This window comes from Oncorhynchus mykiss, chromosome 17 (assembly GCF_013265735.2).
Source record: "Oncorhynchus mykiss isolate Arlee chromosome 17, USDA_OmykA_1.1, whole genome shotgun sequence".
NCBI lineage: Eukaryota > Metazoa > Chordata > Actinopteri > Salmoniformes > Salmonidae > Oncorhynchus > Oncorhynchus mykiss.
Genome location: NC_048581.1, coordinates 74,705,166 through 74,849,344, shown reverse-complemented (window position 1 = coordinate 74,849,344; position 144,179 = coordinate 74,705,166). Strand labels below are relative to the sequence as shown.

The 144,179-nt window shown below is 42.1% G+C and overlaps 6 protein-coding genes and 1 long non-coding RNA gene across 17 annotated transcripts; 3 read left to right on the top strand and 4 right to left on the bottom strand.

Annotated features, from left to right (window-relative positions):
* Positions 1-7,269: 7,269 nt before the first annotated feature.
* opn1sw2 (opsin 1 (cone pigments), short-wave-sensitive 2) lies at positions 7,270-9,797 on the bottom strand. Its single transcript, NM_001124322.2, is given in 5 exon segments — positions 7,270-7,576; positions 7,712-7,951; positions 8,438-8,603; positions 8,785-8,953; positions 9,243-9,797. Coding segments are annotated over 5 exon segments (1,065 nt in total). The 5' UTR covers positions 9,634-9,797; the 3' UTR covers positions 7,270-7,477.
* A 31,014-nt stretch (positions 9,798-40,811) lies between these two features.
* On the top strand, positions 40,812-56,606 carry LOC110494567 (host cell factor 1). Of its 8 annotated transcripts, none has more exons than XM_036950651.1 (28): positions 40,812-41,114; positions 42,260-42,460; positions 43,104-43,252; positions 43,420-43,580; positions 45,581-45,789; positions 45,904-45,988; positions 46,120-46,226; positions 46,477-46,656; positions 46,794-47,024; positions 47,306-47,454; positions 47,559-47,738; positions 47,867-48,082; positions 48,473-48,580; positions 48,687-48,903; positions 48,990-49,120; positions 49,459-49,597; positions 49,737-49,948; positions 50,096-50,416; positions 50,555-50,996; positions 51,105-51,238; positions 51,478-51,742; positions 52,053-52,334; positions 52,497-52,591; positions 52,704-52,838; positions 53,378-53,563; positions 53,714-54,011; positions 54,158-54,224; positions 54,328-56,606. In XM_036950651.1, exons 2-28 carry the CDS (start codon positions 42,265-42,267, stop codon positions 54,365-54,367), a joined length of 4,935 nt encoding a protein of 1,644 aa, XP_036806546.1. In that variant the 5' UTR covers positions 40,812-41,114; positions 42,260-42,264; the 3' UTR covers positions 54,368-56,606. The 8 variants fall into 8 exon arrangements, with proteins under 8 accessions (XP_036806546.1, XP_036806544.1, XP_021425421.2 ...); XM_036950649.1 differs by having other exon boundaries at positions 40,818-41,114; positions 42,237-42,460; positions 51,102-51,238; XM_021569746.2 differs by having other exon boundaries at positions 40,820-41,114; positions 51,102-51,238.
* Positions 56,607-79,091: 22,485 nt separating this feature from the next.
* LOC118940106 lies at positions 79,092-80,713 on the bottom strand. The gene is made up of 3 exons (XR_005036708.1): positions 80,600-80,713; positions 79,933-79,981; positions 79,092-79,701 (listed from the first exon to the last, which is right to left on the bottom strand). It is a non-coding gene; the product is annotated as an uncharacterized LOC118940106 (long non-coding RNA).
* Positions 80,714-83,870: 3,157 nt separating this feature from the next.
* Positions 83,871-97,046, top strand: LOC110494566 (erythroid transcription factor). The gene is made up of 6 exons (XM_021569745.2): positions 83,871-84,098; positions 85,720-85,956; positions 86,106-86,606; positions 95,544-95,689; positions 95,848-95,973; positions 96,235-97,046. Exons 2-6 carry the CDS (start codon positions 85,743-85,745, stop codon positions 96,520-96,522), a joined length of 1,275 nt encoding a protein of 424 aa, XP_021425420.1. The 5' UTR covers positions 83,871-84,098; positions 85,720-85,742; the 3' UTR covers positions 96,523-97,046.
* Positions 97,047-100,225: 3,179 nt separating this feature from the next.
* LOC110494565 (bcl-2-like protein 1) lies at positions 100,226-103,158 on the bottom strand. Of its 2 annotated transcripts, none has more exons than XM_021569743.2 (3): positions 102,953-103,158; positions 101,582-102,251; positions 100,226-101,324 (listed from the first exon to the last, which is right to left on the bottom strand). In XM_021569743.2, exons 2-3 carry the CDS (start codon positions 102,095-102,097, stop codon positions 101,181-101,183), a joined length of 660 nt encoding a protein of 219 aa, XP_021425418.1. In that variant the 5' UTR covers positions 102,098-102,251; positions 102,953-103,158; the 3' UTR covers positions 100,226-101,180. The 2 variants fall into 2 exon arrangements, with proteins under 2 accessions (XP_021425418.1, XP_021425419.1); XM_021569744.2 differs by lacking the exon at positions 102,953-103,158 and adding an exon at positions 102,365-102,913.
* A 4,705-nt stretch (positions 103,159-107,863) lies between these two features.
* adnpa (activity-dependent neuroprotector homeobox a) lies at positions 107,864-113,124 on the bottom strand. 3 transcript variants are annotated; one of them, XM_021569740.2, is made up of 4 exons: positions 112,746-113,124; positions 111,485-111,601; positions 111,170-111,262; positions 107,864-110,760 (listed from the first exon to the last, which is right to left on the bottom strand). In XM_021569740.2, exons 2-4 carry the CDS (start codon positions 111,590-111,592, stop codon positions 108,562-108,564), a joined length of 2,400 nt encoding a protein of 799 aa, XP_021425415.2. In that variant the 5' UTR covers positions 111,593-111,601; positions 112,746-113,124; the 3' UTR covers positions 107,864-108,561. The 3 variants fall into 3 exon arrangements, with proteins under 3 accessions (XP_021425415.2, XP_021425416.2, XP_036806543.1); XM_021569741.2 differs by having other exon boundaries at positions 113,078-113,110; XM_036950648.1 differs by having other exon boundaries at positions 113,009-113,099.
* A 20,539-nt stretch (positions 113,125-133,663) lies between these two features.
* On the top strand, positions 133,664-135,700 carry LOC110494563 (transcription factor MafB). The gene has a single exon (XM_021569739.2). It carries the CDS (start codon positions 133,942-133,944, stop codon positions 134,926-134,928), a length of 987 nt encoding a protein of 328 aa, XP_021425414.1. The 5' UTR covers positions 133,664-133,941; the 3' UTR covers positions 134,929-135,700.
* Positions 135,701-144,179: the final 8,479 nt, after the last annotated feature.

Sequence of the window (144,179 nt, the reverse complement as noted above, 5' to 3'; positions counted from 1 at the left end):
CGAGTGATAAGACATGTATAAAAGCGGGCCTCCCGGGTGGCGCAGTGGTTAAGGGCATCAGAGTCCCTGGGTTCGCGGCCAGGCTCTGTCGTAACCGGCCGCGACCGGGACGTCCGTGAGGCGACGCACAATTGGCCTAGCGTCGTCCGGGTTAGGGAGGGATTGGTCGGTAGGGATCTCCTTGTCTCATCGCGCACCAGCGACTCCTGTGGCGGGCTGGGCGCAGTGCGCGCTAGCCAAGGTTGCCAGGTGCACGGTGTAGCCTCCGACACATTGGTGCGGCTGGCTTCCGGGTTGGATGCGCACTGTGTTAAGAAGCAGTACGGCTGGTTGGGTTGTGTATCGGAGGACGCATGACATTCAACCTTCGTCTCTCCCGAGCCCGTACGGGAGTTGTAGCAATGAGACAAGATAGTAGCTACTACAATTGGATACCACGAAATTGGGGAGAAAAAGGGGTAAAATTAAAAATCAAAAAAAGACATGTATAAAAGCAACAGATACCATTCATTTATAAGTCGGGGCTAGAAACGTCTCATATGGTGATCTACCGAGTGGCTAGGCCAGGCAGGCCCCATATTATTGTGGAGGACTTAATTCTTCCTGCTGGGACAATGCTGGGGGAAAAGGCCAAAAAAACTATACAGGCAATGTCTTCATCAAACAACACTGTTTCACGACACATCAGTGACATGGCAGGAGATGTTTTGAAACAATTACTGCTTCGCATACAAGCTAGTGAATTCTATGCGTTGCAGCTGGATGAGTCAACAGACGTGGCGGGCCTGGCACAGCTCCTGGTATGTTTATGGGGGGTCAATTAAGGAAGACATCCTCTTCTGCAAACCACTGGAAACCAGGACAACAGGAGAGGATATTTTTAAAGTACTGGACAGCTTTGTGACATCAAATGGACTTTGGTGGTCAAGATGTGTTGGTACCTGTACTGATGGCAAAAAGCCATGACAAGGAAACATAATGGAGTGGTAACGTGCGTGCAAGCAGTTGCTCCTGATGCCACTAGGTTACACTGCAGCATCCAGCGAGAGGCTCTTGCTGCCAAGGGAATGCCTGACAGCTTGAAAGACGTTTTGGACACTACAGAGAAAATGGTTAACTTTGTTAAAGCAAGGCCGCTGAACTCTCATGTATTTTCTGCACTATGCAATGATATGGGCATCGACCATGTAACGCTTTTACAAATCAAATCAAATTGTATTTGTCACATGCGCCGAATACAACAGGTGTAGACCTTACAGTGAATACTTACTTATAAGCCTTTAACCAACTATGCAGTTTCAAGAAAATACCTAAAAAAATGAAATTCAGGGAAAAGTCAGATAAGAAAAACAAATAATTAAGAGCAACAGTGAATAACAATAGCAGGGCAATATACAGGGGGTACTGCGGTGCATCTCCTCCTCATGGACTACACCAGATTGGCCAGTTCTTTCTGTGAGATGTTACCTCACTCTTCCACCAAGGCACCTGCAAGTTCCCGGACATTTCTGGGGGGAATGGCCCTAGCTCTCGTCCCAGACGTGCTCAATGGAATTGAGATCCGGGCTCTTCACTGGCCATGGCAGAACACTGACATTCCTGTCTTGCAGGAAATCACGCACAGAACGAGCAGTATGGCTGGTGGAATTGTCATGCTGGAGGGTCATGTTAGGGTGAGCCTGCAGGAAGGGTACCACATGAGGGAGGATGTCTTCCCTGTAACGCACAGCGTTGAGATTGCCTGCAATGACAACAAGCTCAGTCCGATGATGCTGTGACACACCGTCCCAGATCATGACGGACCCTCCACCTCCAAATCTATCCCACTCCAGAGTACAGGTCTCAGTGTAACGCTCATTACTTCAACGATAAATGCGAATCCAACCATCACCCCTGGTGAGACAAAACCACGACTCGTCAGTGAAAAGCAACAGGCCTACAAGCCCTCAGTCCAGCCTCTCTCAGCCTATTGCGGACAGTCTGAGCACTGATTTAGGGATTGTGCATTCCTGGTGTAACTCAGGCAAAAAAAAGGGATGTTTATTTTTTTGCTGAGTTTATTATTCCAGCCCAGGCACAATGCAGATTTTGGCCACTAGATGGCAGCAATGTATGCGCAAAGTGTTTGACTGATCCAATGAATCATTGCATTTCTGTTCACCATTTTGTATGAGGACTGCCCAAATGTGCCTAATTGATTTGTTAATACATTTTCAAGTTCATAACTCTGCACTCTCCTCAAACAACATTATGGTATTATTTCACTGTAATAGCTACTGTAAATTGGACAGTGCAGTAAGATTAACAATAATGTAAGCTTTCTGTCAATCAGATATGTCTGTGTCCTAGGACATTTTCTTGTTACTTACAACCTCATGTTAATCATATTAGCCTACGTTAGCTCAACTGTCCTGTGGGGGACTCACCGCTTTAGAGCAGTGGTTCCCAAACTTTTTATAGTCCCGTACCCCTTTCAAACATTTAACCTCCAGCTGCATACCTCCTGTAGCACCAAGGTCAGAGCACTCTCAAATGTTGTTTTTGCCATCATTGTAAGCCTGCCACACACACACTATACAATACATTTACTAAACATAAGAATGAGTGTGAGTTTTTGTCACAACCCGGCTCGTGGGAAATGACAAAGAGCTCTTATAGGACCAGGCCATAAATAATAATCAATAACTTTGCTCTTCAATTAGCCATCTTACTTATAAAACTTTATTTGTTCATCGAAAATTGTGAATAACTCACCACAGGTTAATGAGAAGGGTGTGCTTGAAAGGATGCACATAACGCTGCAATGTTGTGTTGTATTGGAGAGAGTCTCAGTCTTAAATAATTTTCCACACTCAGTCTGTGCCTGTATTTAGTTTTCATGCTAGTGAGGGCAGAGAATCCACTCTCAGATTGGTACGTGGTTGCAAAGGGCATCAGTGTCTTAACATAGCAATTTTCCAAGGCAGGATACTCCGAGCGCAGCCCAATCCAGAAATCTGTCAGTGGTTTCTGATTAAATTACATTTTCACAGAACCGCTTGTTGCAATTTTGATGAGGCTCTCTTGTTCAGATTATCGGTAAGTGGACTGGAGGCAGGGCATGAAAGGGATAACGAATCCAGTTGTTTGTGTCATCCGTTTTGGGAAATGACCTGTGTAATTGTGCACTGAACTCACTCAGGTGCTTTGCTATATACAAAAAAATCATACAATGATGGAAAGACCTGTGTGTTGCCCTTGCTAATGCAGACAGAGAAGAGCTCCAACTTCTTAATCATAGCCTCAATTTTGTCCCGTACATTGAATATAGTTGCGGAGAGTCCCTGTAAATCCTAGATTCAGATCATTCAGGCAAGAAAAAACATCACCCAAATAAGTCGCTACATACTGACCGTTAGTGGAGAGAGTAATGGTTCATTGGAGGTTAATTATTTGACTTGGCTACCTGTATTTGACATTGTGTTGTTATTTCGCTGAACACCAGATGGTTGAATTTTATTTTTGGCAGTGAAACGAGGCTACTCAGTTAAGAAAAAAAACGCACCCAAATCTATAACCCTGTTGGAAAATATAAATGGACTGTTTGAAAATGTGAATGTGTTTTTTTTTTTACAAATGTTTTTTATTTTATATTTAGTAATTTATTTAAAAATATATATATATATATTTGGCGTACCCCCGACAGCATTGCGCGTACTCCTGTTAACTTCTTGACAAGTTAATAGGCAATTTATTGTATTTTATAAGTGATACAGAATTTTGTTTGGTTGTCAATACATTCAAATTTCAACACTTGAAGGAGATTTTTCTTCTGCTTAGTTCCATTTGTGTCACTGTGTGGCTTTAATTCCAGTTTGTCCACAAATTAATCATTGATATGTTGGATTCACGTCTCCATCTCAACCAAAAACCAACTAAATCAAATTAAATCAAACTTTAAATGCACTTTAAATAAAGTTTGATTTGATTTAGTCCTATTCTTTAACCTTGATTTTTGGTTGAGCTGGACATGTGAATCCAACATATCAAACTGGAATTAAAGTCAGACTAAGTGAGTGGCACAGATGGAACTATCCAAGCAGAAGATACATCTCCTTGGTTGTGTCGACAACCAAACACAATTCAACATCACTTAATATCATTACACTTCAAATCAACCAGTGCTTGAAACCCTGGGCCTATGTATGGTCTATTTTAGTTGAATCCGAGGTTGAATTGAAACAATAGCTGTTGATGACTTTGCAAATGCTATGTAGTCCTAAATAGCATAATTGATAATACATAAATTAATAGAGTATGGTCACATTTCATTTGCTCTGCTAAACCTACCCTTTTGAATGACTTCGATAGCAACAGTAATTGTTTTTAAGTGGAGGTCGCTCAAAAATCATTCTCACAATAGCACATTGGTAATAGCTGTAGCATCTCCAGTAGTAGGCGGTGCCCAACTTGTTTTTTTCTTTTTTTCTTCTGATAGTGGATAAAACATTGAAGATGTGACTTTGTTGAAAAGGAACAAATTCAACATATTTAATACAAGGTTTGTCTATTTTTACATTTGGTTATCATGATGACAGGATCCTATGGTTTACATTTTAACCTCAAAACAACAGTTTACGTTGATTAATTTTCGATTCCAATGTATTTGCCATGTAGATTCCACGTCACAATACGTTGACAAAACAATGTTGATTCAACCAGTTTGTGCACAGTGCGTTGCTACCATGGATAGTGTCAGTTACATCTCACCAACAGACTAAATCCTTAACATGTTGGGTCCATACTTGCGAACATTAAAACTTTTTCTCCATCTCAAAATGCTCATCAGCCAATTAAAATTGTTGATGTAGTTGCATGTGATAAAACGCTACATGTTAGCTGTTCCCATTACATAACCTGGCACATTTAGCCCTATGCTAATCTGAGTAGGAGGCAGTGAATAATTCCTGTAACAAATTCTGCATCAGCCTATGAAAGATCTTAGACTTTATATCCACCAACCAATGGCATTTCTGGAAAATAGGGCAACTTGCCCATCAGAGAGATATTTTAAACCTCCAAATTCAACGTTTACTTTTGTTCCACTTGGTCTGTCTCAAGTGTAGAGTACAAATAATTGAACGACGCATCCTTGACTAGGCTACTAGCTACTAACGTTAGACAAAATAAAAAAATGCACGTTTTCACATATCTGACAAAATACCATGTTTTTGCTCATCCATTTCACACACACATCCATGTGCTTTTACGGAAAAGAGATTAACGAGGTCTAGAGCGGTTGACTCCAAAACAACAGTGCACTTTGACCGTGCCAAGTATTTTGTTGAGGAAACATTGTTCACTGCTGGTCCTCGATGCTCGATTCAAATAACGCATTTGTGACCAAGTGAATGATTATAATAATGCATATAAAATGTTGGAAATATAAGTGTCGGCCTACACGTCTACGTAATAAATGTAAGCAATAATCAACGAGGGTCTATGCGTTCTATGGAAAAAAAATACAAAATGGAGCTCCTTATTAAATGTATTCTTAATCTACATTTTCACGATTTGGTGGGATTTGAACAATCCGTGGCAATAACGAGGGGGTTATGAGGTTGGTGGTACTATAATTGCAGAGCACGGGCTAGTGGTAATGGCTGGAGTGGAATCAGTGGAATGGTATGAAAATATGAAAATATCATAACTTCCTCCCCTCAGCAGCCTCCTGTAATTTGAACAGTCAGTCAAACACACGTGATCTAGTTGCTTTGATTATCAGAACATGCCATTGGACTTCTGTTCAGGATCATTTCAAGAACAAGTGTTGAATTACATCTACAGACTTAGATCGACATTGCATCTTTGTATCTGTCCCATTATGGTTTCTGTGAGAGCATGGGCAGCGCCACTGAAGCATCCCCATTTTGAAGTAGTCTGTTTTCTTCTTTTACTTCTTCTATGAGTTGGCAAACAAACTGCAAGGGTTCACACTGCCACCTAGAGTGTGTTGTTTGAATAGGTATAAAGCCAAGGTTGGCGATTTGCTGACACCTGCAATTATGGAATGTTTCCTCACGAATATAATGAATTTGCTGATCCGTCCTTGTGACCTGGATGGAATTATATTATCCTTCCTTAACCTATTGGAAGTCCCACCCAGTTGACAACTTAAAACATGGTGAAAGTCCTCAATGGCGCCGCCAATGCTAAAACAGGTTTTTGGGCACTAGGGCCCTCTATCTCTTTGATCACGTCCAACTACATCAACAAATATAATTTTCCCATATGGAATTTGTCATGGGGATATAATCACGGCCAGCTGTGCAGGTTAGCATAGGGCTAAATGGGTCAGGCTTTTAATTTTAATTGGCTGATGCACATTTTGAGACGAAGAAAAAGTTTAAACTTGAACTTTTTCTAATGTTCACAAACATGGACTCATTATGTAATCCAATGAGATTGTAGACTTTGGTGAAACAGATAATTAGAATACAATAAATTTGTGTTAAACTGTCAACATATGTTGATGGGCTTCCCCACTTTTCTCACCATAAATCCTGTTCATCTCCATGTTCTATGTAGCATTAAGTTCTCAGCACTAGTCTAAGCAAGTTCTCTTACTAGTCTAAGCCATATGATTGTAAATAATAGTGTTCAGGAAATTGCAATTGCTATCAATACCCTTTTATTTTTCAGCACTTGTGTCTTAGTCTTAGTGCAGTATTGTGAAACCTGCTCCCTGAAAAAATGTGACATTGTAGGATTGTGGAACATATCATGTGTAATATAATATAGTCACATTACACTATGCATTATATAGTACATTCATAGAAAAAAGAGTTCCAAAATGTCTCTTTGGCATTCCCTATAGGAAAACCCTTTTTGGTTCCAGATATACACCTGTAGGGTTCCATGTAGAGCCCTCTGTCAAAAGGGTTCAACATGGAACCCAAAAGGGTTCTACCTGGAACCAAAAAGGGTTCTACAAAGAGTTATCCTAGGGGAGAGCTGAAGATCCATTTAAGGTTCTAGATAGCACCTTTAGTATTTACTGTATGTTATGATGTATATTTAGAACTTCCGTTGCTGCTACTGTTGTTCAAATTGTAATACTAATTTTCTGGCTACCAACTTATAGACCTATGTATAGTGTATTTGCCCACTTAAACATTGTTTTATTGTCTTGTTTTGAACCACGTTGAAGCAATGCATCATAATGCACTCTATGTAAAGTGAGTATAGCGACACAAACACCCAAACCAATAAATGAGTTAAAAAAATATATACTTTTTGTGTGCATTTATTCTCATCTCTCTTTAATGCATTTAAATTGTTATAGCTACTCGTATAAGATTATCATACCACATATTTTTGACAACACCTTCAAGGACAAAACGTCCTGTTTAGTGCACATTCAATATTATTTACAATATACAAATGATCATACAGTAGCAACAGTTTATCAAGTATAATAAAAATAGAGACGCCCTCTTTAACCAGCAGAAGACACTTGAGTGACCGAGGATGTTGATGATGCTTCCTCATCATCCCCGGACTTTAATCCCAGCAAATTCATCATGCATGAGCGGAACTGAAAGTGAGGAGGAAGACAATCACTGATGGGGGAAATTATCTTATGAAAACGATCATGTGACTAAATAAGGAAAAGTTATTTAACGGTATTAAGGTAACCATTCAACCTGACACTTAAAAACTATAAACATACCAGCTTATTCATGAAGACATAGATGAGAGGGTTGTAGACTGTGGAGGCCTTGGAGAAGCAGGAAGGTATGGTGGCCAATCGGAGATCAAAGGGTGCACCACGGTTTTGTACAACCCAGACAGCAAAGGAGGCATAGGGCATCCAGCACACTAGGAAGCCCACCACCATCACCACCACCATCTTGGTGACCTCCTTCTCTGCCTTCTGGGTGGAGGCAGAGTCTGCCTGTGCCGCGGCAGCCTGTGTGGGGAGATAAAGAGGGCATGATTCCAGTGCTGTTGTAACAGCCTACTGATGTCAGTATCTCATCCCAAAGGCTTCCACTAATAATCACTATGACATGGATAGATTCCAAAATAAGCAGAAGAAAGCATGTTCTCAATTTAGAATGTCGCTAGGTTGATTGTAATTCATTAAGATGGTGGTTAGTGTTTTTGAAATGTTTCTTTTCCTACCTTTCCTTTGAACCCTTTACCCTTTTTCATGTAGGCTTTTTCGTATACATTTTGCTAATTCCACTCGAAATTACTTAGATTACCATATTATATTTTATGTTAATCCTTGTATTGTAACTAAATATATGCTGCTATATGACAATAAACTTTCCAAAAAAACTTCTGTGACTACATTGTTTTCTATGTATTGTTTCCCAGTGATAAACAATGCCCATGTTATCATGTAGCAACTAATTCAAAGGATCTCTTCCTCTGTGTAACTTGCACATACCGCCTTCATCATGAAGAGCAGCTGGGCATAGCAGAAAACAATGACACTGAATGGGACTCCGAAGCAGAAGAAGAAGAGGAACATCACATAGGACTCATTGTTGTATTTGTTGTTTGTGGTGTACCAGTCTGGTCCACAGGAGCACTGGAGACCTTCTGGAATGTATCTGGGGAAGAGAACGGATCACAGTCCTCACCTTCAAATTCAGGAACAGTGTTGCACAAGTGTTGTATCACATGTACAAACCAAAATGATTTGTGTGTGTGTCTGGGAACTTGCGTATGTGAGGTGTTTGTACACAGAGAGAGAGAAAGAGACAGAGAGATAGGAGTGAAAATGACACTGACCTACTCCAGCCAAACAGAGGGGGAAGACTGGCAGCCAATCCAAACACCCAAGTGACTGCACAGCCGATTACTGCATGTGTGCTCTTGAATTGAAAGTTACCGACTGGCTTACAAATAACCAACCATCTTTCAAACGCCACTACTGAGAGAGACCATAAGCTCACCATACCTGCAATGAAAATTAAAACACATACATGAATGGTTTATAGGGAGATGTGAATATCCTTTATACTATGAGGATTGCTAAAGCACTGCTACAGATTATCAATTTACCAAAGGATTGAAGCATACAAACTGTCAAAATAGATGTGAAATGACTAAATGAAAAGAAATGTGACACCAATACATTCATTTCAAATTGTACATATTAAGCTTGTATATTAATAGACAATAAAAAATATGTTCAGATGCAATTGTGCTCATAGTTGTAGTATTTGTAGTCTATATATTTTCCTTACCGCCAAGAGTAGCTGTAAATCCCTCAATCTGGCATGCAACCGATCCCATGATAAAGTATCTGTAGGCAAAGGACAAGCTTGCGGTGGAGGATCCAAACATGGACACCAGCAGGTTAGCTATTGCCAAGTTCACCAGAATGTAGTTGAGATGGGATCGCAGCTTCTTGAACTGGATAGTACACACGATGGTAAGGACGTTGATAGCAGTGCCGGCAACAAATAGGAAGAACATGAAAAATGACATGCCATAGAAGATAGCACTGCCCGCCAGGTGGTCCTGAGGAACCAGGAAGGGGCTGAGTGAAGTGATGTTGTTGGTATCCAGCGCGATAGGGATGTAGAATCCCTCCTGGAGCTCCACGGGACGAGCATTTGACCTCATTGTGTTCATTTGATTTGATAACCAATTTGTTTTAGTATAATCCCCACTACCAAGGTTTCCCCACTACCAAGGTCTTATAACTACAAAGATCTATTCCATTAAAATGAGAATAAGTAATTCAAAATGCGTTAATTGCCTGGTGTCTACCTCAGGAGCTTGAAGGTTGATCGCATGTCCTGTTGGGGAACTAAGTGGACTTTTATAAGGCCTTAAGAGTGATATCACAGTGCCCCACCCTCAAATGAAAGATGTCAAGTAATTTCCTCAACACACAAGTCCTCTCATACAACCACACACACCTGCACATGTATATAAGACACAGTCCCTGAACGTAATCTTCTTTCCGTGCAGAAAAACCTGGATGATAAGGATGATCCCATTTACATAGATAGCAGTTCAGTGTTACTGCAGCCAGCTAATCTTCTTTCCAATGCTGTTAAGCCGGCTAATGGTACGCATTTCAGCCTTTTGTAATCTGCGCTCTGCTGGTTTAACTCTGGCTTTGTGCTGGATGTCTTGGTCTTTAGGGACTTATCCATAAATGCTTTTGACGTGCCATCAACACTTTCTTCAGAAACAGAGGACTGAATCGCACAAACAATTGAAATAGGGTAACATGAAAAAATAGCTCAGGTCTTTGGTGTTTATCTAATAAGCTTACAACAGCTGTCCTGACTGTTTGTAACCTTTAAACATTTTTGAATTACTTTGACAAATTCCTACAAATGGAAGTTTTGTTGCTAATATTTACCTCAAATGTTGACTTGAGTGTTGGCTTGACTGCATATTTAATCCTTTGCAATATAACCTTCATCTTAAGTACTTATGTAATTATTTTACAATGTTTTTGTCCATTTAGGGGACCTTTTTGGCTCAAGAGGCAAATATTCTGTATAGAATTCAGGTATAGGCCTTCACGCTTGAGCAAACAAAAGAAGTAGGAGGGCTGCTTAACAAAAATGACAAGAATCTAATGATAGGGCTTAACCAGGACAATGGTAAACAGGTGTTGGAGCACTCAAAAAACAGGCATATACTTTATACTGTATATAACTCTTCTTACACTCAGGCATTATTCCATTATGAATACAGGTTGAAATGAAATTTCATGATTCTGAGAAATGCCGCTTATGAGTAATTCTACACAACCTGGACCCTCTCTTTCTAAAATTATCCGCAGCCATTGTTGCAACCCCTATTACCAATCTGTTCAACCTCTCTTTCATATCATCCGAGATTCCTAAAGATTGGAAAGCTGCCGCGGCCATCCCCCTCTTCAAAGGGGTGACACACTAGACCCAAACTGTTACAGACCTATATCCATCCTGCCCTGCCTTTCTAAAATCTTCGAAAGCCAAGTTAATTAACAAACAGATCACTGATTATTTCGAATCCCACCGTACCTTCTCCGCTGTGCAATCCAGTTTTCGAACTGGTTACTTGTGCACCTCAGCCACACTCAAGGTACTAATGTCAGGTGCGTGAATGAGGACCCAAAAGCGAATTAACAAACAGAGTTTATTTTAATGATAAACACACGTGGGCTCAGATGGACAGGTAGATTCCGACAGGACAGGACAAGGTTGCAGCAAACACGATGATAGTCTGGTTCAGGCATGAGACACACAAACAAGAATCCGACAAGGACAGGAACAAAAACAGAGAGAGATATAGAGGACCTAATCAGAGGGAAAAAGGGAACAGGTGGGAAAAGGGGTGAATGAGGTAGTCAGAGAAGACAAGGAACAGCTGGGGGAAAGAGGGACAGAAACGGTAACCTAGTACGACCAGCAGAGGGAGACAGGGTGAAAGGAAAGGACAGAAAGACACAACATGACAATACATGACAGTACCCCCCCACTCACCGAGCGCCTCCTGGCGCACTCGAGGAGGAAACCTGGCGGCAACGGAGGAAATCCTCGATCAGCGCACGGTCCAGCACGTCCCGAGAGGGAACCCAACTCCTCTCCTCAGGACCGTACCCCTCCCAATCTACGAGGTACTGGTGACCACGGCCCCGAGGACGCATGTCCAAAATCCGAGCGGGGGCGCGAAGAACGGGCTTGATACAGGAGACATGGAAGACCGGGTGGACGCGACGAAGGTATCGCGGAAGAAGAAGTCGAACTGCGACAGGATTAATGACCCGAGAAATACGGAACGGACCAATGAACCGCGGGGTCAACTTGCGAGAAGCCGTCTTAAGGGGAAGGTTCTGAGTGGAGAGCCAAACTCTCTGACCGCGACAATATCTAGGACTCTTAGTTCTACGCTTATTAGCAGCCCTCACAGTCTGCGTCCTATAACGGCAAAGTGCAGACCTGACCCTCTTCCAGGTGCGCTCGCAACGTTGGACAAAAGCCTGAGCGGAGGGGACGCTGGACTCGGCAAACTGAGATGAGAACAGCGGAGGCTGGTACCCGAGGCTACTCTGAAAAGGAGATAGCCCGGTCGCAGACGAAGGAAGCGAGTTGTGGGCGTATTCTGCCCAGGGGAGCTGTTCTGACCAAGACGCAGGGTTGCGAAAAGAAAGACTGCGTAAGATGCGACCAATAGTCTGATTGGCCCGTTCTGCTTGACCGTTAGACTGGGGGTGAAAGCCGGAAGAGAGACTGACGGAAGCCCCAATCAAACGGCAAAACTCCCTCCAAAATTGAGACGTGAATTGCGGACCTCTGTCCGAAACGACGTCTGACGGAAGGCCATGAATTCTGAAAACATTCTCGATGATGATTTGTGCCGTCTCTTTAGCAGAAGGAAGCTTAGCAAGGGGAATGAAATGAGCCGCCTTAGAGAACCTATCGACAACCGTAAGAATAACAGTCTTCCCCGCTGACGAAGGCAGTCCGGTGACAAAATCTAAGGCGATGTGAGACCACGGTCGAGAGGGAATGGGAAGCGGCCTGAGACGGCCGGCAGGAGGAGAGTTACCGGACTTAGTCTGCGCGCAGACCGAACAAGCAGCCACGAAACGACACGTGTCATGCTCCCGGGTGGGCCACCAAAAACGCTGGCGAATGGAAGCAAGCGTACCCCGAACGCCAGGGTGGCCGGCTAACTTGGCAGAGTGAGCCCACTGAAGAACGGCCAGACGAGTAGGAACGGGAACGAAAAGAAGGTTCCTAGGACAAGCGCGCGGCGACGGAGTGTGAGTGAGCGCTTGCTTTACCTGCCTCTCAATTCCCCAGACAGTCAACCCGACAACACGCCCCTCAGGGAGAATCCCCTCGGGTCAGTGGAGGCTACTGAAGAACTGAAGAGACGAGATAAAGCATCAGGCTTGGTGTTCTTAGAGCCCGGACGATAAGAAATCACGAACTCGAAACGAGCGAAAAACAGCGCCCAACGCGCCTGACGCGCATTAAGTCGTTTGGCAGAACGGATGTACTCAAGGTTCCTATGGTCAGTCCAAACGACAAAAGGAACGGTCGCCCCCTCCAACCACTGTCGCCATTCGCCTAGGGCTAACCGGATGGCGAGCAGTTCGCGGTTTCCCACATCATAGTTACGTTCCGACGGCGACAGGCGATGAGAAAAATACGCGCATGGGTGGACCTTGTCGTCAGAGAGGGAGCGCTGAGAAAGAATGGCTCCCACGCCCACCTCTGACGCGTCAACCTCGACAACGAACTGTCTAGAGACGTCAGGTGTAACAAGGATAGGAGCGGATGTAAAACGATTCTTGAGGAGATCAAAAGCTCCCTGGGCGGAAACGGACCACTTAAAGCACGTCTTGACAGAAGTAAGGGCTGTGAGAGGAGCTGCCACCTGACCGAAATTACGGATGAAACGACGATAGAAGTTCGCGAAGCCGAGAAAGCGCTGCAGCTCGATGCGTGACTTAGGGGCGGGCCAATCAATGACAGCTTGGACCTTAGCGGGATCCATCTTAATGCCTTCAGCGGAAATAACAGAACCGAGAAATGTGACGGAGGAGGCATGAAAAGTGCACTTCTCAGCCTTCACAAAAAGACAATTCTCTAAAAGGCGCTGGAGGACACGTCGAACGTGCTGAACATGAATCTGGAGTGACGGTGAAAAAATCAGGATATCGTCAAGGTAAACGAAAACAAAGATGTTCAGCATGTCTCTCAGGACATCATTGACTAATGCCTGAAAGACAGCTGGAGCGTTAGCGAGGCCGAAAGGAAGAACCCGGTATTCAAAGTGCCCTAACGGAGTGTTAAACGCCGTCTTCCACTCGTCCCCCTCCCTGATGCGCACGAGATGGTAAGCGTTACGAAGGTCCAACTTAGTGAAAAACCTGGCTCCCTGCAGGATCTCGAAGGCTGAAGACATAAGAGGAAGCGGATAACGATTCTTCACTGTTATGTCATTCAGCCCTCGATAATCTATGCAGGGGCGCAGAGACCCGTCCTTCTTCTTGACAAAAAAACCCCCCGCTCCGGCGGGAGAGGAGGAGGGGACTATGGTACCGGCGTCAAGAGCTACAGACAAATAATCCTCGAGAGCCTTACGTTCGGGAGCCGACAGAGAGTATAGTCTACCCCGGGGGGGAGTGGTTCCCGGAAGGAGATCAATACTACAATCATACGACTGGTGTGGAGGAAGAGAGGTGGCCCTGGACCGACTGAACACCGTGCGCAGATCGTGATATTCCTCCGGCACCCCTGTCAAATCACCAGGCTCCTCCTGTGAAGAAGAGACAGAGGAAACAGGAGGGATAGCAGACATTAAACATTTCACATGACAAGAGACGTTCCAGGAGAGGATAGAATTACTAGACCAATTAATGGAAGGATTATGACAAACTAGCCAGGGATGGCCCAAAACAACAGGTGTTAAAGGTGAACGAAAAATTAAAAAATAAATGGTTTCGCTATGATTACCAGAAACAGTGAGGGTTAAAGGTAGCGTCTCACGCTGAATCCTGGGGAGAGGACTACCATCCAGGGCGAACAAGGCCGTGGACTCCCTTAACTGTCTGAGAGGAATGTCATGTTCCCGAGCCCAGGTCTCGTCCATAAAACAGCCCTCCGCCCCAGAGTCTATTAAGGCACTGCAGGAAGCTGACGAACCGGTCCAGCGTAGATGGACCGACAAGGTAGTGCAGGATCTTGAAGGAGAGACAGGAGTAGTAGCGCTCACCAGTAGCCCTCCGCTTACTGATGAGCTCTGGCTTTTACTGGACATGAAGTGACAAAATGACCAGCAGAACCGCAATAGAGACAGAGGCGGTTGGTGATTCTCCGTTCCCTCTCCTTAGTCGAGATGCGGATACCTCCCAGCTGCATAGGCTCAGCTCCCGAGCCGGCAGAGGAAGATGGTAGTGATGCGGAGAGGGGGGCAACGGAGAGCGCGAGCTCCTTTCCACGAGCTCGGTGACGAAGATCAACCCGTCGCTCAATGCGAATAGCGAGTTCAATCAAGGAATCCACGCTGGAAGGAACCTCCCGGGAGAGAATCTCATCCTTTACCTCTGCGCGGAGACCCTCCAGAAGACGAGCGAGCAAAGCCGGCTCGTTCCAGCCACTGGAGGCAGCAAGAGTGCGAAACTCAATAGAGTAGTCTGTTATGGATCGATTGCCTTGACATAGGGAAGACAGGGCCCTGGAAGCCTCCTCCCCAAAAACAGATCGATCAAAAACCCGTATCATCTCCTCCTTAAAGTCCTGATACTGGTTAGTACACTCAGCCCTTGCCTCCCAGATTGCCGTGCCCCACTCACGAGCCCGTCCAGTAAGGAGAGATATGACGTAGGCGACACGAGCAGTGCTCCTGGCGTAAGTGTTGGGCTGGAGAGAAAACACAATATCACACTGGGTGAGGAACGAGCGGCATTCAGTGGGCTCCCCAGAGTAACACGGCGGGTTATTGATTCTGGGCTCCGGAGATCCGAAAGCCCTGGAAGTGGCCGGTGGATCGAGGCGGAGATGGTGAACCTGTTCTGTGAGGTTGGAGACTTGGGTGGCCAGGGTCTCAACGGCATGTCGAGCAGCAGACAATTCCTGCTCGTGTCTGCCTAGCATCGCTCCCTGGATCTCGACGGCTGAGTGGAGAGGATCCGAAGTCGCTGGGTCCATTCTTGGTCGGATTCTTCTGTCAGGTGCGTGAATGAGGACCCAAAAGCGAATTAACAAACAGAGTTTCTTTTAATGATAAACACACGTGGGCTCAGATGGACAGGTAGATTCCGACAGGACAGGACAAGGTTGCAGCAAACACGATGATAGTCTGGTTCAGGCATGAGACACACAAACAAGAATCCGACAAGGACAGGAACAAAAACAGAGAGAGATATAGAGGACCTAATCAGAGGGAAAAAGGGAACAGGTGGGAAAAGGGGTGAATGAGGTAGTCAGAGAAGACAAGGAACAGCTGGGGGAAAGAGGGACAGAAACGGTAACCTAGTACGACCAGCAGAGGGAGACAGGGTGAAAGGAAAGGACAGAAAGACACAACATGACAATACATGACAACTAAACGATATCATAACCGCCATCGATAAAAGACAGTACTGTGCAGCCGTCTTCATCGACCTGGCCAAGGCTTTCGACTCTGTCAATCACCGTATTCTTATCGGCAGACTCAACAGCCTTGGTATCTCAAATGACTGCCTCATTTGGTTCACCAACTACTTCTCAGATAGAGTTCAGTGTGTCAAATCGGAGGGCCTGTTGTCCGGTCCTCTGACAGTCTCTATGGGGGTACCACAGGGTTCAATTCTTGGGCCGACTCTTTTGTCTGTATATATCAACGGTGTCGCTCTTGCTGCTGGTGATTCCTTGTTCCACCTCTACACAGACGACACCATTCTGTATACATCTGGCACCTCTTTGGACACTGTGTTAACCAACCTCCAAATCAGCTTCAATGCCATACAACACTCCTTCCGTGGCCTCCAACTGCTCTTAAACACTAGTAAAACTAAATGCATGCTCTTCAACCGATTACTGCCCGCACCAGCCTGCCCGACTAGCATCACTACTCTGGATGGTCCTGACTTAGAATATGTGCACAACTACAAATACCTAGGTGTCTGGCTAGACTGTAAACTCTCCTTTCAGACTCACACTAAGCATCTCCAATCCAAAATTAAATCTAGAATCGGCTTCCTATTTTGCAACAAAGGCTCCTTCAATCACGCTGCCAAACATACCCATGTAAAACCTACTATCCTACCGATCCTCGACTTCGGCGATGTCATTTACAAAATAGCCTCCAACACTCTACTCAGCAACCTGGATGCAGTCTATCACAGTGCCACCTGTTTTGTCACCAAAGCCCCATATACTACCCACCACTGCTCTCATTGGCTGGCATTCACTACATATTCGTCGCAAGACCCACTGGCTCCAGGTCATCTATAAGTCTTTGCTAGGTAAACCTCCACCTTATCTCAGCTCACTGGTCACCATAGCAACACCCACCCGTAGCACGCGCTCCAGCAGGTACAGTGCCTTGCGAAAGTATTCGGCCCCCTTGAACTTTGCGACCTTTTGCCACATTTCAGGCTTCAAACATAAAGATATAAAACTGTATTTTTTTTGTGAAGAATCAACAACAAGTGGGACACAATCATGAAGTGGAACGACATTTATTGGATATTTCAAACTTTTTTAACAAATCAAAAACTGAAAAATTGAGCGTGCAAAATTATTCAGCCCCTTTACTTTCAGTGCAGCAAACTCTCTCCAGAAGTTCAGTGAGGATCTCTGAATGATCCAATGTTGACCTAAATGACTAATGATGATAAATACAATCCACCTGTGTGTAATCAAGTCTCCGTATAAATGCACCTGCACTGTGATAGTCTCAGAGGTCCGTCAAAAGCGCAGAGAGCATCATGAAGAACAAGGAACACACCAGGCAGGTCCGAGATACTGTTGTGAAGAAGTTTAAAGCCGGATTTGGATACAAAAAGATTTCCCAAGCTTTAAACATCCCAAGGAGCACTGTGCAAGCGATAATATTGAAATGGAAGGAGTATCAGACCACTGCAAATCTACCAAGACCTGGCCGTCCCTCTAAACTTTCAGCTCATACAAGGAGAAGACTGATCAGAGATGCAGCCAAGAGGCCCATGATCACTCTGGATGAACTGCAGAGATCTACAGCTGAGGTGGGAGACTCTGTCCATAGGACAACAATCAGTCGTATATTGCACAAATCTGGCCTTTATGGAAGAGTGGCAAGAAGAAAGCCATTTCTTAAAGATATCCATAAAAAGTGTTGTTTAAAGTCTGCCACAAGCCACCTGGGAGACACACCAAACATGTGGAAGAAGGTGCTCTGGTCAGATGAAACCAAAATGGGACTTTTTGGCAACAATGCAAAACGTTATGTTTGGCGTAAAAGCAACACAGCTCATCACCCTGAACACACAATGCCCACTGTCAATAATGGTGGTGGCAGCATCATGGTTTGGGCCTGCTTTTCTTCAGCAGGGACAGGGAAGATGGTTAAAATTGATGGGAAGATGGATGGAGCCAAATACAGGACCATTCTGGAAGAAAACCTGATGGAGTCTGCAAAAGACCTGAGACTGGGATGGAGATTTGTCTTCCAACAAGACAATGATCCAAAACATAAAGCAAAATCTACAATGGAATGGTTCAAAAATAAACATATCCAGGTGTTAGAATGGACAAGTCAAAGTCCAGACCTGAATCCAATCGAGAATCTGTGGAAAGAACTGAAAACTGCTGTTCACAAATGCTCTCCATCCAACCTCACTGAGCTCGAGCTGTTTTGCAAGGAGGAATGGGAAAAAATGTCAGTCTCTCCATGTGCAAAACTGATAGAGACATACCCCAAGCGACTTACAGCTGTAATCGCAGCAAAAGGTGGCGCTACAAAGTATTAACTTAAGGGGGCTGAATAATTTTGCACGCCCAATTTTTCAGTTTTTGATTTGTTAAAAAAGTTTGAAATATCCAATAAATGTCGTTCCACTTCATGATTGTGTTGTTGATTCTCCACAAAAAAATACAGTTTTATATCTTTATGTTTGAAGCCTGAAATGTGGCAAAAGGTCGCAAAGTTCAAGGGGGCCGAATACTTTCGCAAGGCACTGTATACCTCACTGGTCATCCCCAAAGCCAGCACCTCTTGTGATACTTTTCCAACCAGTTCTCTGCTGCCAATGACTGGAACGAATTGCAAAAATCGCTGAAGTTGGAGACTGAAATCTCCCTTACTAACGTTAAGCATCAGCTATCTGATCAAATACTAATTGAGTGTATGTAAACTTCTGACCCACTGGGAATGTGATGAAAGAAATAAAAGCTCTTCTATTATTCTGATATTTCACATTCTTAAAATAAAGTGGAGATCCTAACTGACCTGAGACAGGGAATTTTTACTGGGATTAAATGTCAGGAATTGTGAAAAACTGTGTTTAAATGTATTTGGCTGAGGTGTATGTAAACCTCTGACTTCAACTGTATATCCTAACTTCACTTTGTTGGGCAAAGGCTCAACTTCAAAACTCAAAAGAGCAATGACTCTTCTGTTTCCCCACTCTCGCCACCCTGTCTGCGTCGTATCAATTGAAGAGCATCACATACACCGGGAATCTTTCCCCTCAGCTGGTCAACTTTTATATTTACTGCTACCCAGTTATTACTCCTTTCATTGATGCCCTTTTCTTGAAAATGAAACAATTCACTTTTCTTGCCACCATTTGTTTTAGTCTGAGAGCATTCTCCCTGCGACCAACAGAAACACAAACAATTATCACTAGACCACTTCTGGCTACCCTTGCCCAACTCTTTTTTCACCCATCGTGAAACCAGAAATGGATTAGCCAAAAGGCAAGGGTCCACTTTTTCCATAAACTTCACTCCTACTGTCAGACTCAGCTTTTTCCTGATCCTCGGTGCATACCTCCGTCTCCGATAACTTCAGCGCACCTACCACCTCCAATACTTCATCCTCATTCACTTCAATTTCTCCTCCTGTCTTCAGCTCCCTCTGCTTACACTTTCTACCATTCTTCTTTAACAAACCATCTCCCTTTTCCCACCATTTTTATCTGACTCAAGCTCACCCTCTTCTTCCCTCTCTCTTAGACCTCCTCTCCCTCTCTTTTTCCCTCCATTCCTTCTCCGTTTTCCAAGTACACGTCTCCTTATGATAATACTGCCCTACTCCTGACAACCGTCTTGTTCTTGCTTTCTCTAGGGACTCCATTTCCGCCAAGGCGTCCCTCGCCCATAAACAACTACAGGACAATATTTGATCCTTTATTAAAATATAACCCGCCTCGTAGCTTCGCTCCGCCAGCAAACTTTCTCTTAACATTTTTTATCAGTTGACTGCGATCTTTAAAGGGAGGGAGGAGGGAGTTGGGTTCATCGCACCTCGTTTCTCGCTACCTAGGTGTTGCCTCTCACTCAGAACAAGGTTGCTTACTCAGCCTTTAACCTTTATTTTCTCCTTTTACTGAAGGTGCTTCAACAGGCACTCCCACAATCTCATTAATTAACACATTAGCTAATTAACAGGTGCGTCACCATAATTAAAGGTCTAATTCTGGCATGCCAGAATTCTTGGAACTTACGTTGTAAAGGCTTAATTTGTGCTAATTACATGATACATTGATTTGATTAAGGTATCAAGGCTTGATTGTTTAGCACTTGGCTTGAGAAGGTTTACTGACCTCTTGAGAAGGTACATTTATCCTTTAAAGAGCAAGGGCAAAAACTGAATAACAGGATATAAACATTTTACTGAGTAATTTTGTACAGAATATATATGAAATCTTTAAAAAAACATCCCAAAAATAAATCGCATCTCAGAAAAAATATAATGCTGTTGTGTGATTTCTGACCACTAGGGGAGGCTACTCAACAAGCATTTTGCCCCCCCCCCCCCCCCTCTTGCATATGCTGTTGTTTTTTCTAGTTGTGCACAAACTGTCTTTCTATTTGAGCAAATAAATCAATTAATAAGACTGTCCTTTTGAAGTCTATTAGCGTACCGTGCTGTTATCTTAATTTGTTTATTGGCTAAGTAGTTAATTGGTTAATTACTCTCCTCCCTAGCACATCACACAGCCCCTCTCTCAAACGTAGCCAACACATGCTCAAAGACACACTAGTTTTCTTTACCTGTAGTTCTGGAACAATCATGAGCTCATAAATGTTTTAATATCAGATCTGCACATATAACTGACATTTGTTGTGCAAATATACTATTAACGTCTTTTAAAAATGTTAGTTGCACGTGCATATCTATTTGGCCAATATTGAGTAGCCTGACAGAGGAATTTGGTTTAACACCTAACTTTTTTTTGTTTCTGCTTGTGTTTTTACTTGTGTGTCTACATCTAATAGACCTAAATAATAAAGGTTTGCTGCATTATAAATTCCAAATGGCATATTGTCAAAGTAATGTACTTGAATATTTGTGTGTAACCGCTTAGTTCCTTGGTAGGTCAATATAATTAGCCATTCCCTCCCTACCGCCCCATTCACCTCATTCCCTCTCCTGCCTTCTTTGTCTTAATTCTCGGGACTTTCGACTTGTGTGACCTGTAGTAATCGCTTTAGCTGCTCAGCTCTTTCCAGAAACATGCCTAAGGCTCTTAACAGGGATAGTGGGAAGCTGCTAAGTGGGATACCTAGGGTGAGGATGCGTCACCTTGTGTAACAGTCCTGTCTGTGCTGCATTCCCATTCGGAAGGAGGCAGACAGACATATTTTAATGTTCATTTGTTTGACGAATAGCTTATAATATCAATAGTAACAAGATGATGTGAAGATGGTAAAGGTTAGAAGGGTTACATGCTTGTAGTATTCGAAAATACGGGTGAAAGTGCTGAGTGGTTCATACATCACACATAGGAGCTGTCTGTGTGCTATAGGGTTCAGGTATGTCTACAATGTTGGATACCTTATCCAACATTATGAACATTATGAAGAAAATATGTACATATTATGAGAAGTAAACCTACAATCTTTACTCGCTGTTCCCGACAAACTATCAGCTATCACTGCTAAGCTTATCCAGTCCATCTGATCTTCTTCCGTCACTAAATCCATTGCAATCCACAACCTGTCTGTGCATAACACAAGTCATCCAATTAAAACATCTATTCTCCAGCTAAGACTAGCTGGAGCTAAGACTCCATCACTGTAAAACATGCTTGATGCATGCTCCAAGTCAGATGCCTGATCATCTGGATGTCACATAATGTTCTGTAATCATGATATGTTTGACATATTAAAACTAAATCAAATGACTGGTATCAGACAGGTTCATTTCTCTTTTTATTGAGTTTGGAAGTCATGTTTAACAAATAATTGTACAATGCTAAGTAATGCTGGTAATTTCCATGTGAGCACCAACATGTGATGTTCAAAGGAGCATGTCCAATTGGGTGTCAAATGAAAGCTAAGAGTTGATATGTTTTGGGGAAAAAGATACAACAATTTTCAATGTATAAAATTAAGCATCTGGTCAAACAGATGGAAAATGGGTCTTAGAAAAACCTAGCAGAAAAAGTCTTAAAAGGTATTAGAAATACACCCAAACACAATAATACTGAAGTAAAGACCCCTGCCAAATAATATCAATACTTAGTTTTGGAGAAATGATTTGACTTGTATAAGTTAAAAAAACATTGCCGTGTGGCTTATAATTCTGTTACCAAAAACACACATATCTTAAAGATATTTTTGAATTTCTCTCCCCCATGAGGGAGGATAATGAAAGTTCACAGAAGTAACAAGTAAAGGTAGACCTGCCAATTATAGTTTTTTTCTGGCATCAATTTTGGTTTATGAATGACAAAGTTCTGTTAGCAAATCAGTTACAGAATTACCTAAAAATCAGTAACGGAATTACTGCAATTGAAATGGCAACAATGGGAAATCATAGTAGTCACAAACCACAGTTGGGTCACCTGCTACTGTCCTCTCTTCCACTTGCATACTGTTATGTTCAGTTCATAACAGTCTGGACAATCCATCCCTCCCTCTGCGTATTTCCAGTTAATGCTACCTCTCCCTGCTCTTACTGACACCTACCCATGAGCTCCCTGTCTTTCCATTTGCTGTAACCAGCATCCACACCCACTGAGCACCGACAGACACCGGATGTCCATGGACGTTGAAAAGTAGTTCAAATTTGGTCAGTCTGCCCTGGCCTTGATTTCAACATCCACAGACTTTGTTTTTTGGGTCAGTCCAGACCGGCCTTAATTTGACAATAATATAGCCTTCCATGATAGGTGACCGGACCAAATCTGAACCAATCAGAGACGTCTATGTTACACAAGTTTGGACAGCACAGTACAATACAATGAAGCACTGTATAGTAGAGTACATTAGGGCTCCCGAGTGGCGCAGCGGTCTAAGGCACTGCATCTCAGTGCTAGAAGAGTCACTACAGACCCTAGTGCGATCCCGGGCTGTATCACAACCGGCAGTGATCGCGAGTCCCATAGGGCGGTGCACAATTGGCCCAGCGTCGTTAGGGGTGGTTTGGGCAGGGGAAGGCCGTCATTGTAGAATAAGAATTTGTCCTTGAACTGACTAGTCTAGTTAAATAAAGGTTAAATATATATATATTTTTTTAAATAATTATAATATACTATATTTTACTGTACTCTACTCTACTTTACTGTACGGTAATGTACTGAACTCTACTCTATTGTGATGTACTGTACTCTATTGTGCTCGACTGTACTGTACTGTGATGTCAAAACTTGTGAAACAATCTATGATTGGTTCAGTTTTGGTCAGGACTGACCAAATTTGGTCTTGTTTGGGGGCAGAGCTCATTTGAATAATAGCCAGTGTGTAGAATACACATATACAGTGCATTCGGAAAGTATTCAGACCCCTTCATTTTTTCCACATTTTGTTTTGTTACTGCGGTATTCTAAAATGGATTAAATTGTTTTTTCCCCTTCATCAATCTACACAACAACCCATAATGACAAAGCACAAACATAAAATGTTAAAACTGAAATATCACATTTCCATAAGTATTCAGACCCTTTACTCAGTACTTGTTGAAGCAACTTTGGCAGCAAACACAGCTTCGAATCTTCTTGGGTTTGACGCTACAAGCTTGGCACACCTGTATTTGGGGAGTTTCTCAGACCATGTTGTTTCTCATGGTCTGAGAGTCCTCTAGGTGTTTTTGGCAAACTCGAAATGGGCTGCCATGTGCTTTTTACTGAGGAGTGGCTTCCGTCTGGCCACTCTACCATAAAGGCCCGATTGATGGAGTACTGCAGAGAGGGTTGTCCTTCTGGAAGGTTCTCCCATCTCCACAGAGGAATTCTGGGGTTCTGTCAGAGTGACCATTGGGTTCTTGGGGTCCCCATTTACCAAGAGTCTTGGTGGTTCCAAACTTTTTCCATTTAAGAATGATGGAGGCCACTGTGTTCTTGTGGACCTTCAATGCCGCAGACTTTTTTTGGTTCCCTTTCCCGAATCTGTGCCTCGACACAATCCTGTCTCAGAGCTCTACGGACAATTCCTTCGACCTCATAGCTTGGTTTTTGCTCTGACATGCACTGTCAACTGTGGGACCTTAAATAGACAGGTGTGTACCTTTCCAAATCATGTCCAATCAATTGAATTTACCACAGGTGGACTCCAATCAAGTTGTAGAAACATTTCAAGGATGATCAATAGAAACAGGATGCACCTGAGCTCAATTTCGAGTCTCATAGCAAAGGGTCTGAATACTTATGTAAATAAGGTATTTTTGATTTTAATTTGTAATTTCTTTGTACTACAGGGACTATTGATGTAATTACATTAGCGTAATTCTGTTACTGGGTGTAAATCCACGTCACTTACTGTAGTTCAATAACCAAAATAGATTTTTCAAACTCAAGGTGTCATGTCATAGATGACACCCCATTCTTTCTGCAGACCTCTTTAAATCTTCATCCGGAGCAGTTATTATTATATTTCTGAAAAATATGGTTGCATAAATAACTGAGGGAGATTTTACCATCATTTCATCACCAAACTTTGCATCTCCATAGTTCTTCAAGTAAATGTGTTTTTGTAGTCATTTCTGTATAGATTTTTCAAAGTAGTCCTTGTGCGTAGAGTTGTATGTTTTCTTAAACTTTGACATTTTAAAGTGAAAAATCAGTCTTAGCATAATTACGTTTTTGTGGAATTGCCCTGCTACCTTTTCCATTACTCATACCATAATATGCATTCTTAAAAATTGACATGCATATGTCAATGTCTGCGTATACTATGAGCAATGTACAAAATATATATAAGTAAGTGCAAATATACATTGAGTGTACAAAACATTAAGAACACCTGCTCTTTCCATGACATAGACTGATCAGGTGAATCCAGGTGAAAGCTATGATCAATTATGCAACTCAATATTAGGAAGTTGTTCTTCATGTTTTGTACACTCAGTGAATAATGCAAATGTATTTTGTTTCACATCTTAGATTCATGACAGAGGAAAGCTAATGGTAAAACAGTCAGATAAGTCAAATAAGAAAACAGTGTAACCAGAAATCCTGAGACAAAGAGGACCAGGTCAAGGAAGAATTTGAAACACTGAGGTGAAAACAGAGGATATGAAGCCAGCCGTAGAGCGAGGAGGAGCATCTGCTTACTATAAAAAGGAAGAGTGCAAGTTGGTTAGCTGGCAGAAATGTTGCTCCATAATGCTCACCGTTCCTTCATCTACATTATGTGAATGAATTTAACAGGAGAAAACAAATCCCTGTTCTATACATTTCGCATAAAGGACTGCACAGGCAATGTGAAAAGGTAGGCTCATTTGCACTGACCTCAAATTGCAATTGAGTGCAAAGCAAACATGGTTTAAGTAAATCATGCTGGATGCCTAACAGGGATTTGATTTCACATTTCATAAATGTGGATGAAGGAACAGCGATGAGGAAAGAAAGCACTCTCAGTAGGCTTTCATACTAGAGACATTTTGATTACACTGCCCCCTGCCAAACTTTTGCAAGCACAACAGAAAATGCAGTTCTGTTCCACGGAGGATAGCACCCCCATTGAGCAGATGGTTAGAATGTAAGCCTATGGCCCACGAAAGACCAAGAGCAAAAGGTTGGCAGGGGGAACAATCCACACTTTTAATATTTTACTTTTTTTTGCAGAGTGAAATCTGAACAAAAAAATAAACTAAATAAACAAATTGACATAAAAAAAGGTGTTGATTGTTCTCCATCATACCTTGGTTCAATAGCTATTGACAAGACACAACTGAATATCAAATATAAAAGACATTTTACCACCAAACCACATGCTCTCTAAAAAGTTAGGTAAACAATCCTTTCCTCTGGTAATTTTGTCTAACTGGTAGAATAATGTCATTTTATTAAACATTCTGGCTTGTAAGGAACATTTACACATTTTTTGCAGGCATTCGCTTCAGGTTGTAGGGTGAATTCAGAAAAATTGGGACACTTTTTGAAATCATGTCTGCTGTAGCCTCTTTTGACATCTATTCAACATATTAGCCCAACACATGACATATATCCAACATATTAGCCCAACACATGATACATTTCTGAAATCTTTAACATGTTTCCTACTCACACAAAAAGGACACATGTGGATATCATATTCCCAGGACACCCATTTGTGTATACTGAGCCAAAAACATATTTTGGGACGGCATGGTTATTTAAACTGGGACACCATTATGACAGTCCTAATTGTATGGCGGCTAGTGCTGAGCGATTAATGCTTTTTGAGGTCGGTTCGGTTTCAGTTCAATTATGAAAAAACAATCACGGTTATGGATTTCTGTTTGATAATTGTTAATGAATGATGAAATACTGACATTACAATGATTTTAGAACTGTTTAATGGAAATTCCAAAGCCCAAAATAATGAACATTCAATTTCCAAAACCTTCAAAATATTTTACTGTCTCTGTCAGGTCCACATTGGGTAGACATCAATAGAAAAATAGGAAATTACAATGAAATAATAAAACATTTCAGTTGTGTATATTACTTAGTTTAAAAAAAAAAAAATTCATTGCTTAAAGTCATCATCTCATCTCTGCTCATGCAGTAGCAGTCAGTAGCAGTCTAAGCGTAACAGGTGTAAAAGTGTATCCAGCCAGAGATCTTCTTCTTCTTTGATATTATGGCGGTCCGCAAACAAATGTAATAGGTGCATGCCGCCTCCTACTGTATTGGCTGTGTATCAGAAAAATGTCCCTACCAAATAACAATGCACCTGTTAAAACCTCACCATTATTCCACTACTTTAGCCCCATCTGATTCTACTCCAGGCCAGCAGCTTGGGAGGATGGGACACTGGGAGGACGGGAACTTCTGCAGTAAAATCTCATATACCCAAGTACTTTCGGGGTGGCAGGTTGCCTAGTGGTTAGAGCATTGGGCCAGTAACCAAAAAGTTGCTGGATCAAATCCCTGAGCAGACAAGGTAAAAATCTGTAATTCTGCCCTTAACAAGGCAGTTAACCCACTGTTCCCTGGTAGGCTGTTATTGTAAATAAGAATTTGTTCTTAACTGACTTGGCTGGTTCAATAAACAAAGTCTCTGCAGTTGCCACCACAACATCTATCCTCTGTGATTTACTTAAATTCCTGCGGTACAATTGACATTCAAGGCCATGAATGCCAAAAAAACACAAGCTATTTCTATCACTCTCTATTGGCTTCGGCCTACTCACAGGGATCCTCTTAAGATCACTCACCCTGGACCCATCTTCCTCTACTACTCTCTTTACTGCCTCAGAATATAACACCTTGCTCTGATCGTGGCAACCTCACCCTGCCTTGATTCACATTTTTAAATGTGAATCACATTATTATTGGGGGTACCCCCGACAGCATTGTGCGTACATACCCCAGTTTGGGAATACCTGCGCTGGGGTATAAACCCTTATCTTATACTGTACCAGTGGTGACTTTAGCATGTTTATCTTGGTGGGGCAAACTCAAAAAAGTAATATTTGATGCATGCCAGCAAAGCCTCTACACAACACACCACAACACTAAACAATACATTAATTTCACTATAACAGTGACAAACGGTGCCCACAAACTGTTAGGGCCTACATAAAGCTGTCCCAACAGCAGATATTTATTTTCAGCACCATGGAGTGAATCCTTACCACCGCTACACCTGGCTATCAGTGGAGCCTTGTCTGACAGTGAAACAGTTCATTCAGCCTCATTTACTGCCTTTTAAAAAAACATAGCTGATTTGGCTGACTTTCTTAAACAAATGTGGTTTCTACTGAAAATTGAGATGTACAAACTATGGCATAAGGGAACGACGAGGTGATAATAGGCAATCCATAATTTTGATTAATACATTAATGTGCAAGCTAAGATGGACATAGTCAATTTAACTATTTGTTCAGCACTTTTGAAATGTACTGTGACAGAATTCAGAACATGCGCCGTTTTTACAGTATTCTCCCTATACATCAAGTCAGAACTGTAGGATAAATAAAGAGGGTATATAAGCAGACAATGATGACATTTCTTTATAACAGGCTATAGGCTACATGTGCACCATCAAGTCAGAACAGTAGGCTAAAGGGACCAAATGATTAGGGTGGCACATGGGCTACCAACAGCTTACTACACAACATACAATTCGTATTACTTCTTTAGCTACAGTATACATATCTCCCAAGCATATTACATAATTTATGCAGCAGCATACAAGACATTATTGGACTCATTTTTGGACTCATCAAACTTTGTCATCAAAGTGTGGCATTCTCTGGATTGACGGTGCTTTCAAGACAACTGGGAACTCTGGGAAAAAAACATGGTCAAATCATGATGTCAGTGATCTTCAGGTCGGAGCTCGAGAAAGAGGCCAAGTTCCCGACTTGGAATTCCGAGTTGGATGACCATTCAAAACGTGTTTTCGGAGCGCATTCCCAGTTGTCTTAACCTCACTGAATACTTATTTTCCACCATAATTTGCAAATAAATTCATTAAAAATGCTACAATGTGATTTTCTGGATTTCTTTTCTACTTTTCTCTGTCATGGTTGAAGTGTACCTATGATGAAAATTACAGGCCTCTCATCTTTTTAAGTGGGAGAACTTGCACAATTGGTTGCTGACTAAATACTTTTTTGCCCCACTGTATATATTTTTAGCTAAACAGGTTTTATAAAAAATAAAAATCTGAAAAAACAGTATTCATACAATAAGTATACAAACAGACAATGATAATATATGCTAGGGGTACAACAAATTACAGATTATACAAATACCTTAAAAGAAATACACATATTAATGGTTTAAACAGCTTTCTTATTAGAATAATGTAGAATGGTCTTAATGTACTGCTCAAATTCCTGTTTTTTTATTTGTGAATTTACATATTTGAATGTGACATTTTGCCATTAGCACAATTAGATTTATGAGGTAAAATTGTCTTTCTTCAGGAAATCAAGTATCACATTCTCCCATAAAAAACAAAAGTCATCAAGAAAATTAACAATTATAAAACTCTGAATATCTTTCCATAATTTAACAAAAAATAGATATAGTCAGATATAGTCCTTGGTTCACTCCAGACCTGACTGCCCTCGACCAGCACAAAAACATTCTGTGGAGAACTGCACTAGCACCAAATAGTCCCCACGATATGCAACTTTTCAGGGAAGTCAGGAACCAATACACACAGTCAGTTAGGAAAGCAAAGGCTAGCTTTTTCAAACAGAAATTTGCATCCTGTAGCTCTAACTCCAAAAAGTTTTGGGATGGAGAATAAGAGCACCTCCTCCCAGCTGCCCACAGGACTGAGGCTAGGAAACACTGTCACCACCGATAAATCCACGATAATCGAGAATTTCAATAAGCATTTCTCTACAGCTGGCCATGCTTTCCTCCTGGATACCCCAACCCCGGACAACAGCTTCGCACCCCCAGCAGCTACCTGCCCAAGCTTCCCCAGCTTCTCCTTCACCCAAATCCAGATAGCAGATGTTCTGAAAGAGCTGCAAAACCTGGAACCGTACAAATCAGCTGGCCTAGACAATCTGGACCATCTCTTTCTAAAATTATCCGCCACCATTGTTGCCCCTCTTCAAATGGGTGACACTCTAGACCCAAATTGTTACAGACCTATATCCATCCTGCCCTGCCTTTCTAAAGTCTTCGAAAGCCAAGTTAACAAACAGATCACTGACCATTTTGAATCCCACCGTACCTTCTCCGCTGTGCAATCCGGTTTCCGAACTGGTCATGGGTGCACCTCAGCCACACTCAAGGTACTAAACGAAATCCTAACCGCCATCGATAAAAGACAGTACTGTGCAGCAGTCTTCATCGACCTGGCCAAGGCTTTCGACTCTGTCAGTCACCGTATTCTTATTGGCAGACTCAACAGCCTTGGTTTCTCAAATGACTGCCTCGTCTGGTTCACAAACTAATTCTCAGATAGAGTTCAGTGTGTCAAATCGGAGGGCCTGTTGTCCGGACCTCTGGCAGTCTCTATGGGGTACCGTAGGGGTTCAATTCTTGGGCCGACTATTTTCTCTGTATATATCAACGATGTCGCTCTTGCTGCGGGTGATTCCTTGATCCACCTCTAAGCAGATGACCCCATTCTGTATACATCTGGCCCTTCTTTGGACACTGTGTTAACCAACCTCCAAACGAGCTTCAATGCCATACAACACTCCTTCTGTGGCCTCCAACTGCTCTTAAACACTAGTAAAACTAAATGAATGCTCTTCAACCGATCGCTGCCCGCACCCGCCTGCCCGACTAGCATCACTACGCTGGATGGTTCTGACTTAGAATATTTGGACAACTACAAATACCTAGGTGTCTGGTTAGACTGTAAACTCTCCTTCCAGACTCATATTAAGCATCTCCAATCCTAAATTAAATCTACAATCGGCTTCCTATTTCACAACAAAGCCTCCTTCACTCATGCTGCCAAACATACCCTCGTAAAACTGACTATCCACTGATCCTCAACTTCGGCGATGTCATTTACAAAATAGCCTCCAACACTCTGCTCAGCAAATTGGATGCAGTCTATCACTGTGTCATCTGTTTTGTCACCAAAGCCCCATATACCACCCACCACTGCGACCTGTATGCTCTCGTCGGCTGGCCCTCACTACATATTCGTCACCAAACCCACCGGCTCCAGGTCATCTACAAGTCTTTTCTAGGTGAAGCTCCGCCTTATCTCAGCTCACTGGTCCCCATAGCAACACCCTCCCGTAGCACGCGCTCCAGTAGGTATATCTCACTGGTCATCCCCAAAGCCAACACCTCTTTGGCCGCCTTTCCTTCCAGTTCTCTGCTACCAATGACTGGAACGAATTGCAAAAATCGCTGATGTTGGAGACTTATCTCACCCTCACTAACTTTAAGCATTAGCTATCTGAGCAGTTTACCTATCGCTGCAGCTGTACACAGCCCATCTGTAAATAGCCCATCTAACAACCTACCTCATCCCCATATTGTTTTTGTGTACTTGTTTTACTCTTTTGCACACCAGTATTTCTACTTGCACATCATCGTCTGCACATCTATCAGTAAAGTGTTAATTTGCTAAATTGTAATTACTTCGCTACTATGGCCTATTCATTGCCTTACCTCCTTACTCCATTTGCACACACTGTATATAGATTGTTCTATTGTGTATTGCCTGTACTTTTGTTTATCCCACATGTAACTCTGTGTTGTTGTTTTTTGCCGCACTGCTTTGCTTTGTCTTGGTCAGGTCACAGTTGAAAATGAGAACTTGTTCTCAAATGGCCTACCTTGTTAAATAAAGGTTAAATATTGTTTAAAGAAAAATAAAAACAGACGTTAGGCAATTAAGGTCACAGTTATGAAAACTTAGGACACTAACCTTAACCATATCTACATGTACATACTACACCTACACGTACATCAGCCTGACTAACCGGTGTCTGTATGTAGCCTCGCTACTTTTATAGCCTCGCTACTGTATATAGCCTGTCTTTTTACTGTTGTTTTATTTCTTTACTTACCTATTGTTCATCTAACACCTTTTTTGCACTATTGGTTGGAGCCTGTAAGTGAGCATTTCACTGTAAGTTCTACACCTGTTGTACTCAGCGCACGTGACAAATAAACATTAATAAACATCCATCATCTGCGTGAATGTGTCTTAGGCATGCTGCAAGGAGGCAGGAGGACTGCAGATGTGTCCAGGGCAATAAATTGCAACGTCCGTACTGTGAGACGCCTGGGACAGCGCAACTTGGAGACAGGACGGACAGCTGATCATTCTCGCAGTGGCAGACCATGTGTAACAACACCTGCACAGAATCGGTACATCCGAACATCACACCTGCGGGACAGGTATAGGATGGCAACAGCAACTGCCCAAGTTACACCAGGAATGCACAATCCCTCCATCAGTGCTCAGACTGTCCGCAATATGCTGGGAAAGACTGGACCAGACAGGACTGGCAAAAAGTGTTCTTCACTAACCAGTCGCAGTTTTGTCTCACCAGGGGTGTTGGTCGGATTTGCGTTTATCGTCGAAGGAATGAGCGTTACATCGATGCCTGTACTCTGGAGCGGGATCGATTTGCAGGTGGAGGGTCCGTCATGGTCTGGGGCGGTGTGTCACAGCATCATCGGACTAAGCTTGTTGTCATTGCAGGCAATCTCAACGCTGTGCGTTAAAGGGAAGACATCCTCCTCCCTCATGTGGTACCCTTCCTGCAGGCTCATCCTGACATGACCCTCCAGCATGACACTGCCACCAGCCATACTGCTCGTTCTGTGCGTGATTTCCTGCAAGACAGGAATGTCCGTGTTCTGCCATGGCCAGCGAGGAACCCAGATCTCATTCTCATTGAGCACGTCTGGGACCTGTTGGATCGGGGGGTGTCCGGCCACTTGCAGATGCCTTGGTAGAAGAGTGGGGTAACATCTCACAGCAAGAACTGGCAAAGTGCCGTTCTTGCTGGTGCAGTCCATGACGAGGAGATGCACTGCAGTACTTAATGCAGCTGATGGCCAAACCAGATACTGACTGTTACTTTTGATTTTGACCCCCCCTTTGTTCAGGGACACATTATTCCATTTCTGTTAGTCACATGTCTGTAGAACTTGTTCAGTTTATGTCTCAGTTGTTGAATCTTGTTATGTTCATACAAATATTTACACATGTTAAGTTTGCTGAAAATAAACGCAGTTGACAGTGAGAGGACGTTTCTTTTTTTGCTGAGTTTACCTCTTGTCACGACTTCCACCGAAGTCGACCCCTCTCTTTGTTCAGGCGGCGTTCGGCGGTGGATGTCACCGGCTTTCTAGCCATCACCGCTCCATTTTTCATTTATCCATTTGTTTTGTCTTGTTCCCTGCACACCTGGTTTTCATTCCCCAATCAAACCTCATGTATTTATTCCTCTGTTCCGCCACGTCTTTGTGTGAGATTGTTTTGTGTTACATGTCTATGTTGACTCGCTTTACTGGTATGGGTTTATTCTGTGTTTTATTTCACAAGGTATGTTATTGTGATTATACAATATTATTGTGACTGTTTGCGCGTTTTCACTTTTGCATTGGCTGGAGGTTTTGACGCAGTGGCATCCGTCTGTTGGTTTCTCCTGCCTAAATAAAGTGTGCGCCTGTTCACAACTCTGCTCTCCTGCTCTTGACTCCGCTCCCAGGACGCACACCATTGACACCTCTAAACAACATGAGAGTTCCAGATGGAATAGCATCAAAGACTATGGCATACTCTCTAGGTCTAACATGAATATTGTAATGGGATAAAAATTCCCCATAATTGAGTAACAATCCTTCTGCATTAAAAAGTTGACTCACCAACAGGGTATGATTATTGAACCAGTTCTTAAAAAATAGAGACTTGTTTCTATACAAAATATCCTCATTGTTCCAAATGAAATACATATGCGGGGAAAAATTATGTTTATATATTAACGACCGCGCTATGAATACTTGTCTATGAAAAGCAGATCATTTTGTAGGAATCCTTTCAAAGTTATAGTTACAAAGTAACATACAATTGAAGCCACCAAAACGGGAGACGATTTAATGAGGGATGAATTTCCAAATTGAAGTTGGATTCTTTAAGAAATGTTTAGCCCAATTTATCTTAAAACTATTATTCAAAGATAAAAAAAATTGAGACCACCATATTCATGTGTTCATAACAACAGATTTCCTAATATAATGTGTACGATTTTTCCAGATGACGTTGAAAAGTATCTGGTCAACCGCTTTACCTATTTTGTTGTCAAGATAGGGACTGGGCTGCTTAAGTAAGTCTGGAGATACCTTCTGCTTTAGAAAGCAATACTCAACCTTTCAAGGATATATCCCTCTGCAACCAATGGTTCAACTTCTTTTTGTTTTTTTCAATAATAGGTATGAAATTTTATGAGCATCTTTCCTGTTGATCCTTCGATACAGTAATCCCAAGGTATGTTACTTTTTCCTTGACTGGAATATTGCATATACAGTGGGGAGAACAAGTATTTGATACACTGCCAATTTTGCAGGTTTTCCTACTTACAAAGCATGTAGAGGTCTGTAATTTTTTATCATAGGTACACTTCAACTGTGAGAGACGGAATCTAAAACAAAATCCAGAAAATCACATTGTATGATTTTTAAGTAATTAATTTGCATTTTATTTATATAAAGAGTTTTAATAGTACTACAAAATAATTCCCCAAAACCAAATTTCTCAAGGGAGAGAAATAGAAACTCATGTTCCACTGTATTGAAGGCTTTATAAAAGTCTAAAAAGACAATAAAACTATCTTCGAAGATTAGATTAGAATAGTCAATAACACCAGTCGGATATTATTAGATATATGTCTATTCGTCAAGAAGCCAGATTGGGTTTCTTCTATAATTGAGTCCAATACTGCCTTTATTATTTTTGTAAATATAGAGGCTAATATTTTGTAGTCGTTATTGAGCAGACAGATTTGGATGCCAATTATCGAGGAGAAGCAAGTCTTTCTTGGGCTTAGGTATTAATGTAATCAGACCTTGAGTCAAACTGGGAGGGAGAGCATTATTTGCAATCAAATCAAATCAAATGTATTTATATAGCCCTTCGTACATCAGCTGATATCTCAAAGTGCTGTACAGAAACCCAGCCTAAAACCCCAAACAGCAAGCAATGCAGGTGTAGAAGCACGGTGGCTAGGAAAAACTCCCTAGAAAGGCCAAAACCTAGGAAGAAACCTAGAGAGGAACCAGGCTATGTGGGGTGGCCAGTCCTCTTCTGGCTGTGCCGGGTGGAGATTATAACAGAACATGGCCAAGATGTTCAAATGTTCATAAATGACCAGCATGGTCGAATAATAATAAGGCAGAACAGTTGAAACTGGAGCAGCAGCACGGTCAGGTGGACTGGGGACAGCAAGGAGTCATCATGTCAGGTAGTCCTGGGGCATGGTCCTAGGGCTCAGGTCCTCCGAGAGAGAGAAAGAAAGAGAGAAGGAGAGAATTAGAGAACGCACACTTAGATTCACACAGGACACCGAATAGGACAGGAGAAGTACTCCAGATATAACAAACTGACCCTAGCCCCCATGACACAAACTACTGCAGCATAAATACTGGAGGCTGAGACAGGAGGGGTCAGGAGACACTGTGGCCCCATCCGAGGACACCCCCGGACAGGGCCAAACAGGAAGGATATAACCTCACCGACTTTGCCAAAGCACAGCCCCCACACCACTAGAGGGATATCTTCAACCACCAACTTACCATCCTGAGACAAGTCTGAGTATAGCCCACAAAGACCTCCGCCACGGCACAACCCAAGGGGGGGGGGGGGGGGGGGGGGGGGGGGGGGCAACCCAGACAGGATGACCACATCAGTGAATCAACCCACTCAGGTGATGCACCCCCTCCAGGGACGGCATGAGAGAGCCCCAGTAAGCCAGTGACTCAGCCCCTGTAATAGGGTTAGAGGCAGAGAATCCCAGTGGAAAGAGGGGAACCGGCCAGGCAGAGACAGCAAGGGTGGTTCGTTGCTCCAGAGCTTTTCCGTTCACCTTCCCACTCCTGGGCCAGACTACACTCAATCATATGACCTACTGAAGAGATGAGTCTTCAGTAAAGACTTAAAGGTTGAGACCGAGTTTGCGTCTCTGACATGGGTAGGCAGACCGTTCCATAAAAATGGAGCTCTATAGGAGAAAGCCCTGCCTCCAGCTGTTTGCTTAGAAATTCTAGGGACAATTAGGTGGCCTGCGTCTTGTGACCGTAGCGTACGTGTAGGTATGTACGGCAGGACCAAATCAGAGAGATAGGTAGGAGCAAGCCCATGTAATGCTTTGTAGGTTAGCAGTAAAACCTTGAAATCAGCCCTTGCTTTGACAGGAAGCCAGTGTAGAGAGGCTAGCACTGGAGTAATATGATCAAATTTTTTGGTTCTAGTCAGGATTCTAGCAGCCGTATTTAGCACTAACTGAAGTTTATTTAGTGCTTTATCCGGGTAGCCGGAAAGTAGAGCATTGCAGTAGTCTAACCTAGAAGTGAAAAAAGCATGGATTAACTTTTCTGCATCATTTTTGGACAGAAAGTTTCTGATTTTTGCAATGTTACGTAGATGGAAAAAAGCTGTCCTTGAAATGGTCTTGATATGTTCTTCAAAAGAGAGATCAGGGTCCAGAGTAACGCCGAGGTCCTTCACAGTTTTATTTGAGACGACTGTACAACCATTAAGATTAATTGTCAGATTCCAACAGAAGATCTCTTTGTTTCTTGGGACCTAGAACAAGCATCTCTGTTTTGTCCGAGTTTAAAAGTAGAAAGTTTGCAGCCATCCACTTCCTTATGTCTGAAACGCATGCTTCTAGCAAGGGCAATTTTGGGGCTTCACCATGTTTCATTGAAATGTACAGCTGTGTGTCATTCGCATAGCAGTGAAAGTTAACATTATGCTTTCGAATAACATCCCCAAGAGGTAAAATATATAGTGAAAACAATAGTGGTCCTAAAACGAAACCTTGAGGAACACCGAAATTTACAGTTGATTTGTCAGAGGACAAACCATTCACAGAGACAAACTGATATCTTTCTGACAGATAAGATCTAAACCAGGGCAGAACTTGTCCATGTAGACCAATTTGGGTTTCCAATCTCTCCAAAATAATGTGGTGATCGATGGTATCAAAAGCAGCACTAAGGTCTAGGAGCACGAGGACAGATGCAGAGCCTCGGTCCGATGCCATTAAAATGTAATTTACCACCTTCACAAGTGTCGTCTCAGTGCTATGATGGGGTCTAAAACCAGACTGAAGCATTTCGTATACATTGTTTGTCTTCAGGAAGGCAGTGAGTTGCTGCGCAACAGCCTTTTCTAAAATGTTTGAGAGGAATGGAAGATTCGATTTAGGCCGATAGTTTTTTATATTTTCTGGGTCAAGGTTTGGCTTTTTCAAGAGAGGTTTTATTACTGCCACTTTTAGTGAGTTTGGTACACATCCGGTGGATAGAGAGCTGTTTATTATGTTCAACATAGGAGGGCCAAGCACAGGAAGCAGCTCTTTCAGTAGTTTAGTTGGAATAGGATCCAGTATGCAGCTTGAAGGTTTAGAGGCCATGATTATTTTCATCATTGTGTCAAGAGATATAGTACTAAAACACTTGAGCGTCTCGCTTGATCCTAGGTCCTGGCAGAGTTGTGCAGACTCAGGACAACTGAGCTTTGAAGGAATACGCAGATTTAAAGAGGAGTCCGTAATTTGCTTTCTAATAATCATAATCTTTTCCTCAAAGAAGTTCATGAATTTATCACTGCTAAAGTGAAAGTCATCCTCTCTTGGGGAATGCTGCTTTTTAGTTAGCTTTGCGACAGTATCAAAAAGGAATTTCGGATTGTTCTTATTTTCCTCAATTAAGTTAGAAAAATAGGATGATCGAGCAGCAGTAAGGGCTCTTCGGTACTGCACAGTACTGTCTTTCCAAGCTAGTCGGAAGACTTCCAGTTTGGTGTGGCGCCATTTCCGTTCCAATTTTCTGGAAGCAATGCTTTCAGAAAATACCTACAACAGAAATGGGGCTAACTGTTGAGAAAAAGTTTTGTAAAACTCAGTAGATATACCATCAGTCCCAGGAGACTTATTATTTTTCGGGTGTTAAATAGAATAAATTATCTCTTCAACTATAATAGGGTCATCACACTGTTCCCTCTCAGCCTCCCCAATTGTTTTCACATCCCCCAGAGAGTCAAAGAAAAGAGTTGAGAAAACTTCACAATACTTAGAACTATATAAATTCCTGTAGAAGTTGCAACTAAAGTTAGAGATTAATTTGGGATCATCTGTGATGAGACCAATAGTATTTAAATGTTGAATTGTATTATTTTTGGAGTTGTATTTTTCTAACCTGAAAAAATAAGATGAATTTTGTTCACCCTCCTCTAGCCACTTCTTCCTAGATCTGACTGCTTTCAGTTTATACATATCATCCAAGTTGTAGCTCAAACAGAACAGATTTGTCATCCTCTGAGAGACTTTCAACAGGCTTTTGAACAAGAGCGGTGATCTTTGTAATTACACTTTCTTCTTCAGCTCTCCTCGTCTTGGCAAGAATACTCCCATATTTTGTTATATACTCCCATATTTAAAAAGCTCCCAGTTATTACTGTATGAATTGTCATTTATAGCTTTGTTCCAGAAGTGTGTAATTAAATTGTTTATCTCCATCTTGACCAACTCATCTTTTAATATAGAGCTATTAAGCTTCCAGTTGGATGCTCTGCCAAGGCCATTATCAGAGATAAAACGTTTAATGTCAATATAAATAGCTCTATAATCAGTAAGGGGAGTGGCAAGGATGTTAACAGAAATACCCTGTTTATCAAAACATTTAGACACCAGCCAAAAATATATGCATGATTGTCTGGAACGTGCCTTATTACTCTAAGTGAAAGACTTGTCATTAGGAAACTTTACTCTCCAAATATCTATAATACCAAGCCTTTCCATAAACTGCCTCAAACTTGTATTCATAGAAGTGGACTGTCCCAGAGGCCATCTATCAATTAAATTATTCTGATAAATATTAAAATCCCCAAAGCATTAGGGAACATTAGGGACCTTGGTTAGCCAATGGAGAATACGCTTTTCTAAAGATTCAAGTAACTGATAATTTTCAAGTTTGGAATTGTACCCATAAATGTTAGTAATAATAATAATGATGTTGTTACAGTTGATAACAAGACAAAGTAAGTGACCAAAAGTGTCACAGTCGGAGTGCAAAATACTTCCATTGAAATGATTCTTTAGAGTGATAACTGCAGCAGAGTGTTCAGAACCATGAGAGAGCCATACATAATTTCCCCACTGAGATCTCCAGAAGTTGACGTTGGTAGAAACTGAATGAGACTCTTGAAAATAGCATTGAGTGAAACTATACACAACAACAAAGTGGAATAGAGAACAGAAAGTATTACGAGCTAAACAACAATCGCAAATAAGATGGAAAAGAAACCAGTGTTGCACACCATATAGATATAAATGATTGAGTGAGAATAGTTTAGCATAACAAAGATAACTCCCAGAACAAGAAACAACAAAGAGCTTGCTCACTGCCTATACTGCAGGTAAAAATATCAGAAGTGAGAGAACAAGTGAGAGAACAAATAAAATAGTAAATATCCATTACTCCAGTAGTCCTGTGCAATTAGAACGAAAGTTAAATCACCTTAGAGCCGGGAGTGGGATCTGCTCACATCAGAGGTAGCTATCTAGGTAGCCTATGTTGACCACCAGGCACAGTCTATGACTGTCCTCAAGGAGGAAGGTTGATTTCGGATCCGTTGATGAAAGCGCGCCCTCCGATAAAGTAAGCCGTTTTCTCATCTTTTCCCACAGCTGGCCACAGTTTCTCTCTCCTTTCTCTGTCTGCTTTCGAGAGGTCTTCAGCAAACCGCAGGTTGTTGTCGTGGACGAAGGTAGATTTCTTGGCTGCTTTCCAAGTGGCATCCTTGTAGAACCGTGATGTGAACTGGAGAATGAAACCTCTGGGCATGGAGTCACCCTGCCTTCTCGTGCCGAGGCGATGTACAGTGTCGACAACATCTGTTAGCTTAGCCTTCTCCTCAGGTAGGATAGCTCGGCAGACTTTGATGATCTCTTGCCGCACATTCTCCTCATCTGCCTTGGGAACTCCCTACAGTCTCAGATTCCACCTTCTGGAGTAGCTTCCAAGTTCCGCGATTCTTCTTTGACACAAGACCATCTTTCCCTCCTCCTTTTCAACTCGCTTTTCGATGTGGGCGACCTTCTTCTTATTAACATCCTTGATTTCCATGCATGCAAAGGCAACAGTTTTTGCTAAGCTTTCGATTTTAGTTACGTTGTCGCCGAGCATTTTCTCTATGGCATCTCTGTCATAGAGTCTGCCAGGCCAGTATAGTTGTGGCAGTTGTCAATCAATATTTTGCCTCCTGTGTAACAACATTGGATGATGCCTGAGCATTGCTAGCTGAGGAGGTAGCCAAAAGATATCTCTTTCTGTCGGCACTCTGTTAAATTTAGGAAAATATAATACAAATTATCAATAACCTGGTGTTTTTAGCAAACAACGTATTAATTTGGTAGTTCAAAATAATACACATTCACTATCTTTCAAAAGTTGGTATGCAGAGCTTGGTAGGAAGTGTGTGCTCAAGCTGCTGACTCAAGCTGAGCCTTTCTTTAGCTAAACAGGTGGGGCCCCAAACAGAGCCCCACCAAACAGAGCCCCACCTGACGAGTCGCCACTGTACTGTACTAAGGAAATTGTGTTTCCATAGCTAGGGCTGACAGTGAGGACTTGTGAAGAGCTCTGCATAATCAAACAAGTTGCATTGTGAGGTGGGTATTAGTTAACCACTATTTTAGCCTGTGTATATGAACGCTGAAAAGTGCCAGTGGCCCACTTTGGGTAAACCCTGCCTGGAAATGCGCCATGGCTTTGTCACTTATTGAAAGTGTGGGGGGTACATGGCAATTAGCATCCACTGGGTTGTTGAATGGTACTGTATAGTCCCCAAAAATAAAATGTTCATAATGCACAGTTGATTTTGTGTTTTGTTATACGTAATTTAGGGAACACCAATAGCACATATCTTATATTTATTTAATCGTGTACTAAACTGAGAGAAATCTGCAATGAGTTTGTTGTGTAGGCCGCCATCTTTAGTAGGGGACAATGTAGCCTGTGCAAGTATGATAACTTCCAACGAGCTAAAGAAAATGTTTCAATGTCTAAATGTAAATGTCCATTTCAAATATCTCAAACGAAATGGTGTAGGTTGTTTTGAATTGAAAATGCACGGTTAGTTTACTCTAATATGCATTAATTGATACAGGTTCTATACCAGTCGCCATGTTTGTTGTGGGTGACGCCAAATCGCTGTATTTTCCTCCACTTTTGGTTGTCAAGAAGATGGCAGCTTCCAGGCAGGCATGAGAGGGAATACTTAATCACAAATCGAATGAACTTGGACTAGTGATTCAAGAATAGACCCTGAAATCATCTCATTGGAAATAGTGCGTCGAACGAAGTAAGTAATTCGTATTATGGACATCAGGTTTTGTGACTATAGGGGTTTTGTTGTGGCAGACTGCTCGGCCATTTTTCTTGAGGGAGCTTAAATGTAGGCCGATTTCAGACACGGCATGATAAATGACAACACGTTGTATGATATTGAATATAATTCGGCTTATTTGAATACGATATATGTTGAATTTAATTACACTGGCTATATAATACATGTATATTTATCTAACTGAATTGCATGTAATCGGTGCATGACGCTGTACTAGTACCGTTTCCTCGCAAGCTAGCATTGTTAGCCAGCTGGCTACGTTAACCTAGCTAGTTAGCCATTACTCTATTGTGGATGCGCGGTTTTGTAATTGTTGTGTTGCGAAAATTCCCAATTTCAAGTGATGGTGTGCATCTGACTTGTATTCGATTCCTATTTAAAGGTGTATATAATGTTAATGTGAAGCAGAAGCGGCGACAGATTGAATGAATGTGTCAATATGGCGACTCCCAGAGAAGCATGAAAATAGCAATCCACAGTAAACAGGGGTCTAATTACAAATGCTTTACGAGTATTTAATTGTGGTAGACTTCATCCACAGATTTACCAATATGGCTTTAGTGGGACATGGCTGGTGTACGTTCTTGGTGAAGCAGTAGCTAAATTAAGGTTTAATCTAACACCGGTATTATTTGTCTTTTTCATTTGTATTCTCTTCCGCCATTTTTCAGACTGGCGGAGGTTTGTTTGGTTGTTACAAGATGGCGGCTCCCATGGAGTGGCACTCTGATTACTTCAGAGTTTTAACTGCAAAATGCTACGGCAAAAAACATGACATTTAGAAGGAAATACAATACACCTTTGTTACAGGTTGAGTTCTGGTGTCGAATACATATTTATAAGTATATTTAGTTATTATTGTGGTAATAATAGCCGGCTTTTCCTTTTTGTGAAGCGTTAGTAAAAATGGCTGCTTCCCTGGAGTTTACAATTACAATATTATTTTTCACATGCATCGGTTTTGGTCCCAGCAATCGATTGCACGTGCAGTCTTCACTTTGCAAAATGTGTTTTGGCTTCACTTCAACAATAGACCTGATCAGAACTTGTCAATATTGTTTTGGAATGCTCTTTTAGCTCTATTTTTTTCCCATCTGAAGAGGACATGACATTTCCTGGTTCAATGGTGTCTGGGACCACAGGCTCAACTCTGCAGCCACGATGGAAGCGGGTTCTAGGATGGTCTGGGCCTGTGCCTCGGCCAAGACATGGTCACAGAGCCGTTGCTATAAAGGAATTGATGGTGGTTTTTGGAGGAGGAAATGAAGGAATTGTGGATGAATTGCATGTCTACAACACAGGTAAGATAATTTAGCGGGAAATGTAGCCTGACATATTACCTGAGAAACTGTCGCCGTCTGGTGGTACAGAACTGAAAGCGCACAAATAAAAATGGCGCGCTAAAATAAAATGGACGACAGGAGTATTGTTATGAACACTAAATTATGCTGTATCACATGTGCATGTTGTAATGGATGCACGCAATTTCTGTTCACATGACTACTGATATTTTCCTGAGTAGGAAAGTTAGTTAGGACTATTTGAACATTTTGTTCACAAGAAAGACAGTTGATTGCAGCAATTCCCATGTTTTATGATAGTGTGACTCATGTAGTCAATTTGTACAGCCAAACATTATTCTTGTTGTCTATGTTTAGTTTTTATGAGGGAGAAATTATATTACAATTGACATTTCAGTTGTTGTTTTTCATCTTTGGGTTATTTCAGATATAAGTACAATGTATAGAATATACAACATGCACTTCTCAGGTGACAGACCTGGCCTGAAGATGCAGGCTGCATTTGTCAGAGATGCTTGGATCGTGCTCAAGTAAATATTTACTCAAAAGAGCATTCGCTTCACACCTCACATCATAGGCCAACCTAGCACTTGACCACCTAACACTGTCACACACAGACTAACCTCTACTTAATTTAATCTAGCAACAAACCAATGGTTTATCCCAGCGGTTCGTGGTGATATTCCCCCTGGATGTGCTGCATACGGTTTTGTTTGTGATGGCACCCGGCTTCTGGTTTTTGGTGGAATGGTGGAATATGGAAAATACAGCAACGATCTCTATGAGCTACAGGTAATAGAATGCTTACAGCACACTCTCACTCTAAACATTGGTAGCAATAAAACCAGAGCTAAAATGGCTGTCTTTAAGTACTTATGAATAGATTATTATGTTTACTGGATTACAGCATGCTATCTATCGTCTTTTGCATTTTTTCTTGTATGCTTTTTCTTGTTCAGGCCAGCAGATGGGAATGGAAAAAGTTGAAAGCTAAGTCTCCCAAAAATGGCCCACCTCCCTGTGCTCGACTTGGTCACAGTTTCTCTCTGGTGGGCAACAAGTGCTTCCTATTTGGAGGGCTGGCTAATGACAGCGAGGACCCCAAAAACAACATCCCTAGGTACAGTTGCCGTAAGCAGGAGACGTGAAATGTGACCAGTGGAGTAACAAGAAAAACTAATGGGGCGGCAGGTAGCCTAGCTGTTAAACGTTTTGAATCTCTGAACCGACTCGGTTAAATATTTGCCGCTGTGCACTTGAGCAAGGCACTTAACCCCAATTGCTCCTGTAAGCCACATGATTAGAGACGGCTAAATTACTAAAATGTAAATGCTGTGGAATGGTTTGTAGTAAGCACTTCTTGACTTGGGCAGGAGCTCACTGGAGCTGAGAACCGGCTCCTCAAATATTATACTGCTTAAGCGCCTGTTCCTCTTATAGAATATTATCTCTAAAGTATTGTGGAGCTCCTGCACCTAAATATAAACATTACCAGCACCCAAAATGAGCACCGGCACCTACACAACCATTCAAAAGTTTTAGAATACCTACTCATTCAAGGATTTTACTTTATTGTAACTTTTCTACATTATAGGATAATAGTGAAGATTTCAAAACTATGAAATAACACATGGAATCATTGAGTAAAAAAAAGTGTTCAACAAATCAAAATATTGAGTTGTTTCAAATAGCCATCTTTTGCTTTGATGGCAGCTTTGCACACTCTTGGCATTCTCTCAACCAGCTTCACCTGGAATGCTTTCCCAAAAGTCTTGAAGGAGTTCCCACATATTCTGAGCACTTGTCGGCTGCTTTTCCTTCACTCTGCGGTCCGACTCATCCCAAACCATCTCAATTTGGTTGATGTCGATGGATTGTGGTGGCCAGGTCACCTGATGCGGCACTCCATCACACTCCTTCTTGGTCAAATAGCCCTTACACAGCCTGGAGATGTGTTGGGTCATTGTCATGTAGGGGAAAAAATGATCATCCCACTAAGCCCAAACCAGATTGGATGACGTATCGCTGCAGAATGCTGTGGTAGACATGCTGGTTAAGTGTACCTTGACTTCTAAATAAATCACAGTGTCACCAGCAAGCACCCCTACACCATATCACCACCACCTCCATGCTTTACGGTGGGAAATACACATGCAGAGATCATCCGTTCACCCACACCACGTCTAACAAAGACATGGCGCTTGGAACCAAAAATCTCTAATTTGGACTCCAGACCAAAGGACACATTTCCACCGGTCTAATGTCCATTGCTCGTGTTTCTTGGCACAAGCAAGTCTCTTTTTGTTGGTGTCCATTAGTAGTGGTTTCTTTGCAGCAATTTGACCATGAAGGTCTGATTCACGTAGTCTCTTCTGAACAGTTGATGTTGAGATGTTACTTGCAGTTTGTGAAGCATTTATTTGGGCTGGTAACTCTAATGAACTTATCCTCTGCAGCAGAGGTAACTCTGTGTCTTCCATTCCTGTGGCGGTCCTCATGAGAGCCAGTTTCATCATAGCGCTTGATGGTTTTTGCGACTGCACTTGAAGAAACTTTCAAAGTTATTTTTTCCCCAATGTTATCCTGATTGACTGACCTTCATGTCTTCAAGTAATGATGAACTATCGTTTCTCTTTACTTATTTGAGCAGTTCTTGCCATAATATGGACTTGGTCTTTTACCAAATAGGGCTTTCTTCTGTATACCACCCCTACCTTGTTGCAACACAACTGGCTCAAATGCATTGAGGAAAGACATTCCACAAATTCAGTTTTAAGAAGGCACACCTGTTAATTGTAATGCATTCCAGACGACTACCTCATGAAGCTGGTTGAGAGAATACCAAGCGTTTGCAAAGCTGTCAAGGCAAAGGGTGGCTATTTGAAGAATCTCAAATATAAAATATACTTTGATTTGTTTAAACCTTTTTTGGTTATTACATGATTCCATGTGTTATTTCATAGTTTTGATGTGTACAATGTATAAAGTTGTACAAATAAAGAAAAACCCCTGAATCAGTAGGTATTCTAAAACTTTTGCTCTGTAGTGTATTTCAGTCCAAGTCAAGCACTGGCAGTAAGCAATTGGAAAGACATTCTGACTTAAATCTCTCATCACTAGATACCTGAATGATCTGTACACCCTGGAGCTTCGTGCTGGCTCCAGTGTTGTAGGCTGGGATATACCAATTACTTATGGCGTTTTGCCGCCACCTCGCGAGAGCCACACTGCTGTAGTGTACACAGAAAAGGAGAGCAAGAAATCTCACCTTATCATCTATGGAGGGATGAGTGGCTGTCGTCTGGGAGATCTATGGACTCTTGACATTGGTAGGCTCCTGAGTTAACAGTATTACCAAATTATTAACAGTGAACCCTTTGACATGACCGATTCATTAGAGTAAGAGACAATTTATTTTCTAAATGATCTTGCTCTGTCTGCAGACACCCTGACCTGGACCAAGCCATCGGTGAATGGCACATCGCCTCTGCCCAGGAGTCTCCACTCTGCCATCACCATCACAAACAAGTGAGATCTCTCTGAATACCTGTTGAAATGATCAATTCAGTGTCTGGGATAACAATCGGTTAAATCTCTCTCAGCAGTAACCTATTTGGTGACTGCTTGCTTCTGATTTCTTTGTCTGCCTCTCATTGTAGGATGTTTGTTTTTGGGGGATGGGTTCCCCTGGTTATGGATGATGTGAAGGTGGCAACACATGAGAAAGAATGGAAGTGCACAAACACTCTGGCCTGCCTAAATCTTGGTTTGTCTTCCCCATTTTCAGTTATTGGTGCTAGTACCTGCATTTAACCTTACATACTGTTGAGTAATGTTTATCTAGATTTGTGCATTATGAACTGACCTACTTCAACAAGCTCATTCTGAGTGAAACCATTCACTGTGACATTTCTAGGTATCCCCGTTTCCATTGATAAATGGCAGTGTCACCTGGTGGTCAAATTATATTATTGTCAGAAAATAAGATTGAACCCTCATGATTCTTTTTACCCTAGACTCCATGGCCTGGGAATCAGTTTTGATGGATACCTTGGAGGACAATATCCCCAGGGCCCGGGCAGGACATTGTTCTGTGTCCATCAACTCTAGGTTGTATGTCTGGAGTGGCCGTGACGGTTACCGTAAAGCATGGAACAACCAAGTCTGCTGTAAAGACCTCTGGTACCTTGAGACAGGTGAGTCACCTTTATTTTGCTAAGTTACTCTGATAAAGCAAACCCACATTATTTGCTCAACTGTGCTATTGGTAATGCTTACTTTGCTTCTGTTGATTGCTTATAAGAAATGTGACCATTTTGTCTTTTGGTTACAGAGAGGCCACACGCTCCCTCGAGAGTGCAGCTTGTCCGTGCCAACACCAACTCCCTGGAGGTGAGCTGGGGTGCTGTGTCCACCGCAGACACCTACCTGCTGCAGCTGCAGAAGTACGACATCCCAGCTGCCGCTGCTGCCACATCCCCGGCCCTCACCGCCACCTCTTCTCTACCAGGGAACTTGCCCAAAAGCCCAGCTGCTCCCTCTGCTCAGAACCTACCACACACAGGTATCACTATGGTGCCCCAAGCTTCCTCCCCTACTATCCTTCCCAACATCCCCGGAAACCCGAAGACTGCCTCCACAGTTCGTGGGCCAGTTAAAACCATGCATGTCCTACTTGTTCTATGGAGGTTGTTCATACCAATTTGTGGACTATTGTCACAAATAATTTGCATTGTTCTCTTCTACAGCCCATTCTATTTCAATAATCGTAGCCCAAAATGGTATTTAAAAAGAAGGCCTTGAGGGCTCTATACTGAACATTTAACATTTCTGTTGATTTGACAGCCATCTTGAAGGTTGCAGCCCCTCAGTCTGGCACAGGTACCTCCCTTGTCACTGTGCGAGCCAACCAGGCTGTGAAATCCCCTGCCACTGTGACATCACTTCCTCCAGGGGTTCGGATGATGGTTCCTGCCCAGACTGCCCAAGGAACGGTATTTACAGTTGTGAATTGGTTTGGTTATTGAAGGGTAAAAAGTTGTCAAGAGTAATGCCAAGAGAGTATTGTCTCACTCAAGACTATTTGTTTTCCTTTAAGCCAATCAGCAATAGCCCTCAGATGAGTGGCATGGCAGCTTTGGCTGCAGCTGCAGCAGCAACACAAAAGATCCCGCCCTCTTCAGGCACTGGGCTCAACCTTCCAGCAGGTGCCACCCTTGTCAAAACGATGGCTGTCTCCCCTGGCTCCACCACAGTCAAAATGTCATCTCCTCTCATGGTAAGACTCGTAAAATATCGGTCTGTGAAAATGAAACTCGCTGGCAGAATGTATGGGTTTGTCAGGCAGTCTCTGTCAAGGCCCAATTTAGAATTGACACCTTAACATTTACTATTTTCTGCTTCCAGGTCAGTAACCCAGCCACTCGCATGCTGAAGACTGCTGCAGCTCAGGTGGGCACAGCGACTGTATCATCGCCCAACCGACCCATCATCACTGTGCACAAGTCAGGCACGGTCACCGTAGCCCAGCAACACCAGGTGGTTACCACCATGGTGGGAGGAGTCACCAAGACAATCACCCTGGTCAAGAGCCCCCTTACTATGGGAGGCAGCGGCACTCTGGTGAGAGAATTTAACAGGAAGGGAGTACTGGGAGAAAGAAGGCTGTGTGAGAAATGTCTCTCCTTATACACGATTTTATATGCATGCCATGAACTGAGTAATAGTTTGGCACACTTTGATTTATTTTTTGGGTCCCCCACCTGTGTTCATGTGACTCTTATATGGCCTAGGCATGAACTCATTATAGAAGATGTGGCTGTGGAAAACTCAGAGAAGGAACAGCACAGCTTGAGTTCATAGATCTGCATAACTGTCAGGGTCAGTTAGCATGGAATAATGTAGCTATCCACACTCACAGTTCAGTTGTTCACATAAGACACTGATCTCCTGACGCCAAATACAGTGATGTTTTCTGGTGACTCATAAACTTGAGTCTCTCTCCTATGTCAGCAGATCTCCAGCCTTGGCAAGATGATATCTGTGGTACAAACCAAGCCAGTGCAGACATCAGCTGTTACAGGCCAGGCTTCCACTAACCCTCTATCACAGCTCATACAGGTCAGCTATCTTCATGAGGGCAGGAAAAGGAGCTAACTAATACTTAATGGACAGGCTCAGCTGGCTTTCTGTTGATCATGTTCATAATCCACTTTTTCTCCCGTAGACTAAGGGTTCTCTCCCTGCTGGCACCATACTGAAGCTGGTGACTTCAGCAGATGGCAAGCCCACCACCATCATCACCACGTCCCAGGCAGGGGGCACAGGGAACAAACCCACCATCCTGAACATCAGCGGCATGTCGCCCACCACAACCAAACAGGGCACCACCATCATCAAGACCATCCCTATGTCTGCTATTATGAACCAGCCTGGAGCCACAGGTCAGAACCCAATGGTTTCATGTTTCAGGGACAATACAACGGGAGCATATGCTGACAGGTATTATTATTATTTTTTTTGATAACAGTGACCAGCAGCACAGGGAAGATGCCCTATACCATTCTCACCACCAAGATGATGACCACTGGCACTCCAGGCAAAATCATCACTACCATGCCTAAGCTTGGCACTGTAACTGGCCAACAGGGGCTGACACAGGTACCTCACAGAAATTACCCTTACAACCTCTTGTAGCAGATACATTTATATGAATTGTACAATATTTATAGGTGTTGAAGATGTTTCACAGTTTTTACATTGGTGCACTTTCCATTTTAAATATCACATGGCATTTATATTTAGTCGCATACGATACATCTCCTACAGCAAGGCCTTTGGAGCAGTTGAAATGCTTGAGTAGTTCTGTGGACTATATTAGGATCTGCTCTGATTGGTGCTACTAATACATTTGGCTCTATCAAATGTTTTGCCCCAGTAGAGGAGTTTTTTAGTGCCCCCTAGTGTCTCAATTATACCTCCCCCTTGGTGGTTTTAAGGTGGTTTTGAAGGGCGCTCCGGGCCAACCTGGCACCATTCTGCGCACTGTACCCATGGGTGGAGTCCGACTCGTCACCCCGGTTACGATGACTTCTGTCAAGCCCAATGTAACTACACTGGTCGTCAAGGGAACAACTGGTATGGATGACATTTCATAATTATTCCTTGATTGAAGTTGGCAAATGGTCTGTTCAATTAATAAGTATGCAGTAAAAGAAATTCAGGCCAAGTTCCAGGTGTCTGCCCTTTTGAGTTGGTGGTTTATTTGTTCCCCAAGGTGTCACCACCCTGGGGACAGTCACAGGCACAGTCTCCTCCAGCCTGGCAGGGGGCAGTTTAGCCAGTGCCAATGCCTCTCTGGCAACTCCCATCACCACCCTGGGCACCATTGCCACCCTGCCCAGCCAAGTCATCAACCCTACGGCCATCACTGTGTCAGCGGCCCAGGCCTGTCTGACCACAGTCACTACCCTGTCCACCTCCACCATGGTAAGACAGCTAGGGGCTATTCTTTATACAGAAATGTAGATGTAGCTCCAATTGATGTATTTACTGCCCAATGTGCCCATGCTGCCCAATGTGGAGCACTTTTTTAATGGGTTTTCTCAGTCAATACCTGATATTCTCTCATTGCAGTCGGTGAACCAGCCAACCCAGGTGACTCTCATCACCACCCCCAGCGGGGTTGAGGCCCAGCCAGTGCAGGACCTGCCCGTATCCTTCCTGGCCTCCCCCACCTCTGAGCAGCCCTCCACTGAGGCCGGGGATGCCCCTGGTACTGTCACTATGGTCTGCTCCAACCCACCCTGTGAGACCCACGAGACAGGAACCACCAACACAGCCACCACTGCGTCTGCTAACATGTCAGTGTGCTCCAACCCTCCCTGTGAGACCCACGAGACTGGAACCACCAACACTGCAACAACCTCTTCCACCAACATGGGAGGGGCAATGAGGGTGTGTACAAGCCCTCCGTCAGAGACCCATGAGACGGGCACCACTAACACCTCGACCACCGCCCACTCCATCATGGGAACTAACAAAATGGATACTGTCTAGAATAGCTCATTATCTCTGTACTCCTCTACCCCTCAGGCAACCACCTCTCCTTACCCCGGAACTGCCACAGGCAACCATGGACCAGAGAACCTGCGCACCGGAACCACCATCACCCCCGCCACCGCACGCTCTAACATGGGCTCAGCCCAGACCGGCACTGTGCAGAGTCCCAAGCAGCCAGCCGTGGGCCTTACAGTTTGCTCTAACCCACCCTGCGAGACACATGAAACGGGCACAACCAACACTGCCACTCAGTCCTCGTCCGGCATGGGTAACGGGAAGACTAACACTGTGCAGAAAGTGTGCTCAAACCCACCCTGCGAGACCCACGAAACGGGGACCACCAACACCCCATCCCAGGCCAGTTCCAACATGGCTGGGAACCAGACAGGAACAGTGACGGTGCAGGGGGTGTGTTCAGACCCCCCCTGTGAAACCCACGAGACTGGCACCACCAACACGGCAACTACTGCCACAGGTATAACGCTAGAGTACATACTTGTTGTTTTCAGTGTTTTTATTTTAAAAAACAGGATCATGTTTTAGGGTTATTTCATGGACTGTGTTAATGCGTGTCCTACAGCAGATGGAGCAGACGGTGGCACCAGCAGTACAGAGACTCCCTCCACTACTGCATCAGGAACAACCCCAGCCACCATCCAGAGCAGAGCGATCACTACTGTGACCCAGTCCACACCAGCCCCAGGGCCCTCAGTACCTGTAAAATAACCACTAACAATAATTTGCCAGTCTAGACTACTGATGCACTAGCAATTTCAGAATTGTCATGCTAAAGGTTTAGTTATACACTGGCATGGTTATACACTGTTATACACTGGCATGGTTAGGAAAATTATCAGCAACTAATGCCAAAAATAAAGGCATTAAATGGACAAATCAGTCATCTTGGCCATTTTAATAATTTTCACTCTTGCTCATTTCTACCCTTGTATCTCCAGTCCATTTCTTCGATCACTGAGGGTGCAGCAGTTTCCACAGAAGATCCCATGCAGACTGATGCGGCCACAGAGGGGGGAGACACCGCTATGGAGACTGGGCTGCCCCCAGAGCTGATGTCAGAGGGACAGATAGGAACAGGTCTGTCTGCAGAGGAGCTGGCTGTGACTGCAGCAGCACAGGCAGCAGCACAGGCAGCAGCCACTGAGGAGGCCCAGGCCCGGGCCATCCAGGCAGTTCTCCAGGCAGCACAGCAGGCCACCATGAGTAAGTATGGCCCTCAGATTGTTGGCAAATTATAGAGATGAATTTCAAGACTTTACATGCGTGTGAAGACAACCACTACCCATTTACATTTTGGTAATTTAGCAGACGCTCTTATCCAGAGCGACTTACCAAAGCAATTAGGGTTTAGTGCCTTGCTCAAGGGCACATCGACAGATTTTCCACATAGTCAGCTCAGGGATTCAAACCAGCAACCTTTCAGTTACTGGCCCAGTGGTCTTAGACCGTTGGCTACCTGCCGCCCCAACTGCCATAGTCTCACAATCAAAATGGACGTTCTCTGCATGCATAGACGAGGGTGATTCTGGCTCGGACAGACAGCAGACCACCACAATCCCCATCGTTCTGACCCAGCAAGAGCTGGCAGCCCTGGTCCAGCAGCAGCAGCAGCTCCAGGAAGCTCAGGCCCAGGCTCAGGCCCAGCAGCAAGGAAACGCCCAAGCCCTGCCCACTGAGGGCCTGGCCCCCGCAGACAGCCTGAATGACCCCACGTCTGAGAGCAATGGACACAATGAGATGGCTGCAGCCGCTTCCAGCGATGTGGCATCACTGCTGCCGCGCACCTCCACGGAGAGTAAGTCTTTCTCATATATATATATATATATATATATATATATATATATATATATATATATATATATATATATATATATATATATATAATTTTTTTCCTTCTTACTGCTAGTTTTTTTCCAGGTCTTAACTTGACCTCTCTCTTGTCTTATTGACTCTGCAGCCCTGGCCCCCTCAAGCACATTTGCTGTTTCCAGTCCAGCCAACCTGCAACCTGCAGCTTCTCTAGCAGAGGTGGCCAATGGCATCGAGGGTGGGGTGAGTACCAATATTGGACCTGTTTTTATCCTGCCAGTTTGATGATCAGAATTTGAGAGGAACGTTGAATGGCATAGCATGTTCTCACTCCCTTTTTGTCTCTGTCATACAGAAGCTATACCCTCAACCAGCCCCTATCAAGACACTTGTAAAAAAAGAGAACCAGTGGTTCGATGTTGGAATCGTTAAGGTGACAAACATGGTGGTCACACACTTCTTCATCCCAGGGGATGATTCTCAAGTAGAGGTAAGCCTCAACGATGGATTCATCTCTCAAGTGTCACAGCGGTCTAAGGCACTGCATCGCTGTACCTGAGGCATCACTACAGACACTGGTTTCGATCCCAGGCTGTGTAACAACCGGCCATGACCGGGAGTCCCATAGGGCGGTGTACAATTGGCCCAGCGTCGTCCAGGTTAGGGAAGGGTTTGGTCAGGGGGGCTTTACTTGGTTCATCGCTCTTGTGACGGGCCGGGCGCCTGCAGGCTGACTCCGGTTGTCAGTTGAACAGTGTTTCCTCCGACACATCGGTGCAGTTGGCTTCCGGGTTAAATGTGCGGTTGTTAAGAAGCCATGTTAGGCGGGTCATGTTTCGGAGGAAGTATGACTCGACCGTCACTTCTCCCTAGCCTGTTGGGGAATTGCAGCGATGAGACAAGATTGCAATTGGATATCACGCAAATGGGGAGAGAAAGGGGGCCAATTCTTTTTAATGGATGGATTCATGCCTTTATGGCTTAGAGATCAGTGAGTTTGGTGCAGCACCAACGATGTGTGTGTTGTAGGATGACTCGGGCGCCATTCCAGACTATAACCAGATGAAGAAAATGGAGCTGCAGCCTGGCACAGCTTACAAGTTCCGTGTTGCTGGCATCAATGCTTGTGGTCGTGGTTCCTTCTCAGAGATCTCTGCTTTCAAGACCTGTCTACCAGGCTTCCCCGGAGCACCTTGTGCCATCAAAATCAGCAAGGTAAAACTATGCAAACTAGTCATGAAACAATTACTGTATTAGAACACCCTTGACAAATCACAAGTTGTCAAATTTCTAGTTTTGATGGAATGTTGATGGTATTTTTGCTGGTTTTGCATTAAAACAACACCTCCATCTTTTTCCCCTCAGAGCCCGGATGGTGCCCACCTCACCTGGGAGCCTCCTTCGGTGACATCAGGGAAGATCATTGAGTATTCTGTGTACCTGGCCATCCAAAGCACCCAGACAGCTGAGCCCAAGACCTCCACCCCAGGCCAGCTGGCCTTCATGCGGGTGTACTGTGGGCCCAACCCCTCCTGCCTGGTGCAGTCCACCAGCCTTTCGAACGCCCACATAGACTACACCACCAAGCCTGCCATCATCTTTCGTATTGCCGCGCGCAACGAGAAGGGCTATGGCCCTGCCACACAAGTCCGATGGCTGCAAGGTGGGCAGATAGATTTTTTATTTTTTTTTAACTCTGCTGTTCAACCAAATGGAGCAGCGTCTTGTCAATCATAATTATGGTTGTACTTGATTGGGTTGTGTTTTTAAGTACGGTTTCTCTTGAATGGATTTCTCCCCCCTTTTCAGAGTCCAGCAAAGATGGTGCCTCGGCAAAACCTGCCCCAAAAAGACCAGCAGTGTCCTCACCTGATGTGTAAGTACCTTGTTCCATCTAGCCTACATTACATCACTCACTGGTCACTCGACAATGGCAAATTATCTTTAAAAATACATGTTTTGCTTTGTCTGCACTGTAGTAAGGCTGCTGGTCAAAAGAAAGCAAGAACGGACCAGTGAGATGGCCCAGATGGACCCCCCCCCCCCTACTCGCTGTCCTTTTTGACCAGGAAGACTTCATCCTCATCCTGGCTTCACCCCATCTGCGAGTTGACCCACAACCAGCCAGCAACATAAGCAAAATGGCAGCAGAAACCCTAGATGAAAATCAACAAGAGAGAGAGAGAGTTCTGTAGGCAATACTTTTTTTTCTTCTAGAGCAACACAAATTAAAAAAGCACATTGTAGCTTTTATTTCATTAGTCTTTTTTGTTTATTTTCTTTGCTTTCCCCCTAGCTACTTTTATTATACATATTTTTGGCTAGTTTCCGTAGTTGTAGAGAAACATTTACAGCATCACAAGCTGTGAGCCGGCCTGAGCTTAATGTTACTTTTGTTTTTGAATATTTGGGGGTAGTAGAGAGAGAGAGACTACATGAGATGATGTACAGTTTGAGCATGTGCTGAACAGGAGGCAGTGTTGGTTTAGATGGGAGGAACAATCAAAACGGAAAAACAAAGCACTTTTCCTCAAAAGGGACATTTCCCCCCCCCCCTCAAGCAGAAATGTTCTTCAATTAAGAAACCAATATATACAAACATCATACTGGACTCCAGTCTCCTGGTAATCTCATCACTGTGCTTTTGCCCCGAGATAAGGACTGATGGCTCTGAAGTGGAGAAAGGATTTAATGACAAAGGAAGACATTTGTAGAGGAACAGAGACTTTGCTACGACTGAGACTTGCAGCATACACACAACAAATATTGCAAAATCTTCCCCAAAAATTTGCAAGCAATGATGCAGATCTTTGCGTAGTTTATTTTTCTATTTTTTTAAGCTTTTCCCTGTCTATCACCATGCATTTTAAAACATCAACTACTTTTATTTTTGTAGTTTATTATTGTTCATCCCCATAGTTTAAGTGTTTGTGGGAAAAGGGTTGCAGTGCTGAGGTAGACACTATATTTTAAAATATTGGTTTTGATCAGTTGTATGTTCTTGTTGTGTTGGAGTGTATGGAAAAATAAAGGCTTTTGTATTTGTCCTGACTAGGACCGCAAAACAGACCCGTGGAGAGGAGTACGTTTAGTTTACTACATCTTCCAATGCTTGTGTTGCTGTGTGTATGCCAAACATGGACAATTTAATGAAAAATCTTTTCAGTCCCACATTCCTTCCTTCCCACCCCAATACACCACCTTTCCAATCAGTAATCTGTATACGCTCTGCTTTTGGGGTCATTCATTTGAGTAAGCTACATTTATTTTAGACCAAGAAAGAATATATTTGGAGACTTGTTCCTTATACTGTTGAGGAAGATGTATGTGAAACCACCAAATAAAACATGTATTACATTTTTTTTAGGCTCTATTTTACCAATTACAGAAGGGAGATGTGCAGGTTATTTCTGAGAAGTTTACCTGTATATCTTTAAATTGGGATGTCTTGGTGGGAAGGAAGATGAATAGCCAGAGTTTAAACTCACTTGTAAATTTGTTCTTCCATAGCAAGAATAAAATATATTGGCCTTTTATACAATTACCTGTACCAAAATGTTTTTACATGTTGGTCATCTCTCGATTGCCTTTTGTGTCATGACTTATATATATATATATAAATAACATGGTGTGTGTGTGTGTATATATGTCTCCCTGATCAATTGCTATGACTTGCTTTGTTAAACAGATTTGCTCAAAATTACATCAAGGTGCATTACCAGTACCAAAATATTTGTATTCAGGATCAATCAACCCATGGAGTTTTATAGAGAGGGAAGTCTTGGAGTGGTAATGATAGTTTTCAGAATGGAAACGGGTGAACTTGCTACCTCTCTTAGGATTGTAGTACTTGCACCTTGATTTCAAGTCTCCAGATTTACTTCTATAATGAAAACCCTATTTCATATACATCCATGATTTTGAGCGAAACTAGACATGCATGCAACCAAAGATAAAAAATAAAAAACTTGTTTGTTCCTTTCTATGTGGTATACAAATGTGTCTGTTCTTTTCTTCCACGGTACATTTACAGAGTCACTAATTTTGCACCCTTGTTAGGTCGGTCATCAACAGTGCTGAGTTCTCTGGACTTTTCCTCCCACACTGGGGCAGGTGCTGGTCTTAGCACTGACGCTTGACGTTGAGAGTTTCTTCCGGCTGTTTGAAAGTTATCTGGAATTGTCCTGTATTTTCCAATGTGTGTTTTTTGTACTGTAGGGAGTAATGTATCGTTTATCAAATAAACTTGTTAAACATTCCAGTCATTGTGGGATACCTTGATACCAAGGTTATTATAGTTTTGCGTTTTAATATTAGTTTTTATTTCTACATTTTTTCCCTGAATTTCATTTGAATTTTTCTGACTTGTTTTATTTAGTTTGAGTTGTATACAAATATTTCAGTTTAGTTTTTATATTATTTAGTTATAGGGACAGAACATGTGCTGTACTGTTTTTGGGGCGATGTCACTACAGGTGGGCCATTATAAGGTGATAGGTCAGGTCATATGCTAGATTAGGTTTAAACTATAAAGTCAATGGCCCTGTTCGAGAAACCGTGATGTATCATGGGTAAATTGTTATACCATGATATTGATTTATAATGCAAGGTGATTTGTAGATTAGTCTGCCTAGCCTTTAAAGTGGCTGCAAAGTCAAATGCGCCCAGTATCAATGGATTTATCCATACTTGTGAACCTAAGCAACTGTTTAAATTTATACAGGTTATCCGGCACAAAATGTGTATCAGCCAATTAATTTACTTGCACGTGACAGAACGCTAAATTGTATCGAGGTCAATGAGTCAAATTTTAGCAATAAAAAAAAAGAGGTTTATTTGATTGAATAGAAGTTTCACAATGCTTAAGTTACGAGTGTACTGATATAAGTAGTTCATGTGACCCTATACGCTATCTCGTCGTTGTCATTGATCAGGCGTACTGTTGTGTCGTCAACAAACTTAATGACAGTGTTGGAGTCTTGCTTGGCCACACAGTCATGGGTGAACAGGGAGTACAGGAGGGGACTAAGCATGCACCCCTGAGGGGGCCCCATGTTGGGGATCAGCGTGGCAGATGTGTTGTTGCCTACCGTTACCACCTGGGGGCGGCACGTCAGGAAGTCCAGGATCCAGTTGCAGAGGGTGGTGTTTAGTCCCAAGGTTTTTAGTTTACAGATGAGCTTTGTGGGCACTATGGTGTTGAATGCTGAGCTGTAGTCAATGAACAGCATTCTCCTAGTTGGGAAAGGGCAGTATGGATCGCGATTGAGATTGCGTCATGTGTGTCTGTTTGGGCGGTATGCAAATTGGAGTGGGTCTAGGGTTTCTGGGATGATGGTGTTGATGTGAGCCATGACCAGCCTTTCAAAGCACTTAATGGATAACAACGTGAGTGCTACGGGGCGGTCATTTAGGCAGGTTTTCTGTGTAATGTGGCTGGACCACGTAATTGTCGCAGATTGTGGCAAGGGTTCGAATCTCATATGAGTCTACCCCCTTTGGAAATGTAGATATACATGTATTGTGTTGAAAAGGGATGCCAACCGTTTGAAAATTAAGATTATGAATTTAATATGGAGCTATTTATTTTGTCAGACTTGCACAAAACACACTGCTATTGCCTAATAATCATATTGCATAGGCAATATGACATGGACGTGTACATTTAATGTAGGATTACAAAATTATAATAATTATCTGCTTTGTATATGTTATTTGACTCGAGGAGGAAGAGCATTACAAAGTGTACAGTAGGATTGTAGTTTTCACTCGTTATCATCAGGTTGGTTGCAACCATTGCAGTATTGCAGTTATTTTAAAATAAGTTTATCGTGAGTCCAGAGGACTCGAATCGACAGTCTTACTGTAGGAAGACACTTGGCTGTCATTAGTATATTCTTGCGAAAGTATTCACCCCCCTTGGCATTTTTCCTATTTTGTTGCCTTACAATCTGGAATTAAAATAGATTTTGGGGGGGGGGTTTGTATCGTTTGAATTACATAACATGCCCACCACTTTGAAGATGCAAAGTATGTTTTATTGTGAAACAAACAAGTAATAAGACAAAAAAACATTCAACTTGAGCGTGCATAAATATTCAATCCCCCCAAAGTCAATACTTTGTAGAGCCACCTTTTGCAGCAATTACAGCTGCAAGTCTCTTGGGGTATGTCTCTATAAACTTGGCACAACTAGCCACTGGGATTTTTGCCCATTCTTCAAGGCAAAACTGCTCCAGCTCCTTCAAGGTGGATGGGTTCCGCTGGTGTATAGCAATCTTTAAGTCATACCATAGTTTCTCAATTGGATTGAGGTCTGGGCTTTGACTAGGCCATTCCAAGACATTTAAATGTTTCCCCTTAAACCACTCAAGTGTTGCTTTAGCAGTATGCTTAGGGTCATTGTCCTGCTGGAAGGTGAACCTCCTTCCCAGTCTCAAATCTCTGGAAGACTCAAACAGATTTCCCTCAAGAATTAGGAAAACTAAATTCCCTATATTTAGCACCATCCATCATTCCTTCAATTCTTACCAGTTTCCCAGTCCCTGTCGATGAAAAATATCCCCACAGGATCATGCCACCACCATGCTTCACTGTGGGGATGGTGTTCTCGGGGTGATGAGAGGTGTTGGGTTTGCGCCAGACATAGCATTTTCCTCGATGGCCAAAAAGCTCATCTGACCAGAGTATCTTCTTCCATATGTTTGGAGAGTCTCCCACATGCCTTTTGGCGACCACCAAACATGTTTGCTTATTTTTTTCTTTAAGCATTGTTTTTTTTCTGGCCACTCTTCCGTAAAGCCCAGCTCTGTGGAGTGTACGGCTTAAAGTGTTTCTATGGACAGATACTCCAATCTCTGCTGTGGAGGTTTGCAGCTCCTTCAAGGTTATCTTTGGTCTCTTTGTTGCCTCTCTGATTAATGCCCTCCTGGCCTGGTCTGTGAATTTTGGTGTGCAGCACTCTTTTGGCAGGTTTGTTGTGGTGCCGTATTCTTTAAAAAAATGTATAATGGATTTAATGGTGCTCCGTTGGATGTTCAAAGTTTCAGATATTTTTTTAGAACCCAACCCTGATCTGTACTTCTCCACAACTTTGTCCCTGACCTGTTTGGAGAGCTCCTTGGTCTTCATTGTGTCGCTTACTTGGTGGTGCCCCTTGGTGTTGCAGACTCTGGGCCTTTCAGAACAGTGCCTTGCGAAAGTATTCGGACCCCTTGAACTTTGCGACCTTTTGCCACATTTCAGGCTTCAAAGATAAAGATATAAAACTGTATTTTTTTGTGAAGAATCAACAACAAGTGGGACACAATCATGAAGTGGAACGACATTTATTGGATATTTCAAACTTTTTTAACAAATCAAAAACTGAAAAATTGGGCGTGCAAAATTATTCAGCCCCCTTAAGTTAATACTTTGTAGCGCCACCTTTTGCTGCAATTACAGCTGTAAGTCGCTTGGGGTATGTCTCTATCAGTTTTGCACATCGAGAGACTGAAATTTTTTCCCATTCCTCCTTGCAAAACAGCTCGAGCTCAGTGAGGTTGGATGGAGAGCATTTGTGAACAGCAGTTTTCAGTTCTTTCCACAGATTCTCGATTGGATTCAGGTCTGGACTTTGACTTGGCCATTCTAACACCTGGATATGTTTATTTTTGAACCATTCCATTGTAGATTTTGCTTTATGTTTTGGATCATTGTCTTGTTGGAAGACAAATCTCCGTCCCAGTCTCAGGTCTTTTGCAGACTCCATCAGGTTTTCTTCCAGAATGGTCCTGTATTTGGCTCCATCCATCTTCCCATCAATTTTAACCATCTTCCCTGTCCCTGCTGAAGAAAAGCAGGCCCAAACCATGATGCTGCCACCACCATGTTTGACAGTGGGGATGGTGTGTTCAGCTGTGTTGCTTTTACGCCAAACGTAACGTTTTGCATTGTTGCCAAAAAGTTCAATTTTGTTTTCATCTGACCAGAGCACCTTCTTCCACATGTTTGGTGTGTCTCCCAGGTGGCTTGTGGCAAACTTTAAACGACACTTTTTATGGATGTCTTTAAGAAATGGCTTTCTTCTTGCCACTCTTCCATAAAGGCCAGATTTGTGCAATATACGACTGATTGTTGTCCTATGGACAGAGTCTCCCACCTCAGCTGTAGATCTCTGCAGTTCATCCAGAGTGATCATGGGCCACTTGGCTGCATCTCTGATCAGTCTTCTCCTTGTATGAGCTGAAAGTTTAGAGGGACGGCCAGGTCTTGGTAGATTTGCAGTGGTCTGATACTCCTTCCATTTCAATATTATCGCTTGCACAGTGCTCCTTGGGATGTTTAAAGCTTGGGAAATATTTTTGTATCCAAATCCGGCTTTAAACTTCTTCACAACAGTATCTCGGACCTGCCTGGTGTGTTCCTTGTTCTTCATGATGCTCTCTGCGCTTTTAACGGACCTCTGAGACTATCACAGTGCAGGTGCATTTATACGGAGACTTGATTACACACAGGTGGATTGTATTTATCATCATTAGTCATTTAGGTCAACATTGGATCATTCAGATATCCTCACTGAACTTCTGGAGAGAGTTTGCTGCACTGAAAGTAAAGGGGCTGAATAATTTTGCACGCCCAATTTTTCAGTTTTTGATTTGTTAAAAAAGTTTGAAATATCCAATAAATGTCGTTCCACTTCATGATTGTGTCCCACTTGTTGTTGATTCTTCACAAAAAAATACAGTTTTATATCTTTATGTTTGAAGCTTGAAATGTGGCAAAAGGTCGCAAAGTTCAAGGGGGCCGAATACTTTCGCAAGGCACTGTATACTGAGATCATGCGCGAGATCATGTGATACTTAGATTGCACACAGGTTGACTTTATCATTTTTGGGATAGGGGGCAGCATTTTCACTTTTGGATGAATAGCGTGCCCAGAGTGAACTGTCTCCTACTCAGTCCCAGATGCTAATATATGCATATTATTAGTATTGAATAGAAACACTCTGAAGTTTCTAAAACTGTTTGAATGACGTCTGTGAGTATAACAGAACTCATATGGCAAGCGAAAACCTGAGAAAAATCTAACCAGGATGTGGGAAATCTGAGGTTTGTAGTTTTTCAAAGCTTGGCCTACCGAATACACAGTGTCTATGGGGTCAAGTTGCACTTCCTAAGGCTTCCACTAGATGTCAATCATCTTTATAAACTTGTTTTAGGCTTCTGCTATAAAGGAGGGGGAATGGGAGCTGAATGAGTCATGGGTCTGGCAGAGTGTCTCAGGCTTGTGACGCGCGTTACCGACAGAGTTAGTTCTCGTTCCAGTGCTTTTCTACAGACAATGGAATTCTCCTGTTGGAACCTTATTGATGATTTATGTTAAAAACATCCTAAAGATTGATTCCATACATCGTTTGACTTGTTTCTACGACCTGTAAGGGAACTCTTCTAGTTTTTGTCTGGACGTAGTACTCGCGCCTCATGAAGATGGATTACTGGGCTGAACACGCTAAAAACAAGTGGCTATTTGCACATAAATGATGGACTTTATGAAACAAATCAGTCATTTATTGTCGAACTGGGATTCCTGAGAGTGCATTCGGATGAATATCATCAAAAGTAAGTAAATATTTTTAATGTTATTTCTAACTTCTGTTGACTCCAACATGGCTGGATTGGGCTCTGAGCGCCGTACTCAGATTATGCTTTTTCTGTAAAGTATTTTTGAAATCTGACACAGCGGTTGCATTAAGGAGAAGTCTATCTTTAATTTTGTGAATAACACTTGTATCTTTATCAATGTTTATTATGAGTATTTCTGCAAAATCACCAGATGTTTTGGAATCAAAACATTACTGCACGTAACGCGCCAATGTAAACTGAGATTTTTGGATATAAATATGCACATTATCAAACAAAACATATATGCATTGTGTAACATGATGTCCTATGAGTGTCATCTGATGAAGATCATCAAAGGTTAGTGATTAATGTTATCTATATTTCTGTTTTTTGTGACTCCTATCTTTGGCTGGAAAAAATTGCTGTTTTTTTTACTTGGCTCTCCCCTAACATAATCATATGTTGTGCTTTTCGCTGTAAAGCCTTTTTGAAATTGGACACGTTGGGTAGATTAACAAGAAGTGTATCTTTCATTTGCTGTATTGGACTTGTTAATGTGTGAAAGTTACATATTTCAAAAAAATATTTGTGAATTTTGCCTTTTCAGCGGAATGTTGTCGAGGGGTTCCGCTAGCGGAACGCCTGCCCTAGAAAGGTTATTTAACTAATTATGTGACTTCTGAAGGTAATTGTTTGCACCAGATCTTATTTAGGGGCTTCATAACAAAGGGGGTGAAAACATATTGACGCACCACTTTTCTGTTTGTTTTTTTTTTTCATTTTTTTTCATTTCACTTATTTTGTGTATGTCCGTTACATGAAATCCTAATAAATATCTATTTAAATTACAGGTTTAAATGCAACAAAATAGGAAAAATGCCAGGGTTGATGAATACTTTTGCAAGGCACTGTACACACAGGCCTACAGCCTATAGGCTTTTCATTATTATAATCATCCACTTCCTCAAATGCATTTTGAAGAAAGCACTGGCAATTAACAGTTTTTCCTCAACAGATGACAGAGGGGCTCAAACCCACAATTTCGAGTCAACCTCTTTAGCAGTGTGTGCCACCTAGATGCGATGGTGAAAGTCTTAGCCTACATGAATGCAATTTGTCAAATCCATAAGGCTCTTATTGTTGTAAGGATCTAATAGATATTTTTCCCATGAAGGCACAAGGATGTGTGTGAAACAGATAAACAAAAATTGTGCCAGGACATACGGTAACTGCCACCTGTTGAGGTTAGCACAACCAACCTTGTCTCCCATTAGTTATGTAATAGACGCAGTCATTCTGGGTCTGTTTTGAGCCCCACCTGTTTAGCTAAAAAACGACATATACTGTATATACACACACCGTAGTTACAATAGTCATTTACGACATTAACAATGTCTACACTGTATTTCGGATCAATTTGATGTTATTTTAATGGACAAAAAATTTGCTTTTCTTTCAAAAACGAAACAATTTCTAAGTGACCCCAAACTTTTGAATGGTAGTGTATATACAGTTGAAGTCGGAGGTTTACATACACTTACGTTGGGGTCATGAAAACCCGTTTTTCAACCACTCCACAAATTTCTTGTGAACAAACTATAGTTTTGGCAAGTTGGTTAAGACATCTACTTTGTGCATGACACAAGTAATTTTGCATTCATTTGTTTACAGACAGATTATTTCACTTATAATTCATTGTATCACAATTCCAGTGGGTCAGAAGTGTACATACACTAAGTTGACTATGCCTTTAAACAGCTTGGAAAATTCCAGAAAATTATGTCATGGCTTTAGAAGCTTCTGATAAGCTAATTGACATCATTTGAGTCAATTGGCGGTGTACCTGTGGATGTATTTCAAGGCCAACCTTCAAACTCAGTGCCTCTTTGCTTGACATCATGGGGAAATAAAAATAAATCAGCCAATACCTCAGAAAACAAAAACTGTAGACCTCCACAAGTCTGGTTCATCCTTGGGAGCAATTTCCAAACACCTGAAGGTACCACATTCATCTGTACAAACAATAGTATGCAAGTATAAACACCATGGGACCACGCAGCCGTCATACCGCTCAGGAAGGAGACGCGTTCTGTCTCTTAGAGATTAATTTACATTGGTGCGAAAAGTGCAAATCAATCCCAGAACAACAGCAAAGGACCTTGTGAAGATGCTGGAGGAAACGGGTACAAAACGATCTATTTCCACAGTAAAATGAGTCCTATATCGACATAACCTGAAAGGCTGCTCAGCAAGTAAGAAGCCACTGCTCCAAAACCGCCATAAAAAAGCCAGACTACGGTTTGCAACTGCACATGGGGACAAAGATTGTACTTTTTGGAGAAATGTCCTCTGGTCTGATGAAACAAAAATAGAACTGTTTGGCCATAATGACCATCGTTACGTTTGGAGGTAAAAGGGGGATGCTTGCAAGCCAAAGAACACCATCCCAACCGTGAAGCACAGGGGTGGCAGCATCATGTTGTGGGGTTGCTTTGCTGCAGGAGAGACTGGTGCATTTCACAAAATAGATGGCATCATGAGGAGGGGAAGTTATGTTGATATATTGAAGCAACATCTCAAGACATCAGTCAGGAAGTTAACGCTTGGTCACAAATGGGTCTTCCAAATGGACAATGACCCCAAGCATACTTCCAAAGTTGTGGTAAAATGGCTTAAGGACAACAAAGTCAAGGTATTGGAATGGCCATCACAAAGCCCTGACCTCAATTCCTAGCGAAAGTTTGTGGGCAGAACTGAAAAGCGTGTTCGAGCAAGGAGGCCTACACACCTGACTCAGCTACACCAGCTCTGTCAGGAGGAGTTGGGCCAAAATTCACCCAACTTATTGTGGGAAGCTTGTGGAAGGCTACCAGAAACGTTTGTCCCAAGTTAAACAATTTAAAGGCAATGCAACCAAATACTAATTGAGTTTATGTAAACTTCTGACCCTCTGGGAGGAAAGAAATTAAAGCTGAAATAAATCATTATCTCAACTATTATTCTGACATTTCACATTCTTAAAATAAAGTGGTGATCCTAATTGACCTAAGACAGGGAATTTTTACTTAAATGTCAGGAATTGTGAAAAACTGAGTTTAAATGTGTTTGGCTGTGGTGTATGTAAACTTCCGACTTCAACTGTATATCAGTTGTGCAAAATATTCTCAAAATGTCTAGGCGGAGTTAGTATCATTGCATTATTCTGTGATGCCACAGAAAAAGAGATTGTATTATTTGGTGCTCTTCACATTCACAGTTTATAAATAAGTTACTGGATGACAGATCGTGAAAATGAGAGGGGCGAAGAATGACATTTGGCTAAGGTGTTTGTAAACTTCTGACTTTAACTGTATATACACACCCATTATCAGTAAAATGTTTGGACACACCTACTTATTCAAGGGTTTTTCTTTATTTTTAATATTTTCTACATTGTAGAATAATAGCGAAGACATCAAAACTATGAAATAACACATATGTAATCATGTAGTAACCAAAAAAGTGTTAAACAAATCAAGATATATTTGAGATTTGCGATTCTTCTAAGTAGCCACCCTTTGCCTTGATAACTGCTTTGCACATTCTTGGCTTTCTCTTAACCAGCTTCAGGAGGTAGTCGTCTGGAATGCATTACAATTTACAGATGTTGTTGTTAGAAGTTAATTTGTGGAATTGATTTCCTTCTTAATGTGTTTGAGCCAGTTGTGTTTTGACAAGGTAGGGGTGGTATACAGAAGATAGCCCTATTTGGTAAAAGACCAAGTCCATATTATGGCAAGAACTTCTCAAATAAGCAAAGAGAAACAAGAGTCCATCATTACTTTAAGACATGAAGGTCAGTCAATCCGGAACATTTCTAGAAGTTTGGAAGTTTCTTCAAGTGCAGTTGCAAAAACCATCAAGCGCTATGATGAAACTGGCTCTCATGAGGCCCGCGACAGGAATGGAAGACCCAGAGTTACCTCTGCTGCAGAGGTTAAGTTCCTTAGAGTTACCAGCCTCAGAAATTGCAGCCCAAATAAATGCTTCACAGAGTTCAAGTAACAGAGACACATCTCAACAACAATTCAAGACACACTTAACCAGCAGGGCTACAACAGAATTCTGCAGCATATGCCATCCCATCTGGTTTGCGCTTAGTGGGACGTTTGTTTTTCAACAGGACTAGGACCCAACACACCTCTAGGCTGTGTAAGGGCTATTTGACCAAGAAGGAGAGTGATGGAGTGCTGCATCAGATGGCCTGGCCTCCACAATCACCCGACCTCAACCCAATTGAGATGGTTTGGGATGAGTTGGACCACAGAGTGAAGGAAAAGCAGCCAACAGGTACTTAGCATATGTGGGAACTCCTTCAAGACTGTTGGAAAAGCATTCCTGGTGAAGCTGGTTGATAGAATGTCATCAAGGTACTTTTGAACACTTTTTTGGTTACTACATGATTCCATATGTGCTATTTCATAGTTTTGATGTCTTCACTATTATTTTACAATGTAGAAAATATTAAAAATAAAGAAAAACCCTTGAATGAGTTGGTGCGTCCAAACTTTTTACTGGTACTGTAGAAGAAAAAAAAAAAATATATATATATATAAAGCTGCATACAAATATGTTCTCTTTTTTGTTTTTTGAGTAAGGCAGCTACAAAATGCAGGTGTTTCAGCCTAGATCCATGCTTTCTGTGGTGGTGGGGCATCCAGCGGAAAATACAGAGCGTAGGGGTTGGTAATGTGGTCTAGTTGCACTGTAATTGGCTCAGTGTTCTGTCGCTCATGGGGACATTATGTCACCACAAAATCTACAGGGAGAGCTAAAAAAAGTCTAGCCCCTTGGGTGCTGCCATAGAGAAGTGCCCATCCAAGTAGGCCACAGATAAAATCACAGAAAATCACATTATATCTACCATAGCTTTGATTGGACTGGTCATGTCATGTTAACCATAGAAAGAGATCTGGTGATATGGCTGAATATAAACAGTGTAGTTATTCCCTTTGCAAGGCAATCAGACAAGCGAAATGCCGGTACATGGACAAGGTGGAGTCGCAATTCAACGGCTCAGACACGAGACGTATGTGGCAGGTTCTACAGGAAATCATGGACTACAAAAACAGCCACGTCACGGATACCGACGACATGCTTCCAGACAAACTAAGCACCTTCTTTGCCCGCTTTGAGGATAGCACAGTGCCACCGTCGCGGCTCGCTAACAAAGACTGCCCCCCCCCCCCCCCCTCCTTCTCAGTGGCTGATGTGAGTAAAATAGAGATGTTGTTTCCTACATTCACCACCTGGCCGCCTCCAGGTGGTGAATGTAGGAAACAACATCTCCACTTCACTGACCCTCAACACTGGGGCCCCACAAGGGTGTGTGCTCAGGCCTCTACTGTATTCCCTGTTCACCCACGACTGCATGGCCATGCACGCCTCCAACTCAGTCATCAAGTTTGCAGACAATCACCAACAACGATGAGACAGCCTACAGGGAGGAGGTGAGGGCACTCGGAGTGTGGTGTCAGGAAAACAACCTCTCACTCACCGTCAACAAAACAAAGAAGATGATCGTGGACTTCAGGAAACAGCAGAGGAGCACCCCCCTATCCACATCGAATGATCAGCAGTGGAGAAGGTGGAAAGTTTTAAGTTCCTGGGCATACACATCACAGACAAACTGAAATGGTCCACCCACATAGACAGTGTGGTGAAGAAGGCACAACAGTGCCTATTCATCTTCCGGAGGCTGAAGAAATTTGGCTTGTCACCCAAAACCCTGACAAACTTTAACAGATGCACAATCGAGAGCATCATGTCGGGCTGTATCACAGCCTGGTAAGGCAACTGCAACACCCTCAACCGCAAGGCTCTCCAGAGGGTGGTGCGGTCTCTACAACGCATCACCGGGGGCAAACTACCTGCCATCCATGACACCTACAGCGCCCAATGTCACAGGAAGGCCAAAAAGATCATCAAGGACAACAACCAGCCGAGCCACTGCCTGTTCACACCTCTATCATCCAGAAGGCGAGGTCAGTACAGGTGCATCAAAGCTGGGACCGAGAGATTGAGAAACAGCTTCTATCTCAAGGTCATCAGACTGCTAAACAGCAATCACTAACTCAGAGAGGCTGCTGCCCACATTGAGACCCAATCACTGGACACTTTAATAAATGGATCACTAGTCACTTTAAACAATGGCACTTTAAATAATGGCACTTTAATAATGTTTACATATCTTACATTACTCATATCACATGTATATACTGTATTTTATGCCATCTACTGCACCTTGCCTATGCTGCTCGGCCATCACTCATCCATATATTTATTTATATTTATATTTATATTTATACTCTCATTCACCCCTTTAGATTTGTATTAGGTAGTTTTTGTGGAATTGTTGGATTACTTGTTAGATTTGTATTTATTAGGTAGTTGTTGGGAATTGTTAGATCATTTGTTAGATATTGCTACACTGTTGCAACTAGAAGCACAAGCATTTTGCTACACTCGCATTAACATCTGCTAACCATGTGTATGTGACCAATAAAATGTTATTTGATTTTGATCATACTTTAAAAATCTTAGCTAGCAAGCTAGCAGTCATCATCATGAATCAAGTCGACAATCTAGTGGCAAATCTTTTTCAATCCTTGTCATATGAAGAGAAATTATAGATAAAAACGTATTGGTGATCATCGGCCATTGGACATAAACATTAACAACGAGTTGGAAATCGCAAATTAAAAAATTAGGGGTTTGCAAGGAATCAGTGGCTACCTGCTAGCATTTCAAAGCAATCACACGCCTGCTATTCAGTGGAGTGGATGTGTGGACTAAGTCTGGGTTTTAGGTTCTCTTTTCCATGCTTAAAAGGATAAATATTCAATATTAATGCTGTCAATTCAGCAAGACTTCTGCCGCATTCAAAACAACTGGAAACTCAGAACTGGAAAATCTCAGACTTCAGTGAGTTCAAGACAACTGGGAAATCAGAAAATAATTATCTCTGACTAGGAAAATATGTTTTGAACAGTCATCCAACTTGAATTTCCAAGTTGGGAACTCCCTCCTCTTTCTAGAGAGCCGACCTGAAGGTGATTCAAACCTGATTTTTTTCCAGAGTTCCCATTTGTTTTGAAAGCACCATAAATCCAGAGAATGCCAGAGAATGCCGCCGCTCCTCCATCTTGTTCAAGTGAGCACAGCACAACAACGTGAGTCCAAACATGTATAGTATGCTGCTGTATAAATTATGTAATATGCCAGGGAGATATGTATACCGTAGCTAAGAAAGTACTGCTAAGTGTACAGTGTATTCGTTAATTATTCAAACCCCTTCCCCTTTTCCACATTTTGCTACGTTACAGCCTTATTCTAAAATGGATTAAATAAAACATGTTCTTCATCAAACTACACACAGTACCCCACAAGGACGAAGCGGAAACAGGTTTTTAGAAATTTTTGCACATTTATTAAAAATGAAAAACAGAAATACCTTATTTACATAAGTATTCAGACCCTTTGTCATGAGACTCGAAATTGAGTTCAAGTGCATCCTGTTTCCTATGATCATCCTTGAGATGTTTCTACAACTTGATTGGAGTCCACCTGTGGTAAATTCAATTGATTGGACATGATTTGGAAAGGCACACACCAGTCTATATAAGGTCCCACACAAAAAAAAGCCATGAGGTTAAAGGAATTGTCCGTAAAGCTTTGAGACAGGATTGTGTCGAGGCACAGATCTGGGAAAGGGTACCAAAAAATGTTTGCAGAATTGAAGGTCCCCAAGAACACAGTTGCCTCCATCATTATTAAATTGAAGAAGTTTGGAACCACTAAGACTCTTCCTAGAGCTGGCTGCCTGGCCAAACTGAGCAATTGGGACAGAAGGGCCTTGGTCAGAGAGGTGACCAAGAACCCACTGGCCACTCTGACAGAGCTCTAAAATTCCCCTGATGAGATGGGAGAACCTTCCAGACGGACAATCATCTCTACAGAACTCCAACAATCAGGCCTTTATGGTAGTGGCCAGACGAAAGCCACTTCTCAGTAAAAAGCACATGACAGCCCGCTTGGAGGCACCTAAAGGCTCTCATACCATGAGAAATAAGATTATTTGCTCTGATGAAACCAAGATTCAACTATTTGGCCTGAATGCCAAGCGCCACGTCTGGAGGAAACCTGGTACCATCCCTACGGTGAAGCATGGTGGTGGCAGCATCATGCTGTGGGGATGTTTTTCAGCGGCAGGGACTGGGAGCCTAGGATTGAGGGAAAGATGAACAGAGCAAAGTACAGAGAGATCCTTAATGAAAACCTGCTCCATGCGCTCAGGACCTCAGACTGGGGCGAAGGTTCACCTTCTAACAGGACAACGACCCTAAGCACACAGCCAAGACAACGCAGGAGTGGCTTCGGAAATGTCTCTGAATGTCCTTGAGTGACCCAGCCACAGCCCGGACTTGAACCCGATCTAACATCTCTGGAGAGACCTGAAAATAACTGTGCAGCGATGCTCCCCATCCAACCTGACAGAGTTTGAGAGGATCTGCAGAGATTAATGGGAGAAACTCTCCAAATACAGGTGTTCCAAGCTTGTAGCGTCAAACCCAAGAAAACTTGCTGCCAAAGGTGCTTCAACAAAGTACTGAGTAAAGGGTCTGAATACTTATGTAAATGTGATATTTAATTTGATAAATTAGCAAACATTTATAAAAACCTGTTTTTTCTTTGTTATTTTTAGCAGGGTATTGTGTGTTGATTGATGAAGGGGGAAAACAATTGAATTAATTTTAGAATAAGACTATAACCTAACTAAATGTGGGAAAAGTCAAGGGGTCTGAATACTTTCCGAAGGCACTGTATATGACTTTAGCAAGACTGCCCGACAAAGGCAAAATGCAGTAACTACGAATTTGGTAAAACGTCTTTGATCTGTTGTGATGGTTTCCTGACACAAGAACAAGCCTGTTTGGATCATCAGAAATTGCTGTCCGTCCTTGACAGAAAAATAACTTGAAGGCAGATTTTTTTGTAAAAAAAAAAGGAATAATTCCTGCATTTTGCCTTGGTAGTGCAGAAGTGGGGGCCTAATAATATCTTACTATCAATATCAACTATACAATAAAATATAGGCCTACAACATTTTGCAATCATGAAGAAACGCATTCTAAGTAGACCTCCCCTCAAGTACGGTCATAGAAAACAAATAAAATAAACTATTGCATTAAGTAAAACGGACCTCCTAAATCTTTCTGTTGAGCACTTTGGCATTACAAGCCAGAAGCTAAAAATACTCCTATGGTCATTGGAAGTACTTTACAGATATCCTGTTTTTGTCTGGTTCTCTGTTCTGTCATGACCTCCAGAGAGTCTGGAGTCAGGCCAATAACTAACTCCAATAACTGAATCAGCCTTCTTAATCAATTTATTGATCTTGTTCCTGATGTGGACAATTTAATGTCCAACATGACCCTCTACTTACTACCTCATTCTGGAATTACAATTCACATAATATGACATGATGGTATGATCATGATTTGTATTCATATTGACAGATCATAAAGATGTACTTTATTTTATTTTATTTTTTATTTAACCTTTATTTAACCAGGTAGGCTAGTTGAGAACAAGTTCTCATTTGCAACTGCGACCTGGCCAAGATAAAGCATAGCAATTTGACACATACAACAACACAGAGTTACACATGGAATAAACTAAACATAGTCAATAATACAGTAGAACAAAATTTTAAAAAGTCTATATACAGTGAGTGCAAATGAGGTAAGATAAGGGAGTTAAGGCAATAAATAGGCCATGGTGGCGAAGTAATTACAATATAGCAATTAAACACTGGAATGGTAGATGTGCAGAAGATGAATGTGCAAGTAGAGATACTGGGGTGCAAAGGAGCAAGATAAATAAATACATACTGTATGGGGATGAGGTAGGTAGATGGATGGGCTGTTTACAGATGGGCTATGTTCAGGTGCAGTGATATGTGAGCAGCTCTGACAGCTGGTGCTTAAAGCTAGTGAGGGAGATATGAGTCTCCAGCTTCAGAGATTTTTGCAGTTTGTTCCAGTCATTGGCAGCAGAGAACTGGAAGGAAAGATGACCAAAGGAGGAATTGGCTTTGGGGGTGACCAGTGAGATATACCTGCTGGAGCGCGTGCTACGAGTGCACCCACTCGTAGCACGCGCTCCAGCAGGTATATCTCACTGGTCACCCCCAAAGCCAATTCCTCCTTTGGTCATCTTTCCTTCCAGTTCTATGGTGTCCAGTGAGCTGAGATAAGGCGGGGCTTTACCTAGCAGAGACTTGTAGATAACCTGTAGCCAGTGGGTTTGGCGACGCGTATGAAGCAAGGGCCAACCAACGACAGCGTACAGGTCGCAATGGTGGGTATTGTATGGGGCTTTGGTGACAAAACAGATGGCACTGTGATAGACTGCATCTAGTTTGTTGAGTAGAGTGTTGGAGGCTATTTTATAGATGACATCACCGAAGTCGAGGATCGGTAGGATGGTCAGTTTTACGCGGGTATGTTTGGCAGCATGAGTGAAGGATGCTTTGTTGCGATATAGGAAGCCAATTCTAGATTTAATTTTGGATTAGAGATGCTTAATGTGAGTCTGGAAGGAGAGTTTACAGTCTAACCAGACACCTAGGTATTTGTAGTTGTCCACGTATTCTAAGTCAGAGCCGTCCAGGGTAATGATGCTGGACAGGTGAGCAGGTGCGGGCAGTGATCGGTTGAATAGCATGCATTTAGTTTTCCCTGCATTTAAGAGCAGTTGGAGGCCACGGAAGGAGCGTTGTATGGCATTGAAGCTCGTCTGGAGGTTAGTTAACACAGTGTCCAAAGAGGGGCCAGAACTATACAGAATGGTGTTGTCTGCGTAGAGGTGGATCAGAGACTCACCAGCAGCAAGAGCAACATCATTGATGTATACAGAGAAGAGAGTCGGCCCGAGAATTGAACCCTGTGGCACCCCCATAGAGACAGCCAGAGGTCCGGACAACAGGCCCTCCGATTTGACACACAGGACTCTATCAGAGAAGTAGTTGGTAAACCAGGCGGGGCAATCATTTGAGAAACCAAGGCTGTCGAGTCTGCCAATAAGAATGTTGTGATTGACAGAGTCGAAAGCCTTGGCCAGGTCGATGAATACGGCTGCACAGTAATGTCTCTTATCGATGGCGGTTATGATGTCGTTTAGGACCTTGAGCGTGGCTGAGGTGCACCCATGACCAGCTCTGAAACCAGATTGCATAGCGGAGAAGGTACGGTGGGATTTGAAATGGTGGGTGATCTGTTTGTTAACTTGGCTTTCGAAGACCTTAGAAAGACAGGGTAGGATGAATATAGGTCTATAACAGTTTGGGTCTAGAGTGTCACCCCCTTTGAAGAGGGGGATGACCGTGGCAGCTTTCCAATCTTTGTGGAGACAGACGATACGAAAGAGGTTGAACAGGCGGATGAACTAGGGGATGCAACAATTTCGGTGGATCATTTTAGAAAGGGAGGGTCCAGATTGTCTAGCCCGGCTGATTTGTAGGGATCCAGATTTTGCAGCTCTTTCAGAACATCAGCTGTCTGGATTTGGGTGAAGGAGAAGCAGGGGGGGGGGGGGGGGGGGGGTTGCGCAAGTTTCTACAGGGGGTGTTGAGATGTGAGATGTTGGCCAGGGTAGGGGTAGCCATGGCCAGCCGTAGATAAATGCTTATTGAAATTATCAATTATTGTAGATTTATCGGTGGTGATAGTGTTTCCTATCCTCAGTGCAGTGGGCAGCTGGGATGAGGTGCTCTTATTCTCCATGGACTTTACAGTGTCCCAAAACTTTTTGGAATTAGTGCTGCAGGAAGCTAATTTCTGTTTGAAAAAGCTAGCCTTAGCTTTCCTAACTGACTGAGTATATTGGTTCCTGACTTCTCTGAAAAGTTGACTATCGCAGGGGATATTTGATGCTAATGCAGAACACCACAGGATGTTTTTGTGCCTGGTCAAGGGAATTCAAGTCTGGGGTGAACCAAGGGCTATATCTGTTCTTAGTTCAATTTTTTTTTTTAAATGGGGCATGCTTATTTAAAATGGTGAGGAAAGCAGTTTTAAAGAGCAACCAGGCATCCTCTACTGATGGGATGAAGTCAATATCCTTCCAGGATACTCGGGCCAGGTCGATTAGAAAGGCGTGCTCGCTGAAGTGTTTGAGGGAGCGTTTGTCAGTGATGAGGGGTGGTCGTTTTACCGTGGACCCATTACGCACGCAGGCATTGAGGCAGTGATTGCTGAGATCCTGGTTGAAGACAGCAGAGGTGTATATGGAGGGAAAGTTGGTCAGGATGATATCTAAGAGGGTGCCCATGGTTACGGATTTAGGGTTGTACCTGGTAGGTTCCTTGATAATTTGTTTGAGATTGAGGGCATCTAGCTTAGATTGTAGGACAGCCAGGGTGTTAAGCATGTCCCAGTTTAGGTAACCAAACAGTGTGAGCTCTGACGATAGATGGGGGCGATCAATTCACATATGGTGTCCAGGGCACAGCTGGGGGCTGAAGGGGGTCTATAACAACTGGCAATGGTGAGAGACTTGTTTCTGGAAAGGTGGATTTTTAAAAGTAGAGGCACAGACCTGGATAGTTTGACAGAACTTTGCAGGCTATCTCTGCAGTGGATTGCAACTCCGCCCCTTTGGCAGTTCTATCTTGTTGGAAAATGCTATAGTTAGGGATGGAAATTTCAGGATATTTGGTGGCCTTCCTGAGACAGGATTCAGACATGGCTAGGACATCTGAGTTGGCGGAGTGTGCTAAAGCAATGAATAAAACAAACTCAGGGAGGAGGCTTCTAATGTTAACATGCATGAAACCAAGGCTTTTACGGTTACAGAAGTCAACAAATGAGAGCATCAGAGGAATGGGAGTGATGCTGGGGGCTGCAGGGCCTGGGTTAACCTTTACATCACCATAGGAACAGAGGAGGAGTAGGATAAGAGTATGGCTAAAGGCTATAAGAACTGGTCATCTAGTGCATTGGGAACAGAGAGTTAAAGGAGCAGATTTCTGGGTGTGGAAGAATATATTCAAGTCATAATGTACAGACAAGGATATTGTAGGATGTAAGTACAGTGGAGGTAAACCTAGACATTGAGTGATGATGAGAGAGGTTTGGTCTCTAGAGGCACCATTTAAGCCAGGTGAGGTCACCGCATGTGTGGGGGGTGGAACAAAAGGGCTAGCTAAGGCATATTGAACAGGGCTGGAGGTTCTACAGTGAAATCAGACAAAAATCACTAACCAAACACCAGACATGGCATATTGACATTAGGGAGAGGCATTTGTAGCCGAGTGATCATTGGGTCCAGTGAGTAGCTAGGCGAGCTGGAGACACAGCAATTCAGACAGCTATCAGGCCGGGATAGCAGGCTAGCAGTTGGGCCTCAGGGGGACGTCGCAACGGAAGAGCCTGTTGAAACCTCCTTGGACGGATTACGTCGGCAGACCAATCGTGATGGATCTGCGGGGCTCCGTGTTGGCAGCTAATGGTCCAGGCCAATTGGCAAAAGAGGTATTGAAACCCAGGAATTGTCTGATGAATCTCTTCGGCTAGCTGGGAGATGGGTCCAGCTCGAGGCTAGCTCCAGCTAACTGATGCTTGCTTCGGGACAGAGACTTTAGCCAGGAATAGCCACTCGGATAGCAGCAAGCTAGCTGCGATGATCCGGAGTAAAGGTTCAAAGCTTGCAGTAGTAATCCGGAGATTTGGTGGAGAAAAAGTAGTCCAATATGCTCTGGGTTGATTTTGCGTTGTGCAGACTGGCAGGAATTGACCGGGCTGAGGCTGGCTGATAACAGTGATGACCGCTAGCAGTAGCTAACTGACTACTAGCTAGTAGCTAGTTAGCTGGCTAGCTTCTGATGGGGGTTCCGGTTCTAAAGTATAAAAAAATAGCAGATCCATACCACATTGGGTGAGGCGGGTTGCAGGAGAGTATGTTCAGTCCGTTGATGGAAATTGAAATTGAAAATCAAAAAAATATTTACGAAATACATACAAAGAAAATGATATATACACGGGACGGGACGGGACAAGACAAACAAAACAGACGCCCGACTGCTACGCCATCTTGGAAATACCTATAAATAATGAAAAGTAATAACATTGGCCAGTATTGCCTAATATCATTTTTCGGGCTTACCCAGAATTGCCGATGAGTATTATTTTCAAATGAGGCTTAGGTTTGTCCAATTACGTCATGAGTTAGAAACATCTGCTCTTTCCATGACATAGACTGACCAGGTGAATCTAGGTGAACGCTATGATCCCTTATTGATGTCACCATTTCAATTAGTGTATATGAAGGGGAGGAGACAGGTTAAAGAAGGATTTTTAAGCCTTGAGACAATTCGTACATGGATTGTGTATGTGTGCCATTCAGAGGGTGAATGGGCAAGACAAAAGATTTAAGTGCCTTTGAACGGGGTATGTCAGTAGGTGCCAGATGCACTGGTTTGAGTGTGTCAAGAACTGCAACGCTGCTGGGTTTTTCAAGCTCAACAGTTTCCAGTGTGTATCAAGAAGGACATCCAGCCAACTTGACACAACTGTGGGAAGCATTGGAGTCACCATGGGCCAGGATCCCTGTGGAATGCTTTCGAAACTTTGTAGATTCCATGCCCGGGTGAATTGAGGCTGTTCTGAGGGCAAAAAAGGGGTGCAACTCAATATTAGGAAGGTCTTCCTAATGTTTTGTACACTCAGTGTATTTTAACAGCATGAATGTACATGTATTTATGTACAGTTGAAGTCGGAAGTTTACATACACCTTAGCCAAAGACATCTAAACTCAGTTTTCACAATTCCTGACATTTAATCCTAGTAAAAATTCCCTGTCTTAGGTCAGTTAGGATCACCTCTTTATTTTAAGAATGTGAAATGTCAGAATAATAGTAGAGAGAAGGATTTATTTCAGATTTTATTTCTTTCATCACATTCCCAGTGGGTCAGAAGTTTACATACACCCAATTAGTATTTGGTAGCATTGCCTTTAAATAGTTAAACATGGGTCAAAAGTTTCGGGCAGCCTTCCACAAGCTTCCCACAATAAGTTGGGTGAATTTTCACCCATTCCTCCTGACAGAGCTGGTGTAACTGAGTCAGGTGTGTAGGCCTCCTTGCTCGTACATGTTTTTTCAGTTCTGCCCACAGATTTTCTATGAGATTGAGTCAGTGAGTGTGTATTTTACAAATATATGTACATACATTTTATTTATTTCTATATTTGATAAATACATTTTCCTAATATATTTAAATATATTTATATTTTATTTAAATATATTCCAACATATTATTTTTCCTTGTTCGAAACACAATCCTCCTTTTTTTGTCCAGATAAATGTTCTTAATTTATTCAGCTGGTTATTGATTTGAACAATTTGTGCCAAGTCTGTTGAAAAATAAGCTATAAAACATGTTTAGTACATTCCTGAGATTTCAATATTCCATTCACTGCAGTGCACACAATCTCCTCCCAGCTCAGAAAGCAAGAAGCCTGGCATCTTGGAAAGTCCCTCAACAACTGAGCCAATTATTTGAAAGTGATCTTATTATTCCCATTGAATGAAGACACTCCATTTAAAATGAATGAACCTCGGCTACTGAAACATTTCCACCACCAGAGGGTGGTCATATGATGTTATAAACTCAGCAAAAAAAGAATCGTCCCTTTTTCAGGACCCTGTCTTTCAAAGACAATTCGTAAAACCCAAATAACTTCACAGATCTTCACTGTAAAGGGTTTAAACACTATTTCCCATGCTTGTTCAATGAACCATAAACAATTAATGAACATGCACCTGTGGAACGGTCGTTAAGACACTAACAGCTTACAGGTGATAGGTAATTAAGGTCACAGTTATGAAAATTTAGGACACTAAAGAGGCCTTTCTACTGACTCTGAAAAACACAGGGTCCCTGCTCATCTGAGTGAACGTGCCTTAGGCACGCTGCAAGGAGGCATGAGGACTGCAGATGTGGCCAGGGCAATAAATTGCAATGTCCGTACTGTGAGACGCCTAAAACAGCGCTACAGGGAGACAGGATGGACAGCTGATTGTCCTCGCAGTGGCAGACCATGTGTAACAACACCTGCGTAGGATCGGTACATCCGAACATCACACCTGTGAGACAAGTACAGGATGGCAACAACAACTGCCCGAGTTATACCAGGAATGCACAATCCCTCCATCAGAGCTCAGACTGTCCGCAATAGGCAGAGAGAGGCTGGACTGAGGGCTTGTAGGCCTGTTGTAAGGCAGCTCCTCACCAGACATCACTGGCAACAACGTTGTCTATGGGCACAAGCCTACCGTCGCTGAGCCAGACAGGACTGGCAAAAAGTGCTCTTCACTGACGAGTCGCGGTTTTGTCTCACCAGGGGTGATGGTCGGATTCGCGTTTATCGTCGAAGGAATGAGCATTACACCGAGGCCTGTACTCTGGAGCGGGATTGATTTGGAGGTGGAGGGTCCGTCAAGGGTCGGGGGCGGTGTGTCACAGCATCATCGAACTGAGCTTGTTGTCATTGCAGGCAATCTCAACACTGTGCGTTACAGGGAAGACATCCTCCTCCCTCATGTGGTACCCTTCCTGCAGGCTCATCCTGACATGACCCTCCAGCATGACAATGCCACCAGCCATACTGCTCGTTCTGCTCGTTCGCGTGATTACCTGCAAGACAGGAATGTCAGTGTTCTGCCATGGCCAGCGAAGAGCCCGGATCTCAATGTCCTTGAGCATGTCTGGGACTTGTTGGATTGGAGGGTGAGGGCTATGGCCATTCCCCCCAGAAATGTCCTGGAACTTGCAGGTGCCTTGGTGGAAGAGTGAGCTAACATCTCACAAAAATAACAGGCAAATCTGGTGCAGTCCATGAGGAGGAGATGCACTGCAGTACTTAATGCAGCTGGTGGCCACTCCAGATACTGACTGTTACTTTTGATTTTGACCCCCCTTTGTTCAGGGACATATTATTCAATTTCTGTTAGTCACATGTCTGTGGAACTTGTTCAGTTTATGTCTCAGTTGTTGAATCTTGTTATGTTCATACAAATATTTACACATGTTAAGTTTGCTGAAAATAAACGCAGAGTGAGAGGATGTTTCTTTTTTTGCCGAGTTGATATGGGCCTACTCAAGGATTTCAGGAATCCTGCTAGGGTTCTATCAGCTCTCACTGTTCCAAGGTGTGATGATAGTCACCCTAACCACCATAACCACCATGCCATGATCAATTCATATCTTATATAATATATTAATACACTCAAGAGTTGATCTTACTTTTGATAAATATGTTCAACATTTGATTTCATTATCATAATGCAAAACAATGAGCAGTCAGAGTATCAAATAGGAAATATCTTACATTTTCCAATAGGAAATATAGATTTAGACAGTAAAGGTATTTTATTGTATTTCAAGCACTTGCAACAGTAGAAGCAATCTTTGTCATTCTGATTTTTATATTTAGAATAACATTTACTAGTGGGAGAACTACAAAGAAAGGGCAATAGATGGAAGTGAAACATTTTAACATATATTTGTTATTTTCCTATTGCTGAATAAAATATATAAAAATCAAATCTCTATGAATATGATCTGTTACTAAGCTGTGCTCTTCTCTTCCAGGACCTCTGTAAGACATGCATATCTGTTACTAAGCTGTGCTCTTCTCTTCCAGGACCTCTGTAAGACATGCATATTTGTCTCTCGTGTATCAGATGAAGCAAGTGCTGACATTAGCCTTGCTTAGAGTTCTTTGCACACATATGTTGTGGTGTGTCAATGTTTTATGACAGTTGGGGTGTGGTACCAGCCTATAATTGGTTACTTACAACAAACATAAAAAAGTTATGGACCATTATTGAGTTAATTAATAAAAATCTAAATTATTTGTGTAATAATCTGTCTTTTTACCGTTATAACTGTGTAGATTCCCCAGGAGATTTCTTTCTGGCACAGAGAGCTAGAGAAAGAGAGAGAGAGACAGGGGGGGGGGGGGGTATACTGGTATCTGAGAATGGCTCAGCAGCCTCTGTTTGGTAAAGATAACACTACTGCATACACAGAAGACTGTTTCTTCGGAATTGGAGGTCTGACCCCAATGGCCACTGGACTGCCACCGCTGTCCCCCCTCCCCATCATCTTGTCATAACCATATCATAGAACTGCTCAACTGTATATTATAGGTTCCACTTTGTCAGTTTATCTTTCTCTCTCTCTCTGTGTGTGTGTGTGTGTGTGTGTGTGTGTGTGTGTGTGTGTGTGTGTGTGCGTGCGTGCGTGCGTGCGTGCGTGCGTGTGTGTGCCAGTGCATAGACAGAGATATATATGTGTGTGTAAATTTGTTTTTTAGCTTATGTACATTTGTGTATTAAGAGTGACATGGCTTTGCAGGTTTTCAGGTTTTATTGGTTGTATGTACAGGAAACACATGGTATACTCCGTCCAACAAAACGCTTATTTGCAGGTTCCTTCTCAACAATTCAACAACAGTAAGAAATAATAAAATAAATGAATACGAACGTAAAGTAAATGGCTCAGTAGAATAGAATAAACATTTTATGATTAGTATAATACCTACTGTATATTCCTCTGTGTCTGCTGGGTGACAGTGTTCCTCTGTGTCTGCTGGGTGACAGTGTTAGGCCCGTAATTCCCGGCCTCCCCCTTTCATCTTGATAACCTCTTATCAGAGACAAGCAGCTCACTGAGTGCCACCAGCCACATCCCTCGCCACCGCTCTCCGCCACTCTCCTCTCCTCACACAAACCTAGCTGTACACAGCCAGGACCTCATCCTCTCTCTCTCTTCTTCATTGTTTTCTCTTTCTTTGAGTGAGCTATAAGGCTCAAAATTATCTCTCCGATTTAAGATTGAATACTTAATTCATCAACAGATATAGTTCCTCTGAATTGTTCTAATTTGAATATTGTGTATTTGAATGCTCTCTATCACCATGATAGGAACAGGGACTATACAGCAGTTGTTCATGTAAATTCTCTTACGTTTCCACTTCAAAAAGACAGTTACAGGCAGTGAGCTACAGTAGGACGTGTTTCTTGTGCAATGAAAGGTTTCACTTCTCTCTAACTCTCTCCTAATTTCCATGAAAACTGTAAATGAACAAAGGAGGAGGAAAGTCGAGGATGCTTTGACTACCAAATGATTGTGACAGAGTGAGGCCTGTCTGAAGCCTGCCTGTGTCCAGACCATATCTCTCTCCATGATTGCAGCACCTCTCCCAATTTGCATTACTGTCCTACACTCTAAGCTGTGCAGAACCACAGAGAAATGTATTCTTTGCATTTTTTATTTGTTTTGTTAAAATGCCCATCTCTCTTTTTTACGATGTTGGTCTTATCAGCGTTGTATGCATAGCCATCAACAGACAAAAATAGTCCCTGCTGCAACTGGCTGCATAACTCAATGAAGATTGTAATTCAGGAGCAGACACTGAGAAGAATTCCAGTGCGCAAAATTCAGTGAAATTCAGAGACAGTGAAATTCTGACGTACAAATTTTATTAGTCCAAGACATTGGTCGAGACATATAGTTGAAGTCGGAAGTTAACATACACTTCGTTTGGAGTCATTAAAACTAATTTTTAAACCACTCCACAAATGTCTGGTTAACAAACAAAGTTTTGGCAAGTCGGTTAGGACATCTACTTTGTGTAAGACACCAGTATTTGTTCCAACAATTGTTTACAGACAGATTATTTAACTTATAAATTTGTTAATTTGTGTTTTTAATAAGTTTCTAGAAGCGAAGAAGCAGGGTGTTCCATGATGTTATATCCTGGGTTTAATTGATTGGTTGCTTACTGTGTAATCTGCATTGCCATTGGCTAGTTATGACTGGTTAATCACTTTGTTTTTGTAATGATTTGTATTTGTCGTTTGTCTCAAAATTCCAGTGGGTCAGAAGTTTACATACACTAAGTTGACTGTGCCTTTAAACAGCTTGGAATTGACATCATTTGTGTCAATTGGAGGTGTACCTGTGGATGTATTTCAAGGCCTACCTTCAAACTCAGTGCCTCTTTGCTTGACATCATGGGAAAATCAAAATAAATCAGCCAATACCTCAGAAAAAAAACCTTAGACCTCCACAAGTCTGGTTCATCCTTGGGAGCAAATTCCAAACACCTGAAGGTACCACGTTCATCTGTACAAGCAATAGTACGCAAGTATAAACACCATGGGACCATGCAGCCGTCATACCACTCAGGAAGGAGACGCGTTCTCGCATCTCCTAGAGATGAATGTACTTTGGTGCGAAAAGTGCAAATCAATCCCAGAACAACAGCAAAGGACCATGTGAAGATGCTGGAGGAAACAGGTACAAAAGTATCTATATCCACAGTTAAACGATTCCTATATCGACATAACCTGAAAGGCCACTCAGCCCAGAAGAAGCCACTGCTCCAAAAACGCCATAAAAAAGCCAGACTACGGTTTGCAACTGCACATGGGGACAAAGATTGTACTTTTTGGAGAAATGTCCTCTGGTCTGAGGAAACAAAAATAGAACTGTTTGGCCATAATGAGCATCGTTATGTTTGGAGGAAAAAGGGGGAGGCTTGCATGCCAAAGAACACCATCCCAACCGTGAAGCACGGGTGGCAGCATCATGTTGTGGGGGTGCTTTGCTGCAGGAGGGACTGGTGCACTTCACAAAATAGATGGCATCATGAGGATGAGAAATGATGTGGATATATTGAAGCAACATCTCCAGACATCAGTCAGGAAGTTAAAGCTTGGTTGCAAATGGATCTTGTAAATGCACAATGACCCCAAGAATACTTCCAAAGTTGTGGCAAAATGGCTTTAGGACAACAAAGTCAAGGTATTGGATTGGCCATCACAAAGCCCTGGCCTCAATTCCTGTAGAAAATGTGTGGGCAGAACTGAAAACATGTGTGCGAGCAAGGAGGCCTACAAACCTGACTCAGTTACACCAGCTCTGTCAGGAGGAATGTCCAAAATTCACCCAACTTATTGTGGGAAGCTTGTGGAAGGCTACCCGAAACATTTGACCCAAGTTAAACAATTTAAAGGCAATGCAACCAAAAACTAATTGAGTGTATGTAAACTTCTGACCAACTGGGAATGTGATGAAAGAAATAAAAGCTGAAATAAATAATTCTCTCTACTATTATTCTGACATTTCACATTCTTAAAATAAAGTGGTGATCCTAACTGACCTAAGACAGGGAATTTTTACTAGGATTAAATGTCAGGAATTGTGAAAACTGAGTTTAGATGTCTTTGGCTAAGGTGTATGTAAACTTCTGACTTCAACTGTAGCCACCAAACTCAACCCCACAATTTGAGATAGAGTTGAGCGGCGACTAGTGTGGGCGGACTGGAGCTCCGACCAAACATAAAATGAAAATGTTATAAAAAAATGACAGATTTCAGCACCCAAAGAACAGCACGCATTTACAGTCTATTGTTGGGGTGCTGAAATGTGTCGTTTTTGATCAAAATAAATAATTTTATGTGACGTTGGAGCTCCAGTCCCCCCACACTAGTTGCAGTTCAAATCTATTGTAAATCGTGGAGCTGAGTTTAGTCGGCTAGTCCAGATATTACTGACACAAGCCACATGAATACCCATCAACTCCCCTTTTTTATACAACAATACCATGACATAAATGGAATCAAATAGAAAATGTCAAAAACTGTTCATGTTAACCATTCCTATCAATAACATAGAAGTAAATAATGATCATAATAAGGAGTTTCTGGGTATTGATACATTTGCTGACAATCTCTAGTTGGGACTAACTATAGTGAGTCTACCCTAACAGACAAATTAGATCTCTTGGTATAGCAGGACAAGGAGGTGTGTCTTTCAAAAAAGTTCTCCCCAACCCCTCCCATCGCACCCTTTCTAACCTTAATCTCAGTCATTTTCGAGGGGTTCTAGAACTCAGTTAGTCTTCTGGAGATTTTCCCACACATACACAGATACAAACCTCAGGCTGATCTCTTAATCTCTCACCTAGTTGGGTATCCTTCTACTGCGGCCGTACTTTACTCACCTTTGACATCCACTCCTCACAGGGACCTCAGGTAGGTACAGCTTTTCTGTCACATTACAGTGCCACTGTACACACTATCAGCCTGTGAGTGACAGTGGACGTGTAATGGTGTGAAACTAGAACCTGTGGAAGTTCTCATTCTGCATTACTCCAGATCATTCGTTGTTTGATTGGCTGCAACACTATGGGAGATAAAAGTGATAAGTGGCAATGGCTTCGTTAGATAAAGTTCTTAAACTTTTTCATCATGTTACATTTTGGTAACCCTAGCTACAACTGTAACACTACAGTTACAGTAAAGGAGGGCATGGTTGAATTATTTATATCCAGACAAGTGTACACTTATCAACATGGGTCTTAATTGCTCATCATGTCTTTATTGCTAGTATGCTAGTATTTAGTTGGATTAATAATTTGAGTTGAATCTTAATTTAACATAAAGCATTTTCATTCAATTAATTAACATTTTGAATTGTAACTATTTCACTTTACAATTTTGACATCTATTTATTTTTGCCATAACGGCTGGTATACAATGAGAGTAAAACTCTGCTATACCATTGGATATTTACAGTGTCATTTCACTATTTCCTATTGTGATTATTTGGGCAAATTGTTTTGTTGTTGTTGTCATTGCAGTGATAGCATTGATTTATTATGCACAAGTTTTTTATTAAGAGAAGTTCCATAACAGTGGTTTTCTATGGTCCACCGGCTGTTAGTCAGCAGTAAATGTGTGACAATAGATTTCTACTAAATCAGATGAGATTAGTTGATTCCATCATATGCTAGATGCTAGGTATATAAAGTAGGACAATAATGTACTCTATCTGATTTTCTCAGACTCCATCAGACCCTATTATGATCCTCTTTTCTCTTATCACAAGTGACTAAAGATATGGTGCAACATTGTGTCTACTACTAACTACTAACACCCTACTAACACCCTGCACTGTGTGTTACAGAGCAGACCATACTTCCGTTGTTTCAAGAGATTCATTATTTGTTTTGGCTACAATAACTATTTGTTACATTATACCATCAATTCCATTAAATGTGATAAACTCACTTTATATTATGCAAAATTGTCACTGAACTATATCAAATTATCTAAGCACCAGCACCATGCAAGTGCTGAACATCTATAAACAGATTATTTCCATTGAATTAATTTTCAATGGAAATTCAATTTCATTATTACAATTTTTATTTGTTTTTTCCTTAGAAGAACTCAATGTTTTAGCCCAGGGATGTTTCTCTCAATTTCTGTTTTTACAATAATAATATGAATTCCTATAAAGGTCATTTGTTGTAGTCAGCAAACGTTTATTCACTGTTTGTAATTTCAGATAGGTTTATTAATTATTAGGGTCTACTTTCAGCCACGGGCAAATGAGGATTCTTGAAAGGGAAGTTAGAAAAGAACTGCTGCTGTCGAGGGACCATCATGTCTTGAAGTTACATGGGTTTCTTTAAAATGGCATCCACACAAACAACATTATTTGTAAACACTTGAATGTAAATCACATCGGCCTACTGAGATGCCGGTCCTGTCTGGTTGTTGCCATAGGTCAAATCAGGTCCCAACTAGATCTATTCCCCGGGACTCCCTAAGAATGGCAGATTTCTCCAAATCCTTTCTGTTGTTTCAGAGTCAGTGGTTATCTCTGTAAACATGGAGGATTCCACTGAACAGTCTCACTGGGTGTCTCCGGCTCTGCTCAGCTCTGATCCCCTGGCCAGCTTCTCCTCAGAGCCTGGCTTACTACCTCCAGGAGAGGAGGGAGAGCCCTTCTTCTCCAACCATGAGACTGATTTCACCAGCCTGCCCTCCTACTTCTCCAACCCCAGCCACAGCAGGGCTCCATCAGCCTACAGACACAGCTCAGGTCAGCAGTGTGGAACCTTACATAACTTTACAACGTTTATGTTGACCTTTCAGAGTTTAAATTAACATTGAATATAAAAGTATTTGAAAAATGTGTAATGAGGGACTCCCCTGACAACTATGCCCTTCTATTGTATCTCTCTCATACAGTTCGCCAAGTGTACTCCTCACCCTCTCTCCCAAGCAACCTCCAATGGCTGGAAGGGCCTGGAAGCCACTCTCTGAGCTCTCCTTACAACCCATCAACCTCTACTTGGACCAGTAACCCTTTCACCAAGACTCCACTGCACCCACACACCCCAACCTCCCTTTATGCCTCCAGTGCCACATCCTCGTTTTCCTGCAGAAATGGGTACTCCTCTCCAGGCAGGGATGGCAAGGAAAGTCCCAGGCTTCAGGAGGCCTTGAAGGCCGAGCGCTTGAGTCCTTTAGGGGGAGGTGGTGGAAGCAGTTTTCTGAATCTGACTTCAGCTGCTGGGGGTGTTTACACACCATCTCCCCACTCCCACTCGCAGATGCTGGGCCCCTACAGCTCGTACATAACCTCTCCACAGGACTACAGCACAGCAGGCCTCTACTCTCCAGGGGCATGGATTAACCCCTCCTCCTACTCTCCCAAACTACGTAATAAGATGAGGCTGTCCCCACCAGGTGAGCAAAATCCAGATTTTGGGGGGGTTCAGTAGAGATTAATTACAGACATCTTTATGTGCACTAACTAATATCGTAGGCTAATTATTTGGGGTTCAATACCTGAGGAAGTGGAAACTCAAAACACATGAACTAGATTGCTAACTCTAAATATAATACCCACTGCTAGTAGCCATGTATTCATCCAACAGTAAATGTAATGTCCTAAAAAAACTTTGCAGTTGTAGGCTACCACCTACAGTAGGGCTGTGGGGGTCATTACATTTTGTCAGCCGGTGACTGTAAAGAAAATAACTGCCGGTCTCATGGTAATTGACAGTTAATTAACATAAACAAGTTAAGCATCTCCTGGCTTCCATGTACAGCCTACAATTCACTGATGCAGACATTTGGAACATCTACATTTTAAAAAGTCCATTTAATCAATTTTAAATCCATTTAATATAGCCTACACCATCACAATGAATCCATTATTTATTTTAGACAGGTTTAAAGAAACATGATATGAAGAAAATGTAGTCTATTTCAGAAAAACAGAATAGCATTCTCTGAGTTGTCTTTATGTTAGGCCCTGATATGGGTACATTTAAAAAAAACAAAACAAGAAAAGCATGCCATCTGGGTTGCTTAATATAAGGAATTTGAAATGATTTATATTTTTACTTTTGATACTTAAGTATATTTAAATTCAAATATTTTTACTGGGTGGCTTTCACTTTTACTTGAGTTTTCCTTCAAGGTACCTTTACTTTTACTCAAGAATGACAAGTGGGTACTTTTTCCACCACTGGCTGGCTATATGTTTAGATTTTTAATACATTCTAAGGCTGCATGATGCGACTCTAATGATGATTTGAAAAAGGTTGGATGAAAGGCATGAGCTTTTCTTTGTTTTTTTTGCAGGGTGCACACACTTCATCAGTCACTCATTTACAATTTGACAAACACTTGATAATATTCTCACCAGGCCTCGAATTTCCCGGTGGCATCCCCCTTGTGTGGCCGTAATGCCCCCTAAACAATCCATGCCTTTTGCGGCCAAAATGGCCGTTGTGCCATTGGGCTGAATATAATACACTGAACAAAAGTAGAAACGGAACATGTAAGGTGTTGGTCCCATGTTTCATGAGTTGAAATAAAACATCCCAGAAATTTTCCATATGCACAAAAAGCTTATATCTCTCAAATTTTGTACACAAATTTGTTTTCATCCCTGTTAGTGGGCATTTCTCCTTTACCAAGATAATCCATTCACTTGACCGGTGTGGCATATCAAAAAGCTGATAAACACTATGATCATTACATCAATCAACATCAAAATCAACATCAATTGCTCTTAAATACAAGTAAAACTAAATGCATGCTCTTCAACCGATCGCTACCTGTACCTACCCGCCTGTCCAACATTACTACTCTGGACGGCTCCGACTTAGAATACGTGGACAACTACAAATACTTAGGTGTCTGGTTAGACTGTAAACTCTCCTTCCAGACCCACATCAAACATCTCCAATCCAAAGTTAAATCTAGAATTGGCTTCCTATTTCGCAACAAAGCATCCTTCACTCATGCTGCATCCTTCACTCATCCAGCAACTTCGCACAGCCATTGAAGAGGAACTGGGACAACATTCCACAGGCCACAATCAACAGCCTGATCAACTTTTTGGAGGCAAATGGTGGTCACACCAGATACTGACTGGTTTTCTGATTCACGACCCTACCTTTTATTAAGGCATCTGTGACCAGCAGATGGATATCTGTATTTCCAGTCTTGTGAAATCCATATAGTAGGGCCTAATGAATGTATTTAAATTGACTGATTTCCTGATATGAACTGTAACTCAGTCAAATCTTTTAAATAGTCTCTTGTTGCGTTTATATTTTTGTTCAGTGTAATTATTAATTCCCTTCTCCCGGCTGCTGTGCTCCAAAGCACTCTCACTCACATGGCTTTCTCAGATATCTAAATTCTTATTAGCTAATGGCCATCACGTGGTCAGGTCCTTGTCACAGCTAAGAAGTAGGCTACAAGTGAAGACAGGCACATCGGGGATGCAATTGCACGTGTCCCTCTTATCAAATTCCGAGGCGCATATTGAAGATGTTAGAATAACTGTCCAAATTTAGCCTACTTTTCGTCAGCCAATAAGATGAGCAGGCAAAAGCATTAGCCTATGTCAATCTACTAGCCCCCATCGTACAGAAGTTGACCTATTCTATTGGACAACTTGTCCTTCTGTGCAATAAATAAATATTCCAAACATGCTCTGGGACAGTTGTGGGATGCGATAGATCCCAAATTAATACAACCACTCGCATCAATTTTTTTTTTTTAAAGAAATGAGGCTAATACAACAGATCAGATAAACTATTAGACTATTTCTTCATATTATAAGTGTAGCAATGCGCACACGGCAGTGGGCTAAAAAAGTGTGATTTGTCGATAGTGCAATTCATTAGCGGAAAACACTGTTCTCAAAAATGACCGCAAATGCGATTATGCAAATGCACCTTTATTATAAAGGTGCATTTTTATGGTGAAAATGATTTTCCCCAAATTTGAAACTCGTGCTGCCTATGTATTTCTGTTAGGCTCTACACCCGTTGTAAAGAAGATTAATGTGCTTCATTTTAAGAAGTTATTTGGCCGCTTTAGATAGAGTCCTGGGTACCCGACAGTTGTCAAGTTTGGTAGGCTACTAATGACCATCAGCAGCATCAGAGCTTGGAGAAGCCAAGTTACCATGACTAAATGGTCATGTGGAATTTTATTGTGAAATTGATTGTGTGGTGGCAATATGTTCACCTTAACAGCCCTACAGTATTAACAATGAGACCTATAGGCCTATGCCCTCAACAACAATTGCATTTCGCTCAAGTTCTACTCAATACCTCAAAGCCATACCAAATAGTAGCTATTGAGCTGAATATTCAGAGTTGAGAAATAACAATTATAACTACAGAAAGCTGAGACCATCCTCTCTTTGACAGTGACAAGGGAATGAAGCTTCCAAAGCTGTGTTTTAACTGCATTTGCATTTTGAAATGTTCAGTGGCGTAAAGTACTACTTAAGTACTTTATTATTTATATTTTTGACTACTACTACTTTCACTCAAGTAGAATTTTACTGGGTGACTATTACTTTTACTCGAGTCATTTTCTATTAAGGTATCTTTACTTTTACTCAAGTATGATGGTTGGGTACTTTTTCCACCACTGGAAATGTTATACGATCAGAGCACATTTTTCTCTCAAGCACATGTGGGGGAGAGGAGAGTGGCTCACTCATCACAGCAGCAGGCCTCAGAGAGTGCACAGGCACAGGGGCAGGGCAGACAGTTTTAATACAGGAATCATGAGCATAATGCACTTTACTCTTTGACTAAATCATGCTTTTAGCCTCCCAAAAAACTTGATTGAGGTGACAATGTAGAATGTTTTTTGTTTTCTTTATTTTTTTATTTCACCTTTATTTAACCAGGTAAGCCAGTTGAGAACAAGCTCTCATTTACAACTGTGACCTGGCCAAGATAAAGCAAAGCAGTGCAACTAAAACAACAGCACAGAGGTACACATGGGATAAACATACGTACAGTCAACAACACAATAGAAAAATCTATGTACAGTGTGTGCAAATGTAGTAAGAGTGATAGATGTGCAGATGATGATGTGCAAGTAGAGTTACTGGGGTGCAAAAGAGCAACAAATAAAAAAAATAACAATATGGGGGATGAGGTAGTTGGGTGTGGTATTTACAGATGGACTGTGTACAGGTACAGTGATTTTTGCAATGCGTACCAGTCATTGGCAGCAGAGAACTGGAAGGAAAGGAGGACAAAGGACATGTTGACTTTGGTGATGACCAGTGAAATATACCTGCTGGAGCACATGCTACGGGTGGGTGTTGCTATGGTGACCAGTGAGCTGAGATAAGGCGGGGCTTTACCTAGCAAAGACTTATAGATGACCTGGAGCCAGCGGGTTTGGAGACGAATATGAAGCGAGGGCCAGCCAATGAGAGCATACAGGTCGCAGTGGTGGGTAGTATATGGGCCTTTGGTGACAAAACGGATGGCACTGTGATAGAATACATCCAATTTGCTGTGTTGAGTGTTGGAGGCTATTTTGTAAATGATCGCCGAAGTTGAGGATCAGTAGGATAGTCAGTTTTACAAGGGTATGTTTGGCAGCATGAGTGAAGGAGGCTTTGTTGTGAAATAGGAAGACAATTCTAGATTTAATTTTGGATTGGAGATGCTTAATGTGAGTCTGGAAGGAGAGTTTACAGTCTAACCAGACACCTAGTTATTTGCAGTTGTCCACATATTCTAAGTCAGAACCGTCCAGCGTAGTGATGCTAGTCGGGCGGGCGGGTGCGGGCAGCAATCTGTTGAAGAGCATGCATTTAGTTTTACTAGCATTTAAAAGCAGTTGGAAGCCACGGAACGAGTGTTGTATGGCATTGAAGCTCATTTGGAGGTTTATTCACACAGTGTCCAAAGGGCCAGATGTATACAGAATGGTGTCGTCTGCTTAGAGGTGGATCAGAGAATCACTTGTAGCAAGAGCGACATCATTGATATATACAGAGAAAAGAGTCGGCACGAGGTTTGAACCCCGTGGCACCCCATAGAGACTGCCAGAGGTCTATTTGAGAAGTAGTTGGTGAACCAGGCGAGGCAGTCATTTGAGAAACCAAGGCTATTGAGTCTGCCGATAAGAATGCGATGATTGACAGAGTCGAAAGCCTTGGCCAGGTCGATGAAGACGGCTGCACAGTACAGTACTGTCTTTTATCGACGGCGTTTATGATATTGTTTAGGACCTTGACCGTGGCTGAGGTGGACCCATGACCAGTAGAACCTTGAATTGTTTGGGCACAGACCTGGATAGTATGACAGAACTCTTCAAGCTATCTCTGCAGTAGATTGAAACTCCGCCCCCTTTGGCAGTTCTTATCTTATCTTGTTGGATAATGTTGTAGTTGGGGATGGAAATTTCAGAATTTTTGGTGACCTTCCTAAGCCAGGATTCAGACACGGCTCGGACATCTGGGTTGGCTGAGTGTGCTAAAGCAGTGAATAAAACAAATTTAGGGAGGAGGCTTCTAATGTTAACATGCATGAAACCAAGGCTTTTACGGTTACAGAAGTCAACAAATGAGAGCGCCTGGGGAATGTGAGTGGTGCTGAGGGCTACAGGGCCTGGGTTAACCTCTACATCACCAGAGGAACAGAGGAGGAGTAGGATAAGGGTACGGCTAAAGGCTATAAGAACTGGTAGTCTAGTGCGTTGGGAACAGAGAATAAAAGGAGCAGATTTCTGGGTGTGGTAGAATAGATTCAGAGCATAATGTACAGACAAGGGTATGGTAGGATGTGAATACAGTGGAGGTAAACCTAGGCACTGAGTGACGATGAGAGAGGTTGTGTCTCTGGTGGCACAAGTTAAGCCAGGTGAGGTCTCAGAATGTGTGGGGGGTGGGACGAAAGAGCTATCTAAGGCATGTTGGGCGGGTTTGGGGGATCTACAGTGAAATAAAACAATAATAACTAACCTAAACAGCAGTAGACAAGGCATATTGACATTAGGGAGAGGCATGTGTAGCCGAGTGATCATAGGGTCCAATAAGCAGCAATAGGTGAGTCAGGGAGCCGTTCGGTCATCGCTACTACGCTAGGCGAGCTGGAGACACGGCGATTCAGAAAGTTAGCGGGCCGGGGCTAGCAGATGGGTCTTCGCGACGTCGCAACGGAAAAGCCTGTTGAAACCACCTCGGACGATTACGTCAGCAGACGTAATAATGGATAGTGATGGATCGGCGCGGCTCCGTGTTGGCAATAAAGGGCCCAGGCCAATTGGCAAAAGAGGTGATATAGCCCAAGAATTAGCTGGTAGACCTCTTCGGCTAGCTGGGAGATGGGCCTAGCTCGAAGCTAGCTCAAGGCTAACTGTTGCTTCGGGACAAAGGTGTTAGCCAGCAGTAGCCATGTACTCTTTCTACATTTATAGGAGCTCTTTCTGTTTTTTACTATCCATGATATTAGCTGTCTAACTGATGACACTAGAGTCTGGGAGTCAGAACAGGTCTCTGCTGATGTCGCATTTGACTTTGAATGTGAGTTTGCATGACCTCAGCTCAGCCTATCACAAAACTGTCCGTTGCACACTAATCAGCCAAAGGCTCATTATATACTAAACAAAAATATAAACGCAACATCGAACAATTTCAACAATTTTAATGAGTTACCTTTCATATAAGGAAATCAGTCAATTGAAATAAATTCATTAGGTGTCACGTCCTGACCTTAGCTCCTTTTTTATGTCTCCATTTTAGTTTGCTCAGGGCGTGAGTTGGGGTGGGCATTCTATGTTTTGTGTTCTATGTTTTCTATTTCTATGTGTTTGGCCTGGTATGGTTCCCAATCAGAGGCAGCTGGCAATCGTTGTCTCTGATTGAGAACCATACTTAGGTGTCTGTGTTTTCCATACAGAACTGTTTCGTCTTTTTTCATTTATTTCTCTTGTTCTTTTATATTCTGTGTTCAGTTTATTAAATATATTATGGACACTTACCACACTGCGCATTGGTCCGATATTTCATACTCGTCGTCAGAGGAAGAAGAAAACCGTTACATTAGGCCCTAATCTATGGATTTCACTTGACTGGGCTGGGGCGCAGCCATGGCTGGCCATGGGAGGGCATAGGCCCATCCACTTGTGAGCCAGGCCCACCTACTAGGGAGCCAGGCCCAGCCAATCAGAATGAGTTTTTCCTCACAAAAGGGCTTCATTTTAGACAGAAATACTCCTCAGGTCTCCTGAGTGGCGCAGTGGTCTAAGGCACTGCTTCGCAGTGCTAGCTATGCCACTAAAGATTCTTGGTTTGAGTCCAGGCTCTATCGCGACCAGCACATTGGTGCGGCTGGCTTCCAGATTAAGTGGGCATTGTGTTGGGTTGTGTTTCGGAGGATGCACGGCTCTCGATCTTCGCCTCTCCACACGGGAGTTGCAGCGATGAGACAAGACTGTAACTACCAATTGGATACCATGAAAAAGGGGGTAAACATTTTTACAAATTTAAATAAAAAATAAATAAAATAAATTAGTCCTCAGTTTCAACAGCTGTCCGGGTGGCTGGTCTTAGACTCTCCTGTAGGTGAAGAAGCCGGATGTGGAGGTCCTGGGCTGGCATGATTACACATGGTCTCGGTTGTGAGGCCAGTTGGACGTACTGCCAAATTCTCTAAAACGACGTTGGAGGCGGTTTATGGTAGAGAAATTAATATTCAACTATCTGGCACCAGCTCTGGGGGACATTCCTGCAGTCAGCATGCCAATCGCATGCTCCCTCAAACCTTGAGACATCTGTGGCATTGTGTTGTGTGACAAAATTGCACATTTTAGAGTGGCCTTTTATTGTCCCCAGCACAAGGTGCACCTGTGTAATGATCGTGCTGTTTAATAACCTCTCTGGGCTAGGGGGCGGTATTTTCTCGTCCGGATGAAAAGCGTGCCCAAAGTAAACTGCCTGCTACTCAGGCCCAGAAGATTTGGATAGAAAACACTCTGAAGTTTCTATAACTGTTTGAATAATGTCTGTGAGTATAACAGAACTGATTTGGCAGGCGAAACCCCAAGCACAATCCATCCAGCGAATTTGTTTTTTGAGGACAATCTATTTTCTATTGGTTTTCTATGGCAAGCCAGTTTTAATAGAAATATGCTTGCAGTTCCTAATTGGTTGATGTTTTTCCTTTGAGTAGTGAAGAAGTAGCCCTTTCCATTCTGGGTGTATAGCCAAGTGTACTCTTTTGTTTGGGGCGCGTGACCTGAAGCTCGCTCCACTTTCATTTCGTCCTCTATTGAACACAGTATATCCCATCTTAAATTTGATCAATTATTTACGTTTTAAAATACCTCAAGTTGAATTAGGAAAGTTGTTTGAAATGTTTGGACAAAGTTTACAGGTAACTTATTAGACAATGTGTAGTCATGTCGGGCGAGTTGGAACCGGTGTTTTTCTGAATCAAACGCGCCAAATAAATTGACATTTTGGAGATATAACAACGGAATTTATCGAACAAAAGGACCATTTGTGATGTTTATGGGACATATTGGAGTGCCAACAGAATATCTTCAAAGGTAAGGCATGAATTATATCGTTATTTCTGAGTTTTGTGTCGAGCCTGGCGGGTTGAAATATGATTGTCATGTGTTTGTATGCGGGGTGCTGTCCTCAGATAATAGCATGGTTTGCTTTCGCCGTAAAGCCTTTTTGAAATCTGACATGGTGGCTGGATTAACAACACGTTCAGCTTTAATTTGGTGTATTGCACTTGTGATTGTATAAAAGTTAAATATTTTGAATAATTTAATTTGAATTTGGCGCTCTGCCATTTCACCGGGTGTTGTCAAATCAATCCCGCTAACGGGATCTGATCCATAAGAATTAATCAGCTTCTTGATATGCCACACCTGTCAGGTGGATGGATTATCTTGGCAAAGTAGAAATGCTCACTAACAGGGATGTGAACAAATATGTGCACCAAATTTGAGAGAAAGAAGCTTTTTGTTCATATGGAACATTTCTGGGGATCTTATATTTCAGCCCATGAAACATGGGACCAACACTTTACATGTTGGGTTTACATTTTTGTCCAGTTTATATTAAGAAATTGCGCAACGTGCCCATGGTCCGCCAGCCATGTTAGGTTTTTGAATTGTTTTATTTTTATATAGTTTAAGTTTTGTGTATTAATTTCAACCAGCCCACCCAACTAAAAAATGGTCCAGCCCAATAGGTATTTGCCAGAATTTCCAGATGGCCAATCCACCCATGCTTTCCTCTGAACATCCTTTGGGATTTCAGATGATTCTTTGGGACAAATGACTGGTAGGAGACTGATGTAGTGTGTTTGTGATTTGTGGTAGACGCCAGGGAGTGCGTCAACTGTGGAGCCACTAACACCCCTCTATGGCGTCGAGATGGGACAGGACACTACCTGTGTAACGCCTGTGGGCTTTATCACAAGATGAATGGCCAAAACCGTCCCCTGATCCGGCCAAAGAAAAGACTGGTATGATATGGCACAAGGATTGGATAAGCTAATCAGTTGTAAATTCTATTGTGTTGACATGCCAATCTACTGATTGAAAAACTCAAAGATTCCAAATGAACATTGGAACTCACCTTTCATCCACAGAATTGATGTACATTCCTCTCTCTCTGTTTCAGATTATCAGTAAGCGGGCTGGGACACAATGTGCCAACTGTAACACCAGCACCACCACATTGTGGAGACGGAACGCCAGCGGTGAGCCTGTGTGCAACGCCTGTGGACTCTATTTCAAGCTGCACAACGTGAGTTAATGAACAAGATACACTGATACAGTATACTGACTGCTAGAGAGCTACTATTACCAGCTTCTAGCTAGCACCCCTTCACTGGTTAAAAAGACAAAACCCCACACAACTCCAAGCTACTGAACCCTAGTCATTGAACCGCAATAGCGGTTTGTTTTAGATCTACCTCATGTAGTATAGTAGTTTCAGGGTAATAACGGAGAAAGAGAATGTACTAACTTATGTATATGAAGTAAAGGCACACTTCTCTTTTCACAGGTCAACAGACCCCTTACTATGAAGAAAGACGGTATCCAAACACGAAACCGTAAAGTGTCCAACAAGAACAAGAAGGGCAAGATGAGTGCCATGTTGGAGCAATACCCTGACCTATCACAGGGTCCCACCCTCGATTACCACGGGGGCCCTTACTCCCTGGGCCCAGGGTCACTGCTCTCCTACAGCCACACCCCTCACTTCCTCCCCCCCCCTTCCGGCCTGCACCCATCTGCCAACCTGTCCTACACCCAACACCCTAACACTGCCATGGTGCCCACTCTGGTGTGAAACAGACCTGGGCATATGCAGACCCATAAAGGCAGCACCATACAGAGCATACAGACACAAAGTAGCCTACTGAGGAAAAGCTTCTTTGTAGCAATGGATGCCCTGTACATAAATGCATTTATACTTGCTTACCAATTTTGTGTGTGAAGTTGATCTTGTCTAAACACTGGTCATAATATGGTGGCAAATTTTTTCAAGATCAAAAAATTTAAACTTTTACAGAATAATTTGACTGTATTTTGTTAAAAGGCATATTCTATGTTTCTGAAAAGTAAAACAATAAAAGTAAAGTTTATACGTCCCACTGTGGTCATTGATACGGCTAACACTGGTATGAGCTTGTAGCTGTATTTTGTAAATACGCACCGACTACAGTTGCCACATCCCTTTCAAATGTTTATGATTTTAGTAGACCAATGTGAAAGGGCATTCAAATGTGAAATTGTTTTGCATTTGCTACATTTCTATATTTGTCATTTCTTACAAGCTCCACATAAACAATAAAACATGAATGGTAATATTAAGAAAACTTCTATATTATTTCTGGTTAATTACTAAACAAATACCTGGGTTTTAGGCACAAGTTGGTCATTTTCAATGTGTAAATGGTATTTAAATTATCAGCACTGTTTCAGGTGCTGCAGTGAGTATCACTATAGTGGCATTGTACTCTCACTTGCTGAGGTATAATGGTGTCTTTGTCCAGGTTCTGTTGGGGTAAGGCTCTGACAGTGGAATTGTATTGGAAGCACCAGACATGCAAATTCTCGGTTTTCCATTAAGCTGCGGGAAAGTGACAAAACATTTAACTCAAGTGAGGAACTTGTGCCAGGTTCTAAATGTAGATTGATGTGGCATTACTTACCGTTAGGTGAACAAAAAATGACACATGCGCACAAACACACACACCATGGGCACATAGTGTTCCACAAACACCTGCATGCTCATGGTGTTTCATGCATTACACCATTTCCCTGCTGTTTGCTATGGTGCGTGAACGCAAAGGTCATATATTAACAACAAACAACATTTGCTTTGTAATAACTCAGAAACAAATATGATATGACAGTTTGATGTTCTGATTAAAATCAGAATACAGGCAGAATAAATATATTCAAATCAATACGATGTGATAATATCTAACTGTAAGTCGTTCTGGATAAAAGCATCTGCTAAATGACATTTTTTGAATGTAAAATGTAGCATGGCTGAACTAGGCAACATTCAACCTGCTATATGTACAGATTGGTATGGACAAGTACATCTCAATATAATATAGAAGTTGTGACCTCGAAAGTCTCTTTTTCTATTTCATGGTGGGGAGTGGGGTTGGGGTTATTCAGTACAGTGGCTGTCGGACTACTGATAACTTATCACTGAAGCCACACTCTAAACCACCCACCTGCTGCCAAAAGCCAATCATACACACTCCCCTCCAGTTACTCACTAAGAGGCTCTGCAGTGCACATAGGTACTCAGCCCAATGGTCACGCATGCTTCAACAGACTTAATCTAACAATAGACAGACTATTCAATCTAAACAGACACATCAATCTAACAATAATGATTATCACAGTAATATTAATCCAATGATAATATCAAACTAATAAATGACAGTATGACAACAGTCACATTTGAATAAAAAACGTTATTTGTGGTGTCAAGCTATTCATGAGGCATGACCATAAAGAAGGCTACATTTGTGAGCAGCTCTCTAAAGATAATCATTTTGACTTCAGTATTACTGTACATTCCTGTACATAAACTTATTTTCAAAAACACAATAATATCTTCTTAAACATGCCAAGCTGTGGACATAAATCCCGACAAATAGATTCAATGGACCAGATCTAGATGTAAACAGTCATTTGCAAAGTTGTGTTATACAACCCTTGAATCCACGCTTCACTGACATGACGGTCACAGGGAGAAAGGACTCTGACATGATGGTCACAGGGAGAAAGGACTCTGACATGACGGTCACAGGGAGAAAGAACTCTGACATGACGGTCACAGGGAGAAAGGACTCTGACATGACGGTCACAGGGAGAAAGGACTCTGACATGACGGTCACAGGGAGAAAGGACTCTGACATGACGGTCACAGGGAGAAAGGACTCTGACATTACCTTTATTTATGCCACATTGGACCTTTATTTATGCCACATTTTGTTTCAGCCTTGTGAGCACACCACCCTGTTGCAAGAAGAGCCAGTGAACATAGGGACATGCCACCTAGACTCAAGCTTACATCCACTTTCATTATGAGAGCGGATCATAATCGTCTTCAGCCTGCTTTTGAAGAATGCATATCAAAAATGAACTTCATACAGTATGCTTCATACAGTATGCTTCATACAGTATGCTTCATACAGTATGATTTCCAGGGCTCTCTGACCATAGTGTCAAGCCAATGTATATGAAATAAATCACTGAGAATTCAGCCATCTTTATCCCTCCTAATATTATATATAGTATATATACAATACATGCTCTCTATAATAATTTATTTTTGAATACACAACTTTGCCTGTTTTTCTTCCTCTCACTGTTTTGTGAGCTTAAACAAAAGTTGAGTTAGTGAATATGACATGAGAATATGAAGAGTAAGAGTTAGATTCTCCTAGAGGCTGGTGAGTTTCCATAGTTTATTCAGCCTTTCCTTAATTGGCTTTATCTGCTGGTGCGGCCAGCTATGGTTTGGGGAAATGGCAAAAAATGACAGGGAGAGATTAGCAACCACAGGCCATCCGTTGGTTCCCATCTGTCTATTCCATTGACACTTTCAGTATTATTCTTTGAGAAGTCATTGCTTCATGTGTTTTGAATATCGTACACTCCAATGAATAGATATATTAGTATGTTATCAGAAATAACCTAAAAGTTTGGTATCAGCCTATGTGATCATTTTTCAGAGTAAAACATCAAACATTGTGTAAGAAAAAACACCACTATGTGAATCTAATTCTGCTCTTGTGAAATGACTGCAGTTATGTTTTGTATGTGCTGTACATGTTCTGTACCTGCTCTTGAATATACATTTACGTTGAAAAAGACAAAAAAGTAGGATAAGAAATAAATATACATTATTTACAACTACATGTATATATATACAAATATTGAATTCAAAGGGATTGTTATAGCCAGGGCTAATCATGTCAGTGCACAAGCAGACTGGGCTTATGTAAACATGACAAACTCTTAAGTTCTATTTTCGTTGATTTAGCGTTTATGTGCTGGAGGTAAACTAGATGTGGCTCGTATTACACATCATTGGTGTTTACAATGATATACATTCAAATATTAAATTAAAAGGGATTGTGATGTCTTCTTTTAATTGTGCAAGGGTAGAAGGACTATGATTCCAAACCAAGTTGGATGTTTCACTGCCATCAGTACTGTAGATAATTTCCAAACTCTACTAGCGAGGAGCTCCGAGAGACAATGTTATATTGGCAGTATATTAGAGGTAGACTTTTCAGAGCAACACTTTCTCTGGGAAACAGGACAAGGTATTCCTGACATGTTGCACATGATTTGAGGGTGAAAAATAGTCGCTTCAGAAATTGTATTTGTTGAGAACATGCACCCCCTAAAGGCATATTATGAGAATGCAGCATGGACAAATCTGAATTAATTATTTTCTCTATGTTCTCACTATCTGTGTTGAAATGTTGTCTGTGAATCACATAGAAAACCCCCACTTAAAACATAAATGTTTTATTATTTAGTGCATGCCTGAAACTCCAGTACAGCAAGGAAAGAACGTAACATTTTAAAGAAATTGTCACATTGAAACTAAAGGTTTCAGTTAAAGGCCCAATGCAGTAAAAAACATGATATTACTATGTTTTATATATATTTTCACTAAGAGGTTGGTAGAATACTGTGAAAATGATGATAATGCCCATTTTGCAAGAGCTGTTACCCCTCCCTACTAAGACCACAACCAGAGTCCTAGCTGAAATTCCCTTGCTAAGGGAGTAAAAAATAAATTTAAAAAAATTACCATTTTCATTGAAATCACAGTAAGGTACTTAATTGTTGCACCGAAATGATTACATATGAAGATAAAAACAGCAGCATTGGGCCTTTAACACAAAATAAAAAAACAATATTCTTCAATGTAATTGGTCAAATGTCAATTTGGAAAGAATGTATTTAGTTGGTACTAGGGTAACACACAAACCTAAAAATAAAAAACCCTGTAAAGGGTAACACACAAACCTAAAAATACATAAACAATCTCCTATGTCCTACCACACCAGCTGTAGTTTTCCCATTCACGCATAGCTTCAGGTCCATTTAAAGCACCTCCAGTCTCAAATGCAACACCCTCTACCCAAGTTTTTTAAAAATAAAACCAATAATAATTATAAAAGTAAGAAAATAATGTCATAAAATGTTATTTTACATATTACTTTTCAAATGTAAAAACAAATGTTACAGAGTGCAGGACAGGAGAGGTGAGTTGTGAGACATCTCACCAAGCTACATATTCATTGCCCAAAAACTGTTATAGCCATGGCTAATCATAAGGTTTCTGTCAGTGCACAAGCAGACTGTGCTTATGTAAACAAACTATAAAAGTTATATTTTTGTTGATTTTGTGTTTATATGTGCTGGGGGTAAACTAGATGTGGCTCATATTACACCACTTCATTGGCGTTTCTTCATGATGAGAGTGCCGACCAGCACTCCTGAAAGCAGAATCACCCCAACTAGCAGCCATTTAATTATGCTCTCCTGGGACCGTCGAACGTCTGCAGCAGCATCTCTGCCAAAGATCTCTGCAAAACGGTCCTTTCAAGGAACAGAGACAGAGGAAGATTAATACAGTGAACTATGTGTTAGCAGCCCAGCTGTTTGCCAGAGTACTTCTCTGTAGCTTCACCCTTTAGTATAGTCTATCATGGTATTCTCTATTTCTCAGAGTGGGTGCAGCAAAGGATGCGCACGCACGCGCACACACACACAATAGTGTTGACAATGAGAATGTATTACTAAATCCCATAACAAGGATGTATAATGTGCAGAGTAAAGTATCAGCTCCAACCTACCCATCCGCCTTGGCTCTGGATCCAGGGCTGGATATGGTTGTCCAGATAGGTGGTCATCCAATCTGCGATGCGCGCCACCAGCGGGCTCATATCCTTCTCAACACACTCAACACACAAGGCCCCGCCGAAAGCAAACAGACCCACCACGCGACCCCAGTTGACCCCGTCCCTGAACACTTCGTCCATCACACTCTCAAAGCTGTGGTAGGCTGTGGCAGGGGTGATGTGGAGCTGGGAGGAGAGGTCACTGAAGGCACGGGTGTAGCGTAGCTCAAACTCATCCACTGAGTCCCGTAGTGCTGCTTTCACTGGCTCCATGCCCCCCTGTGGAGATGAGGGCTTCGCCAAATTGCTTCTGCTGTTCCGGTAGTTCCCCACAGACCCATTTGCAATGGCCTCATCTCCGTCAGTCCGTCCACTTGCACCCTCCAGCCCCAATTGACAACATGAATAATTCCTCTGGGACAGTCTATAGCTTATAAAAAACACCACCAGTTCCCTGTTACTGTAAGACATCTTTTCCACCTTCTATGCACCCTCTTTAGCCATTGACTTTTCACTCTATTTGGATTCCCAGGGCTCTTCTGCCATACCTCACACTAACTGAGATGTCTGGAATAAAGGCTTGCTGTCTGGCAGTTTCCTCTGGGCTGCAACAAGTTATCATACCCTGGAAGAAAAAAAACACTCACAAATTCTCTGGTGCAGAAAACATGAAAACACTGGATTCTATTGTTCATTGTTATTAAGAATGGAACTCTGCCCCAGCAGCATCACAATCACCTTGAAATACTGCACTGCTAAACCCAGGTCTGTTGGGTATGGTAGATGTTTATTTTTTATTTTTTTGACACATAACTGTATGAAACTTATTACGCCATACCATTGGGGCGCCGCTTTGATGTCAGGTAACGTTAGCAAGCTATCGGTCTTGGCTATCTAAAGCTATAACCATCATGTTAATCATTTCCACCGAACAATGCACTTTTTTGGCTATATACAACGAACCAACTAATATAGCTACTATTTTACATTATAGCACGTTTGACAAGAGTGCATACCAAATTGTCAAAATGTATTTGCGTTAATGCTGCGCTACTGCCATATACATGGATTTCAAAGATCAAAAACAAACCTATTGAGATCAAGTTAATACCACCTAGGGTACAAGTGACAAACAAGCAGACATTTCCTAATACGGTATTCATAAAATAAGTCAAATGTATGTATGTATACGTAACTAGCAAATTAGCATCGCCGCTACCTAGCTACACATGACAGCTGCTTTTACACTCACTATACAAGCTTCCCATCTCCATAGCAATATTTCTAAACCAATCTTTTTAAAATATCATGGTCTGTCATACTTACAATTGCAAATAAGACTCAAGTACCGTTCAATAAATAAGTATCGATTTTTTAAAAGGTAAATTCCATTTTTGTGCATAAAAGCATTTAAAATAACGACATATTTCAAGCGAATTGGAGCGGAGAGAAGGCCAATAATGCCATTGGCCAGTTTTGTCACGTAGATCGGATGTTCCGCCTTCTAACAAAATGAATCACCAATCAAAGACACACCGGAAGTTGAGATCGTGTTCAAATTATCGCGGGCAGATTATCCGTGTGTTCAGATATTTATGTCAACGTGTTCCCACAAAGATTTTGGAGTATAATCTCTAGTATAGAGAGTGGTGCAGCGTCTAATGCACTGCATCTCAGTGCAAGAGGTGTCCCTAGTTCAAATCCAGGCTGTATCACATCAGGTTGTGATTGGGAGTCCCATAGGGCTGCGCACAATTGGCCGAGGTTTGGCTGGGGTAGGCGTCATTGTAACTAAGAGTGAGTTCTTAACTGACTTGACAGCACCAGTCAAAAGTTTGGACACATATTTTCAACATTGTATAATAATATTGAAGACATCAAAACTATGGAATCATGTAGTAACCAGTGTTAAACAAATCAAAATATATATTTTAGATTCTTCAAAGTAACCACTCTTTGCCTTGACAGTTTTGCACTCTTGTCATTCTGTCAACCAGCTTCACCAGGAATGCTTTTCCAACAGTCTTGAAGGAGTTCCCACATATGCGGAGCACTTGTTGGCTGCTTTTCCTTCACTTTTCGGTCCAATTCATCCCAAACCATCTTAATTGGGTTGAGGTCGGGAGATTGTGGAGGCCAGTTCTTCTGATGAAGCACTCCATCACTCTCCTTTGTCAAATAGCCCTTACACAGCCTGCAGGTGTGTTTTGGGTCATTGTCCTGTTGAAAAACAAATGATAGTCCCAAAAAGCACAACCATGGCATATCGCTGCAGTAGCCAAGATAGTTAAATGTGCCTTGATTTCTAAATAAATCAGCGTCACCAGCAAAGCACCCCCACACATCACACCTCCTCCTCCATGCTTCACGGTGGGAACCACACATGCAGAGATCATCCGTTCACCTACTCTGCGTCTCACAAAAACACAGAAGCTGGAAGTAAAAATAAAAAATTTGGACTCAGACCAAAGGACAGATTTCCACCGGTCCAATGTCCATTGCTCGTGTTTCTTGAACCAAGCAAGTCTCTTCTTATTATTGGTGTCCTTTAGAAGTGGTTTCTTTGCAGCAATTCGACCATGAATTTGATGCCCGAGATGTGTCTGTTATTTGAACACTGTGATGTATTTATTTGGGCTGCAATTTCTGATGCTGGTAACTAACAAAATCATCCTCTGCAGCGGAGGTAATTCTGGGTCTTTCCTGTGTTGGTCCTCAAGAGAGGCAGTTTCATCATAGTGCTTGATGGTTTTTGGGACAGCACTTGAAGAAACTTTCAAAGTTCTTGACATTTTCCATATTGACTGACCTTCACGTGTTAATAAGGTAATGGACTGTAATTTCCCTTTGCTTATTTGTTCTCGACATAAATAGGGCTAACTTCTGTATACCACCACTACCTCGTCATAACACAACTATTTGGCTCAAACGCAGCAAGGAAAGAAATTCCACAAACTACCTTTTAACAAGGCACACCTGTTAATTGAAATGCATTCTAGGTGACTACCTCATGAAGCTGGTTGAGAGAATGCAAAGCTCTCATCAAGGCAAAGGGTGGCTACTTTGAAGAATCTTAAATATATTTCGATTTCTCACTTTTTTGGTTACTACATGGAATCATGTGTTTTTTCATAGTTTTGATGTCAAAACTATGAAAAAACACATGATTCCATGTAGTAACCAAAAAAGTGAGAAATCGAAATATATTTAAGATTCTTCAAAGTAGCCACCCTTTGCCTCGATGAGAGCTTTGCATTCTCTCAACCAGCTTCATGAGGTAGTCACCTATTATTCTACAATGTAGAAAATAGTACAAATTAAAACTATTGAATGAGTAGTTGTGCCCAAACTTCTGACTGGTACTGTTAGTGTTGCACATTTTGGGAAATATTCAGAGATGGAAACTTTCCATTGGAATTAACAGGAATCTATGCAAATTAATATTAATACAATTTAAATGTAGATTATTTTTGCATTGGATAAATTTACCATATTATATGGAGGCAGAAACATAAACCTTTTACCTTATTATAAGTAGACAATTGCAAATTATTAAATCCTTCCAAAATAAATAAAATAATTAGTTACGAATTGAACTTTAATTAAATGAGTTGACTCTCCACATAGGATGATTTCACTGAACAAAAGAAAGGGAATATTGAATCATCCATCGCATCTCCCAAAAAACATTTAACATACATCTGTAAAATGAAAGTCTAGAAACTAAAGCTTTGGTTGTCTTCCTCTCAGGCTTCCACGTCTTCTCCCTCGACCTACTCAATGTCCACCTCTTGAACATCAGAGGCCTCATCTTCATTGTCACTTTCCAACCTTGAGGATGGCTCATTGTCAGGCCCAAAAAGCCTAAAATTTGCCCAGATGGCAACCAATTTTTCAACCCTTGTATTGGTCAGCCTGTTGCGTGCCTTAGTGTGTGTGTTCCAAAACAAGGACCAGTTGCACTCTGAGGCAGCTCATGGTGGGATTTGGAGGATGGTGGAGGCAACAGGGGAAAGAGCCTCAGATTCACAAAGTCCCTTCCACCAGGTGGCTGATGAGATATGTTGGCACGACTGCCATATTGCATATCCATCCCAAAGCCCTTGCTTGGAAGTGTACTTCGCCATACTGCCAAGAACCTTGCCCTTATCCAGGCCAAGGTGGCGATGACACCATAGGCCTGATTGATCTCTGCACCAGACAGGATGCTCTTGCCAGCATACTTGGGGTCCAACATGTACTCTGTATGGGCTTCAGGCAGAGGTCTTCATGCTTTTTGATGCATTTCAGAACTGCAGTTTCCTCTGCTTGGCGCAACAGTGAAGTGGGCAGGGTTGTACGGATTTCTTCTCTTACATCTGCAAGCAGAGTCTGAAAATCAGACAGGATGGCATGGTCTCCCTCAATCCATGCAATGGCTACTGCTATAGGTTTCAGGAGTTTCAGTCTGCTTACCACTCTCCCAAAATACATCATCCAGGAGGATCCTCTTGATGAGGCTGTCTCTTGGAGACTCCTTCCCCTCCAGGACTGTCAAACATGATGACAACAGCACCCCAACAGATGTTGCTGGGCAGCTTTAATGTCGTGCTCTTATTCTTCGCACTTTACTCAGTGAAGTAAATAAATTGCTGCTATAACTTGACCCTTCACATACCTAACCATTTCCTTGGCTCACTTGTAGAATGTATCCATTGTTTTCAGTGCCATGATGTATTGAATCTGCTCAAGGACATGAGCAGCACAGCCAATAGGTGTGATGTGAAGGTAGGACTCCTCCACTTTAGACCAAGCAGCCTTCATGTTCGCAGCATTGTCTGTCACCAGTGCAAATACCTTCTTTGGTCCAAGGTCATTGATGACGGACTTCAGCTCATCTGCAATGTGGAGACCGGTGTGTCGTGTCTGTTGTCCCTTGTGTCTGTGCTCTTGTAGAATACTGGTTGAGGGGTGGAGTTGATGTAGTTAATTATTCCTTTCCCACAGACATTCGACCACCCATCAGAGATGATTGCAATACAGTCTGCTTTCTCTATGATTTGCTTGACCTTCACTTGAACTCTGCACCCAGCAAATTAGTAGATAAAGCATGCCTGGTTGGAGGGGTGTATGCTGGGCGAAGAACATTCAGAAATCTCTTCCAATACACGAGGCCTGTGAGCAGAGGTGAACCAGTTGCATACACAGCTCGAGCAAGACATTCATCAGCATTTCTCTGATTACATTGCTCCATTGAGTAAAAAAACTGGATTCCAGGAGGATCATGAGCTGGTGCTATCGATAAGGTGTCCGATTCATCATTTTCACCTTGAATAGAAGTAGAGGGACTTTTGTCAGAGGTTGCTTGTTGTGAGCACTGAGGAAACTTTATGCACTTGGCCAGATGATTCTGCATCTCACATATGCATTCTTCACATATGATTTGGCACAGTATTGGCAAATGTACACAACTTTTCCTTCTACATTAGCTGCAGTGAAATGTCTCCACACATCAGATAGTGCCCGTGGCATTTTCCTGTACAGATTAGGGGGGAAAATGAGTAAAACAATATATATAATTCCTTGTACAGATAAATAGTTAAGCAGTTAAACTCCTTTGTAAGATAAATTATTTAAAATGAAACATGTATGGAAAGATGTTAATTAACACTCAGTTAGCAGGCTCAAGCAAGTCCAAATCCACATGGTAGCAAAAACTGACTTGCAGAAATTAACAAGTTAGAAATGCTTTAAAACACACTTTGCTGTAAGCTACCATTTACTATTAACAAAAAAATAATGTAATGTCATACAAAATATATTCACCCACCCATTATTGTAATTAAAACTTACCAGAAAGCAAGTAGTCCTTTGCTCAGACAGTGTAGTAGTGTGGGCTCAATAGCATTTTATTAGCATGCAAGATCTTGAGAATCAGCTGTACATGTGATGGAAGAGTGCACTGTGCATGCAGAGGGTTGCAATTCCATTGAATTGAGGTTAGTTTAACCAAAATATGCCACAAGATCTAAAATTTCCTTGTGTATCCCACAAAAAAAAGGTTCACTGTTATAAGCTAACCTTCTTGATGAATTTAAGCAAAATTCCCCAAATCCAGGGCTTAAATTCCCATGGAAAATTTCCCGGAAAGTTTCCGACCCTTTGCAACCCTAGGTACTGTATATATATTTTTTTTATTACAATGGAGTATATTTGTATAATGGAGGGGCACAAAAACATTTTATAGTGTTAGTCAAATGAAGGTTCTTTGAAAAAGCTTTATTAAACCAATTTCTTTGTTTAAACAAAAGTGAACATAGGTATGTATACATGTTACCCTGCTATCTCTAAAATTGAAATGACAATAATACATCATATGGGAGGACAATCCATATGCCTATAAGAAGTGAAAGTTTTTGAATTTTACTTAAAACTGACAGTCTAAATGTATGCATAATCTAATGTAGGCCTACTAAATATGTACAATGTTCCCACCAATATTAGCTACAGACACCATACATCTTCTTTTGCACCATTTCAGCATACCTTTATCTGGAGCCAGACGTTTTAACAGCTATTTTCTATACTTGTGTAGTTCCTAATTTATGAATGAGTAATTATTCTTTACTTAAACTGAGCATCCCACTGACTTTATGAAGTCTTAATTTGTCCTGTCAGTCTCCCCTACCTTCCCCGACTTTCCTATAACTGAAGAACTGCAGTGTAAGGATTACCTGCACCAAACCCTCATGCTTCCCCTGTACCGCAGGTCTTTTAGGCTGCTCTCATTTTGATGCATCATCTTACCAACCCAAGGCACCTTATTTAGGCCTAGAGTCTGTAGTAAACTAACAGAAGGCGATTCAGGTTTTTGATCAACCATCTTGATAAGGGCCCATCTCTATTTTAGGCCCCTCAATGCTTGGAGAGTTCTCTTCTGGCAGGTTTGATTTTCCTTAAGACGTGACATCCACAGATTTTGGTGTGTCAACTTGCCCATTCTCAATGGAACAGTCCTCTGGTTCCGACTCACTATCAGACGAGTCAATAGATATGGGTTCTGTGTAAGTACTTAGCTTGAGGGTACAGTTAATGGTCTCGCATTGCTTTCTTTGGTCTGTGTTAAGTGCCGGCCTAGACTTAAAGGCCTTCTCCACTGACGTGATGGGGAGCTTGGTTTTCTCCTCAAAGTCCATGTCATGCTTCAGTCCCTTGAGTGCCTGCATGTCAAAGCCAAGTAGCACTTTCAATTTCCTGGTCTCACAGTCTCCCTCACATGACCTCCGTCGATTAGCGAAGTGACTGGCAATGTCAGACTTCCAGAGCCACAGGCTTGCAGACAGCTTCTCTTCTTCCTGTGAAGTTAAATAGGGGCAACGATTGAAATAGGTCGTGAGGAAGGCTTTGCGTGCTTCATAAGTCTTGTGCTCATAGTTCCTAGGGTCCAACACTAGATCCACAGCCTCCCCTGGCTTGTCCATATTCATGGGGGAATATACAACATCATTTTTTATCTTCATCCTCTTGGAGCCAGACATGGGTTGGGAGGGTAGCTGACGCTTTAAGAACCCTGCACCAGAGGAGTTGAGTGTCAAGGCAGACTTTGGTCCCAGGCCCTTCTGGGCCCTTCCCACAGCTCGACACTGCACAAGGTGCAGAGTGATCGTGGAGGCCACCATGTTGCTAGTATAGACGCCCAAACAGTGGATGCACTTGTATGTCATCTTCTTCTCCACAGGGTGCATTGTCTGAAGCACTTGGTGTCGTTCTCTCAGATGCTGTGACAAGGCATCAGATATAGGACCCTTGAGGATGGTAAAACATAGTGGACATAAGGTCTTGCCAACCTCATTGCTGCCAGATACAGTGGCTTGACTTCTGGCAAGCAGGTCTTTCTTATTCACTGGCATCTTTGAAGGCATACTCTTCACTGGAGTGTGGAAGCTGTTCTGGGCATGGGAAGCCATAGACTGCTCCTGAGCAGCTACAGGTTCCTTCATGTTATAGGTTATAACAATAAGCTGTATGATTTTGTTCTTAGCCTGCCCAATCGTGAGGTCGAAAGTAAGCGGGGAGGCGGCTGGAGGACCAACAAAGTCATCTGGATGAGCCTGCCCCACATGATCTAGCATTTTCTCCACATTATTGAAGCTGGCATGACACTGTGGGCAGGTGAGCCCATGAATCAGCATGTGGTTAAGCAATGTGTCACTGGGCAGATATCGGTTGCAAAGCAAACACTTACTGGTGAAGTTGTGAATCTTCATGATATACTTGGCAATTGCCCATACCTTCTTAGCCCTGTGTGCCTTCTCAAAATGAGCACTGTACAGGTTTTCAGGGAAGAGCTCATTGCAGACCGTGCACATTTTCCACTTCTGTGTTTGGGATGTAAGACTAGCATTAGCACCTTCTCCCAAACCACCATTGCCAGGAATGGTCAAACGCTGGCCAGCAATAGAGGACTGACATGTCACATTCTTTAGTCCAGTAGGTCCCTGCTTTAGATGGACCCCTACCATATGGCTAACCTGTTCAGACGTCAGGGTACGACCCCCAGTCATCACAGAACCCTTCTGGGCCATCGCATAGCTTTGCGGTCTGGACACCACAACATTAGCATGTCCAATCATGGTTGTCACCTGAGAGCCAATGCGCTCATGATATTCAATGACATGCTGCACTAGCGCCTCATAACTACGGGTGGAGAACTGACAGCGCTTACAGAGGATGTTGTTGCCGTTGACAGCATTGGCTCCATTTTTGACTGATGTTTCTGAGACCATGGCAACATAGGGCGAGACCACATGCTGGAAGTGCTCCCTGTAGATGTGCCTTCGCACAACATTGTACAGAGGGTCCCGGAAGTTACACTTCTTGCAATAGTACATTGCCTTCTCCACCTTGTTATTTGCCCCCACAGCAGCCCCCTGGTAGCCCCCTAGACCCTGACGTGCCACACTAGATATGTGGAAGACCTTGACATGCGTTTCCATTGTCTTCTTGCTCGCAGTGAAGGTGCAGTAAGGGCAGTTGAGCAGGATGCGGTTCTCAAAGTTGTGCCTGTGGACATTTCGGAAGTGGTTTTTGTAGCCCGAGTAGTACTTGGAAGAGAAGTTGCACTCTGTGCAGCAGAAAGGCTTTGACCGGTACTCCTGTAAAAAAACAAAATAATATACAGGCGAGTTTAATAACGTTGTTTAATTTTTCAAACTTTGTAATCACAACATTTACAAACCTGAAATGGTTACTCCTTTATCCAAAACTAGTTGTATTTATGATTGTGACAAACAAAATAGCACTATAATCATTACAAGCCCCAGAATTGTTTTACATTTATTTTACCTTTACAGCAGGAAAGTCAGTTAAGAACAAATTCTTATTTTCAATGACGGCATGCCTGTTCAGGGCAGAACGACAGATTTGTACCTTGTCAGTTCGGGGATTTGAACTTGTAACCTTCTGGTTACTATTCAAACGCTCTAACCACTAGGCTACCCTGCCGCCCACATAAGTGGTAATTAACTTAATTATCTTGTCCCTTTTCTAGTGTGAGTCATTTACCTGTGTTTTTGAGAATGTCGGATCCCATGAACAAAGTTCCAGACAGAGAGTATTCTTCACATAGTTCTCATCTGGGCAAAATTCTTTGAGGTCCTATGTGAGAGGGACAATTATTCTGATCAGAAATCACAGTACTGTATGCTGGAACTTGTCAAATTAGATGATATGCCTATTAATTTCTACCACCATAATTTTTTCAGAAGCACAAATGACTATAAAAATATGAGTGAAACTCTTACGTTAGGCACACACACACACACAACACTAAAACCTTAGTGATAGGTAAAAGCTATGACTTGTTTTATTTTCTCTCACCTCCGCTTGCTCCTTACAGTACTCCAGCCCAATGTCACAAAGTGCCGCCTTCACCTGTTTTCTTGCTCTTCGTATCCTAGTGAGGTTGTTCACAGGGAGCTGATACATCTTTCCAGACTGCGAGAATAAATGACAGAGAATTCTATTACTACTCATGTCAAACCCATATGGCCTGCTCATACCCAAAGCCAGCCAAGTACCTCAACTCCATGATGATTTTATCCAGGGTTGATCTCAGACTAGGTTTTTTTAAACGAACCACTGACTTGCTATGAAGTCAATACAAAAAAAGTATTCTTAAACCCTTACCTTGTACCAGTTTATCCTCTGATGTTGCCAACGTTTGTTTGTTGAAACGTTTTAATAAAACATTAATCAAATACAACCGTTACCATGTTGAGATTTAATTGGCACATGCGCATTCGTGCTGACTTGGCATCTTAGAGCTGGTTGTAGCTACTTCATTAACGTCTTGTTAAAAAGTATGCATTTCAGCAAACAAAGAAATGCACGCAATAGAGGACAAACATTGTAATGTTTGACGTATCGACTGCATAGAGACTCGAATGCGTTGTAAGTTAATAAAAAACGATAGTCTACATTCAACTCAGTGTATGAAATCATCATGGAGTTGAGGTACTTGGCAATAACGTTAAGATTATTTGCATTCGAAGATCATAGCTAAATCACAAACAGCATTGATTGGCACAGACATGATGGGACTTCAGTTTTGGGACAACATTCTTCTCATCTATTGGTTTCCTGTACAGCTGAAACGTCCTTATGTAGCTATGCGGCCGTGACTACTTACCATAGCCACAAAATCATAATTTCTGCAATTTATCTTGAAGTGATTTTAAACCTAACCACAGTGCTAACCTTATGACTAACCTTAAATTAAGACTAAAAAGCGAATATGGGCCTAACGCGTTAGCGAATTTAGCTAGCTAACATCACTTAGATCTGATGGTTAGTTACAAATCCTTTGTCAAAGGTTGGTTATCTAACTAACGTTATAATGTCTAATGTTAGCAATCATTATGAAGTGAGGTAAAGAAAATACAATGGATGCTTGTTAGATACCTTATTTGTTAGCTAGCGTCAGTTTAGCAGAAGGCGAACTGGCTAGCATGCAGTAGCTAGCCAACGTCTAGCCGAACAACTAGCTAGCCGATGATAGCCAGGCATGTTTGTTCGCTAGTTAACTTGCCGCCATAACTAGTTATACAAAATGCTGCGCCTCAACTCTAACCAATCTTACCTGGTATGTCTCCGAACCCAACCACACAAAAACTGGCTGCCCAAATGTTTGCTGAGATAAATGCTAGCTAACAAGAAACGGTAGCTCGTTGGCTAACAAATGAATCCAACTCAATGATGCGGTTGTTGTTCGTCCTCGCCAAGCCGGTGGTGCGGTTTAGCTAGTTAGAAAAATCTCTGCCATCTGCAATATACGTTAAATGAATTGCTAGCTAATAGCCACAGTATGTTGGGTGGATTTCTAGTGCATATTTTACAACATACATGGCCAATTGGACTGTTACAATTAAATCCGACAATCATCAGCACTTCTCTTGAACGTTCCCAACTAACCCGAGCCAAGTCAATCCAAAATGGCGAGGAGGAAAAGACGGAAGTGAATGTTTGGGGAGATAAGTTTTAAATCTACAATATTTTTTTTCTGAGATATGTGCTTCCCTTAGTACTGAGTATCTAATTGTTTCAAAAGTCACACCTATGTTTCTTGGGTGTAAAATCAAGGAAAGTGGTCCAAAAGCATCATATATTTTTGACTGGACCCACCCATCTATTCCACGACATGTGGGCCCATAGAAGACTAGGCCACAGACAGAACAATGAGCTAGTTATAAAAAGTATTTGACTAGGCTAATACACCCTGACCCTGTGATATAGTTTTAGTTAGTTTGGCCAATTTTTCTCTAGGTTAGCAACTGTAGCCACCACCATGAATAGGCTAATACTATTTAACTAAACAATCTACAGCATGGATGCTCAACAACAAAGCCATGCACTCGGATATATATTTTTTCAAGAGACTCCCAAGAAATTGGAAGTAGTATCTTACAGATCAATATATAGCTTTACAGATCAATTTGTACAAATCTAAAATAAAAACACAGAACACAATAGTTTAGCTAGGTACTTCTGGTTCCAAGGTACTTCTGGTTCCATGACCTCCAACACAATAGTGCGAGGTCCGGTCATCACCAGCCTGGTGACCTGGCAGTAATCCAGGTGAAGAATTCAATTCACCTGACTCACTTAGGCGTACAATAATAATCAGGAGAATGTCACAAAAAATAGGCCTACATATTAATATATTACTGTGTGTGGCACTATGTTTGTGTTACCTTAACCCCTGCAGCAGCAGCAGGGCTTCTAGGATCGACTGCCTGGACGTAAACTGGGGCCATACCTCTGACCACAAAGCCCCAGCCCACTGCATCCCCCATCACCTGAGATGCAAAACACTGTTATTTCCCCCAATAGAGACAAGACTAGAAAATGAAGGTCAAACACTACATATTTTATTTTACCAGGCAAGTCTGTTAAAGAACAAATACTTATTTTTAATGATGGCATAGGAACAGTGGGTTAACTGCCTTGTTCAGAACAACAGATTTGTACCTTGTCAGCTCAGGGATTTGATCGTGCAACCTTTCGGTTACTAGTTAAATGCTCTAACCACTAGGCTACGCCGCTGCCCCATATTTATTTGGACAGTGAAGCTACAACTTTTAATTTGGTTCTGCACTCCAGCATTTTGGATTTGAGACTTGGGAGAGGGTCTGAAAATGAAGACGTTCTTGCTCAATATTATTATTCAAAAATGTTGTTATCAGTGGCGATTTTATCATGTAAATCTTGGTGGGGCAAAAAAAAAAGTGGGATGCATGCCAGCAAAGCCACTACACAACACAACACTAAACAATACATCAATTGCACTATAATGGTAACTGTTCAAACGGCCAACTCATCTCCTTTCCAAGACCCCAACTTTCTTTTGGTTTTCCTATTGGAATGAGGTCACGCCAATCATCATAATTTTATTAACCAATAAGCAGTCTTCTGTCCCGGGACAGGGTAATACCCGACCAGGCAGAGCCTCAGGCAGTCTATAGTGTCCATTCTGATGATCAAGCTGTTTTTCTCTCCTGCTTATTTTACCTCTTCTGAAGAAAGTGCTTTTATTTCTGATGTTATTGTGCATGCAGCTAAATAACCACAATTAGTATCAGAGAGAGAGGTGTTGTATGCGTGTGTGTGGATCTTCATTAAATCCTTGATCTGGAACTACTGCTTCCTCATGTTCTGAACGGACACCCTGTGGTGGTTGCTACCAGCCTAAAACCCAGCACCTAACTATTTTACAGCAACAAATGGTGCCTACAAACTGTTAGGGCCTACATAAAGCTGTCCCAACAGCAGTCCCAACACCTTACCACTACTATACCTGGCTATCAGCGGAGCCTTGTCTGGCAGCGAAACAGTTCATTGAGCCTCATTTACTGCCTTTTAAAAAACATAGCTGATGGTTTCTACTGACAATTGAGATGTACAAACTATGGCACTATGACAAGCGGATAAGAGGCAATCCGTAATTTCGATTAAGACATTAACGACGGACGTAGTCAATTTAACTATTTGTTCAGCATTTTTGAAATGTACAGCGACAGAATTCAGAACATGGGCCATTCTTACGGTACAAGTCAGAAACGTAGGATAAATAAATGGGGCATATAACCAGACAATGACAACTCTTACAAAATTCAATGATTACATTTCTCTGAAACAGGTTATAGACTATAGTCACCACCAAGTTAGAACAGGAGGTGAAAATAGACCAAATTATTAGGGTGAGGCACATTGAACGCCATTTCTATCTTTGCGTGTCAAAAAAGATGTACGTTATATAACACTATTTGACACGTTAAATAAGCTTTTAATTTGACGTGTCAAATAACACAAATCTATTATAGAATGTTGTGTGTGCTGAATTTGCACGTGCAAGCCAAGCACCACAACTACTATGTGTTTACAATACCGCATTGGTGAAAATAGACCGAATTATTAGGGTGAGGCACATGGGCTACTAACAGCTTACTACACAACATGCACTTAGTATTATGTTACTTTTTTAGCTACAGTACACATTTCTCCCTTGCATATTACATAATTTATGCAGTAGCATACAAGACTTTGCGATTTCCAACTTGTGTAATCTTTATGTACAATGGCCGATGAGCACCGATACGTTTTATCTATAATTTCTCTTCATTATTTTTCATCATATGACAAGGATTAAAAAGGATTTGCCAGTAGATTGTCAACTTGATGACAACTGATGATGACTGCTAGCTAAGACATTGAAAGTAAGATATTGACATGATCAACATCTCAATCAAAGTTCAATCAAAGTTACTGTAGATATAACATGATTTGATGTCATTCTTTCTGTGGCCAATGACCTTGAGCCTTCTTGGATGGGCACTTCTAATATAACTCTATGGCAGAATTCAAGAGGCTAACATTTTCGAGCTCTAATCTTAGAATTGGGTATGATGTACTGTCCCATGAGTGACAGAAAACTGAGCCAATCATGACAGAAAACTGAGCCAATCAGGTGCAACGCTCTGTATTTTCTGCTGGCTAGCCCCACCATCACAGAAAGCACTGAGCTAGGCTGTAACACCATCATTTTGGAGCAGCCTTACTCAAGAAAGCAAAAAAGAGACCATGTTTGTATGCGGCTTTGTTAACTCAATTACATTTTTTTTTTTTTTACATTGTTTGCAAACGGATATGTGACACGTATTAATGCCAAAATAACAACAAAAAAATTTACCTAAAAGTGTGGTGCTCTGCCTCACCTGCATCGAACGACGGATCGCCACTGGTTGCTATACTTTTCAGTTAAAACATATTTTGGCCCAAATGGCCTTCAGAAACAAACTGCTCAAGTAGACTACATACACCTGAGTAAGCCTGAAAATAACAAATTATGTCAAAGAAGAACAGAGGGACGATCTGACCTGATTTTGGATTTCATCTCACCACTGGGGCAGGGGGTAAATATCCACTAGTATGTACAGTACCAGTCATAATTTTGGACGCACCAACTCATTCAAGGGTTTTTCTTTATTTTTACTATTTTCTACATTGTATGATGATAGTCTTCACATCAAAACTTAGAAATTATACTTATGGAATCATGTAGTAACCAAAAAAGTGTTAAACAAATCAAAATAGATTTTAGATTCTTCAAAGTAGACACCCTTTGCCTTGATGACAGCTTTGCACACTCTTGGCATTCTCTCAACCAGCTTCACCTGGAATGCTTTTCCAACAGCCTTAAAGGAGTTCCCACATATGCTCAGCACTTGTTGGCAGCTTTTCCCTCACTTTGCGGTCCAACACAAAGACAAGACGGTTAGAACCAAAAATCTCACATTTGGACTCATCAGACCAAAGGACATATTTCCACTGGTCTAATGTCCATTGCTCGTGTTTCTTGGCCCTAACAAGTCTCTTCTTCTTATTGGTGTCCTTTAGTATTGGTTTCTTTGCAGCAATTCGACCATGAAGGCCTGATTCACGCAGTCTCCCCTGAACTGTTGATGTTGAGATGTGTCTGTTACTTGAACTTTGTGAATCATTTATTTGGGCTGCAATCTGAGGTGAAGTTAATTGTACATTTCTGAGGCTGGTAACTCTCATGAACTTATCCTCTGCAACAGAGGTAACTCTGGGTCTTCCTTTCCTGTGGCAGTTGAAGAGGGTTAAACCAAGGCCTTATACCTTTTAAAGGGTTAATAAATTATGTTATGATAAACTGTAAGGTCTCTTCTTCAGGATACCTTTGTGTGTGTGTTAAAACCTTTTTTTAGTGTTGTGACCTTCAGACACTATCAGAAGGCGTCTACGTTCAGACTCCTCCTGTCTGGATCACACTGTGGCAATCTGGTTTTCTGAGAACACAAGGCTGCCACAGACCTGATGAAACCAGCCAGCTGTCAGAAGATGCTTACACTCATTCACATTGTTATGACTCTATACTTATGATGAAAGGTAAAGTTTCGGTCAAACCCACTTCTGAGCTTTTAATTGCTGATAAGATGGTTACTGCTGTCAGGGGAGGTTAGATTTATTAAAATGTTGTTGCCAGGGAAACTCACGCAAGGAGGACTGGGAGAGGCTATTTGAGTTACAGGATGTCTTAGACATTTTGCAGAACTTGGGGAGAACTATCATATATTGTTATACTGTACTCTGTACCAACTTCTGCCTACAGTTGTATTACTAAAGGGAGTATTTTAATACTTAAACAAAGAGTCTGTGTTTCCTTTCCATTACTAATGTATGTTTGATAATAATATAGACCTGATCATTTGTTGAAGAAATTTACTAAAACTTTGGCGAGCTTGCCAGGAGCGAGTGACCACTTCGCTGGACTGACCATTGATCCACGTGCATGCGCTACAAAATTACAAGGTAAGCAGACGCCTGTTATATCTAAAGTCTGAATTTGTATAGCAAGCTGTGGTTAATGAGTCATTCTGGCAGGGAAGTGGCGCCTCGCTGTTAAATTTATATGAACCTAAATTTATTTGTAACAGTGGAATAATTGAAAGTGTGAAATTATTGTTACACAACTCGTGGGAGGAAGCACAGACGGTTGGAAATAGGTTATAAATTCCTGGGTTAATTGTTATTATTATTGTGAGACTTGGTGATAGGTTTAAGGCGAAATTCCAAGTATAAACGCCGATTGTTATGATTATTGTGAGACTTGGTGATAAGTTTAGGGCAAAATTCCAAGTATAAACTCCAATTGTTATTATTGTGATGACACTTGGTGATAGGATTTAGGGCGAAATTCCAAGTGTAAACGCCGATTGCTGAGATTATTCTGATAAGGTATTCTGTAATTGTTCTATGTATTTTGTAATTGTTCTTTGTGTCATGTCTTCTGTGTGGTATGGCTGGAGGGTGGGACATTAAATCAGGAGTTAGTCATAAACAATATAATGCCTGTGTATTTGAATTAACTGAGTGGACATTCGGATCAGATGCTCGAAGAGTTGCCTGTGGAGGTATGAACCTTAATGCATACACCCTTGCTGTATTAGGAAATAGACCTACCCGTGTGGTACTGACTCATGTTATTTTAAAAAGAAATAGTTTTGAAGTAATAGTTTCTCCCTTGGAAGGAGAAGGTTATCACAGAGATACTAGGATTATTGTGGAGGTTACACCAAAGTTTATACCAGCTATAAGTCCTCTTGAACCCTTTACTATGTTGTGGTTGCTCCATAGAGGACGATTATTTTACACCACCCATACATTACATGGTATTCTGTTATCATTTACTTAATACCCTGCTTTAAATAAACTTATGTGAGTTAAGGGATAGACTATACACATATAGGGTTATTTTGCATTAATTTATCTGTATTCACATTACAAGTAGAGCCTAATTAAAAATAATAATAATTAAAAATAAAAACAATTTAAAATAGAGAAAAATACTACAATAATAATACAAAAATGTAAAAATAAAAAAAACATTTTGGAGATACGGGAGATGGGAGATCAGAGTTTTCTGAGGGGGCCGGTCACAATGAAAGCCTGCCACCCCTCTACAGTTTTTAGTTGGGAAGTACCACACTATGAAAAAAGACAACCTGGGTTTTCATGAAAAGGCATGATTGGACTAAAGACGCCACTGAATATAGAGGGCCTACGGACGGGTCATTTAATAAAATCAAATATCAACATGTGCAGGACATCGTGAAAAGAAGACAGGGGAAAAAAAGACCATGGGAAAGAAAAAAAGAAAAAAATCCACCGTATTTTCTGTGGCTGCTTTGTCGATGTTCAAAACTGAGGGTAACCTATTCTGGACTCAACAGAAAGCTACCTGTTTGGAAAAGGAATTGACAAAGATTAAAGACCCTGCCTCCGTCAAGACACAGAAGTTTCCTATAGAATACAGCGCTCCACCATAAGCTCCACCAACCCCCACCTACTGCGGAGATAGGTTTAAAGGAATTTATCCACTACTCCCAAACTAACTAGTAGCTCCAGGTGCTTGGTCTCCAGGACCAGAGGGAGGAAGAGCCGAGACAAGGAGGGGATTCGGATGGTAACAGGAGGGTTGTCTTTACTGGAGACTTAACTTTTCTGAATACGGAGACACAGGAACCGGGTCCCCTGCCAGACCAAGATGACAAGTCTCCCCCACCATCGGGTAGAATGTATCAAGAACTAGGAGATATATGGAATGATGCCAAGACACAATCAACACCTCTATCCTAGAGTACCACGGCATAGGAGCTCATGGCAGCTCAAGAAAAGAAAGTGCAGAGAGAAATGGATAACGCTGTTGAGGTTATCAGACGTGGTCGTAATGATGAAGATAAAGAACAAAGTCTAAGTGGTAATCACACAGTGAATGAAGAGAACAGAAGAGAGGAAGAAGAACTGGTACGATTGAGAACAGAATATGAAGAAAAAATGAACAACACAGGAGACAGTGGGAGGAGAAGAAGAGAGAGGAGAGAGAACATGGATAATTCACTGAACACGAGAGTGGAACTGCCCTTCACCCATTTCAGACAAGCACTCTACTGACAGGTGAGGGAAATGTTTCCCACCACCAGAGGTGTTGCAAGACTGGGTGGACTGCTCTTCACTGAAGATGATGATATCCTCGACTGGATGGATAAGATGAAGACAGAATAGCAAGGAGAAACCACTGAGAGATTTGAAGGCTGTAATAAGGAGGACCACATTAGACACCACTGCAGAGCCTGGAAAAAGATGAAGACTGAAGAAAAAGCAAGGAAGACTGGACTTGATACACAGCTCGAGAAGGCCCAGCTGGCCCAGCTTGACAAGGGGAAGACCAGCAATCTAATGGTGGCTGTAATCCCAGCTGCTCTGCAGCAGCAGCCTCCTCCACCACCTGCTCCACAGTTTACCCAAGCACCCACTACTCAGTTCCCTCCTCAACCATATGGGAACCCACAACCATACCTACCCACAATGAGACAACCGCTGGTGTGCTGGTACTGCGTTGTGGCAGGCCATATGAGAAACGTGCCCTCACCAACCACAGAAGCAGCAGCCACCCTTGCAGCAGAGAGGGAGAGGTCAATGGAGAGGGAATGCTGGCAGAGGGAACTTCCAAGGTGGAAGACCAGCCTACACTGGACAGCCTCAACCTGGCTTTTCTCAGACTCAACCAATGAATGGTCGACAATATGGATGGCCCCAACAGCCTCCTGTGACAAACCAGGCGTGGTTCCCACCGCAGAATAATCAACAATAGGGATGCCCTGACCCCCTTCTCCAATGTCACCAGTACATATTTCCGGATGGTACCAAAGAACCAATCATTACTCTGAAGGTCAACAATCAAGAGGTACCATTTTTAATAGATACTGGAGCTCACACCTCCTGCATTGGATCTACAGGCCAACACCTCGGCCTGGGACTCACATCTAAGTCAGTGAGGACGATGGGAGTCGCTGGGATATCGCAAAAGCTGTACTGGACTGAAGATAAAACAATTGACCTGGGGGAAGGTAATACTATTAAGGCACCCTTTCTGACCTCTCCGGTCACTCCCGTTAGCCTACTAGGTAGAGACATTTTCCTGATCAAGTCCAACGTGATTCCAAGGCCCGACCTGACCTTTATGATGAACCTCTTGAGCTCCCTGATGTTACTGTCTTTGTTGATGGCTCTGCCTTTATTGATAGGGAGACTGGTAGGAAACATGCAGGTTTTGGTATAGTCTCACTGGATAGGTCATTGTTGATTGAACAACAAGCTGAGCTTCTAGCACTTACTGAAGCATCTAAATTAGGTAGTGGTTTGAAGGTTAACATTTATTCTGACTCTGCATATGCCATTGGTGTTTGCCTGTCTTGGATAGGGGTTTGGAAAGGTAGGAATTTTGTTAACGCGTCTGGTACCCCTATAAAACACTGTTTACAGATAGAAGCCCTGCTTTAAGCTAAGTTGCTTCCTGCCAAGTTGGCTATTCTTGAGGTCAATGCCCACACAGGCAATACTGATAGCGTTAGTTTAGGTAATGCAGCTGCTGATGCTGCTGCTAAGAATGCTGCTTCTAGATGCCATACTCATGCTGTTATGCTTTTCTACCCGTGTACGTCTGAAATTACTGATTTGGACCAACACCAGGCTGCTGATGCACTGAATCACCCTTTGTGGGAGTCTAGAGTCTATTCCAGAGGCCCTGGTGGCCTGTGGAGACAATCACTCTCTGGCAAACCAGTTCTGCCTCTGCCTCTCGTCTCCTCTGTGTGTCACCTGGCCCACATGGTGGGCCACTCGCCAAGGGGGAGATGGCTAGACTAATAGCTGTCCAAATCTGATTGAAATGTGCAAAACACACATGTATAAATGTACTACATGCATTGGTAAGGGTACCCCCCTGAAACCAGAGAAATGTCCAGTTCCGGCCGGCCCATTCACCCATTTACAGTGCCTTGCGAAAGTATTCGGCCCCCTTGAACTTTGCGACCTTTTGTCACATTTCAGGCTTCAAACATAAAGATATAAAACTGTATTTTTTTGTGAAGAATCAACAACAAGTGGGACACAATCATGAAGTGGAACGACATTTATTGGATATTTCAAACTTTTTTAACAAATCAAAAACTGAAAAATTGGGCGTGCAAAATTATTCAGCCCCTTTACTTTCAGTGCAGCAAACTCTCTCCAGAAGTTCAGTGAGGATCTCTGAATGATCCAATGTTGACCTAAATGACTAATGATAATAAATACAATCCACCTGTGTGTAATCAAGTCTCCGTATAAATGCACCTGCACTGTGATAGTCTCAGAGGTCCGTTAAAAGCGCAGAGAGCATCATGAAGAACAAGGAACACACCAGGCAGGTCCGAGATACTGTTGTGAAGAAGTTTAAAGCCGGATTTGGATACAAAAAGATTTCCCAAGCTTTAAACATCCCAAGGAGCACTGTGCAAGCGATAATATTGAAATGGAAGGAGTATCAGACCACTGCAAATCTACCAAGACCTGGCCGTCCCTCTAAACTTTCAGCTCATACAAGGAGAAGACTGATCAGAGATGCAGCCAAGAGCCCCATGATCACTCTGGATGAACTGCAGAGATCTACAGCTGAGGTGGGAGACTCTGTCCATAGGACAACAATCAGTCGTATATTGCACAAATCTGGCCTTTATGGAAGAGTGGCAAGAAGAAAGCCATTTCTTAAAGATATCCATAAAAAGTGTAGTTTAAAGTTTGCCACAAGCCACCTGGGAGACACACCAAACATGTGGAAGAAGGTGCTCTGGTCAGATGAAACCAAAATTGAACTTTTTGGCAACAATGCAAAATGTTATGTTTGGCGTAAAAGCAACACAGCTCATCACACTGAACACACCATCCCCACTGTCAAACATGGTGGTGGCAGCATCATGGTTTGGGCCTGCTTTTCTTCAGCAGGGACAGGGAAGATGGTTAAAATTGATGGGAAGATGGATGGAGCCAAATACAGGACCATTCTGGAAGAAAACCTGATGGAGTCTGCAAAAGACCTGAGACTGGGACGGAGATTCGTCTTCCAACAAGACAATGATCCAAAACATAAAGCAAAATCTACAATGGAATGGTTCAAAAATAAACATATCCAGGTGTTAGAATGGCCAAGTCAAAGTCCAGACCTGAATCCAATCGAGAATCTGTGGAAAGAACTAAAAACTGCTGTTCACAAATGCTCTCCATCCAACCTCACTGAGCTCGAGCTGTTTTGCAAGGAGGAATGGGAAAAAATGTCAGTCTCTCAATGTGCAAAACTGATAGAGACATACCCCAAGTGACTTACAGCTGTAATCGCAGCAAAAGGTGGCGCTACAAAGTATTAACTTAAGGGGGCTGAATAATTTTGCACGCCCAATTTTTCAGTTTTTGATTTGTTAAAAAAGTTTGAAATATCCAATAAATGTCGTTCCACTTCATGATTGTGTCCCACTTGTTGTTGATTCTTCACAAAAAAATACAGTTTTATATCTTTATGTTTGAAGCCTGAAATGTGGCAAAAGGTCGCAAAGTTCAAGGGGGCCGAATACTTTCGCAAGGCACTGTAGCTATGGATTTCACAGACATGGCTGAACGAAAAGAAAGAAAGAGATACTGCTTGGTAATAATTGGCCGTTTTACTAGGTGGGTTCCAACTGTGCACTGTGATGCTAAAACGGTAGCAAAACTTTTGGTAAGAGAAATTCTCTCCACAGACTACACCCATTTCACAGGAGATGTGGTTGCACAGGTGACTGCCCAATTGTGGATAGATCAGAAGTTTGTTTGTATGTACCACCCACAAAGTAATGGGATTACTGAGAGGGCTAATCAAACCATAAAAGAGGGGCTTACCAAAGCATGCCACTCCACCGGGAAGTCATGGGTAGTGTCTCCCCTTAGTCTTGATGAAAATGTGCAATAATATAAACTGCGGAACAGGGCTTAGCCCACATGAGCTCTTAACTGGCCATCCAATGAACGTTCCTTTACACAGACCAATGACTCCAAAACTGACTGACCTGACTGCTCTGGACGATGATTTGAACAAATATATGAAGGAACTAACCCATGCTGTTAGGTCTTTGTATTCCCAATACAGGAAGGTCCAGGAAGTTCCAGAACAGGGCCACCCAGACAGCCTGCCCGTTGATGTTGGAGAATGGATCAAGCTGAAGGTCTTCAAGAGAAAATGTAACCACCCCAGATGGATGGGCCCATACCAGATCATCACAGCAACACCCACAGCTATCACCTATCACACTGCCAAAAGACGTACCAACCATCATAACAGATAAGAGTGCACATCCAGACCCAGATGTTGTTACACATGACCACTATGGTCATATTGTTAAAAACAAAACTTGGGGTAAACCTTTAAGGTACATGTTTTTGGTGCTTCTTATTCTGCACCAGCAGTCTCTGCTCGGAGGAATAGAGATCCAGGGAAACCAATTGAAAACCAGTAATCAATGGGTAAACATTGGTCCAAAATCTGAGTAGACGAGCCACGCCAAGTGGTTTGTATGTAGTCGTTTTGAAAAACCCTCAGAGTCAAAGTGAGTTGTTAGGATCAATTGTCGTAGGTGATTGGATTAACAACATCACCTACTCCATGCAGGCCCATATGAATTTGACTATTGCTGGTTTTGCCCTTCTTTCTACTGATGTTCAGCATCTTAAAGCTGTTACATCCAGGCATAGCCTGGCATTAGACTACATCCTGGCTAAGGAGGGGGGATATTGCAGGGCCCTAAATTATATTTCCCCCACTGAATGTGTTATGCTTCTCCCTGACTCCTCTGATAATATGACAGAGATATTGAAAGGATTAACACTGTTGGCTGATACCTACACTCCCACAGGAGAAGACTCCTGGTTCCCCTTTGGGTGGTTGAAAGATAAACAAGGACATTTTGGATTTAAGTTGTTTTCCATTTTGGTTCCGTTACTGCTCCCACTGATTGTTTTGTTAATTTGCATTTGTGCATCTGTGCATCTGGCAAATGTGTACTTCATAAGGCTATGCCAGGCATGTTTATGCTTCATGTTCCTCATCCCCCAGGCCCTTATTTCTATCCTCAATCTCCTGAGGATTGCTTGCAATCTAAGGCATCTTTTATGGATGATTCTTATAATTACGATGCTTGAGTTGCTTTGCTTTTGTTGAGGCCTGCTGGCCTCAAAGGGGGGGATGAAGAGGGTTAAACCAAGGCCTTATACCTTTTAACGGGTTAATAAATGATGTTATGATAAACTGTAAGGTTTCCTCTTCAGGAGACCTTTGTGTGTGTGTTAAAACCTGTTTTTGAGTGTTGTGACCTTCAGACACTATCAGAAGGTGTCTACGTTCAGACTCCTCCTGTCTGGATCCCACCGTGGTAATCTGGTTTTCTGAGAACACAAGGCTGCCACAGACCTGATGAAACCAGCCAGCTGTCAGAAGATGCTTACACTCTTTCACATTGTTATGACTCTATACTTGAAAGGTCAAGTTTCGGTCAAACCCACTTCTGAGCTTTTAATTGCTGATAAGATGGTTACTGCTGTCAGGGGAGGTTAGATTTATTAAAATATTGTTGCCAGGGAAACTCACGCAAGGAGGACTGGGAGAGGCTATATGAGTTACAGGATGTCTTAGACATTTTGCAGAACTTGGGGAGAACTATCATATATTGTTATACTGTACTCTGTACCAACTTCTGCCTACAATTGTATGGCGTAGCAGTGAAGACGTGTTTGTTTTGTCCTCTCGTGTACTTTTGTATTTTTTCATATTTTTTGTATATATATTTCAATTTATTTTCAATCTCTTTTCGATTTTTGATTTGATTATACCTTCCGGTAACCTGCCTCACCCAATGTGATACGGAATCGCTATTATTTTCAATTTTAGAACACCGTCAAGAATCTCCAGAAGCTAACCAGCTAATTAGCTACAAGCTATTTAGTCATTGTTAGCCACTGCTAGCGGCTTTTACCTTCTGCACAGATGCCAGCCCTGTTTTTAGCCTGGATAATACTCGCCTGTCTACTAATATCGCTTGTCTACCATTATCGGACTGTCTCTCCACAACAAAGCCGGATTCCTGCCGTAATCCCTGGACCACTACTTCTGATCTTCACAGCTAGCTTGCAGCTAGCTCACAGCCTGCAGCTAGCTAGCTCACAGCTAGCTTCCACTCACCGTGGCACCCAGTACCGAAGCTATTCCCTGAGGCCCACCTCCCGGCCTACTCAGCTGTTCACCCGAACCCCACTCATACACGGCTAGAGCCCAAAACTCCACCGGATCCCTGCTGTAAACTCTGGACCATGGCACCGGATCACCGCTGCTACCGATTGGATATAGTGGCTAACGCCACTGCCACGAAGCTAGCATTAGTTAGCCGTGAGCCAGGCACATCTCCCGGCTAGCAAACTAAATTCCGCAATACCTCTTTCACCATCTGGCTTGGATTCTCTGTCGACACGGCGCCCCCGCCGCACCTCCACGACTGGTCTGCCGACAAATACTCCATCCACTGTTACAGACCTATATCCATCCTGCTCTTCGAAAGCCAAGTCAACAAACAGATCACTGACCATCTTGAATCCCACCGTACCTTCTCCGCTGTGCAATCTGGTTTCTGAGCCGGTCACGGGTGCACCTCAGCCACGCTAAAGGTACTAAACGATATCATAACCGCCATTGATAAAAGACAGTACTGTGCAGCCGTCTTCATCGACCTGGCCAAGGCTTTCGACTGTGTCAATCACCATATTCTTATCGGCAGACTCAGTAGCCTCGGTTTTTCTAATGACTGCCTTGCCTGGTTCTCCAATTACTTTGCAGACAGAGTTCAGTGTGTCAAATCGGAGGGCATGTTGTCCGGTCCTCTGGCAGTCTCTATGGGGGTGCCACAGGGTTCAATTCTCGGGCCGACTCTTTTCTCTGTATATATCAATGACGTTGCTCTTGCGGCGGGCGATTCCCTGATCCACCTCTACGTAGACGACACCATCCTGTATACTTCTGGCCCTTCCTTGGACACTGTGCTATCTAACCTCCAAACGAGCTTCAATGTCATACAACACTCCTTCCGTGGCCTCCAACTGCTCTTAAACGCTATTAAAACCAAATGCATGCTTTTCAACCGTTCGCTGCCTGCACCCGCACGCCCGACTAGCATCACCACCCTGGATGGTTCCAACCTAGAACATGTGGACATCTATAAGTACCTAGGTGTCTGGCTAGACTGTAAACTCTCCTTCCAGACTCATATCAAACATCTCCAATCCAAAATCAAATCTAAAATCGGCTTTCTATTTTGCAACAAAGTCTCCTTCCCTCACGCCGCCAAACTTACCCTAGTAAAACTGACTATCCTACCGATCCTCGACTTCGGCGATGTCATCTACAAAATGCAGTTTATCACAGTGCCATCCGCTTTGTTACTAAAGCACCTTATACCACCCACCACTGCGACCTGTATGCTCTAGTCGGCTGGCCCTCGCTACATATTCGTCGCCAGACCCACTGGCTCCAGGTCATCTACAAGTCCATGCTAGGTAAAGCTCCGCCTTATCTCAGTTCACTGGTCATGATGGCAACACCCACCCGTAGCACGCGCTCCAGCAGGTGTATCTCACTGATCATCCCTAAAGCCAACACCTCATTTGGCCGCCTTTCCTTCCAGTTCTCTGCTGCCTGTGACTGGAACGAATTGCAAAAATCGTTGAAGTTGGAGACTTTTATCTCCCTCACCAACTTTAAACATCTGCTATCTGAGCAGCTAACCGATCGCTGCTGCTGTACATAGTCCATCGGTAGATAGCCCACCCAATTTACCTACCTCATCCCCATTCTGTTTTTATTTATTTACTTTTCTGATCTTTTGCACACCAGTATCTCTACCTGCACATGACCATCTGGTCATTTATCACTCCATTGTTAATCTGCTAAATTGTAATTTTTCGCCTACCTCATCATGCCTTTTGTACACAATGTATATACTCTTTTTTTCTTTTTTTTCTTTTTTTCTACTGTGTAATTGACTTGTTTATTGTTTACTCCATGTGCAACTCTGTGTTGCTGTCTGTTCACACTGCTATGCTTTATCTTGGCCAGGTCGCAGTTGTAAATGAGACCTTGTTCTCAACTAGCCTACCTGGTTAAATAAAGGTGAAATAAAAAAAATACTAAAAGGAGTATTTTAATACTTAAACAAAGTCTGTGTTTCCTTTCCATTACCAATGTATGTATGAAAGCAATATAGACCTGATCATTTGTTGAAGACATTGACCAACACAGTTCTCATGAGAACCAGTTTCATCATAGTGCTTGATGGTTTTTGCGACTACACTTGAAGAAACATTCAAAGTTCTTAACATTTTCCGGATTGACCTTCATGTCTTTAAGTGATGATGGACTGTCGTTTCTCTTTGCTTATTTTTGCTGTTCTGCCATAATATGGACTTGGTGTTTTACCAAATGGGGCTATCTTCTGTATATCAACCCTACCTTGTCACAACACAACTGATTTGGCTCAAACAAAATAAGAAGGAAAGAAATTTCACAAATTAACCTTTTAAGAAGGTACACCTGTTAATTGACATACAAGCTGGTTGAGAGAATTCCAAGAGTGTGCAAAGCTGTCATCAAGGCAAAGGGTGGCTACTTAGAATAATCTAAAATCTAAAACCCTTGAATGAGTACTGTCTATATATATATATATATACTGTCTATATATATATATATATATATATATATATATATATATATATAGACAGTATATATATATATATATAGACAGTACTCATTCAAGGGTTTTAGATTTTAGATTATTCTAAGTAGCCACCCTTTGCCTTGATGACAGCTTTGCACACTCTTGGAATTCTCTCAACCAGCTTCATGAGTTAGTCGTGCCTTCTTAAAAGGTCATTTGTGGAATTTATTTCCTTAATGCTGTTTAGCCAATTAGTTGTGTTGTGACAAAGTAAGGGTGGCATACAGAAGATAGTCCTATTTCGTAAAAGACCAAGTCCATATTATGTCAAGAACAGCTCAAATAATCAAAGAGAAACGACAGTCCATCATTACCTTACGACATGAAGGTCAGTCAATACGGAAAATCTTAAGAAATTTGAAAGCTTCTTCAAGTACAGTCGTAAAAAACATCAAGCGCTATGATGAAACTTGCTTTCATGAGGACTGCCACAGGAAAGAAAAACCCAGAGTTACCTCTGCTGCAAAGGATAAGTTCATTACAGTTACCAGCCTCAGAAATTGCAGCCCAAATAAATGCTTCAAAGAGTTCAAGTAACAGACACATCTCAACATCAACTGTTCAGAGGAGACTGTGTGAATCAGGCGTTCATGGTCGAATTACTGCAAAGAAACTACTACTAAAGGACACCAATAAGAATAAGAGGCTTGCTTGGGCCAAGAAACACGAGCATTGGACATTTGCCTGGTGGAAATCTATCCTTTGGTCTGATGAGTACAAATTTGAGATTTTGGGTTCCAGTCGCCGTGTCTTTGTGAGACGCAGAGTAGGTTAATGGAAGATCTCTGCATGTGTGGTTCCCATCGTGACGCATGGAGGAGGAGGTGTGATGGTGTGGGGGTGCTTTGCTGGTGACACTGTAGGTGATCTACTTACAATTCAAGGCACACTTAACTAGCATGGCTACCACAACATTCTGCAGCGATACGCCATCCCATCTGTTTGCGGTTAGTGGGACTATTATTTGTTTTTCAACAGGACAATGACCCAACACACCTCCAGGCTGTATAAGGGCTATTTGACCAAGAAGGAGAGTAATGGAGTCTGCATCAGATGACCTGGCCTCCACAATCCCCTGACCTCAACCAAACTGAAATGGTTTGGGATGAGTTGGGCCGCAGAGTGAAGGAAAAGCAGCCAACAAGTGCTCAGCACATGTGGGAATTCCTTCAAGACTGTTGGAAAATAATTCCAGGTGAAGCTGGTTGAGAGAATGTCAAGTGTGTGCAAAGCTGTCATCAAGGCATAGGGTGGCTAATTTGAAGAATCTAAAATAGAAAATATATTTTGATTTTGTTTTTAAGCACTTTTTTTGGTTGCTACATGATTTCACATGCATTATTTCATAGTTATTCTACAATGTAGAAAATATAAAAAATAAAGAAGTTTTGACTGGTACAATATATGATATGATATATGAATATATATCATCAATATATGATATGATATATGAATATATACAATATATGAGAGGACCACAAAAAGCATCATTGTCATGCCCTGACCTTAGAGAGCCTTGTTTATTCTCTATTTGGTTTGGTCAGGGTGTGACTTGGGTGGGCAAATCTATGTTTCTATTTCTTTGTTGGCCTAGTATGGTTCCCAATCAGAGGCAGCTGTTTATCATTGTCTCTGAATGGGGATCATACTTAGGCAGCCCTTTTTCTCACCTTAGATTGTGAGATCTTGTTTTTGTATAGTTGCTGTGTTAGCACTACAAAACCTTACGTGTCGGTTATCTTTCTTGTTTTTTTGGTGTTCATTTAATAAATTCAAAATGTACGCCTACTACGCTGCACCTTGGTCCAATCCATCTTTAAACGATCGTAACAATCATAGTAATTGGTTATGATAGAAGTAATTTAAGTAGGCTAGCAACTGTGAGGCTGAGGAACCCGTATTACCTCCAAATTTAATTTATTTAACATTTTATTTTAGTAGGCAAGTCAGTTAAGAACAAATTCTTATTTTACAATGACGGCCTACACAGGCCAAACCCGGATGACACTGGGCCAATTGTGCGCCGCCCTATGGGACTCTCAATCACGGCTGGTTGTGATACAGCCTGGATTCGAACCAGGGTGTCTGTAGTGACACCTCTAGTACTGAGATGCAGTGTAATGGGCCAAAGGTCAAAAGGTAACATCTCACAACGGGATGAATGATGCCATGCTCCAGCAAGGCACGGCAGAGCTCCAAACCCTGGCGCCTGCTCTCTGTCTTTCCATTCTATAGCAACTAGTCGATCAACTGGCAGCCAGGGAAGGAGCGCTGGTATGCAACACCCTGCGCCTCCCTTAGATGCAGAATGGAGTCTGCCAGTTATTACACTGCAAAACACAACACACACACAAAACATGTCACACAATTGGTAGAGTTGAATGTTTCAGTCCATAATCACCAAAACCAGCACATACTGAGAACATTCTGTAATTCAGATGATGTGGCTACCCTTCTTCCCAAGCTAGGCATGACTTCTTCAAGGGCACCATTTCCTACCAGGCAGAGACCCCCAGGGTAAACTACGTAGTTCTTACTGCTTATACAATCATTGTCCTTGGATGATTACCTTGACAGTGTTCAAAGATATGCCATCATCCTTACGGAAACGGTACAGCAATTTTGCATCCTTGAACATAGGGTACTTGTCACAAACTAAAGAGATCAGAGAGGAAACATTTCCTGAAAATGTTTTCACATTGCCCTACTTTATAGTTCAGCATTTTGGATCTCCTGTATCAATGTTAGTATATTGGCAAAGCTCCTTGGCTCTTGGTATCCCTGATGTAGGAGGAACTGTATAACAGGAGTTGAATATACACTTGGTCCTGTGTCAGGGCTATAGGCTCTTGGAAAAGTTCTTACTATGCATTTTATATCCCCTTAGAGATGTTACTGTGGTGCCCTACAGTACCATGGTGCACAATGTCATGTCCATAAGGTGTTGCAAGAGGCAGACCACCGTTGCCCGATCGAGGGCTTCCTTGTGGCTGTTCAGCCAGTCTGTAAGCTCTTGGGCCAAAAAGTAGTTGGGGTAAGTGCGCAGATGGTACAGTCGGTCCTTGATCAGTTTGCCATCATGCAGCCTCAATGTTGATACAATGTACAATTAATCAGCTATAACTATTATAAGTAGGCAAGGGCCTATGATGAAAATTATACAGGCCTCTCTCATCTTTTTAAGTGGGAGAACATGCACAATTGGTGGCTGACTAAATACTTTTTTGCCCCACTGTATATTGTATCTATTATTGTTAGATTTTTATGGGAAGGTCGGCTGAAGAAAATATGTGAACTATCTGAAATGAACTTGTTGGATTTCAACACAGTATGTTTCTACAGGTAGCATAACTGTAAAGAAAATCAAGCTTCTCTTTCTCTCTCTTCCATACCTCAGTTGTTCTACAGCAATCATAATTTCAGCCTTGTGCAGTCTGGTCATTGCTTTTATGTTTCTGCTGCATTCCATTTTCTCCATGTTCCTTTACTGACACTGGTCTAAAAAAACTACTAATTTCATTAGAAGCCAGTATGTTTACCAAATAACCAGTGCCCAGCAGCAGCCTCTGACTATGTGGGATAGATGTTGTGCATAAACCCAGAGAGAGAGAGGGAGAGAAATCCTGATGGTGTTTAGAATAACTGCAACACTCACATCAATCAGGAGGACACTTGGTTTCTGATGAGGTATTCTCATCAGAATCTGTTCTGCCATGGACAAAAAAAATGAAGAGGGAGAGAAAGCTAGGCCAGACCCTATAACCAAGGGGCCAGACTGGGTGGAGGGGGGTATTGAGAACCACAAGCCACCATCATCATACTTACTTACTGTGCATGCTCTGTACACTCTGACATGATAAAAAGCCAATATAAAAAAAATAATTAAGGAACAAATGACAGGGTAAATATCAGACAATGACAAAACGCTAGCTGTCATTCACTGCTCAGTATACCCTGAGGGTCAATAATGACGTTTTCCTCATATCACCACAAGGGGTCAGCATAGATCTATAAATATACAATTTGGCTACCAGAACTCTCAGGAGAAACCCCATAGAAATACAATTATTTATAATTAGCCTATTTCTAACTCTATGGTCCACCCTTTATGCTTGTCCATATAATATAACCAGATATCAAATAATAGCACATACAAGTGGAATATAAAGATTTATTTTCAGTGGGCTAGTCATGGACTAGAGAGAGTATAGGCTATTTGTTTATTATGGGCGGTGGTGGATTATTGCAAACGCACAACAGCTCTATTAGGATTCTTGAATTATGTTTTTGCATGATGGACTTCCACTTAAATATAAAGACCACTGTCCAAATACAATTGTGCCTTTAAAACTGTGATAGTTTTATGTTATTTATATGGAAAGTCAGATGGTAATTTAGTGCGTCTACATTTTTAATAACTAGCCCTATTGACTATAATATATCCCTGGACATATAGCCTACAGACTACATATTTAGTCCTCAGATGCTTTGCATTCCAGCATCAGTTCCCTTGTGGTCTTTCACAATACACTATTTTAATATATCAAGTGGTGAGGTAGTGTGTGAGAGAAAGAGAAACATATGCACAAATTAAATAAAGTAGACAGACAGTAGCCTGTAAAATGTCTAGTCTACAATATGTCTTTGCAGGTCTATGTAAAAGAAATGTTGGGCATCATTCTACATTCAACCTTTGTTGGATTGTCAAAACGCACACATCAGCTATTATGCAAATTACCCTTCTCGTCGTCTTTTTATTGGAGAAGAGCAGGGAGGTGTAGTCTATACCGTGTGACATCATGCAACCGTTCTTTATGAAGAAAGTGCGCTCGCAAGCATAAACCAGTACAGCTACACATATGCAGAGCTTTTGGCCCCGCCGTGGACTCAGAGCACCTTTCTTCTATCCGATTAAGAGGACGGTTTTCTTTCCATTTTTACGCACGCGTGTTTTCACTGTATATTTAATTTGACGGACTTACTAATTGTATGAAGCGTCTCATCAATAGTGCAATTGTTGCAAAAGACTGCATGAAAGAATAGAGTTTTGTGCCCCTTGGAAGTGGCCAAGACAAATAGATCCTGGAAAGAATGACCGCCGAATCGCATACAAATCTGGGTCTGCCGAAAACCCCTTTGGGTTATGTCAGTGAATTCGACTTGATGAAGTTCGAAGTGAAGAAGGAGACAATGCAGGGGATTGATCACTCGTTCATTGGGCCGTGCAGCGAGCTCCAGAGACCGGACTCAGTCTCCTCTACACCGGTCAGCACCCCTTGTAGTTCGGTGCCATCGTCACCGAGTTTCAATCCGGGTGAGCAAAGGAACCCTGATGATCTTTACTGGACGCCCAGCAGTGGAGGTTATTCTCAGCAAATGTATCCCCACACTTTTGGCCTGACACCTGAGGACGCAGTGGAGGCCCTTATCGGTACCACAGTCCACGGGCACCAACCCACTCCAAACGGTCATCAACATGCTCTCCAAGCAGAATTCGAAGGGTACGGGGCGGCACATAACCTTAGCGGCCATGTCCAGCAGTACCCTGGACTTATCCGTCAACCCGACGGTCTCTCGGGTCACCCTGATATGCAAGATATGCACTGCCAAAATCAATATCACCACAAGCAGGACCTCGACAGCTCGGCTCCGCACTCACCCGACTCCCAGCTTAGTGCGCACCACCTCCATCAGCAGAATCGCCACGACAGACGACTCAACGTGGAGAGCGCCTTCTCGGACGACCAGCTGGTCTCCATGTCAGTGAGGGAGCTCAATCGACACTTGAGGGGTCTGACCAAGGACGACATGATGCGTCTGAAGCAGAAGCGCCGAACCCTGAAAAACCGTGGTTACGCACAATCGTGCCGCTACAAACGCGTTCAGCAGAAACACGTTCTTGAGCACGAGAAGACCAGCCTTGTCACACAGGTGGAGCAGCTGAAGCACGAGCTCAACCGACTGGCACGCGAGAGGGACGCATATAAACTCAAATGCGAGAAATTGACTGGTTCGAATGGTTACCATGAAACTGGGTCTACCAGTGACAACCCTTCCTCGCCTGAGTATTTTATGTGAGTTTATTCTTTGTATCAGCTACCAAAGTTATTTTACTGATTTTATTGATAAACTTATTTGTTTCAACAATATTAATGATTTCTTACCAGTTCTCGATGCAAACCTACCATTTAATTCACCTTTTCAAATAAAGATAATAAGATTTGTAATATGAATCTATAATCAATCATGCATGCTGGACATGTATGGAACTGTCTATTTAGTAGGTCTAAAATCTGTTGTACATTGTCACACAAGTCTTCGTGAAAATACTTTAAATAGTTCCTCTTACTTTTGTTGAATTGAAAAAACAGTCCGGTTTATGAAATTACATTACTTTTGGATTCATGTACTAGGCCTACTCTCAATTTAGTCTTAAATGGAATCATCCATCAAAACAATTTGAAATTATTTTTATTTTTTGTGTTAAAATCTTCACTTGAGTGGTATTCATGTGTTAATTCTGCCTGCTGTAGGCTATCTATTATAACAAATATAATGAGTACATGGGTGATGATGATGTATCTACTTGTTCTAGATATCCTTTTATGTTATATTACATTTTGAGGAGCTGGTTCTGCTGGCCAGATGTGGCTAATGGTTTTGTTGTTTTCTTTCACATACATTTATGTTAACTGTACAAGAAAAAGTGCGAGATTTTTTGAAAGTATTATTCATGCATTATTGCCTGCAAATGACCATCATTGTTACCTGTCCAGTTGTGTTGAAATCTATTGTCACCTGCTTTAGACTTGTAAAGATCAATAAAGCCATTAATACTTTTATTCTGCAACTTTGTGTTTAATCTGTTGAGTAATCATTGGATCCACTTATAGACATTGTGCTGGCTCACTTAGCTATGTATTAATTTGGAGCTGGTCTGATTAATTTATTGATTACATTTATTGAGCATGGAAGCCAGTGGCTTTAAAATAAAAATCATATTTTTTTTTCCAGAATGTTTTGTTTTTACAGAGATAAAGGTTTGCTTCATGTGGCCATATTGTTAGCAGTATGAGAGTAGTTTTTCTCATGTCTATAAAGAAGAAGTGAAGTGCGACTGGCAGACATAATGGTAAAGGAACATCTTGCTTACATCTAATTAAGCTAATTGATGTAGAAATATTTGATTGCTGAAAAAGAAAGAGTCATTACAACAAGAAGGAGCTCAATAAAACGCAAAATTCAAAGCTGTGACCAATGTGTTTTAGAATTTTTTTAAAACAAATACAGTTGAGTGATTGATTGATTAAAACAAATGTCTCTTCATTTACACTCTTTCTTTCACCTTACTATACCTTCTATTATTACTTTCATCATGGAAAAACAAGTGCAAACCTTGCACCTGGTGTGTAAATCAGGTGCCAAGTAAGCTGCGGAATCCTTTTTTAAAAGTCTGTTCTGTGCACTGCATACAATATATCACACAAATGCCTGTGCTGCATAATACACATAATCCTACACCATTTTACTCATTCACTTGTGTGGAAGACAGAGCAGTGAAAGTCCCCAATGCACAATATAACATTCCAGGTTATTGGTACTGTCATGACAGGAATAACGTTTTTTGGCATTTATAGTGAAAAAATGTAGTTGTATTTATTTATATTTTTACACACAGTTATTGCATTTTGCACACAGTCAACTGATTTGATAGACAAGTAATTGGAATATAAAAAGTAAATATAACTGCGAGCAGCAATGAATGGGGTTCACAGGATGACGGAAAGGACACAACACCAGTTGCATAACAAAGCAAGCACTCTATCATGTAGGAACTCATTGTCTTACATCAGATCGCAACGCTCATCCCTCAACCAATCTGTCTTGTAGGACGTGGAACACATCTAAAAAAAATGTGATTTTGCTCATCCGCCTAACACTAGTTCCTAATTCTGAAAATCACTCCGCTCTCGGTAGCTATAGATGCACCAGATATTATGGCAAACCATGCTCCAGCTAGCAGAAAAGTGCAAGCTTGTTTGAATGGTCATATGTGACTCCACCTGGATTCGGTCTTATGTAGCAACATTTGAAATTGTGTTTTTTACAGAGCTACAAAAGGGTATATCATTCACTGCATTTGAGGAACAATGTGAAAGTTATTCTGCTATGAAAGTTGATCAACTTGAAAACTTACTTTTGAGAAAATGGCCTTTGAATATTTTGGTATCTAGAGAAGAGCTCCTCTTTGTGTATACCCATTCAGGATCGTTCACACCCTTTTAGACAGTTGTAAATCATGCAGCGCCTTGTGTCACAAATGCAGATTTTAGAAAAACAACAAATGTCAGTAGATATAAGTGTCTTATATCGACTGAAAGATTATATTCTTGTTAATATAACTGCACTGTCAAATTTACAGTAGCTACTACTGTGAAAAAATGCCATGCTATTGTTTGAGGAGAGCTCCTAACAAAAAACACTTTTTTCAACGCGATATGTTTAATAAATTCACCTCTGAAGGTGAAATGTGTACTTCCATTCTGAAATCTTGCTCTGATTTATCATCCAAAGGCCTTTTCCTTTTGGACAAAAATAAAGAGTAATAAAGTTATGAAAACTGGTTGTTTTTCAAATGTTGAACTTATAATATGGCTACTAATACTGGAAAAGCTAAATCAAAGTCCAAGTATACAGATTTGACGATATTCTTGCAAATATGAATGCAAATGTCTCCTTCACGATTTGCCCAAATGTACCTGGGTGACTTCACACTAAATGTCATGTAGTTTGCTCATACTTCAAGTTATCCGCCTGAAACTTTGCACATACACTGCTGCCATCTCGTGGACACCGTCGGAATTACAACCAGAGTGATGGCTAGAACTGGGAACTTTCTCTTGAATTTCAAAGATGGTGGTAGAATTTTTTCTTTTTTTTTCTTCTACCAGATCTATTGTGTTATATTCTCCTATATTCAATTCACATTTCCACAAACTTCAACGTGTTTCCTTTCAAATGGTACCACAAATATCCATATCCTTGCTTCAGGGCCTGAGCTACAGGCAGTTCGATTCGGTATGTCATTTTAGGCAAAAATTGAAAAAAAGGGGGCTATCCCCAAGAAGTTTTAACCTCTTTAGGGTATGTGGGACACTAGCGTCCCACCTGGCCAACATCCAGTGAGATTGCAGAGTGCCAAATTCAAATACAGAAATACTCATTATAAAAATTCAAAAAACAAAACAGTGTCCCACCTGACCAGAGAGAGGAGAGACTAGTGTCCCACCTGGCCAACATCCAGTCAGATTGCAGAGTGCCAAATTCAAATACAGAAATACTCATTATAAAAATTCAAAAAACAAAACATATTTTACATAGGTTTAAAGATGAACTTCTTGTGAATCCAACCACGGTGTCAGATTTAAAAAATGCTTTAATGCGAAAGCATACCTTACGATTATTTGAGAACATAGCCCAGCAGACAAATCATTACAAACAGTAACCAGCCAAGCAGAAGGGTTACACAACTCAGAAATAGAGATACAATTAATCCCTTACCTTTGATGATCTTCATATGGTTGCACTCAGAAGACATTCATTTACTCAATAAATGTTCCTTTTGTTCGATAGTCTCTTTATATCCATAAACCTCCGTTTTGTTTGCGCGTTTTCTTCAGTAATCCACAGGCTAAAACGCAGTCAAAACAGGCAGACAAAAAATCCAAATTGTATCCGTGAAGTTCATATAAACATGTCAAACAATGTTTATATTCAATCCTCAGGTTGTTTTTAGCCTAAATGATCTATAATATTTAAACCGGACAATAACGTCGTCAATTTAAAAAGTAAACAAGAAAGGCTCTCTCTCGGTTGCGCGCATGAAAAAGCTCTGTGACACAACAAGGGTCCACTCATTCAGATTGGTCTTACTCCCTCATTTATCAGAATACAAGCCTGAAACAATTTGTAAAGATTGTTGACATCTAGTGGAAGGCATAGGAACTGCAATTTGAGTCCTAAGTCAATGGATACTGTAATGGCATTGAATAGAAAACTACAAAACCAACAAAAAAAAACAACTTCGTGAATGGAATTCTCTCAGGTTTTCGCCTGCCAAATCAGTTCTGTTATACTCACAGACACTATTTTAACAGTTTTGGAAACTTTAGAGTGTTTTCTATCCAAATCTACCAGCATGCATATGCATATCATATCTTCTGAGCCCGAGTAGCAGGCCGTTTAGTTTGGGCATGCTTTTCATCCAAAATTGTGAATGCTGCCCCCTACCCTAGAGAAGTTCAGCTTTAGCCCCACACATATAGTTTCGCTCTAGGAGCGCACGCTTGATGTTCTGGCCGATGATTTGTTTACCTAGGGATAACATGAAAACAGCCTAACCAGCTCTGCTGACAACAATTTCATTACACTTTTTTGCAGACTTTTACGGGTGTTGTACACACGTCACGTAACGTTAGCTAACAAGCCAGCCAGCTAACGTTAGCTAGTTAAACAACAATGAACACTTTGCCAATAATGCCACAGTGCTGGGAGCTAACCAACCAGGTTCAATGTTAGCTAGCTAACATTAGGCTCTAACTAGAAAAGCAAACTGCTCTGGGATACGAATAATAACTTCTGCTAGGGAGCCAGCCAGCTAATGTTAGCTAGCTAACAGTACACTTTAGCTTGAAATGAAACCACTTTCTGTCAAAGTTAGAAATGTGTAATATCTGAAAACGCTAGACTATCTTACCTGTATACATCATCATGCATGATGGGTGCGTCTCACTGTCAGGAATGCCATGCCACGGTTGCCCTTAGTTTGAAGATGTAATCTAGAGACAGGTGTTTTCTCCATCTCTTTAGCTATCATACTCTAATTCCACTGATTTCAAAACTTGATCCTCCAGGAAGTGGAGAGCAACAACTATGCAGCTCCACTACACAATAACATTTTTTTAAACCGCGTTCGACAGTATTACCAACACAGACTGATGAGCTCAAATAGACAGAAGCCTTCTATATGCCAGACCAATCCGAACTCATCTCTCAGCATGTCCAGCCCACTCATTATCTAAGCCAATCATAGCTAGTGGGAAGGTTGCTTTCTTTTTTTGTGGCTTAACCAACAAGGCTCGTAATTTAACAATTTTATTGTATTTACAGATGGCATACAAGTTTGTTATTAAGGCACATGAACGTTTGCAAGTTTGAGAAGGCATTTCTGCCCAAAAACGCATTTTGATCCAAAAATATTTTTTACGTTCAAACGGCTCTCCTGCGAAGTCGTGACCTAGTTTTTATAATGAGTATTTCTGTATTTGAATTTGGCACTCTGCAATCTCACTGGATGTTGCCTAGTTTCCTGAATCGGGTCACATATGGTAGCTAGTTTGCCTGCTTGTTGAGGAAGTTATAAGGCAACAAAGTTATGAGACTGTTCTCAGAAATTATCATGTATCTGACTCTGACAGCTGCCACTGTGCCTCACTACTTTGTAACATTTGGCCAACGCAATAACGTCGCAGAGAGCAGTCAGCTGTGCTGTAGAACTCGGCACACTAATCACGGCAGATCATTTGCTAAAAGTTCACTACACTAGCTAGCTAGCTGCAGGGATCATTCAGCATTGATTGTGTGAACTGGCGTTGTTAGCATCCCTGCCCTTTGTTTCATATGGATTGAGTTGAGATTAGTTCAGCCAGCAGACACTTACTGTTAGCTAGGAAATGTTTATGTACATTTTGAATTTCAGTGTCACGCCCTGACCATAGAGAGCTTTTATTCTCTATGTTGGTTAGGTCGGGGTGTGATTTAAGGGTGGGTTATCTAGGTGAATTATATTTCTATGTTGGCCTAGTATGGTTCCCAATCAGAGGCAGCTGTTTATCGTTGTCTCTGATTGGGGATCATATTTAGGTAGCCATTTCCCATTGTGCTTTGTGGGATTTTGTCTATGTATAGTTGCCTGTGAGCATTATATTAGCTTCACGTTTCATTTGTTCGTTTTGCTCTTTTGTTCTTTAAAGTTTTCTATTCCAAAATAAAGGATGGAAACATACCACGCTGCATCTTGGTCCAAGATCTCACCACAAACGGATCAAGCAGCGTGGCCAGGAGGAGAAGACATCCTGGACTTGGGAGGAGATAATGGCAGGAGATGAAAGCCTTCCATGGAAGCAGACGCAGGAGGATCAACGGCAACTCCGAAGTTCACGACCACAACGGAAGCCCGAGAGGCAGACCCCAAAAATATTTTGGGTGAGGCACACGGGTTGGTCGGTGAAGCCGAGGGGCGAGTCTAAGAGCGAAGAGGAATATTGGGATAGACTGAGCAAGGAGTATTGTAAGATAGTTGAGGGGAGTGATGAGGTAGAGTGGATGTTTTGGTGTCTGGAGCAAGACAGTCGCCGTGAGGAACGTGTTTTGCGGAGATACGCAATGTGTCTCCAGGGTGCATCCACAGCCCAGTGCATTCTGTGCCAGCTCCTCGCACTTGCCGTGCGAAAGTGAGCATCCAGCCAGGACGGGTTGTGCCGGCTCAGGTTTCCAGTGCGCCTTCTCGGTCCAGGATATCCTGCGCCGGCTCTACGCACTGTTTCGCCAGTGTGCCTTCACAGCCCAGTGCGTCCTGTGCCTCCTCCCCGCACTCGCCCTGAGGTGCATGTCATCACCCCGGTGCCACCTGTACCGGTCCCACGCATCAGGCCTCCAATGCGCCTCCACAGTCCAGAGCCTCCGGCGACAGTTCCCAGTCCAGAGCTTCCGGCGACAGTTCCCAGTCCAGAGCTTCCTGCGAAGTTTCACAGTTCGGAACCTCCAACGACGGTCCACAGTCCGGAACCTCCTTCGACGGTCCACAGTCCGGAACCTCCTGAGACGGTCCACAGTCCGGAACCTCCTGAGATGGTCCACAGTCCGGAACCTCCTACGACGGTTCGCGGTCCGGAGCCTCTAGCGAAGGTCTGCGGTCCGGAGTCTCCAGCGATGGTCTGCGGTCCGGAGCCTCCAGTGACGGTCTGCGGTCCGGAGTCCCTGGCGCCGAACCACGGTCCGGAGTCTCCGGCGACAATCCACGGCCCGGAGCCCCCGTCGACGGTCCACAGTCCGGAGCATCCGGCGATGATTCAAGGTTCCGGTTCCTCTGGCGATGACACACGGTTCGGTTCTTCCGGCAACGGGCCATGGTCCGGTTCCTCCGATGACGTGTCCACGAGCGGAGTGGGTACTTCGCCCCGCACAGGAGCCGCCCCCGACGGTTGATGCCCACCCGGACCCTCCTCTATTGAGTCAGATTTTGCGGCCGGAGTCCGCACCTTTTGGGGGAGGGTACTGTCACACACTGACCATAGAGAGCTTTTATTCTCTATGTTGGGTAGGTCAGGGTGTGATTTAAGGGTGGGTTATCTAGGTTAATTATATTTCTATTTTGGCCAAGTATGGTTCCCAATCAGAGGCAGCTGTTTATCGTTGTCTCTGATTGGGGATCATATTTAGGTAGCCATTTCCCATTGTGCTTTGTGGGATCTTGTCTATGTATAGTGAGCATTATATTAGCTTTATGTTTTGTTTGTTCATTTTATACTTGAAAGTTTTCTATTCCAAATTAAAGGATGGAAACATACCACACTGCATCTTGGTCCACTCCTTATAACAATCGTGACATTCAGAAATACTGATTCTACTACCACAAAACACCTTAGCTAGATGTAGAATCAGGTAGTGAAGACTTGCTCATGAAAAAATGTAAATATTACCTATAGGTGTATAGCTTCTGGTAAGATTTTGAGGATGATTTCTCTAACTCTTTTGATGAGGAAAGGGCACTGGGGGGAAAAGATCAATATAAGGGGATATCTTTATGTATATATTTCTGGATATCAAACATTTTATTAGATATAAGGAGTAGACATACTCCAGATACGCATGTCCTTAATTTCATATATGGAGCTAAGATATTCTCTGCAATGGGACAGTTTCTACTTGCATCCAATCCGGACCTCAGAAATCTCCCTGCAACTATGAGTCCAGGGATATATCCGGGGTGAGATATGTTCAAGACACTCACCTGATGCGTGTGAACCCGCTTACATATTTGTAGAATATTCTAACTCCGGAAAAGGTATGTGTCAACATGTTGACATATCTATGCCTATACGTAGGGATTAAAGAATCAAAATATTTCCAGAAATGTATCATATGTATATATTTATGTATGTACATTTCAATAGATATTCTTACATGATATGTACTATTCATCCTCATGTCTAATCGAAAATGGGCTAAATCCGTTGTGCTTCTTCACATGAAGGTGACATATCTGAGCATGCATTTGCACCATATTCAGTTGTAGGCTATACAAGGCACGGAAAGGGAAACATAGTCATATTTAATCAAAGTCGTTATTTCCAAAGCTATTTCTGTTGTGAGCTCCTATCACAACACGTTTTTATAAAGATGCAAACATAGGCCAATCTTTGCTAAACATTGATTTTATTTATTTAACAGAAAATAAAAGTTGCACACCCTCAATCCCCCTGACTAAACTCTTTGTTATGGACGATAGATGCGATGAGTGCAGATTGGATCGTCAGCGGCGGTCCCTTGCAGTCCTGACCCAACGTGATGGTAGTTATGGTCTGTGATCCCCTCCAAACTGTCAATGCATAAATCATTAATTAAAATTGTGTCAATATTGCAAAAAAATATTGTAATTTCACATAACAATACCACAAGGTAGCTACTCTAACTGCTTCATTCACCATGAGAAAACTAACTGGAACAAGCTAGATCGCCTAGCTTATATTAACCAGTAAAGTTAATACAAAATACTCCTAAACATTTTAAAATGTTAACGTTAGCTGTTCCCTTGAGGCTATTTCGATATTTGTTTACTAGCTATGCTACAGGTTAGCTTTTATCGTAATGGCTACTGGCCAGATTAGCTAGCATTCTTGATTCTAGTTACTAAGATAAATAAAACATCTCAAATTAGCTACTCACTTTAGCGTTAACTTCTTTGAGGTATTTTCTGAACAGCTTCTCACTTCCTTGTTTCTCCAGTTGTCAGTTCGACTAAACACGGTTTAATGCTACACACTAATTTGTGGTGCCCAAATTTTAAAAATGACAGTTGGAACTCCACAGCTGAAAATACATGATTATTGTTGCTAGGCAACTAGTTACAGTGCTTATGGTTTCAAAATTACTTTATCCAGATGGAAATACAAAAATTATAGCTAGCGTCTGAAAGAATGATATGGATTTAATATTTGTCAAATTATTGAGCATGTCCTCAACTCATATAAGCATGAGCATGTCAAAAT

Excerpts from the sequence above, each read along its gene's own strand:
- LOC110494565 (XM_021569743.2), bottom strand. The coding sequence starts at position 102,097 with ATGTCTTACAGTAACAGGGAACTGGTGGTGTTTTTTATAAGCTATAGA. Across the intron at positions 101,325-101,581 it reads TCCAGAGCCAAGGCGGATGG|GACCGTTTTGCAGAGATCTT; the intron begins GTAGGTTGGAGC and ends GTTCCTTGAAAG.
- LOC110494567 (XM_036950649.1), top strand. The coding sequence starts at position 42,265 with ATGACATTTCCTGGTTCAATGGTGTCTGGGACCACAGGCTCAACTCTG. Across the intron at positions 49,121-49,458 it reads GCCAACAGGGGCTGACACAG|GTGGTTTTGAAGGGCGCTCC; the intron begins GTACCTCACAGA and ends GGTGGTTTTAAG. Across the intron at positions 51,743-52,052 it reads AGCACAGCAGGCCACCATGA|ACGAGGGTGATTCTGGCTCG; the intron begins GTAAGTATGGCC and ends CTGCATGCATAG.
- adnpa (XM_036950648.1), bottom strand. The coding sequence starts at position 113,047 with ATGATTGTCGGATTTAATTGTAACAGTCCAATTGGCCAT. Across the intron at positions 111,602-113,008 it reads GTAACAGTCCAATTGGCCAT|TCTGGAAAGATGTATCAGCT; the intron begins GTATGTTGTAAA and ends TTATTCTCGCAG. Across the intron at positions 110,761-111,169 it reads CGACATTCTCAAAAACACAG|GAGTACCGGTCAAAGCCTTT; the intron begins GTAAATGACTCA and ends GTTTTTTTACAG.
- LOC110494566 (XM_021569745.2), top strand. The coding sequence starts at position 85,743 with ATGGAGGATTCCACTGAACAGTCTCACTGGGTGTCTCCGGCTCTGCTC. Across the intron at positions 85,957-86,105 it reads AGCCTACAGACACAGCTCAG|TTCGCCAAGTGTACTCCTCA; the intron begins GTCAGCAGTGTG and ends TCTCTCATACAG. Across the intron at positions 86,607-95,543 it reads GATGAGGCTGTCCCCACCAG|ACGCCAGGGAGTGCGTCAAC; the intron begins GTGAGCAAAATC and ends GATTTGTGGTAG.
- LOC110494563 (XM_021569739.2), top strand. The coding sequence starts at position 133,942 with ATGACCGCCGAATCGCATACAAATCTGGGTCTGCCGAAAACCCCTTTG.